Genomic DNA, 140,486 nt, shown 5'->3' with positions numbered 1-140,486 from the left:
TACGTCTGCAGTGAACTCATTCTCTATGAAGGTGCCAAGCACATGCAATGGGGTAATGGCAGTCTTGTCAGTAAGTGGTGCTGGGAAAACTGGATATTCACATGCAGAAGAATGAAACCAGGCCTCTATTTCTTACCTTACACAAAAATCAAATCAAAATGGATTAAAGATGTAAATCTAAGCTGGGCGTGGTGGCTCACACGTGTAATCCCAGCACTTTGGGAGGCCAAGATGGGAGAATGGCTTGAGCTCAGGAGTTCAAGACTATCTGGGCAATGCAGTATCTCTGTCTTTAAAAAACTAAAAATAGATTTAAATCTAAGACCTCAAATATGAAACTAAAAACAGTGGGAAAACACTCCACGATATTGGACTGGGCAAATATTTCTTGCATAATGTTTTATAAGCACAGGCAACCAAAGCAAAAATGGGCAAATTAGGTCACATCAAGTTAAAAAGCTTCTGCACAACAAAGGAAACAGTGAGCAAAGTGAAGTGACAACCCACGGAATGGGGGAAGGTATTTGAAAACTGTCTGACAAGGGATTAATTACCAGAATACTAAGGAGCTCAAATAACTCCATAGAAAAAAGAACAATCTGATTTTTAAAATGGGCAAATTTTCTGAATAGACATTTCTGAAAAGAGGACACATTAAGCAGGCTTGGTGGCATGTGCCTGTAATTTCAGCTGCTTAGGAGGCTTAGATGTGAAAATTATCTGAGGCTGGGAGGTCAAGGCTGCAGTGAGCTGTGATTCTGCCTCTGCGCTCCAACCTGATTGACCAAGTGAGACCTGTTTGAAAACTCCTTAAGAAAGGCATACCAATGGCAAACAGGTATGTGAAAAGATACTCAACATCAATATCGTTCAGAGAAATGCAAATCAAAATTACAATAAGGGATCATCTTACCGCACTTAAAATTGCTCTTATTGTAAAAGGAGGCGATAACAAATGCTGATGAGGATACAGAGCAAACGTAACCCTTCTACACTGTGAGTAGGAATGTAATTTAAATACAGCCGCTATGGAGAACAGTTTGGAGGTCTTCAGAACTAACAATAGAGCCACCATATGATCCAGGAATCTCACTGCGGGGTATAAACCCAAAAGAAAGGAAATCAGTATATCAGAGAGATACCTGCACTCTCATGTGTGTTGCAGCACTATTCACAACAGCCAAGATTTGGAAGCATTCTGAGTATTCACCAACAGATGAGTGGCTAAAGAAAATGGTTCATATACACAGTGGAGCACTATTCAACCATAAAGGAGAATGAGATCCTGTTATTTGCAACAACATGGATGGAAATGTTAAGTGAAATAAGCCAGACACAAAAAGACAAAATTCACCCATTCTCACTGATTTGTGGGAACTAAAAATTAAAACAATTTAACTCATGAAGATATAGAGTAGGAGAATTGTTTGCAGTTGCTGGTAAAAGTAGTATGGAGGATGAGAGGAGTAAGGGGTGATGGTTAATAGGTGCACACATTTGGTTAGAAAGAATAAATGACATCTAGTATTTGATAGCACAACAGAGTGACAACAGTCAAGAATTATTTAATTGTACATTTTACGGTAACTAAAAGAGTGTAGTTGAATTATTTGTAAAAAGAAAAATTAAAAGATACATGCTTGAGGTGCAATGGATTTTCCATTTACACATTATAGGCCTGTATCAAATAATTTTATATACCCATTAAAATGTATACCTACAATGTACCCCCCCAAAATTATAAATTCTTTTATTCAGAAATAACGCAGTGTATATTTACAATTGAAATGAGGCTTCTTGTAACCAAGAAGAGACGAGTGATGGTTGGTTGCTGTTCAAATGGCTGCTAAGTTACCACTTTCCTAATAGTATAAACTGAGTTGTCATGGTGATATTGCTAGTAGCCATTTAATAAAGGATTTAACAGAAAATGAATGTCATTTGAAAGTTGCAGAAGCTAAAGTTCTCTTAATCACTACTGTCGTCAGTCTGTAAACTGGTTTCTTTTCATTGTGTTTGTGTGGGGTGTGTGTGTGTGTGTGTGTGCGAAAGAGAGAGAGAGAGAGAGAGAGAGAGAGAGAGAGAGAGAGATGGAGTTTTACTTTTGCTGCCTGGGCATCAAGGTGCAGTGGCGTGATCTTGGCTCACCGCAACCTCCACCTCCTGGGTTCAAGCAGTTCTCCTGCCTCAGCCTCCTGAGTAGCTGGGATTACAGGCATGTGCCACCACACCGAGTTAATTTTTTATTTTTAGTAGAGATGGGGTGTTACATAATATTCAGGAGTCTGGAGAGACCAATGGGTGAAACAGGAGGATTTTATTAAGGTGGCCACCAGCTCGGCGCATTTGCATCCCAAGGTTGAGAGCCTAACAAAGACAGGGCTTGATTTGTTATACAGCCAGGATGACATAGCAACTAACAGGTTTACAGAAGCCAGAGGAAAGAACAGTTAACTTGTGACATGTCATGTGATGTATGTTATGTTTGAAAATAACATTTTGAGAAACACATTGCACATTCTTTGTGTGTTATATAACCCTGTGACCTTGCAGCTGGTCTACAAGAAAAACGGGAGTCTTGAGATGCCTGGGAACTTTGCTGAGAAAGTAGGGAGAGTAGATAAGGTAGATTTTATAGGGAGTTAGTTAATTTCAAGCAGAGCTGGGGGTTAGGTTTTATAATGAACACAACAGAGTAAATTTTTATTATGTAACAATTACAGACTACTATTGTTAGTATTTAATTTCCCTCTTCAGGTTTCTCCATGTTGTTTCTCCATGAGCCACACTGGTGTTGAACTCCCAACCTCAGATGATCCACCCATCTTAGCCTCCCAAAGTGCTGGGATTACAGGCCTGAGCCACTGTGCCCAGCTTGTAAACTGGTTTCTTGAAGGGAGCAAAATTTGTAATGATGAACACTTAGCTCCACTATAGTGGCAGTTAAATTGATCTCAAGACCTGCAGCTAATCTGATGGGGCTCTAGCTCTAGTTCCAAGGTCAGAGATTACACAGAGAAATGTGCAGGTTTCCACAGATATGAGCTCCAGAGGCAGTGATGACAGAGGCCAGCCCCAAGATGACCAGTTCTACATAGTGCCGTTTGTGAACACAGAAGGATCAGGAGCTGTGCTCTAAAGAGGAGCTATGCTCACGATCTTTGAAGATTGAGAAACATTACAACAAAGTGTTTAATGGTCATTTATCTTGTCCCTCTGCTGTTAATTATTTATAATGGTCTCTTTTTGACTATAAATTTAACCTTTTAAAAATTAGTGTCTATCAGATTTTTCTTAAAACTTTTCAACATCTGTTAGTCTTGTTAGGATGTATTTTTCTTCAGAAACATCACTTAATTATCAAGGAAATGCAAATTAAAACCACAATGTAATACCACCTTACTCCTGCAAGAATGGGCCATAATTAAAAAATCAAAAAATCATCTATGCTGGTATGGATTTGGTCAAAAGGGAACACTTACACTGCTGATGGGAATGTAAACCAGTACAAGCACTGTGGAAACCAGCACTGCCATTCAGTCCAGCAATCTCACACTGCGTATCTACCCAAAGGAAAAGAAGTCATACGAAAAAGACAAATGCACATGCATGTTGACAGCAGCACAGGTTGCAATTGTAAAAATGTGGAACCAACCTCACTGCCCATCAATTAATGGGTAAAGAAAATGTGGAATATATATACCGTGGAATACTGCCGAGCCATAAAACAGAATGAAATAATGGCCTTTACAGCAACCTGGATGGAGCTGGAGGTCATTATTCTAAGTGAAGTGACTCAGGAATGGAAAACCAAATATCATGTATTCTCCATGAGAATCTAAAGTCATAAAATGCTACAGTGGCCTTTGGGGACTGGGGGGGAGGGTTGGGAGGGGGGTGATGGATAAAAGATTACATATTGATTATACTGCTCAAGTGGTAGGTGAACCAGAAGCTCTGATGTCTCTCCTAAAGATATTATCCATGTAACCAAAACCACCTTTTTCTCAAAAACAATTGAAATAAAATTTAAAAATATTATTGTTAAACAACTTATACACACACACACACACATACATGTAGGTTAAACTGAGCAGCTTCTAGTCTGAAAATTTACTGTGCTTGAAAAGGGTATGCTATTCAGCCATTTAAAAAACAAGGAAAACTAAGAAGATACATATCATGTAGGGAGAATTGTTTTCTTCAATAACTACTATTAATAAACTGATCATTCTATGAAATACCATATTCACACAGTTAACATGTTTATGGAAATCAGAAAAGAGATTATGAAGTGCATATATTCCTATAGTAAATTAAGTCCTGGTCAGCTGATTATTCACATATCTGATTGACATTGCCATCATAGCCTTGTGGTTATATGAATAGGAAATTAATGTTGGAAGTAGTTTCAGCTGGGTTTTCAGTGAAACCAATGAGAAAACCACGTATCTGCTTATATCCTAACTTGCTTTCTATACCGGAGAACTTCAAGCATTTGTTGACTTAGCCAGTGGATAAAACTTTGAAACTTTAAAAGCAGGAAACCAAATGTGCTGTTGAGGTATTGTTTTTATACAATTAAGTATTTACAATGATTACTATGAGAGTGGTAAGATTACTCTAGTTTTCTATTTATTTAAACATTTGACCAAGTGCTGGATACAGTGGCTCATGTCTGTAATACCAGCACTTTGGGAGGCCAAGGTGGGAGTATCCACTTGATCACAGGAGTTTAACACCAGCCTGGGCAAAACGTGAGACCCTGTCTCTACAAAAAGAATTTTTAAAAATCACCCAGCTGAGTGGCATGAGCCTGTAGTTCCAAGCCTTGAAAGGCTTAGGTGCGTGTGTTACTTGAGCCTGGGAGGTTGAGTCTAGCGTGAGCTAGGATCATGCCACTGCACTTTAGCCTGGGTGACCCTGTCTCAGAAAAACAAAAACAAAACCTTTGGCCAGGACAGGTGACTAATCATGCAACAGAGGGTTGCTTCCAGCCTGTTCCCCTCTCAGTGCATTCAACTCATCCCACATTCTGTTGTGGCCGGGGGTGACAGATGCTGAGAACCTTGGTGTTTCATTTCTAACTCAACTCAGGAGCAACACTGTGAGGCCGGTGCCCTACCAGAAGACATCTCATAAAATGAGTTTAGTTTAGCCAAGGTGTCTCTCTCTGATCTTTCTACCATTGGAGGTGTAAAGAGTATTCCTGCCCCGTAATAGTGACAGCTAATAAATGGCATTCATCATTTCTGTTATCTGATTACTATTGTGGTGTCTTGGGAGTGAGCATGAAGTCTGAGTTGTGCAATGCAATGCTCAAGAATGAGCCCCGAGTCAGCTGTACAAGTACAGAGGAGGCCGTCACCTTTCTCCCCATCCCAAACTTGGGGTGCTGGATTCAGAATGGACTGGTAGCAGCTGTGCCCTGTTTGGACATTAGCGTAGGAATGCACCTGCATGTGTTTCAAAACAATTTGGAGCCATTCTAGTAGCTCAGTGTGATATTTTTAAATAACTGGAGAAAAGTTTTGTTAACTGACTTAACAAAAAAATACTGCCTATTAAATGCATATAGTATTGTTTAAAAAGTATCTACAAAATTGTAACCTTGATGTTTTCTTGCAAAAGAAGCAGAAGTAATACAGAGACCCTTTCAAATGAAGAATCACTGAGAAACAAAATAGAAGTAGGATAACATTTACTTGTGTAACTTTTTGAAGATTATACAAGAATTGAATTTGCATCAGGTTTTTCAATTTATGAACATTAGTAGGATTTCCCCCTAAGGAAAGGTTTTACATCAATGTTGAAGGAATTCTTAAAACTGTAAACTTTTCTGTATTTGGTAATCTACCAGGGTTCCAATTCAGCGTGCTTTCTTATATTTATAAGGTCTATCTCCGGTGTATATTATCATGGGTCTTATCTTCATGTGGAACTGGAACTACTGAAGACCTTACCACATGTTTCTATTTATAAGGAATTTCCCATTGAATCCTTTCATGTTTTCAATGAAATAAAAAAGCTGAAGGCTTTACCATGCTTTCTAAGATTATGTCATTTTTCTCCATATTAAATATGAATATATCTTCGAAAGCATAGGGGAAAATCAAGTTTATTAACACATTTTTTACATTCATGTTTCGTTTCCAGTACAAGTTTTTTTCTGAGTTTTCAAAGAGAACTGGGAAAGTTGCATGCTTTCTTGTATTTCTTCAGTAGATTGGGTTCTGTCCAGTGTGAGTTATTTCGTGAATTCTAATAAACTAGAGCACATGAGAGCTTTACCACATTTCTTACATAAGAATAATGTTTTTGAAGATAGCCTAGTGAACTAACATGGTCCTGTGTTGGTTTTGTCGTGTTTCTCCTTCCCCAGGAATGAGCTACAAAGGTACTTCTTGGAGCTAATTAATTATAATATCCGTGTTTCTCGATGGGTTTATGCGAGCTACTACTTCTATCTTCGTGACTTAGCATTCAGGCATGGCCTGAGTTTGCCATCCTACCTTCTTGACAGAGAAAGAGCATGGGATCTGAAGGTAAGGATACGAAGTCACTGAGTGGGTTTTCAGTGAAACACCAGTGCCAACATTTGTGATTAGGTCATATGAAGTAGTGATTAGAAAAATGGAAAACTTCAAAATTAACATACTGAAGAGCTTATTAACCTTTTGGCATTCTATTTCTTGTATCTCTTATGGTTTTTATAAGGATTCATGTTTTTTGAAAATTATAGATATTATCTCTTTTGTGGCCATAATTCAGAATGTTTTAATCAAATTAAATTCATTCTTAATGCATTTGAACGTTTTGAACCTTTGCCCTTGCAAATAATCATATAGAAATGATTTCTTGCCATTTTATTTCTAACGATGTCTACATACATAATGCACTTACCACTCTTGACTACTTTTTATTACTCAGTTTGCAAATTTCTGTCATTTTCTACTGTGTATACCACAGTGCAGTCAGTCCCATGGGTGTGTTAGGCAAACCATTAGTGCCTAAGCCGAGAGACCTGCACTTAGACAGTATGAGGTGTGCGTGTCTCAGGTACTGGCTGCAGGAAGTACATGGGATTTTACTGCAAATGATAACTTTTATGGGACAAGTTAATATTTATGGTTTGTGACTTTTGGTAAGTACACAGCAAAATTATAGCTGACAAGGATGAACATTTAAAATAGGCACTTTCTGTGGCATCGTGGAAGTATTTTAAAATAATACAATTTTCTACCATAAGCATAAATGTAGTGACTTTTGATGCTTAATCATTAGACTTTGTTGACATTTCAATACAATCCAGCATATGCCTGCCTGGTTACAATTTTCTTTCAGTATATCATAACTTTATGGATTGGGTAGAATGTGAATAGATTAATAATCTAACTTTTTGCAATGTGTGCTTTCATTATCTTTAAGGCACAAGTGCACAGGTAACAGATGATACTGTTAGAAGCCTGTTACAATACGGTGACTTTTTTGGGAGCCCAATTTTTAAGTAACTTAATAAAGCAAACTCCCCTTTGCTCCAGCAATCTAATTCCAGCCCTGAAAGGAGATGACTTAAGTAAGCTGCCAGAAGTTGGCAGTGTAAACCTCAGCCAAAGTAGCTGTAGCTGAACTATCTAAAGGAGTCTGCATGTGTGGCTTCTCCTCAGTGGTGATTGTTAAAAGGATGGACTCTTTTTAAAATTGTACCTCTTTTCTATTTGACATTCTTAGGCTTTCTCAAGGATGGAACAAGAGGAAATGTTCTATACTGCTCGAAAGACCGGGGCTTTGAGTGCTGATGACTTAATTCGTCTTCAGCGCGCTAAGGCCGTCCTCCCCTGAAGGAAGAAATGAGGGGTAATGTAACATCTGAGCCCCTCACCAAAAAAGACAGGAAAATACCACCTCTCCTGCTAAATAACCAGAAAAGTTTGTATTTTAAAAAGAAGAAATACCTCAATTCAAGTTAACTCAAGGACAACTAAGATTGCACTTTATAGTAAAGGATGGGACCTTGTCAGGGCAACAACACAGTCTTACACTCTTCTGTCCCTTTGAATGTAAACAGAGTTATAGAAACCACTCCAAAGTGAAGACTCCTTCTGCCCACTCACAGATGCTTGTTAGTGTGTCGGCTGATAGCTGTGAACCGTGTCAAGCTTTTTTTGTTGTTTGTTTTTGGATGAGTCTCTGTTGCCAGGCTAGGGGGCAGTGGTGTGATCTCAACTCAATGCAATTTCCACCTCCTGGGTCCAAGCCATTCTCCTGCCTCAGCCTCCCTCCTTAATTAAATGTTTTAAGTAGCTGGGATTACAGAGGCACCCAGCCTATGTAAGGCTTTTAAAACAATGGTTTAAATATTTTAGATTTTAAAAGATAACTTTTTTATTTTTAAAAAATATTTTTTCTTTTCCCCCAAATTGCAGTATTACTATTAAAACATGTCAAAGGAGTTCATGAATAACAGTCTTTTCTTCCAGAGGCTCCTTCAGGTGTCCCAGCCTGCTCGCAGCAGCCATAGACGGGGCCTTTATACTGAGAGAAGCTACAGAGCGCTGGAAAGCTGAGAATGCACAGGCAGACATGATCAGAGTTGAGAATAGGAGGCGGGTTGTGATGTCCTCTGTGAGGGAATAATTGTTATTTTCCTGAGGCTGTTTCTAGATATTTTCAAATAAATTCAGATGAGGTAAGACATGACTTTATTCTGAAAGAGTATTGCAATGGGGAAAGCTCCAAGCATGAGATCTGCAAGCATCTCACAAGAGGCAGGAAAGGGCTGTGTTTTTTATGGAGGAGCGAACAACACGAGAAGGAAGGTGGGAGGAAGAGTGGAGAATGGCAAAATCAGATTCAGGCTTAGGGGATGTTTCACCCAGAAGTCAGCCTGTTCTTAGGAGGGTCATAAACGGGGTTTGTATGTTGGCTCAGACTGAAGGCAGAGCAGAGTCCGGGAGCTGGGGAAGGAGAGAAACTTAAGCACAGTTGTGATGGAATTCCTGGAACCCAGGAGGCAAAGGTTGCGGTGAGCCGAGATTGCACCAGTGCACTCCCGGGTGACAGAGTGAGACTCTGCTCATAAGTAAATAAATAAATATTTTAAATAAAGTCTTGTTTTAACCATTTATAGTTTGTATTTGTGTAATTTTGTTGATATAAAGGACCCACCTCTGGAAAGACTATTAGGATTTTCTTCTTACTCATATCCAACTAAATTATACCACCCCGTTTTCTAAAAACAAACAAACAAACAACAACAACAAAAAAGAAGTTTTCATTAACTAATCTTATTATCAATTTACATGGATGACTCACAACATGCTTAGACTTTCTGTTTTACCTAAATATTCTCTTTCTTGAACAACCTGGTCATTTTATTTTAGGACAAAAAATTTACCACACAAGATTCCTTCTTATATAAAATTGCTTTTTTTCACCTTTATCAAAAATACCTCTTTATATCTTTAACTTTCTTCTTTTATTTCCTGGTTCCTATTACCTCATTTTATACATAACTTTTTATAAAAGCTTTGAATTAGGCAAAGATATTGACCTCCTAATAAGAACACTTTAAAAGTGTTTTCCTACCTTTTTTTAAGTTGGAAATTACCCAGCTACTTAATATCTGTTAATAACCTTAGATACCAAATCATATGACAAGTCTGTTTACAACTGTTTATTCCATTACATTTACAAGATTATTTAATATTTTATCTAGATGATGAAAACTGTGATAGTCATTATTTAAAGTAAATTCCCTGGTAAGCATTTTTATAGCTGTGAATTTCAGGTGTTTAAGTAATTTTCTTTTCTTTTTTTGTTTGTTTGTTTGAGACATTTTCCTTTTATTGCCCAGGCTGGAGTGCAGTGGTGCAATCTGGGCTCACTGCCACCTCCGCCTCCTGGGTTCAAGTGATTCTCTTGCCTCAGCCTCCCAAGTAGCTGGGACTACAGGTGCCTGCCACCCCGCAGGCTAATTTTTTTTTTTTTTTGGTATTTTTAGTAGACACAGGGTTTCACCATGTTGGCTAGGCTGTTCTCGAACTTCTGCCATTAGGTGATTGCCCCCCCACCCCTTTGGCCTCCCAAAGTACTCCCAAATTAGAGGTATGAGCCACCGTGCCCAGCCTATTTAAGTAATTTTCTTAAGGTTAAATATAAGGGTATTTTACCAATAACTCAGAATGTAGATGTTTTCATTAAACCAAATTATTCCATGTCTTTTTTTTATCAAAAATTACACAAGCAACAATCATTCTGTCTTGGGCAGGGTTGTATCGTTTTATAACCCTTATAACAAATCTTCATATTCTGCAGGAATAAGCACAAAATCACGTGATCAACAAATGCAAACAACAATGCTGGAAACTTTCACAGCATTTCTAATACTTTCTCAATAATTTGAGACCAGCTTATTTATAAAGGATTTTACTTAAGTCACACAAATGTGAAAAAGCATTTGACTAGTCTTTTTATTAATAAAATGGTTGACTTATGTACTTGTATTTTTCTTTAAGCCAATGAATTAGAGCTCTCTATAGTAGAGAAATATTGTGTACACAACACATAAATACATAAATATATTTGGCATGCTGTCAGAAATATGACTTACAGATTCATGAGACCTCTTTGTCGTAGACTTTTAAATTTTTTCATATTTTTTTATCTAAATAGTGTTTGGGGTAATAGGTGTTTGGTTAAGCCACAACAAAATCACCACCACAAAAAAAAAGTTCTTTACATTTTATTTCAAAATGAATATTTGAAATAATTTTAATGTTTTTATTTCTAAAACTTGGTACTAGTGCTGGCTTGTTTTATGAAGAAAGATTGAGCATTTAATATTATTTGGAACATATGTAGAAAACAGTTTCTGCTTTCTTGTTCTTCAGTGCTGATTTTTGAGATTTTGATGCATTCACCTGAACAGTGTACACTACCTAATGTGTAGTATTTCATCCCTCACCCACCTCCTACTCTTTCCCCCAAAGCCCCAGAATCCACTGTATCATTCTTATGCCTTTGCACCCTCATGGCTTAGTTCCCACTTATGAGTGAGAAAACCTAAGATGTTTGGTTTTCTATTCCTCAGTTACTTCACTTAGAATAATGGTCTCCAGTTTCATCCATTATATTGTTCCTTTTCATGGGTGAGTAGTATCCGTGTCATAAATGAGGTCTAGGGAACTCCAAGGCTACTGAGAGTAGGTGGGCTAGAGACATGGGTGAGAGTGGATAATTGCTATTCTCTAGGCCCTCCCTGCTTCATGAGCGCAAGCTGCTTTGGCAGCTCTGAGTGGCACCTGCCAAGGTTGCTGGGACTCAGAGATGCAAGGACAGAAGAGGGAAAGAGGACACCCTTCTCTTCCTCACATACCCAGGGTATATCTGCTGGGAAGAGAAGGAAACCAGGTGTGCCGGCTCCCCTGTTTTTAGATGGGTAGCCATCCATCTTCCATCTGTACCCCTTTGAAATCCATCCTGAACCCCTGGGACTCCTTTAGAAAAACATCTTTTTCTTTCTCCTCTTCTGTCCTGTCTTCACAGAGAGCTAATTCTATCTCTATACTATGGGACACTTTCCTCAGATATATCCTCCAAACTCAGAGAAGTTAAGTTTTCAAACTTTAAACTGGTTGGCTTAGGACTGGGCTCAGGGGAAGGGAGCCCAGAAGCACAGCATGCTGGCCAAAGGGCCAAGTTTCTTTTTCCCAGTGGGGTTTTTGGCCTCCCTCTCCTGTGCAAACTGGTAAAAGGCCCTGGGACTTTTGAGCTGTCCTTACCCCTCCCCTTATTTTGATTCACTTTGTTTTGTTTTGTTTGAGAAAGAGTTTCTCTCTTGTGGCCCAAGCTGGAGTGCAATGGTGAGATCTTGGCTCACCAATCTCCACTTCCTGGGTTCAAGAGATTCTCTTGCTTCAGGCTCCCTAGTAGCTGAGATTACAGGCACCTGCCACCATGCCCATGTAGTGTTTTGTATTTTTTGTATTTTTAGTAGAGACAGGGTTTCACTCTGTTGGCCAGGCTGGTCTCAAACTCCTGACCTCAGGCAACCCACCTGCCTCAGCCTCCAAAAAGTGCTGGGATTACAGGTGTCAGCCACCGCACTTAGCTCGTTATATTTTGATACGTGTTTTCTAATAATCTGGTGTGTGTTGTCTCACCTTCAGCCATCAAAAGTTGAATAGTCAAGCAGCTGGAGCCTCAGACAATGATCCCTTCTGCCAGGGACCTTTAGATAGGCCTCTGAGGGGACTCTGAGTGCAGCTTTCCCAAAACTGCCCCGATAGTAGGAAGCAGCATCCTTATTCTAACAGCAGTTGGATGTACTTATTTAGAGAGAGGAGTGAGGCAGCTGAGTATAAAGCAGTGATCAGAGAACCTCCATCAGGCCTGCACACTGGGAGGAGTGAGCACTGGAGTGGAGCCTCGTGAAGTTCACACTGTTTGCAGTGTGGAGAGCCTGGCCTCCTCTCTTCCTGTATGGAACCTGGAATTCAATCTGTGAAGCAGGAAACCTATGCTAGCAGGACTCACTCTGCTGAGGGTCCCTGGTTCCTCTTTATCCTTTTTGCTTATAAATTTTATTTTTTCTCACCCTTCAAAGTGTCTGTGAGCCTAATATTTTATGACCGTGTGACAAGGACCCCGTCTTTATTCTGGAATGTTTTACGTTGGTCGTTTATGCCTCATCATTCATCCATACCCGATGAAGAATCACCACGACAAAAAAAAATAGTTCTTGAAATTTTATTTCAAAATGAATAATTGAAATAATTTTAATGCTTTTTCTTTCTAATACTTGATACTAGTGCTGGCTTGTTATTGAAAAAATATTGATTGAGCATTTAATATAATATTACTTGGAACATATGTAAAAAGTGGTTCCTGTTTTATCATTTATACTCTAAAGAAAACCTGAGTAAACCCCTTTACAGAAACAAAGATTTTATTTGTTTCTATCTATCTTATAAAAATAACTTGAAGCAGATCTGACATTCTTTAATAAGTTCTAACTTTATTTTTGGCCTGATTCTCCATGATTGTGAGAGAATAAAAATAAAAATAAACTAGCATATATTCTGGCCTTAAGAAAGTTGTCTTGACAATTGTTTTAAACAGAAGTTTCAATTTCATGTCTTCGTTGTATTTTGAAAAATGATTTTTTTGAAATATAATTTTTACTGAAATTACTCCTTTTGAAGTCACTAGTTAGGGATAAATGTTTTGTGATTTAATGATTCATTATTAGGTTTATTACCGAGTCAACCATTCAATACTTTGTGTTGGCATGTTTTGTGACACATATTATTAAGTTAAATTTTAAATAATTTTGACGTGATTTTAAAACAAGGATTTTGAAACATGAGATACATTTGATAAATTGCTGTTGTGTTGAGATATTTTGTGAACCAGTTTAATAACAATAATTTTTAAAGTTTTAAATAAAATTTAAGAAAATGAGTATGACACAGAGTCTCCCTGTGCAGGCAAACACCATTCTACAATCCAAAGGAACAGGCCACTGACACACAGAGCAATGGGGATGGAGCTCAAAAACATGACTCTTAGTGAAAGCAACCAGTTACAAAGATCCCATGCTGCGTGTCTGCACTCACACGACCTTCCAAGACAACAGTGTGACAGGGATGGAAGGTGCAGCACCAGTCAGCAGATGTGGTGGGGAGGGCTGGACTCCAGCAAGCGGGGTGCCACTTCTCGGCATCCTGACTGTGGAACCTCGCACGTGTGAAAATTATCAGACCTAAACACCTCTTTAAAATGGGACCAAATGGGGAAATAAGACTAACTTTTTTGTCTTCTGTTTCATGTAGTCACCACATGTACAGTGGTGACCCCTGAACAACACAAGTCTGAACTACATGGGTGCACTTACATACAGATTCTTTTCTTAAAAAATTTTTCTTAAAAATTTTTTAAATGAAATCGTCTTAGATAGACACAGGGTCTCCTTATGTTGCTCAGGCTCGTCTCAAATTCTGGGACTCAAGTAACCCTCCCACCTTGACCTCCGAAATTGCTGGGATCACAAGCATGCACCAGCACACCTGGCCTGGTTGTTTTCGATAAATATATTGAAAAATCTTTTGGAGATTTGTAACTATTTCAAGAAACTTGCAGATGAAACTTGTATCCTAGAAATATTGAAAAAGTTAAGAAAAAAAGGTATGTCGTGCAAAAATTAGCTGGGCATGGTGATGCGTGCCTGTAATCCCAGCTACTCAGGAGGCTGAGGCAGGAGAATTGCTTGAATCAGGACTCAGGAGGTGGAGGTTGCAGTGAGCCAAGATTGTGCCATTGCACTCCAGCCTAGGTGACAGAGTGAGACTCCCTCTCAACAAAAAAAAAAAAAAAAAAAAAGAAAAAAGAAAAAGAAAAAGAAAAAGGTACATCATGAATATGTATAAAATGTATGTAGATGCTAGTTTATTTTTATCATTTAGTACCATAAAATATACAGAAATCTATTATAAACAGTTAATATTTGTCAAAAGTTATGCACACAAACACAGTACATGGTGCCATTCAGTCAAGAGAAGCATAAACGTAAAGATGCAGTATTAAGACATAACTGCATAGATTAATGGGAGCTCGCTGTGCCACTGGAGTAATTCTGCCGCCACTCCTGCTCCCATTGTTGTGAGCTTGTGTCCAGAGTGTTCACTTCACATGCCATGGGACACTAGCCATCTCCGTGTGAGCACCTGTCTCTCCTGTACATTGTGTACCACAGTAAAACCTGATCCATTGTGGTTCTCATGTATTTTTCATGTTTAGTGCAATACCGTAAACCTGAAGAACACATTAGGATGCACACGAAGTGCCACTGGTGATGCTGGAAGTGCTCCGAAGAAGCAGAGAAACGTCTTGGCAGTACAAGCAAACAGTGGATTGATTGACATGTGCTGTAGACAGAGACCTGCAGCTGCCTTTACCCACCATTTCAAGATAAAGGATCCAGCCTAAGAACCCTTGTATAAAAAGAAAAGGAAATTCTCAATGTCATCACTGCAGCCATCCCAGCAGACATGAAACCTTGTTCTTTTTGCCAAATATCTTTTTTTCTAGTGCAGTTTTTGGCTGGATGTAGTAGCTCAGGCCTGTAATCCCAGCACTTCGGGAGGCTGAGGCAGGAGGATCACGTGAGCCCAGAAGGTGAAGGCCTTGTCTAGAAAAAATAAATAAATAAAGGAGAGAAGAATAAAGGAAAGAAAGAGAGAGAAAGAGAAAACGCAGCTTTGATGTGAGTGCAGGATATCTATAAGAAAATCACATCTATAGACCCTAATGCGATTCCAGAAAAACTGATGTCATTATATGACGACTTAAAGCAAAGGATGGTGAAGGATAATGACTTAGAATTATGAGATCCAGAAATCTGGAGAGGCTAAAGTACAGTGGCACAATCAGGACTCACTGCAGCCTTGACCTCCCGGGCTCAAGCAATCCCCCACCTCGGATTCCCAAGTAGCTGGAACTGCAGGTGTGTGCCTCCATGCCTGGCTAATTTTCAAACTTGTTTTTGTAGAGACAGGGGTCCCACTATGTTGCCCAGCTGACCTTGAACTCTTGAGGTCAAGCAATCTTCTCACGGTGGCCTTCTAAAGTGCTGAGATTATAGGTATGAGCTGCTGTGCCAGGCCAAGAGCTGTATTTTATTTATTTATTTATTTATTGACAGAGTCTAGCTCTGTCACCCTGGCTGGAGTGCAGTGTTGCAATCTCAGTTCACTGCAACCTCTGCCTCCCAGGTTTAAGTGATTCTCTAGCATCAGCCAGCCTATTAGCTGGGACCACAGGCACATGCCCCTGCATCTGGCTAATTTTTATATTTTTAGTAGAGATGGAGTTTGCCAGGTTGGCCAGGCTGGGCTCAAAATCCTGGTCTCAAGAGTCAGACCCCAAGCCTGAATCAAACTGTACCCACAGGAAGTCTACCCCCGACAGTGCCTTCATTGCCTTTGAGGCAGACCCAAGGCAAGAGGAGAGCCTAGAGTTTGTCTCCCCTCAGACCGCAGGACTGAGCCTGGAGAGCGAAGTCACTTGACTGCAGCCACTTGTTGTCAGGACAGTATGTGAGTGTCTGGAGACAGCACAGCTGACTCCAATCCTGCGGCACTCAGGACCCCTCCAGGCTCCTCTCTCCTGGAAGTGCTGCAGACGCCCCGTGCCCCGTGGTTGGTGACACCACCACCTCCTGCCTACCCTTGGGACCAAGTTTCTGTGGCTGGTTACAGGGCATCTGGCCCCTGCCACCCAGGATAGACACACCTCACAGCTGATCAGAGCCCTGGCCCCTGGGGCCTCTTAAGCCCCCCACAGCCCTCCAGGTCCTCAGCTCTGTCAGATGGAGGGCTCTCAGGGTGTGGCCTGGGCCTGGATGCCACTGGAAGCCCTGATGACTGGCAGCACAGTGTGTGCTCTGGGAAGAAACAGCTGCCCTAGCCGCAGAGGGATCCTGCACCTCCCGACACCAGCCTAAATCCTGACAGTGGGGTCTGTCCTCTGAGTGTGGGAAGCCTCTAATCCTTTAAGGTTGGCTGCTAGGGCCTGTGCTCCAAAGCAAGGGGCAGGGACAGCCTGAAGCTGCCCACCCAACCTGGTCTTTATGCCACATTGCACAGGACACTGGATCTCTTCCATCTTGATGGAGATTAGGGGTTCCTGCCCAGGATCATACAACACATCCACTCTTTCCTCCCCTCCACCATTTTTTTTTGGTTGGGTTCAGGGGTTGTTTCTTTGAGATTTAAGTTTTTATTTTTGAGGGGTAATCACCTTCAAGTAAACAGTAAGAGTGAAGGTACTTTGGAACCACTAACACCTCTGCACAGGGCAGTTAGCCAGCTCATGTTCTTTTTCAGAGAAAGGGACTTGGCTAGTGCTTTGAGTACCGCCACTTCACCTCACAGACAAGGCAGTTGGCCCAGTCTGGGGAGTCTGCCCAGGACAGTGGTGGAGGTGGGTCTTGAACCCCAATCTGCACCTAAAAGTATAAGGGAAATTCATCATTCTCAAAGGGGCAACGGTGACACCATCCCTGTACTCCTGGGTCCTGGTCTTACAGTGTCCAAGGCATGGCATGGTGGCAGCTGGACCCTCCCTCACCAGGTGACTCTGGGGGCAGAGGTGGGCTTTGTTTAGGAGGGTGGTCAGACCACTCAGCCAAATTGCTCCTCAACCCTAGACAAAGCCTTTGGCCAAGACCGAGGTGCTGTTAGCTGGACAGCCCTTCTGGGTTTCAGAGACTGGTGTTGGCTCCAGAGTGGTCTCATCTCCATTCCCTTAATGACAGGTGGCCCAGGAGTACCCATGCTCAGCAAATGTGGGGTGTGGGCACCTTCAGATGTTCTGGTCAAACTGTGAGATTAGCTGTATAAAGGAAAGCAGTGGGAAGAAGGGAAGTTTTCAGGATGGCGAGATGTGATTCACACACAGTGCACATGCTGGTAGGGCTGTCACTGGGCAGTGGCCTCCATGGAGAGTGGTACCAGCACCTCAGTCCATCCAAGATGTTTAGAAATGCTCAGTCTCTGGTCCCAGAGAATGGCTTCTCAGCGCATGCCACAAGTTAAAGATCACCTGCCTGGAAGATGAATGAGAAAGCCGCCCGTTCTCAAGACCCATCTGCCTAGGGAGTGTCACAGAGGCAGGATATAAGCCTCAGGGTGTGGCATTCTTGCACAAGTCATGAAAATCAGGCTAGAGAGGGAGCCTGGACATCAGGGACTTCTGCCCACAGCACATGGCACCCACAGCTGCCCAGCCTGTCCACATACTGGGACCCAGCACAGCCCATGAAGCCACGTGGGAAAGTGGGCCTTGTTCACTATAGCCACAGGGGGATGAAAGGGGATCTGCTTTGCAGAGATGTTAAATATATTTTGTTTGTAATGAGCCATTCTCAATAAATTCTCACTGTAAAATGACAAAAAAAAAAAAAAAAAAAAAAAAAAAAAAAAAAAAAAAAAAGTCCTAGCCAAGACCTCCTTCACTTTAAATCTCCCTCATTTTCCAGTTCATTCTCTGCTTATTTTCTGGTCAGCCCGTGACCCCGTAGGTCACACTGGGACAGGCGATCCATTTGCCACCTCAGGGCGCTGGGCGGCCTGCTGCCTCCGAGGCTGGGGCGGCCTCCGCCTCCTACAAAGTAACTGCCCCGCGGGTGTCTCCTCCAAGTGGGAAAGATGCGGCCTCCAGCAGCTGCCTCACCCCAGGCCTCACGGAGGGACCCCGGCCACTGAGGACGAAGGACCTGGCTCCCGCACACAGAGCAGTGGGCACCAGTGAAATCCCATTCTCTGGCTGGAGACACAGATGGTCTCAAATGAGAGAGACGCTGTATCTGGTACCAAAAGAAGATGGGCGCATACAATCAGCAGACATGGGAAAAGTCAGTTGAACAGACTCGAATTAAGGGTTTCAAAAACAAACCAAAATAGATGGGCCAAATAAAGCCAGACTTGACTGATGTTGACTTAATCAGAGGCTCAACATTCGCCGAAGCAAAACCTGAAATTCCCTGGACACCTCTGACTCGGAAGGGGCTTGTTCGGGTTGTATTTTTTCCATTGTTCAGCAATTGGCTGATTCAGGTTACCTCTTTAAGAATCATTGTTTGGCTGTTACTGCTTTATTTCATGCAAGTTATAGCGATTCTTTTATACTGGGCTCAGGTCATCCTCCCGCCTCAGCCTCCCGTGTTGCTGGGATCTCAAGGCGGGCACCATCACTCCAGGCTTTTTGTTTTGTTTTTTAAAGAGACAGAGTCTTGCCGTGTTGCCCAGGCCTCTCTGGAACTCCTGGGCTCAAGCGGATCCTCCTGTCTTAGGCCCTCTAAGTAGCTGGGATTACAGGCTGAGCCATGGCGTCTGGCGGAGTATGCCGGCTTTAAATGAGAAAAATGTTTGAACATTGACCTCCAGGTGTGGTCGCGCGGGGCATGGAGAGGGACCGGCTCTGCGGGCGCTGTTTTTAGCAGCAGGCGAAGTAGCTACAACGCGATCTTCAACTTTCACGGAACCACCCATCTTTTGTAAAGCGCGCGGTCTTGCGCACGCCCCCGCCCGCCCGGCAGCCCGGGGTACAGGGTCACGCCCAGCCCAGGACTCTGCAGCGGCTCCGCTCCTGGATCCCGCCTCCTGTGCGTCTCCGGACGCCGCGCTGCAGTCCAGGGTCCTGGACGCTGTGGGAGCCGCGCTGGCGGCGCCTCGCGGGTGGCGGTTCTCCAGCCCTTCCCGTGCCTGAGCAGGACGGAGGCTCAGTTTCTTCGAGTGGGTGGAAACTAAAGCCAGGCGGGGACCCGGCCCCCAACATGAGTGTGGGTCCCGGGGCGCAGACACAGCGCGGGGTGGAGGGCGCAGCGCCGGGAGCGCGGATCCCAGGCCCCCTCACCGCACCGGGTGACGAAGGTGAGCAGCAGCGGCACGAAGCGTTCCGGACGGCAGACTTGACTTGCAGCAGAACAGCACGCTGTGAACAGCACAAATGTGCACCTGTGTCAATTATGCCTTCGTAAAGCTGGGGCAAAGAGAGGAAAACGAACCGTAACCACAAAATAAAGCCGAGAAACAGTTAAGAGATGTATTGTTTGTTTTAAAATAACAGAAGCAAGTCCATCACACGGTAACTTGAGTCACATATTTTTGTGAGAAACATTTTCCAAAGGAAAAAAAAAGTATGGGAAAGTGGCGGTGCCTCAGTTGTGCTAGCTGTCACGTCTAACAGCCCATCCTGGGCCGCGGCTCACCGGCAAGGCGATCCCGCTTCCAGCCAAAAGAGGTGAGTAACGTCTCCCTGTTGTCACGAAACACACTTGACTGGACCTCACGCAGCCGCTGACAAGGTCGTGAAAATCCCAGGGTGGCAAAATTGGGTGCCACCAGTCTGCTGGAGAAAAGTGTGGAAGAGTAGAGGGGAGTCAGGAGAGGGTCCAGGGAAGGCCGCGCTGACCAGCGGTCGCGGGGCCACCTTCAGAAGGAGCAGTGGGACCAGGTGGAGCCTGAGATGGGGACCTGGGAGCTGCTGCATTCCAGGCAGGGGGAGCTGCCTGTGCTGGGGCCCCCAGGCAAGTGCACCGAGGGACGAAGGGCCGCTGTGGCAAGGCCAGCCAAGCCGATGCTCTTTTCCCATCAGCGGGGTAAGCTCCGAAGCCTCCGGAGAGCTGAACCAGGCCCCGCGGCTTTCTTCTTTCCACAAAAATTTATTTCTGAAACGGCGGGCATGTCACCAAATGATAATACTTAAGTAAAGCAACTTCACATGTGTTGTTAAAAAACGAAACAATCCAGTACATCCACAAATAGGAAACCAAACTCACCTGAACACACCGATGATGAAATGAGAATGTTTAATGGCGTGGAATGGTATGTACAGGCGAGGTTCAATGTTTTCAAAACATATCCAGCACTTACGGCTCCCTGTGCAGAGTGAAAAGATAGAAAGTTATAATGGAGAATAATTTTTACAATTTATAAAGTTTAATGCAATTGAGAAAGGATTCTATAAAAACCGTTAACATATTTTAGAGGGCAAATGCTTACTTTGCATAGCAATGCTTCAGTTTCCTGGAATGGCCTCTCTTTCTTCCAAGCAAATCTGATGAAGCACTAAGCTCAGTGTCTGCTCCAAGAGCCAACAAGGTGAACAACCCAGTTTCTGCTCTTATGGAACTCACATTCTGGTGGGATTTATTTTTGCAACATATTTGCTCACAATATCAAATGAATAAGCCATTAGTATCGAAAAGTAATTTACACACTCTCTAGTTCGGTCCTCATTTTGACACATGTCTTCCTATGAGATGGAAGCAAAAACTAGACCTGTAGATACAGCCACACGCCGCAAGACATTCAGTCAACAATGGGCCACATAAATGGCAGCAGTTCCACAATATCGTGTTTTTGCTATGCCTTTTCCACGTTCAGATACATAAATGTTTACCACCGTGTTACAACTGCCTGCAGTAGTCAGTACAGTCACGTGCTGTCCAGGTTTGTAGCCTTGGAGCAACAGGTCATACCATTGAGCCCAGGTGCACAGTAGGCTGTACTGTCGAGCTTTGCGTGCCGCCCTATGATGCTTACACAGTGACAGAACTCCCTAACGATACGTTTCTCAGAATGTATCCCCATCCTTAACTGATGCATGACTGTATTTTACTAACCTGACCAGCTGGGATCTTCACCAATAAAAATTCTATGTGGAAAATAATATTTATTATTTCTTTCAGATGGTAGACATTCCTTAACTTCAGTTTTAAATAATCTTGATATACAAACTTTTACTTCTTTTGTTCTCCAAATATGATAAACCGAGATTTTTAATACTAGCAGGTCTGGCTTCCACCTACATTCATTGTCTTTGGAAAAGACAATCATCTGCCACTTTTATTTCCCCATTGCTAAGGGATTTCACTTTTGTGGCTAAAATACAAAACTATACAATTATAAATACTTATTTGCAATGCTTCTCTTTGAACAAATTTACTTGTTGTGTAAGACACTTGCTGATCACCTTGTAAGCTATTAATTATAAAACATGGTATGACTTAGAGTGCCTTGTATGTTTTAGTTGAATTATGGTTTCGCATTTTAAAATGTATCAATTAGGCTGTATAACAACTTAGTTTTAAATTATTTGATTACACATAACTGTATCATCATATAATCATAGATACATAGATTGCCTGTATAATAGTATGATTACATCAGTATAGTGTTTAATATTTAAAAAGGCAATATAGCTAGGCAGGTATAATGTATGAAGATAATACAGGAAGCCTACCTCACTGATACACAGGATTTCCTTGGTATCTGCACCTGAGACAACAATCCGTTGGTCTAAAGCTTTAAAAAAGTACTTATTGTTACCCCATCACTATACCAATGTGCAAAACATGAAATAAGATAGAAAATGTCCACGAGGGCCAGTGATCAAAGGAGATAACAGACAAAATGAAAACAAAAACACTACACACTCTTCTCTAAAATTTTACATGACAGCTGAGGGTTCCAGTATTTCCTTCCCTTCTGGAAGAATCCTCATGGAGGTGGTAGAACAAATAATTATCCACAGAGAATTATCAGGCATTCATCCCTAATGAAAACTACTAAGCCAAAAGTAACAAAAAATATTTCAGTGATATTTTTGTAGCACAAAATAATTAAACTCAGGCAGGAAGAGGAAAGTAAGAGAATCCACACAACCACAGCTTACATCACTTTGAATCTCAACAGCCCCAGGGGCTGAGAATGCACCCGGGTCCCAGCAGCCCAGGCTTCTCTGTTCCTCCTCTCAAAGGCACAGCCTGGGTAAAGACATCTCTTGGGCTCTTGCCCCCTGACTTGTCATTCACAAGCATTCTAACTGTGATGTTTGAAACTGTCCACCTCCACAGATCCAGAACAGTCCCTCAAGTCCAAAGGCTCATGGAAGTTGCCCCTCAGCCCCCTTTAAACTGGACTTCTGGTTTCTTTTTCCTTCTTCCCCTGAATGAGAAAAAGCTTCCTGAGGTCCTTCTTCCGCTTCAGCTTCTCCTTCTCTTTCTGCCTGGCTCTGAAGTGCTCTTTATTGAGCAGGTGCCACTGCTCCTTGCCCTTCTTCATCTTCTGACTGTGCACCGTACTCAGAGCATCCAGCAGTGTGAGGATCTGACAAGTACAAAAGCCGGTGAGCATCAAAATGCTCTCTCAGCCACCGCACACCCGCATCCTAAGCACTAAGGCTAGAAGCAACCGCGATCCAAAATGAATATTAACTGCACGAAAATGAATCTTGCACTAGGAATTCATTGTTGGCATGGAGACACAGCTGTGATCACATTTTACCTTTAACGTTGTTGTTCATCATTCTGTGGACACCGTGTTCAGTTAACCAAAACAGAGCGGTTCCCCAGCACTGTGCCCGTTATCCCCCATTCAAAAGCACAGGGCAGAGGAGGACCAGGCAAAGGAAGGGAAACGGACTCAGGTTCTTCCTCAGACTTCGGTTTCAGTGCCCTGGAAAACTGAGACTGCAGCAGAACCATGAAGTGTCTGCTGAGAGTGTTCTCTTCCTATCTAAATGCAGCGTGCAGTGCGGCATAGGCGAGAGCACCTTTCTTCCATGAGGCTGGCATATAACCACCGGTCTCTGCCTGTCCTTCAGCACCTTGCCTGCCTTTGCTTGGGTCTTGGGCTTGTTCTTAAATGGCAGGGCCTTCTTCAAGGCTTTTGGAATATTCAGTGAATTATTATTTTTTCCCTCAGGATTGGCTGAATGAAAAATAAAAATAATTGACCTATTCAAATTATGATCAATGTGTATTGAAAACTTCTGCATAAAATCTTCTCATTCGGTTGACTTTTCTACAAAATCAGTAAATAGAGTCCGCTGGCCCCGAGAAATCAGCACTCAATCACCTGCCAAATACGGACTGCCTCAGTGGACATTCACAATTCTCAGTAAACAGGAACAGAGAGCTTATACTTACAACTCTCCAACAAAACCGCCGTGCCCATTTCTATGCTATGGACCTATGGGGTCTCAACAGAGCAGATGAATAGACCCAAGGTGTCTTTTAATGGAAATTTCAGGCCTTGTCTTCGGGTCATTGAGGTGGTTATTTCCCAGGCTAACAAAAATAATCTAGCTTTTTGTCTTGATTATCAACCACTCTGGATTTTTTTTTTTTTTTTTTTTTTTTTTGAGATGGAATCTTGCCCTGTCACACAGGCTGGAGTGCAGTGGCACTAACTCAACTTACTGCAACCTTTCCCTCCTGAGTTCAAGTGACTCTCCTGTCTCAGCCTCCCGAGTAGCTGTGGCTACAGGCACACCCAAGCATGTCCAGCTAATTTTTGTATTTTCAGTAGAGATGGGCTTTCACCATGTTGGCCATGCTGGTGTTGAACTCCTGACCTCAAGTGATCCACGCATCTTGGTCTCCCAAAGCGCTGAGATTACAGGCATGAACCACCATGCCTGGCCCACTCTGGATTTAAGGACAGTTCTTCCTTCAATCAACAGCCAAAGTGTCCTGATTCCTGATTCTAATTGAGAAGTATAACTTTATTATATTTCTGATGGAAGGCCAGCTAAAAGAAGGGAGACTCAAACAACAGATGAAGACAAATACTCTGTATTGAATTTTCAAGTTAATCTTAAATTCTGTTTAATTGAGATGTTTCCAGTTCTTAACTGCCTTATAAATACTGTTAATAAATTGAAAGCTTTGCCCTAGGCTTTTATTAAAGTCAACTATATAGAAAACGTTTCTCCTATGTCCTGAAATTTATTCTTAAAGATGTCATCCCCAATAATATTCCATGTTCTCTGTGTAGGAACCCAAATTGTTTTCAAATTCGAGAATTCAGAGAAATCATACTTCTTGTAAAAGGGTAGAAGGAACAATGGGCACCACATCCTGAAGTGTATTTTAATAAAAATTCATGTAAGATGGTTCAACATTGCATTAACTATTTTATATGAAAAGAAATGCCTGGGAGACTTCTGTCTCTAGAGAGTGGTAGACTGGTGCCTTGTACAACCATTTTATTACAAAACTGAATACTCCACATTAAAACAAAGATTTTCAAATGCATTGTTAAGCAGAGAAGAGAATAACGAACATTCTAAGAATCCAAAATCTAAATGAAAATGGAAGTCCAGACAGGTACTGAAAACCTAAAACAAATAAACAAGCCAAAAAGTGAACAAGCCAATTGTCAGCAAGCATGTGCAACAGCAGAAGCTCTTTAAGCTGTTGGTGGTGGTGGAGGCCAAGCCACTGTGCTCCCAGAGCATGAGACAGAAACCTCAACACTGAAGCACAGCTCAGGTGCCCTGGAGCCCCCACCCCACCCAGGGATCCTCCAGCAGAAATGTGTGTGCCCCTGCACACCTGCAAGTCCCATATCCAGACTTCAGTGTTTACAGCCATGGAACGATGGACAAAAATGGAAATCATTTTACCCATCAATGAATAAATGGTGACTCAGTCATATGATGGAACTCAACAATGATAATAAATGAATCTCTGCCATAGACAAGAAAATGGGTATGTCCTGTAACACTGAATCAAAGAAGCCAGGCTAAATAGAAAGTGCTGTATTTTATAAAAGTCACAAGCAGGTAGAACAAATCTCCATCAGGATCTGGAAAAGTGGCTACCTGAGGGTAGAATGGCAGTCACTGGGAGAGGGCACAGGGCAAGGCTCCTGTTCGGTCCAGGGCATGGCAGCTTGGTGTGCCACACAGTTCATCTAGCTGCACACTTAGGATTCGGGCACTCTTCTGTATGTACAGTAACATTGCAATAAAAAGCTTATTAAAACATTCAAACTTTCATAAAAACCCACATTACTTCAACAGAAATTAGCACATGAATGTCTTAAAAATACATGTATATGGTGGGGGAAAAATAGTTCAAAAGAGTACCCAGGGAAAAGTTTAAGAGTGAGTGACGTCAGCACAGGGCCAACCAATAGCCGTTTGTGCTCATCCTCCAGCACAGACAGCCAAAGCAGCAAACAATGAGATTTTGATGAAAGTCACTAAAGGAGAGCCCCAGAGTACACCAAGGAGTAGCAGAAACCAGGAAAGCATAGAAAACCAAGACGGTCACATAAAGGAGGGAAGGAGACATCTGGCCTCCAACACCCATCCCCCAGAGGGATCAGCCTGAAGTAGAGGGGATGTCTCCCTGCAGGGATAAGAAAGCAAGAGGGCCCAGCAGCCCCAGGGGTCCTGCACTCCCATCAGGGAAGGAACTAATGTTGTACCCCAACCCCATGGCCAGCTGCTGCAGCAACGTGCCTTCCTGGACCTGGAACCACTTTGGGAGCGTGTCCCGCCCAGCACCCTTCCATCCTCAGGCTTTGTTGCCCTATATCACCCTCACCTACTGGCCCACCACCCCTGAGCTGTTGTGACACTGTCTTAGGCCATTCAGTGTGGCTTTAACAGAATACCCGACGCTGGGTAACTTATTTTATAAAAAATGTTTCTTTGGCTCATGTTGCTTGTGGCTGAAAAGTCCAAGATCTGGCAGCACATCTGATGAGGGTCTTGTGCTGCTTCATCTCCTGGGGAAAGGGGAAGGGGAAAGAGGTGTCTGCAAAGAGCTCACATGGCAAGAGAAGAAACGTGAGGGTCTAGGAAGCTGAGCTCACTCTGGTAACAATCCACTCCTGGTAACTAATTTAGTCCCACAAAAAGGTATTATTCTATTCATAAAGAATCTGCCCCTGTGACCCAAATACCTCCCCCTAGGCCCCACCTCCCACACCACCACATTTGGAATGAAATTTCGACGTGAGTGCTGGTGGAACAAATGGCGTCCACATCACAGCATACACCCCGCCCTGCGGGGCCACGCCGCTGTTCCTGGCCCCTCCCAGCTGCCATTGTGCCCTGCCCCTCAGGGCCTGAGCTGACTTGGTGTCCTGCTTTCCAGGGAATCAGTGTCTTGGCCCCCTAAGAGCAGTCACAGCCCCATAGCACAAGAGTTGAAGCACTGCCCCACTTCACCGGGAAGCAGTGTCTTGGCTGAGCTGAACAGCCACACCTGCCAGGGATGATCCAACATGGCACCCCCACATCCCAGGAAAATAGCATTGGCTGAACTGGGGTGCCTTGCCCTTCAGGACAATAACCGTAGAACCCTGGGAACTGGACTAGCCCTGGAGAATCTGAGTTGCCCAGGCACCTTCCTCCCTAGGGAGAGAAGTAGTTTCTGTGCTGCTCCCTGTCCCCGAGGGCTCAAGCCAAGACAGTGCTCCACCATTCTGGGGTCCTTGCTAATGCTGTGCCTGGCCTCACGGGGGCTGGGATGCTGCTGTGTCCCACCACTCCAGGGTCCGGAGTCACTACCCTGTTACTCCCATGTCCAGCGTCACTCCCATTCCCTGGGGGTTTACTTCTTAAACTCTTCCTAAAAATAGAGTGAGAAATAATTCCAAACACATTTTACCAGGCCAGTATCCCCTTAATACCTAAACAAACCAAAACACACACACACACACACACACACACACACACACACACACACACGAAAAGACTACAAGTCTATTTTTCCAATAAATTAAACACTGGTGCAAAAATTCTAAAAAAAAAAATTAGCAAATAGTATTCCACAACACATCAAAAAAGATTATACATCATGATTAAGTGGGGTTTGTCCTTGGCATGCAAGGTTGGTTTCACATATGCAAATCAATCCATGTGATATATCACATAAACATAATGAAAGATAAAACCCACATAGTCACCTCCATTGATACAGAAAAAGCATTTAACAAAGTTTGGCAACCTTTCTTGATTAAAAACTTTTAAGAGTTTATGTATAGAAAGAAGGTTCCTCAACACAATAAGGGCCATTCATGAAAAACCCACAGCCTGCATCATAGTCAGTGGGGAACAACTGAAGCTTCTCCATTAAGATTGATACAAGATCAGGATGCGCAGCCTCATCACTTCTATTCAACGTAGTACTAGCGAGAGCAATCAGATGAGAAAAGGAAAAGGTAACTAACTTAAAGAAGTAAAATTGTCTCTATTTTCAGATGACAGGATCCTTAATGCAAAAAACTCCAAAGATTCCACAAACACTATGAGAACTAATAAATCAATTCAGTCAAGCTACAAAGTATAAAGTCAACATGTAAAAATCAGTCAGATTTCTGTATAAATAACCTAGCTGACAAAGAAATCAAGAAAACAATCTCATTGACAATAGCATCAAAGAAAAACAAAAACTTAGGAAGAAATTTAACCAAGAAGGTGAAAGATGTGTACACTTCAAAACAATAAAACACGGATGAAAAAAAATTAGATATAAATGAATGGAAAGTTATCTTATGTTTATGGATCAGGAAAATTAATATTGTTAAAATGTTCACGCTACTCAAAACAAATCCACAAATTTAACACATTCCTCATCAAAGTTCTGATGGCATTCTTCACAGAAAGCATATTTTTCTTCTAACTGAGATAGCTGGGCCTGGGTTAAAAATGCGTTGAATGTAACATTCCTTATTAATTAGATTGATGGTCCTGTCCACCTATAATGTGTGTTTCGTGTAGAAGATCACACCAAGCCCAAGGTGTGGCAGACTTACCTGAGCCATTCGTGATGAGATCAACAGACAAGCAGATTAAAAAACTACTCAGACAGTGGTATCTGAACTTCTGAAAGATACACAATGAATGCCTTATTACCACTAGGACAAAAGTGAGGAATGGGGGCTGGATAGCAATATTGTAGAAAGTCGTAATTGGTTGTCTCAAAAGGATCCCAAGTGGCAATCTCTAAGACCTGAAGTGAGTTTCCCTTTCTTCATCCTAGAAGCTGTTAATATGTTCTTGTCAAAATTCTTACCTGTAACAGTTAGGGTTCAATTAGAGAGGAAAACCACTGGGATGTTACATACACCAGTGATCTGTTCATAGGATTTGACCTTACATAGGCTGGTAAGATATTTAACCACCTTAGAAGCTAAATAGTCTCTATAGGGCTGTCATCTTCGTATCTGAAGGTGAACCGTGAAGTCCTCAGGGCAGTCTGGGAAGGAGAAGAAGATGGTTGCAAATTGGAAGAGAGCAGGGACAAGCTGGAGCCAGCAAGCACGAGCTGAAATGTACACAGAAGGCCTGGAACCCCTGTTAGTATTGCACTGCCTCCAATTTTAAATACACAGTGTCTTGTAAGAAAAGCTGGTTCCCTTCTTCATGCAGATGACCGCATATCTTACCCATAAGTGGAGAAGCTGAAGTAGAAATTCAGGGGAGGATGGAGCAGCTGCAAGCCTGGCTGTGTCCCATGCCAGCAAGGTGGCCGAGCAGATAAGAGACAAGGTGCATGAGCTGCCTGGTGCCCTCCCATAGACTTTTCAAGTGTTAGAAAAATGTGTCTTCATGCCTGGCAATGTGTCTCTTGTGGCCAAGCCTAACTGGAAACAAACAGGTAAGGGATTCTAGGAAACCTGCTTCCACCTAGCCAAGTTGACATGTTACTAAGCCACCACACCACTTCACAGGCTAAACATTAGGTTCCTGGTGCAAAGTCCTGCTCTTCACCCTATCAGCTATCCATAAATCTGATGACTTCAGCATTCAATATCTGTGACTCCTGTTTCCTTGACCTCCTTAATATCAGTGAACTGCTTGTCCACTTCACCTCATCCACGGCTCCCATAGTCATCCTTGACCTTGGGTCCCCTCCAAGATGGTCCATCTTCATAGTCTAATTAAAATTTCATTCTCTCTGACCCCTCCTTTCCAACCAGCTTGCATACCCCACTCTGTGCTTTTACTTCATTAGGATTTCTAGTCGTTGACTCTTTTGCTTTCATTCAAAACATCACCTCTTTCTCTTCACTATCCTCCTCAGTCAGACTAGATTCCCAACACTGTCACTTTAATGGCACTCAGCCTTATCTTTCTGTTTTTATTTTCTCATGGTTATCAACAAAACCCCACTTCTGGATGAACTCACATAGTTTCCTCTCAAGGCCTTTCCTGAGCAGCCAAGAGCTGTTAGAAGAACTGAAACAACAGGACTATAGTCACTTACCTCGAATGGTCGTGGTTACTGTCCCGAACTTCTACTACACTCTCCAGTCAACTTATATTTTTATATGAAATAAAATCTATAATTTTATTAACATATATGGAAAAACAATTATAGATTCAGATGCAGCTGTAAGAAATAATACAGAGATCCAGGCTGGGTGTGGTGGCTCACACCTGTAATCCCAGCACTTTGGGAGGCTGAGGTGAGTGGATCACTTGAAGTCAGGAGTTTGAGACCAGCCTGGCCAACATGGTGAAACCCCATCTCTACTAAAAACACAAAAATTAGCCAGGCGTGGTGGCAGATGCCTATAGTCCTAGCTACTTCAGAGGCTGAGGCAGGAGAATAATGGCCTGAACCCAGGAGGCAGAGGTTGCAGTGAGCAGAGATTGTGCCATTGCACTGCAGCCAGGGCAACAGAGTGAAACTCTGTCTCAAAAAAAAAAAAAAAAAAAAAAAAAAGAAAAGAAAAGAAAAGAAAAGAAAAGAACAGAGACCCTTCGCACAGTTTTCCCAGTTTCCTCCAATGGTAATATTTTGCAGAATTATGGCATATGACAAGAATACTAACATTGATATAATTCACGAATCTTATTCAGATTTCCGTTTTACTTGTCCTCATTTTGTGTGTATGTATGTATGTAAATTGTATAGAATTTTATCACCGGTGTAGGTTCATGTATTCTTTATCATAACAAAGATACTGAACAACTGTAACAGCACAAGCCTCCATCGTGTATTCCTTTATAGTCACCCCCACCTTCCTCTCACCCCATCCCATCCCTAACCCCAGAAAAATCCAAATCTGTCTTCCATTTATAAAATTTTGTCATTTCACAAATGTTATATAAATGAACTCATTCAGTATGTAACCTTTTGTTACAGGGATTTTTTTCTCAGTTTAAGTCTCTGGATATTCATCCAGGTTGTTGTATGTATCAATAATTCATTCTTTTTGATTACTGAATAGTATTCCATGTATGTGCATACTACAGTTTATGTAATCATTCACCTTTTAAAGGAAGGCTATCTTTACTCCACTGTGGGGGCTATGACCAAAAAAGCTGTTATCAACATTTGCATATAGTTTTTTTGTGTGTGAACAGAAGGCTTCATTTCTCTGAATAAATGCCCAGGGGTGTAATGGTGTTAACGGTAGTTGCACGTTCAGTTTTTAAGAAAACTACCAAGCTGTCTTTCAGAGTGGCTGTACCGTTTTACATGCCCACCAGCAATGTGTCAGTGGTGAAGTTTCTCTACATTCTCACTAGCATTTGATGTTGTCTCCATTTTTAAATTAATTTATTTACTTATTTATTTATAGTGACAGGTCTCACTCTGTTATCCAGGCTGGTATCAAACTCCTGTGCTCAAGCCATCCTCCTGCCTCAGCCCCCTAAAATTTTGGGATTACAGGTATAAGCCAACATGTGTGGCCTGTTTTTAATTTTAGTCATTTCGATAGCTACGTGAGGTTATCTCATTCTGGTTTTAATTTGTATTACCCTAGTGGCTAAAAAGGTTGAACATCTTTTCATGTGCTTATTCACCATCTGTATATTCTCTTCAGTACAATATCTCTACATATATTTGCCCATTTTGAGTTGCATTATTTTTTTGACTGTTGAATCTTGAGGTTCTTTATATATTCTAGACACAAGCATTTTGTCAGACATGTAGTTTCCAGATATTTTCTTCCATTCTGGAGCTTGTCTTTTCATTCTCATAACAGAGTACTTTTGCAGATCAAAAGCTTTTAATTCGATGAAGAGCAATTTATCAGATTTTCCTTTTATGACTCATCCTTTCGGTATCACTTCTGAAAACACTCTGCCTGGTCCTCTATCCTGTAGATTTTCTCCCAAGTTTTTTACTAAAAGTTATATAGTTTGACATTTTATATCTTTATCCATGATCTATTTTTAGTTAATTTTTGTATAAGATGTAGGACACAGGTCAAGGTTTTTCTTTGTTGTTTATTTATTTTCGCCTGTAAATGTCCAACAGTATCATTTGTTGGAAACATTATTCTTCCACTGAATTGCTTCTGCACCATTGTCAAAGTCAGTTGGGCATTTTTGTATGGGTTTGCTTCTGGGTTCTCTGTGCTGTTCCACTGATCTGTGTGATTACTTTCTGCCAAGTTACACAATCTTGGTTACTGTAACTCTATGTCTTAAAATTGAATAGGCAGATTTCTTCTTTTTCTTTTCCAAAAACTTTTAAGTATTCTTGCTTTTTTGCCTTTCTTATAAATTTGAGAATCATCTATAGCTACAAACATTTTGCTAGGATTTTTAATGGTTGTTGCTTTATACTATATATCAATTTGGGGAGAATTAATACCTTAACAGTGTTGAACATTTTGCTAGGATTTTTAATAGTCATTGCTTTATACCTATATATCAATTTGGGGAGAGATTTTTAATAGTCATTGCTTTATACCTATATATCAATTTGTTAATATCTTAACAGTGTTGAATAATCCAATTCATGAACATGATGTGTTGCTCTGCGTATTCAGATCTTCTTTGATTTCTTTCATCAGCATTGTGTAGTTTTCAGTATATAAATCCTGTATATGTTATTTAATATTTGCACCTGAGTATTTAATTTTCTTTGAGCAATTGTAAGTGGTATTGTATTCTAATTTCAGTTTCAATGTATTGCTAGAATACAGAAAAAGATGGCTTTTTATCCTGCAGGCTGCATTGATGGTGGATTAGTTCTGGGAGCTTATTTGTAGATACCTTGGAACTTCCTACGCAGACAATCATGTCCTCTGCAAATAGAGGCAGTTTGATTTCTTCCCTTCTAACCTGTATGCATTTTATTTCCTTTTCTTGCCTTAATTGCACTAGCTGGAAATTCTAGCACTATGTTGAATAAGATCGCTGAGAGCAGACTGCTTGCTTTGTTTCTGATCTCAGGAGGAAAGCATTCGGTTTTTCACCATTAAATATGTTAGCTACAAGTTTTTATAGTTTTTTAAATCAAGTTAAAGAAGTTGTCCTCTATTCTTATATTTCCAAGAGTTTTGCTATGAATCGGTGTTGAATTTTGTCAAGTACCTTTTCTGTATATATTGATATGATCATGGGATTTTAAATTCTTTGGTATGTTTGTATGGTGGGTTACAATGATTAATTTCCCCATATTAAAATTAGCCTTGGATCCCTGGGAATAAACCCTATTTGATCATGGTATATAAATATTTTTGTATATTATTAATTTCTGTTTGATAATATTCTGTTAAGAGTGTTTGCATTTATACTTATGAGGGATACTCGTCTGTAGTTTTATTTTCTTGTCATATCTAGTTTGGGTATCAGGTTAATAATAACTTCATAAAATGAAATTGAGAAGTGCTTCCTCTCACTTCCATTTTCTAGACAGATTGCATAGAATGAGTATTTATTCTTCTTTAAACATTTGATGAAATTCATTAATAAAATCATCTGAGTCTGGAATTTCTTTTTTAAGTTTTGAAATTATACATTTAATTTACTTAATAGTTGTTAGGCTATTTATTTATTTATTTATTTTTGAGATGGAATCTCATTCTGTCACCCTTGCTGGAGTGTAGCGATATGATGTCAGCTCACTGCAATCTCCACCTCCCAGGTTCAAATGATTCTCGTGCCTCAGCCTCCCTAGCAGCTGGGATTACATGTGCGTGCCACCACACCTGGCTAATGGGCTAATTTGATTATCTATTTCACATTGAGTGAACTGCAGTAGTTTGTGCTTTTTTCGAGGGATTGATCCATTTCATCTAAGCTGTGAAATTTATTATAAGTGTAGATTGTAGTATTTCTGTATTATTCTTTTGCTGTCTGTAGGATCTATAGAGCTATCCCAGTTTGGTTCTTGATATTTGAGATTTTTGTCTTCTCTCTTTTATTCTCTATCATTCTTACAAGAGTTTTGTGAATTATCTTTTTCTAAAAAGTTCTTTGTTTTATTGATTTTCTGTAGTTTCGTGTTTTCAATTTTGGTGATTTCGCTGTTAACTTTTTTTTTTTTTTTTTTTTTTTTTTGAGACAGAGTTTCACTCTTGTTGCCCAGGCTGGAGTGCAATGGCACGATCTTGGCTCATTGCAACCTTCACCTTCCAGGTTCAAGTGATTCTCCTGCCTCAGCTTTCCAAGCAGCTGAGATTTATGGGCATGCACCAGCATGCCCAGCTAAATTTTCTTGTATTATTATTTGAGGTGGGGTTTCTCCCTGCTGGCCAGGCTGGTCTTGAACTCCTGCCCTCAGGTCTTCCACCCACTTTGGCCTCCCAAAGTGCTGGGATTACAGGCATGAACCACTGCATCCAGCCAATTTTGTTGTTATCTTTGTTATTTTCTTTATTCTGCTTGTTCTGGGTTTATTTTGCTTTTCTTTTATAGATTCTTGAAGTGGGACTTAGATAATTGAGTTGAAATCTCTTCTCTTTTCTAATGAATGTATTTAGTGCTATCAATTTCCCTCTTAGCACTACTATAGCTGTGTCTCATACATTTTTATATGTTACATTTTAAAATTTTCATTCAGTTAAATGCATGTTTAAAATTTTCTTTGATGTTTTCCCTTTCACTCATGAATCATTTAAAAGTATTTTGTTTAGTTTGCAAGTGTTGGAAGATTGTCACATTATCTTTCTGTTGCTGATTTTTAGTTTGGTTCATTATGATTACAGAACCTACTCTCTATCATTTCAGTTATTTTCAATTTGTTGGCCAGGCGTGGTGGCTCGCACCTGTAATCCCAGCACTTTGGGAGGCCAAGACCAGCCTGGCCAACATGGTGAAACCCTATCTCTACTAAAAATACAAAGATTAGTGGGTGTGGTGGCACATACCTGTAATCCCAGCTTCTAGGCAGGCTGAGGCAGGAAATTTGCTTGACTTGGGAGGCAGAGGTTGCAGTGAGCTGAGATCATGCCACTGCACTCCGTGACACAACATATTACCTATCGTGGTATATGTTCTATGGGCGTTTGAAAAGTATATGTATTCTGTTGCTGGTGAGTGGAGCATTCTATAAATGTTGATTAGATACTATTCCTTGATGTCATATTTAGTTCTTGTACATCCTGGCTTATTTTCTGCCCAGTTGTACTCACAATGATTGAGAAGTTGTTGAAGTTTCCATTGTTGAGTTCTGCTTTCGATTCTATCAGTTTTTGCTTCACATATTTTTCAGCTCTGGTATTTGGTACATACAGAATTATTGTCTTCTTGAAGGATTTGCACTTTATCACATATAGGGTGTTCTTCTCTCTTTGGCAATTTTCTTTGCTCTGACATCGACTTTACCTGATATTAGCGTAGCTGCACCTGCTTTATTTTGTTCAGTGTTTCTTTTCTCCCCTCTATTCTGCTGTTGAGCCCATTCAGAGTTTTTTCTTTCTTTTTTTTTTAAACAAAGAAGTATTTTATTTTGCTGCAAAGCTGTTGCTTCACTGTATAAAAATAGCACCAGCAAATGCAGTGTATTGCAAAATTAAGATAGTGTTATTCTTCATCTGACACTGGACAAGTAACAAAAACTCCTTCACTCCCAGTTATTTCCAGTGGACAGATCATTAAGTATTTCACCCCAAATCCACGTATGGATGTACACAAGTTACAATATCATATAAGGCTTAAGAATAACAATGTTATCTCTGAATTATGTAATTTTTATAACTAGTTTTTAACATGGATAATTTCATGAATTCTGAATACTAAAGCCTAGTTTAAAAATCATAGGATATTGAGAAAAAGACATGTATTATGTTTATGTATAATCATTAGAAAGCTAAAGGGCATTGTCTTTCATTAGCAGGGTCAACAGTAGATTTTTCCCCATCAGTAATGCTAAAAGTTGCTATTCTAAGTCTTCTACCCACCACTAATTTAAGACAACACTGCTGGGTTGCCTTAAATCCTACTGGTTTATTTAGCGGTTCCATTTTCACTCCTCAATAGATTTTATGTATTTCTCATACGATTCTTCACTCATAAGTTCATCTAGTTCTGAAGGGTTACTCAGTGTCGTCTTGATCAGCCAACCATCTTCATAATAAGATTTGTTTACAAGTCCTGGATTTTCTGCAAGAGCTTCATTAATTTCGGTGACTGGTGACTTCTGATAAAGGAGAATAAAGTTCACTAGCAGCTTTAACATTTTCCAAAGCACCAAATTCATCTTGTTTATTCAATTTTGTCCCAACTTCAGGCAGACTACAGTAAACAACATCTCCCAAGGCTTCCTGTGCAAAATTGCTGATTCCCACTGTTCTAATACCATTTTCTGCTTTTATCTATTCATGTTTCTCTGTGAATTTATGCACCGAAAGCAGAGCGGGTCCCGCGCGCAGCTTCCGGACGGCGCCCGCCCCCAGCTGCCAGGACCTCGGCGGGCAGGACGCGGCGGGTGACCGGACCGCGCGCAGGGTGCAGAGCACAGCCCGCAGGCTCCGCCGCTCGCAGGCCATGTTCGCAGGGTTACCCGGGTCGCGGCGCTACGCCTCGGCCACCCGCACGAGGAGGTGGAGTGCGGCCCAGAGTGTTTTCTTTAAAACATCTATTTCTTAGATGAGTTTTTCTACTTATTTTCATTTGTTTCATGCATGTTCCAATAGTTTGTTAAAATATTGGCCAGGCGCGGTGGCTCACGGCTGTAATGCCAACACTTTGGGAGGCAGGTGGATTGCTTGAGGCCAGAAGTTTGAGACCAGTCTGGCCAACATGGAGAAACCCTGTCTCTACCAAAAAAAAAAAAACCAAAAAATTAGCCGCGCGTGGTGGTATGTGCCTGTAATCACAGCTATTCAGGAGGCTGAGGCACGAAAATTGCTTGAACCTGGGAGGTGGAGGCTGCAGTGAGCCAAGACCAGGCCTCGACAGGAGATCAAGAGTCTGTCTCAAAACACACACACACACACACACACACACACACACACACACACACACAATTAATTAATTAATTTATTTATCATGGCTGCTTTAAAGTCTTTGTCAGATAATCCTAACCTCTTTCTTATCTTAGTGTTGGCCTCTATAATTGTCTTTTTATTTTTCATCTAGTTTGAGATCTTCCGGGTTCTTTGTGTGATCAGTAATTTTTACTTGAAATCTGGATATTTTCCTGTAATATGAACCTGTGGGTCTTACTTAAACTTTCTGTTTTAGCTGGCATGCCCTGGCACTTCTCTGGCAAAGGAAGGAGGGGTCACCGCCTTGTTACTTCCAGGTGGAAGTAGAAGCCTCTGTTCTCCACCTCGCCTCTGTCGACATCTGAGGTCAGGTGAGGCCCCTCCTTACTGCCGGGTAGATGTGGAAGTCCAGGCTGCCCACGTGGTCCTCATTGACAATCGGGAGTGGCCTCATTACCGGTTGTTGAGAATAAAATTCTCAGTTCCCTACTTGGACTTACCTGACTCAAAAGGGGTCTTTGGTGCCTTTTTACAGTCCTGCCAGAGTGTAAGTCTAGGCTCCACATTCAACCTCACCTGGGCTGGTGGTGATAGGGGCCATGGTCTTTTTCATGGTGTTTTGCTGGAGTGGGACAGTTATTGTCTAAAAGTTTTCTGCCTTGCTAGGCTGCCCCTTTCCAGATTATTTGGTTAAATGCATCAGGCCTTTACTGGGGCTGTTTTTTTTTTTTTTTTTTTTTGGTCTGCATGAATTATCTTGACTGAGCCACTGGTTTCTTTAGTTTCAAAACTGTGATAAATGAGGCAAAAAGAAAACCCAGAGAACTCACCACTGTGTCATTCTTCCATCTGGAGAGCTCTCAGCAATTTTTCCTTTTCTGCATCTTTCAGTTTCCTGTGTTTGGTGAATGGATTATCCCCATTCACCATCTTAAACATTTGATAGGCGTAGTTATGCTAGGATTTATTTATGTTTCCTGGTGTTTGTGTTCTTTTTTTCAAGAAAATGTTTTTTTTTTTTTTTTTTTTTTTGTGGAGGGGGATGAAGTCTTACTTTGTTGCCCAGACTGGAATGCAGTGGCACGATCTTGGCTCACTGCAAAGAAATTTTAAGAATCAAAACAAACTTTTAATTTTTCTTCTTGTCTCTTGTCATATCTAAGTGATTTTTAAACGATAAAGCATAAAAGTAATGCTGAATATTTGCTTTCATATTTGATGTTTCATTTTTGCTATAGTTTTTATACCTTTAGATGATTATGCGGTGTTACAGTGACTTGTTTCTTAATAATTGCACATCTAGATTGCTTACTATTTTGCAGGTAATGCAGTTAGTGTATAGTTCATGATTTTGCTTCTTTCCTTTAAGCTAAAGGCCTAGGAGCAGGATGACAAAGTCAGAGGGTATGAAGGTTTTGTTAATTTTGAAAAATATGATCAGATTTACTTCTAAAAGATACTGATTTACACTGACTCCAGTACAGTTTGGTTGACTAGCTCTATCATACATTATAGGTTTTTGCTTTTAAAAGTTTATTTTTTAAAAACAAGGTTACTTGCAGTCTAACATCACAGTCCATAGTAGAAAAACAAAAGCAGTATTCTTCTAGTTTTATTTTCTCCTTTATTTGTCCATCATCCATAAATTTACTGGAGTCTTCTCACCAATTTTCATTAGCACTAGTATCATAAATATATTAATCTCTTGAAAATTATTTCTGATCTGTTTTTCCTCATTATAGGCTTTGTAGGTTTTATATTATTAAATTTATATTATTATATGTCTATTTTAAAGTCAGTGTGGCTGGGTGCAGTGACTCATGCCTGTAATCCCACCACTTTGGGAGGCTGAGGTGGGAGAATCGCTTGAGCCTAGGAGTTTGAGACCAGCCTGGGCAACACAGTGAGACCCCATCTCTACTTAAAAAGAGAAAAAGAGAAAAGAAAAAAGTCAGTGATTTTTGTCTTTTATTGTATCTGAGAATGAATGTCATGCTCCTGTCTGATGCATACTTTTATTTCCTTAAGTTTCTAGAGTTCATTTGGTTATGTATATATATTTAGAAAGTTAATATGCAATTGAGATGAAATTTTATTTATGTGTATTTTATGTTATAGAAAACTACATTATTATATTTTCATTTTTTTCTGAACTTAAATAGGAAAACAAACAAAATAACCCAACTTTTTTAAAAAAATGGGTACTTATTTTTAAATAATTGATGGTGAACTTTTGATAAACTAAAATTTTATGATGGCAAGGTATTGGTTAATTGAACTTTTTGTCTGTTCAAGATTAACCAGAGGATTGTCTTTAACTCTTGTTGTTAATCATTCTAAAATATATGAAAGAAAAGCTTAGTTATCTGCTCCTATTGGAGAGTAGGCCATTCTAGGTAGATGAGACAGCACAGGATAATAGTTTACCTTGAGTGCTGGGTTTTGTCCTGGTTCCTGGCATTGAGTTTCTTACGTAGTCCTCAGCAATCCTAGAAGATAGGTTCTTTTAGTATGCTCATTTTGTGGATATGAAAATTTAGAGACCATAACCTGCCAAAGATAACGTAGGTAGTGAGCACTGAAAGTGGAACTCAGCCTGCTTTTAAAAGATGCTATTTGATGCCAAGGAATTGGACTTCATTTCTTACACGTTGGAAAGATTAGGTGTTGCAAAGCAAGGGGATGGTATGGTATGTTATCTCTTTTGGGGAGATTGCTCATGTGACAAAGTGGCCATATAGTGAATTATGTTTATAATAGGAAGTGGTAGAAATAGTCATGCGAGAAATGAAGCCTAAACTTTGAGGTGGAAGTGGAGATCAGGGGATATTTTGGAAAGATACAGGATTTAGTAACTGATTTATAAGAGAATGGGAAGGCAGAGTATTGATTTGGAAGACATAGAGTGGGGTAATGACAGATGAATATGTGCTCACAGCCCTTTGTTATATTTCTTTCACAGCATTGACTGTGATGTATTGTACCTATTCTGGTGACACATCTGTCTCCCCCACTGGATTGTGTGCTTATCAAGGATAGGGACTGGGTAGAGGAATGAGTGAATGTAGGATGAGATAATACAGAAAGACATCAAGAGACTGAACTGGGAAACACCAGATCACCAAAACGAAAGAGTAGGTGGAGGAAGAGGAGCTCTAGAATGTGACAGCTGTCAGGGAGGATGGGGAAAGAGCCATCAGGGAGGGAGCAGAGGGGAGGAAAGTATTAGCACAGATGTGAGCATGTAGAATGCTGCCACCTCAGGCTGCAAACAGTTGTGGTTGATGTGGCCTGCTGTCATAAGCCAATGAGTGGTTGTATGGGGTGACTTTGTCTTTCCTTTGTTACAGACCGCTCCCCCTATGGCCCCCACACCCCTCCCCGCCAAGCTTTTTCTGAGTATCTGCTTTCTGCCTCTCTGGCTTCTGACTTCTGCTTGCTACAGGTGCTGATGCTGGGGTGTGATTCAGCCTATTGAGATTACCCAATGAGAACGGTCCTTTCTTTTTAAGTGACTTGATCAATCACAGTATGTGAGATGTAATCTCTGAGTTTTTAGCTCTTCTTTGCTGAGTTGATTGCTTTGGAATGCCCTAGAGTCCCACAGCCGCCCTGGCCTTCGGGGAAGACTCCGGCAAGTGTGGCGCTCGCTCCTGGGGAGTCCCACCGCGGGAGCTGAGGCCTCGGATTCCAAGGGCGGGCTGGGGAGGAACTGGCAGAGATGTGGACCTGTGGAACGCACTTCGAGGACGGCGCCTGCGCCCACACTCAGCTGTTCGCGAGCCTTTCTCGCCTTTCTCCTGACAGCCGTCCCCCGGCCTTCTCTTGCTTTCCTCTTCTTGTTTCCCTCCGGGTGTCTGCGCAACAGCGAATTTCCGTTTCCGGTGGTTTCCGTTCCGGCCTGAGCAGTTCAAACGGAGGTGGGTCAGTGCCGCAGGCTGTGGTAGGGGGCCGTGGGGACCCTGCGTCTGAGGCACTGGGGGGATCCTGCCTCGTCCGCTGCACGATTTGGGAAGGTCGTCCCCCGGTCATCCCAGTAATCTTTGCTCCCGAGGAACGGCATATTTCGCATGTGCGGAAAGTGTCTTGCGGTCGTTGGGAGAACGACTGGACGCGGAGGGAAGGTGGCGGGGAGACTTCGTTTCCTGTAGACGGGGTCCCAGCAGACGACGTAGACCTGAGTTGGATCTGTTGACCCCAAATTGTGCTTTTCCTACCGAGAAGAAAGACAGGGAGAGAAACATTAGTACAAGTTCGGAACTAAAATATGGTAGGGAAGAGACATAATCTCTGAAATCACACAGCTGTTCGTTTCAAAGTGTTCCTAGTGCCCAGCTCTGCTAACTCCCGGCCGGTGTTCCTTGATATTCTGGTGATAGATGAAGACTTTCTGGGCCAGGCTTGGTGGCTCATGCCTGTAATCCCAGTACTTTGGGAGGCCGAAGGGGGTACGAGATCAACAGGTTGAGACCATCCTGGCCAATTTGGTGAAACCTGTCTCCACTAAAAATACAAAAAATTAGTGGGCATCGTGGCGTACCCTTGTAGTCCCAGCCGCTCAGGAGGCTGAGGCAGGAGAATCGCTTGAACACTGTGGGTGGAGGTTGCTGTGAGCCGAGCTCGCGCCACTGCACTCCAGCCTGGAGACAGAAAGACACTTTGTCTCAAAAAAAAAAAAAAAAAAAAAAAAAAGAAAAGAAAAAAAAAGAAAAAAAAAAGGCTTTCTTTTTCCACTGATGTGTGTGCCTGTGAGAAGCACTGACTCACCTCTGTGTTCCAGTGCAGCCTTCCAGTGTAGCCCTTATTGCCTGGCACCGAAGATACTGGTTTGGATTTCCCTCTGCAAGTCCGATAGTGCCTAGCACATCATAGACAGACACAAATATTTATTAAACGGAATTAATGCATTACCTTAATTGAATGAAATGGCACCCTGCCCCGCTTTTTAAAAATCAAGCTGTCAGATTTTATGTACCCCAATTTCCTATAAACCTCACTAATTCAGTGATTACCAATTTATTGGCCACAGATTGCCAAGTAGCTCAAAAATTACTAGAAGGGTCTCTGTCAAGTCCATGGGGTCTCCAGCCATCATCTAGAACCAGTCATTTCTCACACAAAGAGATGCTGCTGTTTTTCAAGTGTACGTAGATGAGTTGTGCTTTAGGAGCTTTTACAGTCAACAGATACTAAAAGTAATACTATGATCATATTGGAAGTTCATAAAAACGTTTTACATTTTTTATTGAAATTTAAGTTAGGAAATCACTTCATTAGTCCAGTTGATGTCTAGGTATGAGCTGTCCAGTATGGTAGCCACAAGTGACTATTTAGAGTTAGAATGAAATTAATTAAAAATTCATTTTTTTATTTGCTCTGAGTACATTTTAAGTAACCACATGTGGCTAATGGCTAAATGGCTGAAAGGTACAGATGTAGAATATTTCCATCCTTGCAGAAATAGATATTGCTGATGTTGACCCTTAAGATGAATAAAAAGTAACTTAACCATAAAATATAACCTTAGCAGAGGTAACTCATCTAATTTATAGCATGACAGAGAAAAATAAAATTGGGGATGGTTAAGCAGTTTCTACCCCTGTTCAGTGAACAAATACATTATGTCTTCATAAATAAATAAGTGAAATTTACTGTTTTTCCCTGGGTGTTGCCTGGATTGTAAAATGCTTTTCCCAGTCCTTACTTCAACCTTCTTCCTTGTAGGTTAGAGTTACTTGTTATTGGTAAATAGCCACGATGCAGGCTAAGGACCAGAAGAAACACAGAAAGAAAAACAGTGGGCCCAAAGCTGAAAAGAAAAAGAAGTGGCATCTGCGGGATCTCCAGCTAGGAGACCAAGAAGATGCCCGGAAGAGAAATCCCAAAGCTTTTGCGGTTCGGTCTACTGTGCAGATGGCTTGGTCCTTTCACTGGTATGTTTAGCTGCAGTCTGGTGGTTCTTCCACTGATTCTTTTTAAATAGGAGGAGCCTCTCACAGGTGACATTTTGATTCACGAGTCTAGTCCAGCTCCAAAGGACATAGAGATGCATGCTGTGTGGCTTTCATGAAAACGTGGGAAACCTTCCCCATAGAAGCTGCCTTGCCTCCGGTGTCTGCACACTGGTTGGTGTTTCTTGCTCAAGATAAAAGAATTCATAGAATTTATTTATTCCTAAGCTTTAAACTGTTTCTATGGTGATAAGTGTGCTTTTTCCCTCTGGATATGTTTTACATAGTTGTAACATAAAATACAAAAATTACAATATTTAATACTAACATAGCTTTATTTAGTGAGTCCTTGTGATATGCCTCACAGTGTACTTTTACATTTTTCAACTAAATGCTTCCAGCAACCTTACCATAATAGGAATCATTCTTGCCCTCATTTTATGGATAAGAAAACTGAGGTCAAGAAAACAAGTTACCTCCAATCATATAACCAGTAAGTAGGAGAGTCAAATTTACTCTACAGCTTCTGCTCTTGTCCATTATGATGCACTGCCTTGGTAGTTACCTTTTGTTTTTTTTAAAAAAACTATTAAAATCACTTATAAAAGTCAGATTTAAGGAGTGTTTAATTTTCAATTCTCTATACTATTGAAGTCATCTTGTTACAACTTATTGAACAGCAATTATTTAGATGGGGACCGGAAGTTATCAAGCTAATAATTGACAAGTAAATATATTTATATAATGTCTGTTGTACTCTCTAATTAATATATTGAAGTACTCTCTATAAGTATACTAAAAAATGTCTACTTATATGCTTGATACCTTTTATTTTATTTTGAAAGTAAGTTTACTTTTTTTTTTTTCCATGAATAGGATTCAGGCTTTGAAGACAAAGAAGCATCATATTCCAGTGGTTGATCGAACTCCACTAGAGCCCCCAGTAGTGGTGATGGTGATGGGGCCTCCAAAAGTTGGAAAGAGCACTTGGATACAGTGCCTCATCGCAAGTCCACCCAGCAGAAGTTGACCGAGATCTGAGGCCCTGTGACGGTCGTGTCAGGTAGGAGATGCTGCCACAGACAGTTGGCGTGGCTGTTGTCATCTGAGGGACATGCATGTATTTGTTGTTTTGTTGAGTGGAATATGTTAAATATTGTCATGCCATGCTACCTCTCTTACGCTTTTACTAAATTGGGTATGGCTTCAAAAACGTGTAAGTTCCCAGAGATAAGGATGTGATAAATATCTTACCCTAACTGCCCTATGGCTTTGCCAAGTATGTTCCTTGGAACAGCCTAGCAGGCCTGGTCACTGTGAAGACATCATTTAACAGATAGCATGCACCTCCTATGTGCCACGCTTGCCCTGATGAAGCCACATTCTTGTGGAAGTGAGAGTTTTCTCTTTTTCCTATGAGAATTTACATTGGGAGATGGTGACCTTTCCAAGTTTGAGGGAAAATGAAACAAGCTTCCAGTGGTAGAATGGCAATGTACAATCTGAATCTCTTGTTATTGCAATAATATAGTTGGATTGGGCTTTTCTTTATCTTTGGATAAAGATAATTCTAAAATTCTTTATCTATCTAAATCAGGCGTCTCCAAACTTTTTACACAGGGGGCCAGTTCACTGTCCCTCAGACCGTTGGAGGGCCGCCACATACTGTGCTCCTCTCACTGACCACCAGTGAAAGAGGTGCCCCTTCCTGAAGTGCGGCGGGGTGCCGGATAAATGGCCTCAGGGGACCGGATGCGGCCCTTGGGCCGTAGTTTGGGGACTCCTGATCTAAATAGATTGATAGTTCCTAACGTCTTGAGTAACAAGGCTGGTACTTTCTATTTTTCTTAACACTGTGAGTTAATGTGACCAATGCCTGAGGTTGGGTAACCAGGCCAGCGCCAGACTCTGATAGGACATTTTTCCTAATACGTTTTTCTGTTGCTTTCTATGGATCACTGGGTGTTAATATGGGTTCTGGAATTGCAATTTTAAAAACTGTTTTGTGAATGACTAGCAACATAGTTGCCAGAACATTTAATACATTTCTCTATTGCTTTTTATGGGTCACTGGATGTTAATGTGGGTTCTGGAACTGCAATTTTAAAAACTGTTTTGTGAATGACTAGCAAATAGTAATTTACTCTAATTTTCAAATATAATTTGCAAGTGAAATGTGTAGGACTCCAGTAAGGCACAATCACCGAGATCCTAACGATGATATGGAAGAGGCAGATAGTGACTTGAGCAAGTGCACTCATGTCTGCTCACACCAGTCACTTTTGAACTGCTCAATGGCAGGCAGGGGGAATGACCTCTGGTTGGCAGATGTCCACTCAGTATGACCCTGGATTAGACATATAGTTACCATCTGTCAGGCCATCCGTGTGTTGTTGGACTATTCCTTGGAGATACACTCATCAGTGACTATTAAAGTACCTGAGTCATTAGGTGCCTATAGATGATACCCATTGATATGAGCATTGTGTATAAGCTGCCTAGTTGTGCTGACACTGACTGAAGCTGTGAGGTTTCACAGTAACATGGCAGCCAATTATATATACTCAGATTTACCATTTGTCAAGAGGTATTCATTCACACTATCAATTAGGCAATTATCATTCTACACACAGGCAGGAATAAAGGAAATAAAAAACCACAGTGATGGCTCAAGAGACCAATGTACCTCCAGAAGAATCCAGTGGGTCCAGAAGGCCTTTGGATGACGGTCAGATGCTCCTTTGGGGCAGAGATCATAGCAGCAACCACCAGGTCTGGAGAAGTCCTTACAGTTCTCATGGACAAAGCTTCTGAAGACATCTTAGACAAGATCTTGTCTCTGCTGGTTTTATGATCCTCTGCAGATGGGTCCATTCTCTTGTTCTCAGCCACCTTTCACTTCCTATCAGTTCACTTCAGGTCTCTCATGATCTCAGGCAGCAATAATTGTTATCACCTCAACCCATTCATATGTGTTTATCTCTTTGGGGATGAGCGGACAACTTCCCTGTAGACTTAATTCTACTGGAGATGAGTGACTCCATTTTAAGATATGAGGATCACACATTATTACCACATATCATCAGGGCAGAGAACAGCTACCACCTGGGGCTGAAAGCAGATAACTCCATTTATTCTGGAAATATTCTGTCTTGATTATGGTGCCGGTTACTGTGAGGGACTTCCTTTTCTCCACCTGTTTTTTACAAAGTTTGAGTCTGGACTGCTAACATTCTACTGATTTCCAGGTGAAGGGACTGACTACACCATCCCTGCCTGTCAGAGCACTTGCCCCAGTACTTCCACTTTAAGAGTTTTCCACCTTATCCAGAACTACGGTCCATTAATCCCCCCATTTTCTCTCTCAGGAGAATGAACAACACATCTCACGTACATACCCGCACACCTCTTCCCCCAAATAACAAACACAAAAATCCAATCTGTCTCTTTCCACCTAAGCAATTTTAGACAGTCACTTTCTAATAATTGCCTTAAGCTCCCTGACTTGCTGCTCGTTCTTTCTCTGGCAAAATCTCATCCCTGGATGAGCCCCATTTTGTGTTGGCTCAGTGACACCACTCAGCTGAACCAGAAGAACATCAAAAAATGGTCGCAGGTGTCATCACAAATTCAAATTTCTTACACAACTAATTGGCCCTAAATTTTCCAAAAATCAATACGAGGTTTGTGTCTCCAACGACATCATTTTTTCTATGTTCTTCTAACTTTTTGACCAATCTTTTCCATGTTCTTCCTTTATTCAACTTCTCTCTTCTGATATCTTGACAAGTCAGTTAAGGAGAGAAGATATCCCATTAGGTAGTAGCCGATCATCTTCCCATCACCTAAGAAAATAATATGCACAGAATGCATCACACCTACTCTAAATACATCACACCTACTCTAAAATTGACCACATAATTGGCAATAAATCACTCCTCAGCAAATGCAAAAGAACGGAAATCATAACAGTCTCTCAGACCATAGTGCAATCACGTTAGAACTCAGAATTCAGAAACTAACTCAGAACCGCACAGCCTCATGGAAACTGAACAACTTGCTCTTGAATGTTGACTGGATAAACAACAAAATGAAGGCAGAAATAAAGACGTTCTTCGAAACCAATTAGAATGAAGACACAACATACCAGAATCTCTGGGACACATTTAAAGCAGTCTCTAGAGGAAAATATATAGCAATAAGTGCCCACATGAGAAGAAAGGAGAGATCAAAAATTGACACACTATCATCAAAATTCAAACAGCTAGAGGAGCAAGATCAAAAAAACTCAAAACCTAGCAGAAGACAGGAAATAACTAAGATCAGAGCAGAACTGAAGGAGATAGAGACACAAAAAACTTTACAAAAAAATCAATAAATCCAGGAGCTGGTTTTTCAAAAAGATCAACAAAATAGACAGACCACTAGCCACATTAATAAAAAAGAAAAGAGAGAATAACTAAATTGATGCAATAAAAAATGATAAAGGGGAGATCACTGCAGATTCCACAGAAATTCAAACTATCATCAGAGATTATTATAAACAACTCTATGCACATAAACTAGTAAACCTGGAAGAAATGGATAAATTCCTGGACACTTGCCTCTTCCCAAGCCTAAACCAGGAAGAAGTCGAGACCCTGAATAGACCAATAACAAGATCTGAAGTTGAGGCAGCAATTAAGAGCCTACCACCCAAAAAAAGCCCAGGTCCAGATGGGTTCACAGCCGAATTCTACCAGACATACAAAGAGGAACTGGTACCATTCCTTCTAAAATTATTCCAAATCATCCAAAAAGAGGGAATCCTCCCCAAATCATTTTACGAGACTGACATCATCCTGATACCAAAACCTGGCAGAGACTCAACAAGTAAAGAAAACTTCAGGCCAATATCCATGATGAACATAGATGCAAAAATCTTGAATAAAATACTGGCAAGCTGATTGCAACAGCACATCAAAAAGCTTATCCACCATGATCAAGTAGGATTCATCCCAGGGATGCAAGGCTGGTTCAACATACGCAAGTCCATACACATAATTCACCACATAAACAGAACCAAAAAACAAAAACCACATGATTATCTCAATTGATGCAGAGAAGGCCTTTGACAAAATTCAACAGCCCTTTATGCTAAAAACCCTCAATAAACTAGGTATTGATGGAACATATCTCAAAATAATAAAAGCTATTTACGACAAACCAACAGCCAATATCATACTGAACGGGCAAAAACTGGAAGCATTCCCTTTGAAATCTGGCATCAGACAAGAATGCCCTCTCTCCCCACTCCTATTCAATATAGTACTGGAAGTTCTAGCCAGAGCAATCAGGCAAGAAAAAGAAATAAAGGGTATTCAAATAGGAAAGGAGGAAGTCAAATTGTCTCTCTTTGCAGATGACATGATTGTATATCTAGAAGACCCCATTGTCTCAGCCCAGAGTCTCCTAAAACTGATAAGCAGCTTTAGCAAAGTCTCAGGATACAAAATCAATGTGCAAAAATCACAAGCATTTCTATACACCAATAACAGACTTAAAGAGAGCCAAATCAAGAATGAACTGCCATTCACAATTGCTACAAAGAGAATAAAATACCTAGGAATACAGCTAACAAGGAACGTAGAGGACCTCTTCAAGGAGAATTACAAACCACTGCTCAACGAAATAAGAGAGGACACTAACGGAGAAACATTCCATGTTCATGGTTAGGAGGAATCAATATCGCGAAAATGGCCATATTGCTCAAAGTAATTTACAGATTCAACGCTATCCCCATCAAGCTACCAATGACCTTCTTCACAGAACTGGGAAAAAACACCTTAAACTTCATATGGAACCAACAGAGACCTCGCATAGCCAAGTCATTTCTAAGCAAAAAGAACAAAGTGGGAGGCATCACACTACCGGACTTCAAACTATACTACAAGGCTACAGTAATCAAAACAGCATGGTACTGATACCAAAACAGAGATATAGACCAATGGAACAGAACAGAGGCCTCGGAGGCAACACAACATATCTACAACCATCTGATCTTTGACAAACCTGACACTAACAAGCAATGGGGAAAGGATTCCCTGTTTAATAAATGGTGTTGGGAAAACTGGCTAACCATGTGCAGAAAGCAGAAACTGGGCCCCTTCCTGACACCTTACTCTAAAATTAACTCCAAATGGATTAAAGGCTTAAACATAAGACCTAACACCATAAAAACCCTAGAAGAAAATCTAGGCAAAACCATTCAGGACATAGGCGTAGGCAAGGACTTCATGACCAAAACACCAAAAGCATTGGCAACAAAAGCCAATAGACAAATGGGACCTAATCAAACTCCACAGCTTCTGCACAGCAAAAGAAACAGTCATTAAAGTGAATCAGCAACCAACAGAATGGGAAAAAATTTTTGCAGTCTACCCATCTGACAGGGGGCTGATATCCAGAATTTACAAAGAACTGAAACAGATCTACAAGAAAAAACGAACAAGCCCATTCAAAAGTGGGCGAAGGATATGAACAGACACTTTACAAAAGAAGACACACAGGAGGCCAACAAACGTATGAAAAAATGCTCATCATCACTGGTCATCAGAGAAATGCAAATCAAAACTACATTGAGATACTGTCTCACACCAGTTAGAATGGCGATCATTAAAAAATCCAGAGACAACAGATGCTGGGGAGGATGTGGAGAAATAGGAACACTTTTACACTGTTGGTGGGAGTGTAAATTAGTTCAACCGTTGTGGAAGACAGTGTGGTGATTCCTCAATGACCTAGAAATAGAAATTCCATTTGACCCAGCAATCTCATTACTGGGTATATATCCAAAGGATTATAAATCATTCTACTATAAGGACACATGCACAGGGATGTTCATTGCAGCACTGTTTACAATAGCAAAGACCTGGAACCAACACAAATGCCCATCGATGATAGACAGGGAAAATGTGGCACATATACACTATGGAATACTATGCAGCCATCAAATGTGGCACATATACACCATGGAATACTATACAGCCATCAAAAACGATTAGTTAGTGTCCTTTGTAGGGGCATGGGTGAACCTGGAAACCATCATTCTCAGCAAACTGACACAAGAGCAGAAAATCAAACACCGCATTTTCTCACTCATAGACGGGTGTTGAACAATGAGAACACATGGACACAGGGAGGGGAGCACTACACACTGGGGTCTGTTGGGGGGAAATAGGGGAAGGACAGCAGCGGGTGGGGAGTTGGGGAGAGATGGCATGGGGAGAAATGCCAGATATGGGTGATGCGGAGGAAGGCAGCAATCACACTGCCACGAGTGTATCTATGCAACAATCTTGCATGTTCTTCACATGTACCCCAAAACCTAAAATGCAATTTTTAAAAAAAAGAAAAGAAAAAAAATGACTCAAATTTTCAGAATAAAATTAAAACTACCCCAGCGTCAAATTTGGGGCCCAATAGAGGTGGGTTTGTATCTCAGGTTCATACACTGTTCAGTAATGTGGTCTCACAAAACTGAACTTTTTAAGCCTTTGTGTATCTGCCTACTCTCATTGAGATTGGGGCTGTTTCACACATACGGTGTCTGGCATGTAGAAGGGACTTCATCAATGTTGAATGAACAGGAGACATTTTAAAATTCACATCAAAAAATATATTAAAAAAAATGCCACTCTATAATGTCACTTCCCCTCCAAGCTTGACTACTACCTGTACTTTCTGATACAGTTTGGTCATGTCCTCACCCAAATCTTATCTTGAATTGTAATGCTCATAATCCCTACATGTTGTGGGAGGAACCCAGTGGGAGATAATTGGATCATGGGGGCAGTTTTCCCCATGCTGTTCTTGTGATAGTGAGTTCTCATGAGATCTGATGGTTTTATATGTTTGACAATTGCTCGTTCACATGCTCAAACTCTTTGGCCTGCCACCATGTAAGAAGTAACTGCTTCCCCTTCTGCTGTGATTGTAACTTTCCTTAGGCCTCCACAGCCATGTGGAATGTGTCAATTAAACTTCTTTCGTTTATAAATTACCCAACCTCAGGTATTTCTTTATAGCGGTGTGAATATGGAATAATGCACTTTCTGATAATCACGCTTGAGGAATTGGGGAATTCATAGTACCTGAGATCAAATACTGGCCCCAGCCTGGGCAGTCATGTGACCTTGGGGAGATAACTTACCTTCTCCATCTTAATGTCTTCTCTAAAACTGGTGAGATTGTTTCTGAGGGCTAAATGAGCATACGCCGCTTGGAACACTATCAGGCACATACTGCTTGCTAGGTGTTCAGTATTCATTTTTATTGAGTTAGGACTGTGGTAACCCACTTTACGGCTCTTGATTTTGTGTAACAAAGTCATGCTTAGTGCTTTGTTAGTAAAAGAGAGAAAATCTGAAAGTCCCTGCCATCAAAGGAAGAAATGGGAGAAAAGGAAGTTGGTAAGTTTCAGCCCTTTAGAGCTTGGGGGACAAGTTAGGTTTCTATTTTATGGAGAAGGAGGTGGAGGCAGGATGGGTTCCAAGGTGTCATTCAAGACACACAGCCGTAACTCTTCAGTGAGAGTAGAGCTAGGGCCCCAGGGATTGTTGTGGTCAAGTTGCAGACGAAAACCACCACTCATTGGAAGACAGGAGAGGAATATTTCAGGTTTATCTACATTGAGTCAACAAATAAAAGTTCAACTTGGTTGCTAATGGGACCCACTCTGCTAACTGCCACTTTGTATAGAACTCCTAGAGGAAGATGGCTTCCAGTAATGAACCGCCCTGTTTTTAGGACTAAAAAGCTCAGGAAGCTGGTGGGTGATGAATGAAAACAGTTCACTGGCACTGAAGGAGGGGCCAGGAGAGCAGTGGCATCATAAGTTGCAGGGTGGGGCAGCCGGGGCAGTGGGGGAGGGGCGGCAGCCTGGCTGGGGCATTGTGAGTCAGGTGCCTGGGCTTCCACCTGGGCCAGTGGGCTTCAGTCTGTAGTGACTGCAGAAGGAGGAGCAGCTCCTTTTGTGCTCTCTTCAGGCAGTTGTTGTATCTCTCAGCGCTTGTTGGTTTCCCAACCTATTAAATTAGCCATCTGTTTTTGACCCTCCCAGAGAAGTCAGCTCAGGAGAGGCGGCAGGGTGAGGGCCTGGGCCCGAGCCCCGGCTGGGGCCGGGCTGTGGGGTGGCCAGGTGAGCCGCCGGCAAGACCATCTCTGAAAGTGCGGCATAGCCTCGGCCTAGGGCAGCAGGAGTGCCTGGCCAACACTGTGAGCGGAGGCACAGGTGGCAGCAGACAGGAGTAGAGGCGCCCCATGCTGAACATACTGAGCTGCTGTGTGCGACCCAAGGTCTGCCAAGAGTCGGACCAGGATGAGGGGTCAGGGTGTCCTGCTGAGTCTAAAATGTGTGAGGCAGCAGCTGAGAACACGGCAGCCCCAGCGTCCATGGCTGCTGTAGAACCTGCCGAGTTGTCTGTTGAAGCTGGTGAGGGCCTTCCTGTGCACGACATCTGTGATGGGGAGATGCCTGAAGGTAAGGAGGTGACAGTGCCATCTGCCCTGGCCACCCCTCTGGCTGCTGGTGTCTTCAAGGTCCCCTGGGGGGCATCCCCTACCTCAGGTTCCTTTTTGCCTGTAGCCAGCTTTTCCAGGGCTGGTCAGAAACAAAGGCTGGCTCTGCCTTGCGTTCCTTTTTCCACCGCTTAGTCTTTCTCTAGGAAGTCCAGTCAATTTCTTGTCTCCTCCCATCCCAAATACCCAGTTCTTGCTCCCTCATCTCATTGTCTCAGGTTGGCCTGGGACCATTTATTTATGTCTCTTGTCTGTAGCTCTGTTTATTATTCTGTGGGATTTTGTTGAGGCTTTTTTGGAATATTCTCTTCCTTTTTTCAATAAAAACTCAAATACCCCAACTTTCCAGTACCCATCTCATTCTTTTTTTGTATCTATCCAGATGGTACCTAAGTGAAGGAACCAGGTAAGTGCCTAATTATTTCCTTCATTAAAGTAGCTAATCTCAGGACAATTAATACTGAAGTATTTGGGGATTTCTTCTTTGAAATCAGAATGAAGGTTGCCGTGGGAGAGATGATAGGATATTGTTAATGGGTTGCTTTAAGTCACCTTGATAGGTGCTTATTTTTTTCTAACTGTAATTTGAACACAAAAGGAAAGAAAATGGGAGGGTGCTTAAAGTAATTGTGAAAGGTATGAAATGTCATGGCCAGGGCTGCAGAAAAATGGGTGTTTGTTTTCCCCCAAAGGAGTTTACCTATGAGGCTCTGATGACTTTAAAATTCTTATTTAACACAAAATGTCTCTAGATTTATTCTGGTGACTTAGCAGACTTTATTTACCTCCTTGTTCTAAAAATAAGGTATGGTTGGTTCGTGATCAGAACTTTCAAAAGACATGAAATGTCAATATAGACTTTTAACGTGTGACATAAAGATTGAAGGTTAAAACTGTGGAGAGTGTTTGCTGCCATGGCTCCCCCTTTGTCCTTCCCCTACCTGACAATAGCATCTTGTTCAAAGAAAGTAAATCGTAAGAAGCTGGAAGCCATCCTTCTCAGCAAACTAACACAGGAACAACAACCAAACCCCATATATTCTCTCTTGTAAGTGGTAGTTGAATAATGAGAACACATGGACACAGGGAGGGGAACATCACACTGAGGGGTTCATTGTGGGGTGGAGTGTAAGAGGATGAAGAACAGTAGGACAAATACCTAATGCACGTGGGGTTTAAATCCTTGATGATGCAGCAAACCACCAGGGCACATGTATACTTATGTAACAAAGCTGCAGGTTCTGCACATGTATTGCAGAACTTAAAGTAAAAAAAAATAAAAAATAAAAAAATAAAAAAAAAACAACATTGATTGGGCTTTTAGTTTTTTTCAGAGGTAGAATGATTAAGACTCATGATGGATGTGACTTTGTACATTGGAGTCTATACTCACTTTTCAAGATGTTTAAGAATTTTGAATAAACAAATATGTGATTTGATTATACTTTTATACACAAAATGTTTAAGTACTTGTGTAAACTTATACTCTGGTTGCTGGTGTAGGGAAAGCCTGTGAGTGATTTTACACAACAGTTCATAATGGGTAGTGTTGGATTACAGAACAAAAAAGGCTCTTTACTGTTATTCTTCAGGGTTAAAATACAGTTTATGTATGTCATTTTTGGCCCCTTCCAATACAAAGAAGGCTTGTGTATGTTCTCCCTGTGTATTCCTGATGAAGAAATGAAGACAGAGATCTCACATGACTATTGAAGACAGCTGCTCAACAGAACTTTCTGTGTCTTCAGAATGACACGGAAGTGACAAATATGCCAAATTTACTCTTTACCTTTTTTTAAAAAATGGGGTTTCTCCATATTAGTCAGGTTGTTCTCGAACTCCTGACCTCAGCTTCCCAAAGTGCTGGGATTACAGGCGTCAGCCACTGCGCCCGGCTACTTTTTAAAAATTGTTTAAACTCCAGAATACATCTTATATTTTGTCTGTAAAATAGGCCTCTCTTTTAAAATGTATTGCCATCTTGATTTATTTTATGAAAAGTTGATTTTACACAACTCAAAGGGAACATTTACCTCTTTCTTTTTTAAAAAATAAAAGAGAGTTTCACTATGTTACTCATGCTGGCCTAAATTCCTGACTTGGGTTCCAGGGATTTTCTTATCTCATCCTCCTGAGTAGCTGGGAGTATAGGCATGCGCCACCTTGTCTGGCTTCGCCTTATGTCTATACATTCATTTCGATGGATAAGAATAAAAGTAGCAGTTCTGAAATGGCCTCCTTATAGAATAAATGAGTTGATAAATTGGTATAATGATGACATCTTTTTTCTTTTCTCTCTGTATAGATAGGGCTTTGGAGTCCGACCCTTCTGATCATCCAGAAGCAAAGAAATCTGAAGTCAATGGTGAGACAACATTGTTATTTTCCACCAAGAAAAAGAGTGAAAACTCTTGTTTGATGAGGTGTATAATAGAAAGTGTTTAGCAAAACTCATATTGGTTTAAATTTTTAAAATTTTCTCATATTCACTTGTGTTATTTTAACATGTGATGTACTTTCCTTTAGTTGTTCTCATGTTAGCGAAAACATGTCAACTTTTTGTTTATACATTTTCCCATCTTTTTATTAGCACAATTTGTTATGTAATGGAGGAGTCTTAGATTTATCTTTATGTTTAATTTTTTGTCCCATTTCCCAATGGATAAGAATAAAAGTAGAGGTAGTAAAATGGCTTCCTTGTCGAATAAATGAGTTGATAAATTTTTATAAGTGATTACATATTTTTTCTTTTCTCTCTGTATAGATATGGCATTAGAGTCCAACCCTTCTGAAGCAAAGAAATCCCAAATAGATAGCGAGACAACATTGTTTTTTCCGCCAAGAAAAAGAGTGAAAAATCTTGTTTGATCAGATGTATTATAAAAAGTATTTAGAAAAACTCATATTATCTGGCACAGTGGGAGATCTCTTCCCCCTCCTCGATTTCCCCTCTGGGGTCCCGCTTCCACACACTCTCTCTTGTGGAAACTTTCTCTCTTCTTTGTCTCTCTCTCTCTCTCTCTCTCTCTCTCTCTCTCTCAATAAATCACTTTTCTGCAAATAAAGAAACAAAAAGAAAAACTCATATTGGTTTAATACCAGAATGAGAATTTGCTTCTTACCATGGGAATGGCACCAAGCCATTCTCACTATGCCCTGTCCTCGGCATTAAACGTCTCATTTTAACATGAGATTTGGAGAGGGAGACATATCCAAACCATATCAGAAGTGTGTTCCTTCCAGAGACATGGGCTTCTCACACCTGGAGAGCATGAAAGCAGAAAAAAGAAAAGCGATTCCATGTCCATCACACTTCAGTGATAGGAATGTTTGCTTACAAGGCCCTTTCTGCATTAAAGGTGGAGGCAGTGTAGGAAACAAAGCATGGCCCAAGTCCCTCTTGGAGCTTTTATTATTCTGGCTTTTTTTTTTTTTTTTTTTTTCTGCAGACACCATGTCCAAATTAGGTTTTTCTACTTATTTTAAGATTTAAATTTGGCCGGGTGTGGTGGCTTGTGCCTGTAATCCCAGCACTTTGGGAGGTGGAGGTGGGTGGATCATGAGGTTAGGAGTTCGAGACCAGCCTGACCAAAATGCTGAAACCCTATCTCTACTAAAACAAAAACTAGCCGGGCATGGTGGGGTGCGCCTCTAATCCCTGTTACTCAGAGGCTGAGGCAGGAGAATTATTTGAACTCTGAAGGTAGAGGTTGCAGTAGGCCAAGGTCACACCATTGTGCTCCATCCTGGGTGACAAAGCGAGACTCCTTCGTATCAAAAAACAAAAAAGAACAAACAAACAAAAGATTAAGTTTAAGATATGTTACTTTTCAGTTTTGTAAGACCCTGTTTTTGTTTGCTTTTTTTGTTTGTAGCAACATATTAGTAGATGGCCACTGATTGTGGTTGGAGAGGCTTACAGGGATTCTGGTGCATCTAGAGATGGGTGCCTGGCCAGGAAGTAGTTCTTAGAGCTGTTAGCTCTTAGATTCCGGTAATTAAGCTATGTGTGAATGCAGAATGGGAGAATACTAATGGATCATGGCTCATATATGCAACAATTAAATTTTTTAATTAGCTAAATTTTTCATCTGGCCTAATTTTTGTGCTCTTTTGTACATGAGTATTATTTCACTCATATGTAAGAAAAACAGAAAGTAAACTAGGTAAAAAAAAAAAGTCTAAGTTTTTACATTTTACTTTATGAGATTTATCATGCCAGAGAGTTTAAATTATTAATTGTTGAAATTAAGTTTTTTAAATGGAATTTTCTCTGATTGTACATAGGAGTAGTTAGTAAGATGTTAACTACTCTTATTTTATATTATTTGTTTCAGAAGTGACCGTTTTTTTTTCTTTCATTCTTAGCACAAGAAATAGGAGAAAACAGCGGTACAAACCATGTAAGTAAACAGTCAAAAAGTTGAGAAATTGGTAGTTTGATGAAAAACTATGTCTCTCTTGATTCCTTTAAATTATAATGGGGACCTAGTGGTGATAGGATGGACCTCGTTTCATGGATTTTCTGAATCTCTTCTACTTTCCTATTAAATTTATCCCAGAAAGTCTTCAGCTTAGTGTGCCCACCTTTTAAGGATTGCTGACACTTAAGTTAAATTTCAATAGTTGGTTGTGGTATAAAGATCTGCTTTAAATATTTAATCTTATTTTTAATGAAATAACAAAAATAGAAGAGCTAAGTTAATTGTCAGTGTGGTCTATTGACCCTCTGTCACAGCAGGTGAAAGCATATCTTCCTTGCTAAACATGATCTTATTTTTCTCCCTCTGTTTCTTTGAATTGTAGCACACTTTTTTAATTCAATCAGTAATATTGACATGGTTATGACTATCCAAATATTATTCACTGCTGAGTTATTTGTTGTTTTCACTGTGTCTCCTCATTACATACTCCTTCATCCTTTCTCTGAAACAGTTCTGAAATCTGAGCACTTCTGCACTTCTTCTGGATCATCTTTTTTTCCCTAGCCTATGTTGGTTTATCCAGCCAAATGCAATAAGTAGCCTCTGGATGGTCTGTCACTTTATTGAAAAATAATAATTATTGTTAAATTATATTTTACATATAATTTGCATTTCACAGCCATTATTTTTTAGCGTGAAGCTAATTTTCTGACTATATTCATTTGCCTGTTTTCTAACAGGTGATCCCCGCCCCGAAGTGTTGTAGCATTTATCACATGCCTTTCAAAGATATTGTCCATCTGCTTAAACATATCTGTTCCTCTTTGTTTTTTCGAGTGGTGGGCAGCCTTTTTTTTTTGGCCTTTTGTCATCCTAGTTCAGTATAGAGAGGCTTTCCCTAGATATGCTTGATGTCTTAGTCTAGCTGTGCTATCTCTTTAAAGTCTTTTGGGATCTCACATAACTGCCGCCTTGTGTGGGATCCCCTGAGTCCTAGATTCTGTGCTTCCTTCTGTCCTGTTATCCTCTCTGATTGTACTTAAGCACACTTTCCTGGGCAGAGATGTTTAGAGATCTGACCAGTCTTAAAATTCTTCTTCCTTGATACAGAGAAAACTTCTAGGTTGAATCTAAATTTATGGTTCCGAAGATATTCTGTAATTGTGCTCTCATCTCAGTGTTGTTCTTGAATCTATTGCCATTGCGTGACACGTTATTTATAACCGCGTTTTACGTATTTTTGGAAGCTTTTTTGGAGATTTTCTGTCTCTGAGATTCTGAAATTTCATACAGCTTGGTGTGGGATCTTTTCATTTTACTGAGGCTGCTGAGTCTGCAGACTCTCCCTTTTTGAGAACGTTTTTTATTTTCTTTGTCTCTTTTTTCTGATAGTCATGTTACTCAGGTGCTAGGCTGCTTAGACCAGTAGACCTGCTTTGGTTTCCAATTTTTTCTCTTCAATTTTTTTCAGTTTGTCTTTTTATTCTACATCTGGGATATGCTATGAGTTTGTCATCTACTATATCTATTGAATTTTATAGAGTGCTTCAACATTTTTAAAAAGTTTTGTTCCTGATTTTGACTGGTCCCATGAATTTTGTGTGTGTTGTTTCAGTCTCTCTTGTTAGAGGCTTTTCTCCAATGTGTGGTGGTCCCTGGCTGGCTTACTTGATTGATTTGGAAGCAGGACTCTGTTAACTGATGACACTTAGTGTGAGGTTGTGGAAGCAACTAGCTTTTCATTTGGGAGACCTCAGTGTATTATCTGGGAATCTTTATTCAAGACAGTTTAGTTTCTTGAGAATGTTCTCCCAAGTTGCTGCCTGGCTACTTGCTTTCTCCAAAAGCAGAGTTAGGGAAGAAAGTTGGAGTTCCGTTTTTGGTGTATAGTTTTCTTTATATCTCACGTTTAATCTCTGGTAGTTGGAAGCCAGAAATTCTCAGGTTTGGTATATCCAGGGAACACACATCTAAGTTTCTTATCTGATGTGAGAACAGGTGGACCTGAGTCTCTAACCACAAATTTTTCAACTGACCTTAGTGGCTTTGTTTTACATTTTGCACTACTTTTCAAAGTGCTGTTTGCCTCTAAGTTCACAGCCCACCTTTAGTTCTGCAAAACAAACTGCCCACTTCCGTTTCAGTCCCTTTCTCTTTTTTTTTTTTTTTTTTTTTGAGACAGAGTCTTGGTTTGTCCCCTGGGCTGGAGTGCAGTGGTGAGATCGCAGCTCACTGCCACCTCCGCCTCCTGGGTACAGGCAATTCTCTGCCTCAGCCTCCTGAGTAGCTGGGATTGCAACCACATGCCATCACAGCTAGCTGATTTTTTGCATTTTTGGTAGAGATGAGGTTTCATCATCTTGGCCAGGCTGGTCTTGAGCTCCTTGGCCTCCCAAAGTGGTAGGATTATAGGCGTGAACCTCCTTGCCCAGCCTCCAGTCACTTTCTTTAGGCATCTTAGTTGTGCTTCTGTGTTATTTACCACTCCTTTATCTACTTTTTATGTCTCAGCATTTATTAAAAATTATCTCTTTTCAACCTACTCTCCTTGTGCTATGTGTCACCTTTATTTTGTGACTAATGAGATGTCTAGAGGGAGAGAAAATAGACTTGTGATCAATCTGTTATATTTAATCCAAATTTAGGACCTATATTAAAGTGTAAATCAAAGTTCAATTTCAATATCATTAATGATATTAACCCAGACAATTTTTTAGTGATGTATCTACAATAAGCATGTTACAGTTGTCTTCTAAGGCCTTGTTTGATATTTTCAAACTTTATACACTGTCATATTATCCCGTTACTTCACAACATAGATGGAGCTGTTTTCATGAATGCTCACAGTGTTAGAAATATTTAAGTTAATTAAGATATGTTTATTTTTAGCCTGGTCAACATAGCAAGACCTCATCTCTACAAAATGGTGAAATAACAATTTAGCCAGGCATGGTGGCATATGTCTTTAGTTTTACCTACTCAGGCAGCTGAGGCAGAGGATTGCTTGAGCTCAGGAGTTTGAGGCTGCAGTTAACCATCATTGCACCACTGCCCTCCAGCCTGGGTACAAAGTCTGACCTTGTCTCAGAAAAAGGAAAAAAGTTATTACTAGTTTAAAAACAGGCCTAAAATCTGTCCTGCCAAAAAGGAGAGAGAAAAACACAAACTTTAGTTTTTATTTTATTTATGTTTGCTGAGAAGATTGCTGTAGTTTTTTTGTCTATTTTTTATTTCCGTAGGTTTTGGGGGGAGCAGGTGGTATTTGGTTACATGAGTAAGTTCTTTAGTGATGATTTGTGACATTTTAGTACACCCATCATCTGATCAGTATCCGCTAGACCTGATTTGTAGTCTTTTATCCCTCACCCTTTTCCCACACTTTCCCCTGACTCCCGAGAGTCCATTGTATAATTCTTATGCCTTTGCATCCTTGTAGCTTAACTCCCATGTATGAGTGAGAATACACAATGTTTAGTTTTCCATGCCTGAGTTACTTCACTTAGAATGATAGTCTCCAATTCCATCGAGGTTCCTGGGAATGCCATTAATTTATTCCTTATTGTAACTGAGTGGCATTCCACACACACATACACACACACACACACACACACACACATACATGCATATATGTATGTATATAAAATATATACATGTATATCACAATTTTTTTTTTTTTGAGACGGGATTTCGCTCGTTACCCAGGCTGGAGTGCAATGGCGCGATCTCGGCTCACCGCAACCTCCGCCTCCTGGGTTCAGGCAATTCTCCTGTATCAGCCTCCTGAGTAGCTGGGATTACAGGCACGCACCACCATGCCCAGCTAATTTTTAGTATTTTTAGTAGAGACGGGGTTTCACCATGTTGACCAGGATGGTCTCGATCTCTTGACCTTGTGATCCACCCGCCTCGGCCTCCCAAAGTGCTGAGATTACAGGCTTGAGCCACCGCGCCCGGCATATATCACAATTTTTTATCCGCTCATTGACTGATGGGTGTTTGGGCTGCTTCCGTATTTTTGTAATTGAAATTTGTAAATTGTAATTGGTTTCAGTTCTTGTAGATTCTGGGTAATAGCCCTTTGTCAGATATATAGAGTGTGAAGACTTTCTCCCACTCTGTGGGTTGTCTGTTTACTCTGCTGATTGTTCCTTTCCCTGTGCAGAAGCTCTTCAGTTAAGTCTTACCTGTTTGTTTCTGTCGCATTTGCTTTTGGGTTCTTGGACATGAAAAACCAGTGTCTAGAAGGGTTTTGCCAAGGTTGTCTTCTAGAACTTTTATGGTTTCAAGCATATATTTATGTGCTTGATCCATCTTGAGTTGATTTTTGTGTATGGTGATAGTTGAGGATCCAGTTTCATTCTCCTGCATGTGGCTTGCCAATTCTCCCAGCATCATTTGTTGAATAGGGTTTGCTTTCTTCACTTTATATTTTAGTTGGCTTTGTTGAAGATCATTTGGCTATAGATATTCGGGTTTATTTCTGGGTTCTTTCTTCGTTCCATTGGTGTATGTGTCTCTATTTATACCAGTTTCATGCCGTTTTGGTAACTATGGCTTTATAGTAGAGTTTGAAATTAGGAAATGTGGTTGATGCCTCCAGATTTGTTGTTTTTGCTTAATTTTGATTTTGCTATGTGGAGTCTTGTTTGGTCCCATATCAGCTTTAGCATTTTTTTTTCTAGTTTTGTGAAGAAGGATGATGGTATTTTGATGGGAATTTCATTGAATTTGTAGATTGCTTTTGGCAATATGGTCATTTTTACAATATTTATACTACTCATTCATGAGCAGGAGATGTCTTTCCTTTTGTTTGTGTCCATCATTTCATTCAGCAATGTTTTGTGGTTCCCAACAGCATATCAAAAAGATAATCCACCGTGATGAAATGGGTTTCATACCAGGGATCCAGGGACGGTTGAACATACACAGGTCAATAAATGTGATGCACCACATAAACAGAATTCGAAACAAAAATCACAGGATCATCTCAATAGACACAGAAAAAGCATTTGACAAAATCCAGCATCATTTTATTATGAAAACCCTCAGCAAAATTGGCATACAAAGCTCATACCTCAATGTAATAAAAGCCATCTATGACAAACCCACAGCCAACATAATACTGAAGAGGGAAAAGTTGAAAGCATTCCCCTTGAGAACTGGAACACGGCAAGGATGCCCCAGTCTCACTGCTTTTATTCAGCACAGTACTGGAAGACCTAGCCAGAGCAGTCACGCAAGAGAAAGAAATCAAGGGCATCCAGATCAGTACAGAGGAAGTCAGACTGTCACTGTTTGCTGATGACATGATTTTATACTTAGAAAACCCCCAAGACTCCACCAGAAAGCTCCAAGAAACTGATAAATGAATTTAACAAAGTTTCAGGAGACAAAATTAGTGTACACAAATCAGTAACTCTGTTATACCCTAACTGTGAATGCTGAGAATCGAACCAAGAACTCAGCCCCTTTTATAATAGTTGCAAAAATAAAATAAAATACTTAGGAATAGACCTATCCAAGGAATTGAAAGACCTCTACATGGACCTTTGATGGTAAGCCTTTGGTTTTGCCTTACTAAATTACTGGGTATAATTATCTTCTAGTTTTTGTTATTAAACTACTATGTAACCCCTTCCGTTTCTTGTTAGATTATGAAATTTCACACTCTTTATTCATGCTGACTGCAGTTAGATGATTTGTTTCTTTTTTGTTGACTACCTTAAATAATACCTATAAACAGTAAACCGTTAGGAGTGTTTTTGGTGTAATTAAATGTAGTATGACTTATTTTCCAAATTATAACTGAATTAATTTATTAAATACTTGTCGAAGTTTTTGATTTACTCAAAATTCTGTGCTCAGCAGCTGGAGGTAGAAAGAGTAAGAGCCCCCCCTTACTCTTATGGAGAGGCGGCATACTTTCTGGTGAGGGAAATACTCGGCAAGAATTAGTATCTTGTAACCAGTGGTGAATTTGATTAATTAGTGTACAAAAAAACCAAACTTTTTTTTGTGTGTGGCTGCTGGCAAAAGGATCCAAGAAGGTAGATGGAATCAAGGTGGCTGAGACAGGGAGAGAGAAAAACAGTCTTCTAGGCAGAGAGCAAGGGTATAGCAGGAAAATGCCTAGGTGCAGGTCAGATGATTTATAGAATGAAATTAATCAACTTTTGAAACGAATGGCAAGTATTCTCTGAGGGTTTCATTTGAGTCATGTCATAGCAGTCTCATTTAAACATGAAGTGAAAGTTAAATTTTTTAAGTTTTATCTGTTTTCAGGGTGTGAGAGAATATTTAAGTGATAATCTTTTTATCCTCCACATAAAAAAACAGGACTAGAGAAACCTATGGCTTCCTCACTTGGTGGTGGCCTAGCAACCCTGGCACACAGAACGTTTGAATGTAAAAGAACTGTTTTGTCACAATATTGCCTGAAATAATCCATGTAGGATTAGTAAGTTTGTAAATACATTAGTTTTGTATTCATTGCAATAAATTTTTCTTGTACCAGTATTATTTAATACATTATATTTTATTGTCGTAAATTAATAGAACTTCTCAGCTGTTTTATATCTTGGTAGAAAAAAAAACAATGAAATTGTATTTTAAACTTTTGTCATTATATATAAAGAGAATTCATAAAATCCTTGTTAGGTGTGATGACAGGTAGCATATTAAGAGCAGCATTTTCTCACCCTTATCTCAACATCATCTCTGGAAGCTAAGAGCCTCCAGTGGTTTTTCTATACAGTGCACATGGTATCACACTCAGGCAGTTCATGGAGTGTAAGAAGTATCTTAGTGCTTTGTCATTTGCATTTTAACTGAGAAAAAGAAAACACACATTTATAAGTTTACCTTATCCTTCCCTTCCTCTTTAGATATATGCGGATCATGGTTCTTTGAAGTTCAGCTCATGTGCGACCATTTTTCTTGATGACAGTACAGCCAGCTGCCCTCATTTTCAAGTGACAATAGAATCGTGAGTACAACTCTACTGCCAAGGGACAGATGAAAATTTCAGCCATTTGTTTGTTCTCTTCAATCAGTTTAAGAAATTGGAGTCAACTATGTATTGATGCCAGATTCTAAATATTAAGTATCAATTTATCTTTTCATCTTCTACATCATGGTGGAAGGAAAGATCTCTTAGCAAATAAGCAATTTCAGTATAAGTGTTGCTATTTATTTGATGCCTTTATGCCTTAAGAGAATGTTGAATGCAGTAAGAAGGATAGGTTCCCTTTATTGAGTATTTTTTTTTGTGAAAAATTAGTTTCTCAAAGCGTTTCAGGCCTAAGTCAATTTGTACTACTTTGGACATTAGTCTTAGAAGAAGGAACAGCTTTTTCTCCTCTGGCACCACAGTGTGTCTGCATTTGAATTTCTCCCATTGTGCATGAGCACCTCATGGGCCACAAAGATGCGTTTTGAGAGCAATCTGAGATGAAGTTTACCTTTTAAAAAGAACAACCACCAACACCACCACCACAGGGGCTGTCCAGTGACCATTATTATCATCTCCTTGGTTATGAGTGTTGACTTTTAGAGCAGAGTTTGCAAAGTGCTAATTTAGAATATTAATGTCCTCAGTATGTTTATTTTTCATTCTAGAAATACAACTAGCTAGCTTATAAACAATTTTGTTTTGAATGCACTATCCTTTTTAGCTAATTCGTCAGTAACATTAATTAAAAATGGAAGGTTTACACTCATAATAATGTCACTTTCCTCCCTCCCTTATAACAATAGTTGAGATAAAATTGTGTTTCAGCAAAAATTGGAATTAAATTATGTCTTAGGTGCTGAGCTTTGGGACCTATTGAGTAATCACTAAATGTCTGTAGTCATCCAAGTTTCTTCAATCTTTTTTCTTTTTCCTTTTTTTCTTTTTCTTCTGTTTTTGAGACGGAGTTTTCCTCTTGTCATATTGCCCAGACTGGACTCAAGTGGCACCGTCCTGACTCACCACAACCTCCACCTCCCAGGTTGAAGCAATTCTGCCTCAGCCTCCCAAGTAGCTAAGATTACAGTCATGCACCGCTACACCCAGCTGATTTTGTTATTATTTATTTATTTATTTATTTATTGAGAGTTAAGGTTTCTCCGTGTTCAGGCTGGTCTCGAACTCTCAACCTCAGGTGATCTGCCCACCTCTGCCTCCAGAAGTGCTGGGATTACAGGCATGAGCCACCACACCTGGCTGTATCTTAAATCTTTGAGCATTAAAAACAAACAAACTACTTTGGCTAAAGTCCCTGGCTGCTTTTGAATTCAAATGATTTTGTGCAAAGTTTGCAAAATAGATGTCTGCAAATACATGTATCCTCCAATCTCCACTTTCCCTCTATCTCCAGGCATTGAGAAGCCTTTTAAGAAAACGTAGCATCTTTTTGTGAAGAAAAGCATCCCAGATTCTGATTTTTACCCCAACTCAATCATTTCAAATTTTGCTGCACATTGAAATCACCTGGGAAACTTTTACCAACAACCCTGATGGCCAAAGTTATATCCAATGATAATTATTGAAAATAAGGCAGTTATTAAATCTTCTCAGGTGATTTTAATGTGCAGCAAAATTTAAAGCCACTGCCTAATTTGAGTTTAGGGCAAGAAACTGCTCCTGTTTGTTGGGACCTTGGGCAAGTCAGTTTTAAGATTTGTTTCCCTGACCTGTAAAATGAATGTTGGATTAAATGTCTTGTAAGGTCATTGGTCCTTTCCAGCATATAACTTCAAATTCTGTGATTTTAAAATTATTTCAGAGATGAAAACTACTTGAAGCACTATAGACATATACATCTGAAGTGCTAATGTTATAGGCTTTTTAAAAAGTGCTGTTACCAAAATTGAGATTTGCCTTCCCTCAGTTATTTTGAACCTCATTGTAGATGCCGAGGGCAAATGGAAGCACATAACTTATGTAAGAGAACCTCTTGTTTTCTGATACACAGCATCAGTGGGTAACACAGAAATACAGTTACATATATCTGAAGAGTTGTATCTGTTCATAAATATTTCAGTTAAACTAACTGAAGATACCTGCCATTGATATTACACTGTGTCGTGCTACACTACCTTGTTAGCACTGCTTGTTTTAGGATTGCTGTACCTATCATTGATGACATGTGAACTTATGTTTACTAATATATTTTCTAATAATTATGCAAAAGCAATTTCAAATAATTTTATTTGTTATAAAGCACTTTCATTATGTTATGCATTTTTTGGGAAATAATTTTAAAAATGGGTGGGTAGCAGACAGTGAACTAAACTAAAATGCAGGGCCTAACATCTTAAAAAAGAAACCACTACTGTGCGGCTGAAATTTAAACGTATGTACACATAGATATAAATTGCATGAGTCAGGGTGTGATGGCTCAAGCTGTAATCCCAGCATTTTGGGAGGCTGAGGCAGACAGATCACTTGAGGCCAGAAGTTTGAGATCAACCTGACCATCATGGCAAAACCCTATCCCTACTAAAAATACAAAAATTAGCCAGGCATAGTGGCACCAAACTGTAGTCTCAGCTACTTGGGAGGCTGAAGCATGAGAATTGCTTGAACTCGGCAGGTGGAGGTTGTTGTGAGCAAAGGTTGCTCTGGGCTGTAGAGCAAGACTCTGGATTACACAATAAATAAATACATAAAATAAATTGCATGTGATGAAAGGTTTTGTGGGTAGAAGAACATATAACAGGGAAATATGTTATTATTTATATATTATAATCATCTACAGAAACACGTGTTCTAACATTGTATTTCCTTGTATTTTTGTTCTCATGTTTTTGCTAAAACCTAAGAAATGGAAACAAGAAAGTGCCCTTATGGAACTGTTCTGAACTAGAAGGTTTTAATTTCAGGGCTGCTAGAAGATTTTCCACCACACCCTTTTAAAAAAATGTCTTCAGATCTAACAAATGATAACATCTATTGTTATGAATGTTTTTCCTTCCACAGTGTGGCCTTGGAGATATATTATCTTATCAAGAAAAGGTGAGCTTTTTAAAAAACTGTCTTGTTATTCTGGTTAATTACTTTGCAAGCTATCAAGCTCTATAGATCACAGCTTTAGACATCATGCGCTGTATTGGGCCTACTAAAATAGCCAAGCAAATTATTTGTGTTTTCTTTGGTCCTTAACACTTAATTCTTAAATGATTTGGAATCTCAAAGACTATGTATTTATATTGATGATATTGATATTTACTGTCATAGAACTATAAAATTGAGACTTTATTTAAAATCTATTTTTAGTTTAGATTTCGCAGCCTTACCACTGTAGACATCTTGATCTAGATAACGTGTTGTCATGAAGACTGTCCTGTGCATTGCAGAAAGTTTAGCAGCACTGGTGGCCTGTACCAAGTAGATGTCAGTAGTAACCCATGACCCAGGTTGTGACAACAGAAAATACTCCCTGAGAACAATATTGTTAACATAAAATTTTTAATGAGAAAATAGATTTTCTACAACAAAAAGTTGAGTAAAAAGTGTGTCATGTGTTTATATTATTGAAAACCTCGAATGTTGCACTTAATAGAAGACAGCTGGATTCTCTAGGTCTTTCTTTGCAATTTGCTTTAAGAAGCAATAAGATGGCCAGATGTGGTGGGAGGCACCTGCAATCCCAGCACTTTGGGGAGGCCAAGGCGGGCAGATTCGTTTGAGGTCAGAATGTTGAGACCAGCCTGACCACCATGGTGAAACTCATCTCTACTAAAAATACAAAAAACAGCTGGGCATGATAGTGCATGTCTGTAGTCAAGAAAGGGAAGCAATGACATGACCTAATCTCATGCAAATATGCAGTTGGTAAAAGGTGCATTTTTAAAGCTTTGAGACAGGTGTGGATACTTAATAATAAGTGAAAAGTGCTACTTTTTAAAATTAGTTGCAGTGGTATTATACATATTAATAAATTTATTTGGTCAGTACTCACTAATCTGTCTTGCATGGTAAATGAATCTTTTCCCCCATACTTCCATTTATACTATCATGCATTAGTTATTTGGAATATATTGGTTTATGTTTTATTGTGTCAAAAATTACGTTTAACCACCAATATTATTTTAAAAGTCTTTAAGTGTTGAAAAGCTGTCAAGCCTACAGTAGAAGGAGCGAGATTTACATAATCCTCAGGAAAGCTTAATTTATGATTGGGAACACATGCCTATTTTCCTTGAAGTGACAACCTCAGTTCATTTATTTTTGAGAATGATAGTTGTCCTTTTTTTTTAGACTGAGTCTCACTGTCACTTGGCTGTAGTACATTGGCATGATCTCAGCTCAAGCAATTCTGTCACCTCAGACTCCGGTGTAGCTGGGACCACAGAGGTGTGGCACCACGTCTGGCTAATTTTTGTGTATTTTTGGCAGAGACAGAGTTTCACCATGCTTCCCAGGCTACTCGAACTTCTGAAGGAGCTCAAGCGATCTGCTGCTTTGGTCTCCCAAAGGGTTTGGATTTTAGAGGTGTGAACCATTGCACTGGCACAGTAGTACCTTTAAATAAAAATGATGTTCTGTGAAAAAAGTGATTGTTCCACTCACAATTAAATCATGAAATTTTTAAAAACACAACCATACTGCAGTCAGCAGAAGTGCTTCTTCTTAGCTTTCTACTGATTCAGAATATGAAAGAGACATGTCAAGATTCAGTAACACCATTAATTTTTACCACTGCACCAAAGACATTCTTAAGTACTTTAGACTGCTTTTTAACTGTAAGGGACAATAAAGAACAGAATTACTACCAGTGCAATTGGTACCACTGCCTTGATTTAGGCTGAGAAACCAGCAGTTTTATCCACTTTTGCTTTTATACAGTTATGGCAAGTGTCTATGAAAAAGTAGTCAGTGTCTTTGTATTACTTTCTTAATTAAAAAAAAAAAATTTGTATCAACTTTCTGAGGTTGAATTAGTATGATTGCCAGAACAGTGTCCAGCAGACACGGTGGCTCAGGCCTGTAATCCCAGTACTTTGAGAGGCCAAGCAGATGGATCACCTGAGGTCAGGATTTCAAGACCAGCCTTGCCAGCCTGGTGAAACCCCATTTCTACTAAAAATACAAAAGTTAGCTGAGCATGGTGGTAGGTGCCCATAATCCCAGGTACTCGGGAGGCTGAGGTAGGAGAATCACCTGAACCTGGGAGACGGAGACTGCAGTGAGCCAAGCTCCCACCATTGCACTCCAGCCTGGGCAACAAGAGTGAAACTCCATCTCAGAAAAACAAAAATAAACAAACAAAATAAAACAAAGAAAAAGAAAACAAAACAGTGTTGACCTCTTAGGCCTTCTCAGAAAGGGTCTTCAGGATCCCCAGAGGTCCACACAGCACATTTGGAGAACCACTGGTTTATCACACAGGCACAATGCATTAGTTTTACAAAATTTAATCAAAGACTAGCCTCTTTTAAAATAAAAGGGCAGATGAGTTTTTAATTCAAACAACAGAAAATTAAATTCATCATGAAAGTATACTACAGAGGATTAAAAAGAAAGGAAGCTAGGAAATTGGAATCACATTTATATTTATTAAAGTCCTAAAGACTTTATAGCCCACCACTACTGCTTTGTAAAACAGTCTTGTGTTTCAATGTGTGGTTAAGAAGAGAGAAAATATGTTTGGATTATTGCCATTGCCTGTTAGGGAGGATCAATACCTATAGGCAGTTCTGACTGCTTATTGTGAAAAGACTTCACAGTACAGGACATGATGTGCTGAGGAAGAACAGGTCATGAAACATTCTGCAGGGCAGGATCCAGGAGAATTTGTAAAAACTGTTTGCTTTGGCGAAGTAAACACCAAAGCACATAGGAGGCATTATTATACTAAACAGGTATTACACTAAGATATTAACAGTTTTTGAAGTAATGAATATTCTTATTTTATAGAGATGCAGATAGGACTTTCGAAGTATTTGATGAACGTATATTCCCACTTAACGTAAGTGGCACTTTTATTGAGGTTGCATTTTCATCACAGACTTGTATTTGTTTCATGCTGATGTCAAAGCCATCTTTAAATCCTCCCCATGTCATGTTGCATTTAGTCCTGTTAGGTATTGTAAAAAGAATGTATTAGAATAAGAACTGATATGCAGCTCTCTTTAGTTAGTGAACTAGTATAAGTAAATCTTCTATTGGAATAACAGAAAATGTATCTTTTAAAAGACAATTATTAGTAGCATTAAGCAATATAAGTATATGTAAATACTTTTAACAAAGAAGCGTGACTTTTATGAAGAGAGTTAAAAATAATTAAATCAACCTACATGTTATAAAAATTTTAAAATGTACTTCCTCAAGTACATAACAGCCACATGTGGCTAGTGACTATTGTATTTAACAGCATAGGCTTAGAACCTAATGGTTACAGGAAACTGTATTTTCTCAAAGTTTATTGCAGAGAATGACATACCTTTAGTAAGACATTAAAGCCTAAGAGTAGCTTACATTTGGATAGAATTATGTGGGGCAAAGAGTAAAAAAGAACAAAAATTTTCTGAACTTCAGCTCATTTGATTTTTAAGTGAATGTTGATGAATATTAAATCATTATGGTGTTTTAAGATCCCACTGTTCATATTGTAAAAACTGAAAGACATCTTACCAATCAAAATGATTGTAAATGATACATGGGCACAAATGTGAACACTGCTGTCTTAAGAACACTTCAGGTTTTCTCTTCAATGGATACTTACATTGCATCCTTTCTTCTTTCAGCGAGGAGAGGTGCCAGAAGAATACTTTATGTATGATCCCACACACAAAACGATTTTCAAATTTATTCGTACTCTGTTTTATGTCAAAAGGCTAAATGCTGACTTAGCAATCATAAGTTTGGTAAGATATTTTCTATTTATAAAGCATCTTTAGAAATTGATCTTGTAGAGTGGCCTGGCCAATGTGGTTAAACACGGTCTCTACCAAAAATACAAAAATTAGCCAGGCATGGTGGCACGCCGCTGTAGTCCCAGCCACTTGGGAGTCTGAGGGAGAATTGCTTGAACTCAGGAGACAGAGTGCAGTGACCCGAGATCAAGCCAGTGTACTTCAGCCTAAGCAACAGAGCAGGACTCTATTACAAAAAAAAAAAAAAAAAAAAAAAAAAAAAAAAAAAAAAAATAGAAAAAGAAAAGAAATTGATCTTGTAAACAGGGTTCTATGTTCCTGATTTTAAATGAAAGTCGGTTTCTGAAATTATCTCAGAACTTTAAAAGAAACTTATGAAAGCAAATACACACATTTGAGTTGAATCATCATTATGGCTTAAATGTTGCCTTGCATTTCTCATTATAGAACAATTGCTATTAAAGGCAGCAGGAGGGATTTCTGATTTCTCCTCCCACACTTCAGTGCACACATGCACACACAGTGCACACACATCCAGGGCATGTGGAGGGCTTGGAATGAAGAGTAGTAACAAGACCATCTGGTTCATGGGCAGGAATGTGTGCCGTTGTAGGTCTAAGCTGAGTCCCAGGGTGTATCCCCAGGCAGTTCTCATGTATCTTGTGATTGAGAACTACTGCCCTCAGTTCATTGTTCCTTGGATGTGTTAATCTACCCCCGATGGGCACAGTAGGTAGCAAAAATATTTGGGTTATGATTGGGATATGGTGCCTTACTTAACCTGATGAAACAAATTCTCTGTAGAACATAAGAGTAAAACGCATCTACTTTCTGGTCAAAACCAGAAGTATTCTGTTTTTTCATCGGAGTTCTTATCACAGCACTTAAACTGAGCTAAATCAAAGGCCAGTGCTCTGTTTTGCAGGTTTACATAAAAAGACTTGTAAAGTGTGCCGATATCAACATTTGTCCAACCAACTGGAAGAGGATTGTCTTCGGAGCCATTCTTCTTGCCATCAAGTTTGGGAGCCATGTGGCTGTGTGCAATAAGGACTTATGCAGGCTCTTTGAGAAAATGACAGTTGACCATATGTGAGTTTGTACGGTTTCTTTGAACTTTCTAACCATTTTTGAATACTTTATTTGCTCCCATAAACTTAAACACTTTGAGAAATACTTTTAGAGGTTACGTTATGCAGATAATAAGAATGGGCATAAATACCACATACTCTTTCTCCCCAGCTTTAGAAGAACAGTTCATATTTTTCACTATTTATTGGTAGGTCTTGGTAAATTGCCATTGTAATAATCTCGTAAATGGAAAAGTATTTCTCTGGTGAATGTTTTTGGCAAATATCTTACCAGTGTACAATGAGAAACATAATAGTACAGTCAATTTCCTTACGGCTTTTACAAGCTGTCTGCAAGTTGTAGTCTCTTTGTGAGGAGTGCATATCTGGCCTTTGAAATAATTGTTTGCCCATTGACAGGTCTGGGGCCTCTGCATTGTGAAGTAGAGCTTCACCCTGAGCCATACGTTGTGTATTTGCGTTTGCTGGTGTTCTCCCGCTTCTCTCTGAAGATCCGTTTTATAGAAACCTTGAGATACAGAATAGCCACACTTCCCTGTGCCCCTGTCCTCTTCCCATTAGGAGTGCTGCATCACTGGGCTGATGAGTCAGAAGTGTGTTCCCCTCAGGCAGTCTGAGAAGCATTGCTGGGGCATCACCCCATGCTCACCACACTCAGGAGGTTCCCGGGGCATTAATGCAACCACAGCAGCACTTGGGGGGGCCCCAAGTTATCTATGAGAATGTAAGAAATCTTGCTGAATCATGGGGTTGCTCATAGACAGCAACGTGACACTGAAACAGGAGCTTCATGGGTCTTTCTTTCAGTCTGGCCTCATGACTGCTGTAAAGGGAAGGGTCTTGGAGCTGGTTGGTAGGGTGAGCCAGGGAGGCATTTCCAGCACAGGCTCTGACAGTGTCCACTAGACAGCGAGAATGGCTTTGTGAGTGACACTTAGGAAAATCTGAAGGAACACCTCTTGATGACATAGAAACATATAAAGCATATGAAGATGAAGATCCTCAGGCAGTGGCAAGAGGTTTTTGTTTTTTGTTTTTTTGTTTTTTGTTTGCTTGTTTCTTTGTTTTTACATTTGCCTATTTCTCCAGATAAGACTGTGAATCAGGATGTAGGCAGTCACAAATAGAATTCTCTTCCAGTTGTGCTCCCCACAGGAATAACAATTTTATCAACTATCTAAATATAAAAGCACCTCCATAAGAACTGAAAATTATTTAAAAGTTCATATGATGTAGTTTTAATGTCATATCTGTGAAAGAGGCACCGAACAGCATAGAAAAGACAGTCTTGAATTGCTGATGCCACCACTGTGAACCTGTGGTAAGGAGAGAGGTGACATGCGTAGGGAAGGGAGAGCACAGCAGCTGTGGGACTTTGCCTGAACTCAGTGCTGCCTCGTCGTAGCAGAAAGCAAAACAAAGCTGAATCCACCCAAAGCCCACCCTCAGAAAAAGCATTTAGACTACCCCCAACCATAGGGGAATTATGCATCCCCGTGGTTGGAACTTGAGTGGTGAAAGCCTGGCTGCCATGGGATAAAATAGTCTGGGATCCGTAATCAACCTGAAAGGCTGTCTAGGTCACAAGGACTGCAATTCCTAGTGCCATCTGGACAGACCTAGTGCTGTCCCAGAGGTCATGGCCACAGGGGTGCTTGTATCACTCCTCTCCCAGCTCCAGGCTGCTTAGAACAGAGAGACAGACTTCATTTGTGAAAAAGTAAGTGAAGAAGTGAGTCTCTGTCCATTAATCTAGAGAATTCCTTCAGGTCTGATCTCACACCACCAATGTGGAACCTCCACAATTTTGCAAAAACCAATGACATTCTTCACAGAAATAGAAATAAAAAAATGAATCCTAAAATGTATAGGCAACTCCAAAGGCTCAGAATATCGTAAGCTAATGGGAGCAAAAAGAAACCTGGGGGAATTACATTATCTAATTTCAAATTACCCTCTACACCTGTAGTAACCAGAACAGCATGGCACTGTGATTAGAAACAGACACGTAGTTCAATGGAACAGAATAGAAACCCAGAAACCAATTCATACATCTGCAGTGAACTCATTCTCTGTGAAGGTGCCAAGCACATGCAATGGGGTAATGACAGTCTCGTTGGTAAGGGGTGCTGGGAAAACTGGATATTCACATGCAGAAGAATGAAACCAGTCCTCTGTTTCTTACCTTATACAAAAATCAAATCAAAATGGATTAAAGATATAAATCTAAGCTGGGTGTGGTGGCTCACACTTGTAATCTCAGCACTTTGGGAGGCGAAGATGGAAGAATGGCTAGACCTCAGGAGTTCAAGACTATCTGGGCAATGCAGTATCTCTGTCTTTTAAAAAACTAAAACTAGATTTAAATCTAAGGCCTCAAATGTGAAACGAAAATAAAACACTGGGTAAACTCTCCATGATATTGGACTGGGCAAATATTTCTTGCATAATGTTTTATAAGCACAGGCAACCAAAGCAAAAATGGGCAAATTAGGTCACATCAAGTTAAAAAGCTTCTGCACAGCAAGGGAAACAGTGAGCAAAGTGAAGTGAAAACCCACAGAATGGGGGAAGGTATTTGAAAGCTATCTGACAAGGGATTAATTACCAGAATCCTAAGGAGCTCAAATTACTCCATAGGAAAAAAAATAACATTCTGATTTTTAAAATGGGCAAAATATCTGAATAGACATTTCTCAAAAGAGGACACATTAGGCAGGCTTGGTGGCATGTGCCTGTAATTTCAGCTGCTTAGGAGGCTTAGATGTGAAAATTACCTGAGCCTGGGAGGTCAAGGCTGCAGTGAGCTGTGATTCTGCCTCTGCACTCCAACCTGATTGACAAAGTGAGACCTGTTTGAAAACTCCTTAAGAAAGGCATACCAATGGCAAGCAGGTATGTGAAAATATACTCAACATCAATATCGTTGATGTTCAGAGAAATGCAAATCAAAATTACAATGAGAGATCATCTCACCGCACTTAAAATGGCTCTTATTGTGAAAACAGGCAGTAACAAATGCTGGCTAGGATATAGAGCAAAGCTAACCCTTGTATGCTGTCAGTGGGAATGTAATTTAAATACAGCCGCTATGGAGAACAGTTTGGAGGTCCTCAGAACTAAAAATAGAGCCACCGTATGATCCCGGAATCTCACTGCTGGGTATAAACCCAAAAGAAAGGAAATCAGTATATCACAGAGATAACTATACTCTCATGTATGTTGCAGCACTATTCACAACAGCCAGGATTTGGAAGCATTCTGAGTATTCATCAACAGATGAGTGGCTAAAGAAAATGGTTCATATACACAGTGGAGCACTGTTCAACCATAAAGGAGAATGAGATCCTGTTACCTGCAACAACATGGATGGAAATGTTAAGTGAAATAAGCCAGACACAAAAAGACAAAATTCACCTATTCTCACTGATTTGTGGGAACTAAAAATTAAAACAATTTAACTCATGAAGATATAGAGTAGGAGAATTGTTTGCAGCTGCTGGTAAAATTAGTATGGAGGATGAGAGGAGTAAGGGGTGATGGTTAATAGGTGCATACATTTCGTTAGAAAGAATAAATAACATCTAGTATTTGATAGCACAACAGAGTGACAACAGTCAAGAATTATTTAATTGTATATTTTACAGTAGCTAAAAGAGTGTAATTGAATTATTTGTAAAAAAAAAAAAAAAGATTAAAGGATACATGCTTGAGGTATGATGGATTTTCCATTTATCCTGCTGTGATTATGACACATTATAGGTCTGCATCAAATAATTTTATATACCCCATAAATATATACACCTACAATGTACCCTCCAAAACGATTTTAAAGACTTTCATTCAGAATTAACACAGTGTATATTTAAATTGAAATGAGGCTTCCTGTAACCAAGAAGAGAGTAGTGATGGTTGCTTGCTGTTCAAATGGCTGCTAAGTTACCACTTTCCTAATAGTATAAACTGAGTTGTCATGGTGATATTGCTAGGAGCCATTTTAGTAAAGGGTTTAACAGAAAATGAACGTCATTTGAAAGTTGCAGAAGCTAAAGTTTTCTTAATCACTACTGTCATCAACCTGTAAACTGTTTTCTGTATGTGTGTGTGTGTGTGTGTGTGTGTGTGTGTGAGAAAGAGAGAGAGAGAGAGAGATGGAGTTTTGCTTTTGCTGCCTAGGCAGCAATGTGCAATGCATGATCTTGGCTTACCGCACCTCCACCTCTTGGGTTCACGCAGTTCTCCTGCCTCAGCCTCCTGAGTAGCTGGGATTACAGGCATGTGCCACCACACCTGGCTAATTTTCTATTTTTAGTAGAGATGGGGTGTTACATAATATTCAGGAGCCTGGAGAGACCAATGGGTGAAACAGGAGGATTTTATTAAGTTGGCCACCAGCTCAGTGGATTTACATCCCAAGGCTGAGAGCCTAACAATGACAGGGCTTGATTTGTTATACAGCCAGGATGACATAGCAACTAACAGATCTACAGAAACCAGAGGAAAGAACAGTTAACTTGTGACATATCTTGTGATGTATGTTACATTTGAAAATTGAATTTTGAGAAACACATTGCACATTCTTTGGGTGTTATATTACCCTGTGATCTTGCAGCTGGTCTGCAAGAAAAACGGGAGTCTTGAGATTGCCTGGGAACTTGGCTGAGAAAGTTGGGAGAGTAGATACAGTAGATTTTATAGGGAGTTAGTTGATTTCAAGCACAGCTGGGGGTTAGGTTTTATATTGAACACAACAGAGTAAACTTTTATTATGTAGCAATTACAGATTACTATTGTTAGTATTTAATTTCCCTCTTCAGGGGTTTCTCCATGTTGTTTCTCCATGGGTGACACTGGTGTTGAACTCCTGACCTCAGATGACCCACCCATCTTAGCCTCCCAAAGTGCTGGGATTACAGGCCTGAGCCACTGTGCCCAGCTTGTAAACTGGTTTCTTGAAGGGAGCAAAACTGGTAATGATGAACACTTAGCTCCACTATAGTGGCAGTTAAATTGATCTCAAGACCTGCAGCTAATCTGGTGGGGCTCTAGCTCTAGTTCCAAGGTCAGAGAATACATAGAGAAATGTGCAGGTTTCTACAGATATGAGCTCCAGAGGCAGTGATGACAGAGGCCAGCCCCAAGATGACCAGTTCTACATAGTGCCGTTTGTGAACACAGAAGCATCAGGAGCTATGCTCTAAAGAGGAGCTATGCTCACGATCTTTGGAGATTGAAAAACATTACAACAACATGTTTAATGGTCATTTATCTTGTCCCTCTGCTGTTGATTATTTATAATGGTCTCTTTTTGACTGTAAATTGAACCTTTTAAAAATTAGTGCCTATCAGATTATTCTTCAAACTTTTCAACATCTGTTAGTCTTGTTAGGATGTATTTTTCTTCAGAAACATCACTAATTATCAGGGAAATGCAAATTAAAACCACAATGTAATACCAACTTACTCCTGCAAGAATGGGCCATAATTAAAAAATCAAAAAATCATCTATGCTGGTATGGATTTGGTCAAAAGGGAACACTTACACTGCTGATGGGAATGTAAACCAGTACAAGCACTGTGGAAACCAGCACTGCCATTCAGTCCAGCAATCTCACACTGCGTATCTACCCAAAGGAAAAGAATTCATACGAAAAAGACAAATGCACGTGCATGTTGACAGCAGCACAGTTTGCAATTGTAAAAATGTGGAACCAGCCTCAATGCCCATCAATTAATGGGTAAAGTAAATGTGGAATATATATACCGTGGAATACTCCTGAGCCATAAAACAGAATGAAATAATGGCCTTTACAGCAACCTGGATGGAGCTGGAGGTCATTATTCTAAGTGAAGTAACTCAGGAATGGAAAACCAAATATCTTGTATTCTCCATGAGAATCCAAAGTCATAAAATGCTACAGTGGCCTTTGGGGTCTAGAGGGGGAAGGTTGGGAGGGGGATGATGGATAAAAGATTACATATTGGGTACACTGCTCAAGTGGTAGGTGAACCAGAAGCTCTGATGTCACTCCTGAAGAAATTATCCGTGTAACCAAAACCAGCTGTTTCTCAAAAACGATTGAAATAAAGTTTAAAAACATTATTGATAAACAACATATATATACACACACACACACACACACACACACACACACACACACATACATGTAAGTTAAACTGAGCAGCTTCTAGTCGGAAAATTTGCTGTGCTTGTAAAGGGTATGTTATTCAGCCATTTAAAAAACAACAAAAACTAAGAAGATCCACATCCTGTAGGGAGAGTTGTTTTCTTCAGTAACTACTATTAATAAACATGATCATTCTATGAAATACCATCTTTTACAGAGTTAAAATATGTTTATGGAAATACAGAGAAGAGATTATGAAGTGCATATATTCCTATAGTAAATTAAGTCCTGGTCAGCTGATTATTCACATATCTGATTGACATTCCCATCATAGCCTTGTGGTTATATGAATAGGAAATTAATGTTGGAAGTAGTTTCAGCTGGGTTTTCAGTGAAACCAATGAGAAAACCACATATCTGCTTATATCCTAACTGCTTTCCATACCGGAGAACTTCAAGCATTTGTTGACTTAGCCAGTGGATAAAACTTTGAAACTTTAAAAGCAAGAAACCAAATGTGCTGTTGAGGTATTGTTTTTATACAATTAAGTCTTTACAATGATTACTATGAGAGTGGTAAGATTACTCTAGTTTTGTATTATTTAAACATTTGACCAAATGCTGGATACGGTGGCTCATGTCTGTAATACCAGCACTTTGGGAGGCCAAGGTGGGAGTATCCACTTGATCACAGGAGTTTAACACCAGCCTGGGCAAAAAGTGAGACCCTGTCTCTACAAAAAAATTTTTTAAAAATCGCTCAGCTGAGTGGCATGAGCCTGTAGTTCCAAGCCTTGAAAGGCTCAGGTGCAAGGGTTACTTGAGCCTGAGAAGTTGAGTCTGCTGTGAGCTAGGATCATGCCACTGCACTTTAGCCTCGGTGACCCTGTCTCAGAAAAACAAAAACAAAACCTTTGGCCAGGGCAGGTGAATAATCATGCAGCAGGCCTTTCAGCCTGCTTTCAGCCTGTTCCCCTCACTGCATTCAACTCATCCCCACATTCTGTTGTGGCCAGGGGTGACAGATGCTGAGCACCTTGGGGTTTCATTTCTAACTCAACTCAGGAGAAACAGTGGGTAAAGCCGGTACCCTACCAGAAGGCATCTCACAAAATGAGTTTAGTTTAGCCAAGGTGTCTCCCTCTGATCTTTCTACCATTGGATGTGTAAAGAGTATTCCTGTCCCGTAATAGTGACAGCTAATAAATGGCATTCATCATTTCTGTCATCTGATCACTATTGTGGTGTCTTGGGAGTGAGCATGAAGTCTGAGTTGTGCAATGGAACCCTCAAGAATGAGCCCCGAGTCAGCTGTACAAGTACAGAGGAGGCTGTCGCCTTTCTCTTCATCCCAAACTTGGGGTGCTGGATTCAGAATGGACTGCAAGCAGCCATGAGCTGTTTGGACATTAGCGTAGGAACTCACCTGCATGTGTTTCAAAACAGAATTTGGGGCCATTCTAGTAGCTCAGTGTGATATTTTTAAATAACTAGAGAAAAGTTTTGTTAACTGACTTAACAAAAACAACTGCCTATTAAATGCATATAGTATTGTTCTAAAAATATCTACAAAACTGTAACCTCAATGTTTTCTTGCAAAAGAAGTGAAAGTAATACAGAGACCCTTTCAAATGAAGAAACACTGAGAAACAAAATAGAAGTAGGATAACATTTACTTATGTATCTTTTTGAAGATTATACAAGAATGAATTTGCATCAGGCTTTTCAATTTATGAACATTAGTAGGATTTCCCTCTAGGGAAAGTTTTCACATCAATGTTGAAGAAATTCTTAAAACTGTAAACTTTTCTGTATTTGGTAATCTACCAGGGTTCCAATCCAATGTGCTTTCTTATATTTATAAGGTCTGTTTCCATTGTGTATTATCATGGGTCTTTGAGCAAATATTATGTAAATGAAGGCAATTCTACATTCTGTACATTCATAGGTTTTATTTCAGAAATGAGTTCTTATCTTCATGTGGAACTGGAACAACTGAAGACCTTACCACATGTTTCTATTTATAAGGAATTTCCCACTGAATCCTTTCATGTTTTCAAAGAAATAAAAAAGCTGTAGGCTTTACCATGTTTCCTAAGATTAAGTCATTTTTCTCCATATTAAATGTGAATATATCTTTGAAAGCATAGGGGAAAATCAAGTTTATTAACACATTTTTTACATTCGTGTTTCATTTCCAGTACAAGTTTTTTTCTGAGTTTTCAAAGAGAATTGGGAAAGTTGCATGCTTTTTTGTATTTCTTCACTAGATCGGGTTCTGTCCAGTGTGAGTTATTTCATGAATTCTAATAAACTAGAGCACATGGTAGGACCACATTTCTTATAAGAATAATGTTTTTGAAGATAGCCCAGTGAACTAACATGGTCCTGTGTTGGTTTTGTTGTGTTTCTCCTTCCCCAGAAATGAGTTACAAAGGTGGTACTTGGAGCTAATTAATTATAATACCAACATTCCTGGAAGCATTTATACCAAATACTACTTCTATCTTCGTGCCTTGGCATTCAGGCATGGCCTGGGTTTGCCAACTTACCTTCTTGACAGAGAAAGAGCATGGGATCTGCGGGTAAGGATATGAAGTCACTAAGTAGATTTTCAGTGAAACACCAGTGCCAGCATTTATGATTAGGTCATATGAAGTAGTGATTAGAAAAATCGAAAGCTTCAAAATTAACATACCGAAGAGCTTATCAACCTTTTGGCATTCTATTTCTTGTATCTCTTACGGTTTTTATATGAATTCACGTTTTTTGAAAATTATAGATATTATGTCTTTTGTGGCCATAGTTCAGAATGTTTTAATAAAATTAAATTTATTCTTAATGAATTTGAATGTTTTGAACCTTTGCCTTTGCAAATAATCATACAGAAATGATTTCTTACCATTGTGTTTCTAACGATGTCTACATATGTAATGCACTTACCACTCTTGACTACTTTTTATTACTCAGTTTGCAAATTTCTGTCATTTTCTACTGTGTATACCACAGTGCACTCAGTCCCATGGGTGTGTTAGGCAAACCATTAGTGCCTAAGCCGAGAGACCTGCACTTAGACAGTATGAGGTGTGCCTGTCTCAGGTACGGGCTGCAGGAAGTACATGGGATTTTACTGCAAATGATAACTTTTATGGGACAAGTTAATATTTATGGTTTGTGACTTTTGGTAAGTACACAGCAAAATTATAGCTGACAAGGATGAACATTTAAAATAGGCACGTTCTGTGGCATCGTGGAAGTATTTTAAAATGATACAATTTTCTACCATAAGCATAAAAGTAGTGCCTTTTGATGCTTAATCATTAGACTTTCTTGACATTTCAATACAGTCCAGCACACGCCTGCCTCGTTATAATTTTCTTTCAGTATATCATAACTTCATAGATTGGGTAGAATGCGAATAGATTGATAATCTAACTCTTTGTGTGCTTTCATTATCTTTAGGGCACAAGTGCACAGGTAACAGATGATACTGTTAGAAGCTTGTCACAATATGGTGACATTTTTGGGAGCCCAATTTTTAAGTAACTTAATAAAGCAAGCTCCCCTTTGCTCCAGCAATCTAATTCTAGCCCTGAAAGGAGATGACTTAAGTAAGCTGCCGCAAGTTGGCAGTGTAAACCTCAGCCAAAGTAGCTGTAGCTGAACTATCTAAAGGAGTCTGCATGTGTGGCTTCTCCTCAGTGGTGATTGTTAAAAGGATGGAACCCTTTTTAAAACCGTACCTCTTTTCTATTTGACATTCTTAGGCTTTATCAAGGATGCAACATGATGAAGAGTTCTATACTGCTCGCAAAACCGGGGCTTTGAGTGCTGATGACTTAATTCGTCTTCAGCGCGCTAAGGCCGTCCTCCCCTGAAGGAAGAAATGAGGGGTAATGTAACATCTGAGCCCCTCACCAAAAAAGACAGGAAAATAACACCTCTCCTGCTAAATAACTAGAAAAGTTTATATTTTAAAAAGAAGAAATACCTCAATTCAAGTTAACTCAAGGACAACTAAGATTGCACTTTATAGTAAAGGATGGGACCTTGTCAGGGCAACAACACAGTCTTACACTCTTCTGTCCCTTTGAATGTAAACAGAGTTATAGAAACCACTCCAAAGTGAAGACTCCTTCAGCCCACTCACAGATACTTGTTAGTGTGTCGGCTGATAGCTGTGAACTGTATCAGGATTTTTGTGTTTTGTTTTTAGATGAGTCTCTGTTGCCAGGCTAGCGGGCAGTGGTGTGATCTCGGCTCAGTGCAATTTCCACCTCCTGGGTCTAAGCCGTTCTCCTGCCTCAGCCTCCCTCCTTAATTAAATGTTTTATTTTAAGTAGCTGGGATTACAGGGGCACCCGGCCTTTGTAAGGCTTTTAAAACAATGGTTTAAATTTTTAAGATTTTAAGATAACATTTTTGTTGTTTTTAAATATTTTTCTTTTCTCCCAAATTGCAGTATTAGTATGAAAACATGTCAAAGGAGTTCATGAATAGCACAGTCTTTTCTTCCTGAGGGTCCTTCCCTTCAGGTGTCCCAGCCTGCTCGCAGCAGCCATAGATGGGGCCTTTATACTGAGAGAAGCTACAGAGCGCTGGAAAGCTGAGAATGCACAGGCAGACATGATCAGAGTTGAGAATAGGAGGCGGGTTGTGATGTCCTCTGTGAGGGAATAATTGTTATTGTCCTGAGGCTGTTTCTAGATATTGGCAAATAAATTCAGATGTAGGAAAGACGTGACTTTATTCTAAAAGAGTATTGCAATGGGGAAAGCTCCAAGCATGAGATCTGCAAGCATCTCACAAGAGGCAGGAAAGGGCTGTGTTTTTTATGGAGGAGCGAACAACATGAGAAGGAAGGTGGGAGGAAGAGTGGAGAATGGCAAAATCAGATTCAGGCTTAGGGGATGTTTCACCCAGCCAGCCTGTTCTTAGGAGGGACATAAATGGGGTTTGTATGTTGGCTCAGACTGAAGGCAGAGCAGAGTCCGGGAGCTGGGGAAGGAGAGAAACTTAAGCACAGTTGTGATGGAATTCCTGGAACCCAGGAGGCAAAGGTTGCGGTGAGCCGAGATTGCACCAGTGCACTCCCGGGTGACAGAGTGAGACTCTGTGTCCTAAGTAAATAAATAAATATTTTTAATGAGGTCTTGTTTTAACCAATTATAGTTTGTATTTTTGTAATGTTGTTAATATAAAATACCCACCTCTGGAAAGACTATTAGGATTTTCTTCTTACTTATATCGAACTAAATTATACCACCCTGTTTGCTAAAAAAAGAAAACAAAGTTTCCATTAACTAATCTTATTATTAATTTACATAAATGATTCACAACATGCTTAGACTTTCTGTTTTGCCTAAATATTCTTTCTTGAAAAACCTGGTCATTTTATTTTAGGACAAAAAAATTTACCATACAGGATTCCTTCTTATATAAAATTGCTTTTATTCATCTTTATCAAAAATACCTCTTTATATCTTTAACTTTCTTCTCTTATTTCCTGGTTCCTATTACCTCATTTTATGCATAACTTTTATAAAAGCTTTGAATTAGACAAAGATATTGACCTCCTAATAAGAACATTTTAAAAGTGTTTTCCTACATTTTTTGAGTTGGAAATTACCCAGCTACTTAATATCTGTTAATAACCTTAGATACCAAATCATATGACAAGTCTGTTTACAATCATTTATTCCATTACATTTACAAGATTATTTAATATTTTATCTAGATGATGCAAACTGTGATAGTCATTATTTAAAGTAAATTCCCTGGTAAGCATTTTTATAGCTGTGACTTTCAGGTGTTTAAATAATTTTCTTTTCTTTTTTTGTTTGTTTGTTTGAGACATTTTTGCTTTTATTGCCCAGGCCGGAGTGCAGTGGTGCACTCTGGGCCCACTGCCACCTCCGCCTCCTGGATTCAAGTGATTCTCTTGCCTCAGCCTCCCAAGTAGCTGGGACTACAGGTGCCCGCCACCCCGCATTCTAATATTTTTTTGAATTTTTAGTAGAGACACGATCTCACCATGTTGGCCAGGCTGGTCTCGAACTTCTGCCATTAGGTGATCAGCCCCCACCCTCAGCCTCCCAAAGTACTCCCAAATTAGAGGCATCAGCCACCGTGCCCAGCCTATTTAAGTAATTTTCTTAAGGTTAAATATAAGGGTATTTTACCAATAACTCAGAATGTAGATGTTTTCATTAAACCAAATTATTCCATCTCTTTTTTATCAAAAATTACACAAGCAAAGATCATTCTGTCTTGGGCAGGGTTGTATAGTTTTATAACCCTTATAACAAATCTTCATCACATTCTGCAGGAATAAGCATGAAATGATGTGATCAACAAATGCAAACAACAATGCTGGAAATTTTCACAGCATTTCTAATACTTTCTCAATAATTTGAAACCAGCTTATTTATAGAAGATTTTACTTAAGTCACATAAATGTGAAAAAGCATTTGACTAGTCTTTTTATTGATAAAATGGTTGACTTACGTACTTGTATTTTTCTTTAAGCCAATGAATTAGAGCTCTCTATAGTAGAGAAATATTGTGTACACAACACATAAATACATAAATCTACTTGGCATGCTGTCAGAAATACGACTTACAGATTCATGAGACCTCTTTTCTTACTCTGTCGTAGACTTAAATTTTTTCATTTTTTTTATCTAAATAGTTTTTGGGGTAACAGGTGTTTAGTTCTTTACATTTTATTTCAAAATGAATAATTGAAATAATTTTAATGTTTTTATTTCTAACACTTGGTACTAGTGCTGGCTTGTTTTTGAAGAAAGATTGAGCATTTAATATTATTTGGAACATATGTAGAAAACGGTTTCTGCTTTCTTGTTCTTCAGTGCTGATTTCTGAGATTTTGGTGCACTCATCACCTGAACAGTGTACACTACCCAATGTGTAGTCTTTTAGCCCTCACCCACCTCCTGCCCTTTCCCACAAGGCCCCAGAGTCCATTGTTTCATTCTTATGCCTTTGTACCCTCATGGCTTAGTTCCCACTTATGAGTGAGAAAACCTAAGATGTTTGGTTTTCTATTCCTCAGTTACTTCACTTAGAATAATGGTCTCCAGTTTCATCCATTATATTGTTCCTTTTCATGGGTGAGTAGTGTCCGTGTCATAAATGAGGTCTAGGGAACTCCAAGGCTACCGAGAGTAGGTGGGCTAGAGACATGGGTGAGAGTGGATAATTGCTGTTCTCTAGGCCCTCCCTGCTTCATGAGTGCAAGCTGCTTTGGCAGCCCTGGGTGGCACCTGCCAAGGTTGCTGGGACTCAGAGATGCAAGGACAGAAGAGGGAAAGAGGACACCCTTCTCTTCCTCACATACCCAGGGTATATCTGCTAGGAAGAGAAGGAAACCAGGTGTGCCGGCTCCCCTGTTTTTAGATGGGTAGCCATCCATCTTCCATCTGTACCCCTTTGAAATCCATCCTGAACCCCTGGAAAGCCTTTGAAAAAACATCTTTTTCTTTCTCCTTTTTTGCCATGTCTTCACAGAGAGGTAATTCCGTCTCTATACTATGGGACACTTTCCTCACATGTACACTCCAAACTGAGAAAAGATAATTTTTCAAACCTTAAACTGGTTGGCTTAGGACTGGGCTCAGGGGAAGGGAGCCCAGAAGCACAGCATGCTGGCCAAAGGGCCAAGTTTCTTTTTCCCAGTGGGGGTTTTGGCCTCCCTCTCCTGTGCAAACTGGTAAAAGGTCATGGAACTTTTGAGCTGTCCTTACCCCTCCCCTTATTTTGATTCACTTTGATTTGTTTTGCTTTGTTTGAGAAAGAGTTTCTCTCTTGTGGCCCAAGCTGGAGTGCAATGGTGAGATCTTGGCTCACCAACCTCCACTTCCTGGGTTCAAGAGATTCTCTTGCCACAGGCTCTCTAGTAGCTGGGATTTCAGGCACCTGCCACCATGCCCATGTAGTATTTTGTATTTTTTGTAGAGACAGGGTTTCACTCTCTTGGCCACACTGGTCTCAAACTCCTGACCTCAGGCAATCCACCTGCCTCAGCCTCCAAAAAGTGCTGGGAATACAAGTGTGAGCCACTGCCCCTGGCTCATTTTGTTTTGAAACCTCTTTTCTAATATCTGGGGTGTGTTGTCTCAACTTCAGCCATCAAGGTTGAATGGTCAAGCGGCTGGAGCCTTGGACGATGACCCCTTCTGCCAGGGACTTTTAGATAGGCCTCTGAGGGGACTCTGAGTGCCATTTTCCCAAAACTGTACCTGACAGTAGGAAACAGCATTTTTATTCTATCAGCAGTTGGATGTACTTATTCAGAGAGAGAAATGAAGCAGCTGAGTATAAAGGGGTCATCAGAGAACCTCCATCAGGCCTGCACACTGGGAGGAGTGAGCACTGGAGTGGAGCCTCGGGAAGTTCACACTGTTTGCAGTGTGGAGAGCCTGGCCTCTTCCCTTCCTGTATGGAACCTGGAATTCAATCTGTGAAGCGGGAAGCCTATGCTAGCAGGACTCACTCTGCTGAGGGTCCCTGGTTCCTCTTTATCCTTTTTGCTTTATAAATTTTATTTTTCTCACCCTTCAAAGTGTCTGTGAGCCTAGTATTTCATAGCTGTGTGACAAAGACCCTGTCTTTATTCTGGAATGTTTTACGTTAGTCGTTTATGCCTCATCATTCATCCATACCTGATGAAGAATCACCACGACAAAAAAGATCGTTCTTGAAATTTTACTTCAAGATGAATAATTGAAATAATTTAATTTTTTTTTATTTCTAGCACTTGATACTAGTGCTGGCTTGTTATTGAAGAAATATTGATTGAGAATTTATTATGACTTATTACTTTGAACATATTTAGAAAATGATTCCCGTTTTCTTGTCATTTATAGTCTAAAGAAAACCTGTGTAAACCCCTTTACGAAAACAAAGATTGTATTTGTTTCTGTCTATCTTATAAAAATAACTTGAAGAAGATCTGATATTCTTGAATAATTTCTAACTTTATTTTTGGCCTGATTCTCCATGATTGTAAGAGAATAAAAATAAACTAGTATATATTCTGGTCTGAAGAAAGTTGTCTTGACAATTTTTTTAAACATAGAAGTTTCAAGTTTCATGTCTTCGTTGTATTTTGAAAAATGATTTTTTGAAACACAGTGTTTACTGAAATTACTCCTTTTGAAGTCATTATTTAAGGATAAATGTTTTGTGATTTAATGATTCATTATTAGGTTTATTACCGAGTCAACCATTCAATACTTTGTGTTGGCATATTTTGTGACACATATATTATTAAGTTAAATTTTAAATAATTTTGACATGATTCTAAAGGATTTTGAAACATGAGATACATTTGATAAATTGCTATGGTGTTGAGATATTTTATAAACCAGTTTAACAACAATAGTTTTTAAAGTTTTAAATAAAATTTAAGAAAATGAGTATGACACAGAGTATCAAACATTGTCCAATGTTCCAATATAATGGAGCAAATAGAAGTATGACAGTTTTTCTGTTGTATAGACAAAGCTAAATAATAATCTCCTGCCATCTATTTTATCTTGATTAAAACTACTGGTAAGTATAATTAAAATCAAATCTATTAGAATTTCTACAAATACATTTTATTCTATGTCTTGTATTTCTTACATGAATTCATCTCCACAGACAGTACAGTGTTGTATTCCCATATCTATAATGCAAGAGTAAAATCTTGTCCAGGCAAGCTGGCTCATGCCTTTAATCCCAGCACTTTGAGAGGCCGAGGATAGTGGATCACGAAGCCAAGAGATCAAGACCATCCTGGCCAGCATAGATTCCATCTCTACTAAAAATACAAAAATTAGCTGGGCATGGTGGCGCACACCTGTTATCCCAGCTACTCAGGAGCCTGAGGCAGGAGAATCACTTCAACCCAGGAGGCGGAAGTTGCAGTGAGCTTTAATCATGCCACTGCACTCCAGCCTGGTGACGGAGCGAGATCTTAGAAAAAAAGAAAGAAAAATAGCTCTAGGGTTTGGGTATGTGGCTCATGCCTATAATCCCAGCCTTTTGGGAGGCCAAGGCAGGTGGATCGCTTGAGGTCAGGAGTTTGAGACCAGCCTGGACAACATGGTGAAATACCATCTCTACTAAAATTACCAAAATTAGCCAAGGATGGTGGCACATGCCTGTAATCCCAGATACTCAGGTGGCTGAGACATGAGAGTGGCTTCAACCTGTGAGATGGAGGTTGCAGTGAGCCTAGATCGCACCAGTGCACTGCAGCTTGGGTGACAGTGAGAGACTCTGTCTCAAAAGGATTTTAGGTAACACTGAACCAGCATTGAGTTTTGCCATTTCCCTTCTCTGGTGTCTCGCAGTCTGTCTTCAAGGAGGGCTGAGCTTGGAAGTGGACTTGGGTGCAAAAAGACAGGGCTCAGGACAGCCTTCCTGACCCAGCTGAGGAGCAGGAAACAGTCTCCTACCACGTAGAGAGAGTGTAAGAAACTCTTTTCTCTTTACTCCATTTTCTTGTGCCTCAGTCCTTTGCAACCCGCTGGCACCTCATTTCTGATAAGTAGAGTGGTGGCCTAAGCAGGTGGGCATACTCCATTGCTGTTTCACTCTTTTTGTCCCTTTATTGCTTGACGCCATGGTCACGGCAAGCAAGGTGTAGAATGAAGTAAATAATCCGCTTGATTGGGTGGCACTCTGAAAAGATGAGCTCCTAGGAGCCGGCAAGGACCAGGGAAATCATTGCATGTGATGAGCTCAGGATGGGGAATTTGCAAAGTTGTTTATGAGCTCCAGGGCTCATCTCTGTGATAGTTAATTCCTTCCTTTCATTATTAGTGGGCATGTAATAATTGTGTATGTTTATGGGATACAGGGTGATATTTCCATATGTGTATACAATGTGTAAATGATCAAGTCAGGGTAATTAGCATATCCATCACCTCAGACATTTTCATTTCTTTGTTTTGTGAACATACAAAATCCTCTCTTCTAGCTTTTGGAAAATATGCGATAAATTCTTGCTAAGCACATTCACTCTACAGTGTTTCAGAACAGAGCTTATTCCTCCTATCTAGCTGTAATTGTATATGTTACCCAGCCTCTCCCCAGCCTTCTCTCCTCCCTACACTTTCTAGCCTCTAATGCCCACAATTCTACTTTCTATTTTCATGAGTTCAAAATTGTTCTAGCTCCCACATATGAATGAGGACATCTTTCTGTGTCTGACTTATTTTGCTTAACATAATGTCCTCCAGGCTCATTCATGTTGCTGTGAATGACAGGATGTCATTATCTGGCTAAATAACATTCTTCTGTGTGTGTGTGTGTGTGTGTGTGTGTGTGTGTGTGTGTGTGTGTGTATACACTTCCTTTATCCATTTATTTGTTATGGGCATTTAGGTTAATTCCACAATAGCTGTAATTGTTAATTGTATGTGTCAACTTGACTGAGCTAAGAGTGCCCAGACATTTGGTCAAATATTATTCTGGGTGTGTTTGTGGGGTGTTTCTCCTTGAGATGAGCATTTGGATTGGCAAATTGTGTAAGGCAGATTGCCCTCCCCACTGTGGGTGGGATTATTCAATCAACTGAAGTCCTGAATACAACAGAAACCCTGAGCAAGAGAGGACTTCTCTTGTCTGACTTCTTGAGAGGGGACATTGGTCTTTTCCTGTCTTTGGACTTGAACTAAAATATAGGCTCTCCTTGGGTCTTGAGCCTACAGACTTTTGGACTGGCACTCAACTATCAGTTCTCCTGGTTCTCAAGCCATCCACCACAGAGTAGAACTGCACCATTGGTTCTGCTGAGTCTCCAGAGTCCAGCCTGACAACTGGGCTTCTGAGCCTCCATAAATGTGTGAGCCCAACATGTATCATATGGGTTCTGTTTCTCTCAAAAACCCTGACTAATACAGATTTTGGTACAGAGAATGGTTCTAGAAGAAGAGAACTTTGAGAATAATTTTTCTGGGTTTGTTCTGGGGTTACTGGAATTGGTTCTCAAATCAGATTTTATTTAAACTTGTTAATAACTCTATTTCCAGTAATAAAGAGAGCACCGATAGTTCATGGGATAATCTGGCAATTGAGATACATGAATATCACTGTTGGAGACTCCTAATCAACCACTTTATAAGAAGCAAGGATGTGGGTGACTGTGTATAGGACATTTCAAACATTTTCAGCAAACTAATAAATACTAGATGGTTGCTTCTATTGTCACTGAACGAAATGGTGAAATAAAAGAATCAACTCAGGAACTCTAATTCCCAACTCAAGTATCACATAAATGACCTGAAAGCTCCTATGTGTGCCTTCAAATAGATCATAAGCCCAGGTAGCCCCTCAGCTGAGATTGCTGAAAATCAAACTCAGATTCTCACCCTGTGGCTAGCTGAATTATAATGCAAGTTTAACTCCCAGCCTTGCATGCTGTTAGGACATAGATTGCTATGGAATGGAGTTCTGAAATTTGGGTAGGGATGAGTATGTGGAAGACCCCAATGAAACTGATGACATTGAGCCCCTAAATTCAGATGATTCTTGTTTGCCAGGGAAGATGTCTCCCTACCCCCAGTGGGAGTGGCCTCCCTAACTAGATCTGGGAGATTAACCCTGCATTGCCTGAGGAAGCTGTAATGGCCTCCCCTGAGGCAGTAGCCATGTGAGAAAATGCTGAGTCTCCTCAGGACCCATCTCTGTCACCCCTATTTGTTTATAGACCTATACATAAATTCAAGTCCCAGCAGGCCCATAAAGGTGTGGTATCAGTGTGACCCACAAGGAGGTACATTACACTCCAAAAGAACTGTTTAAGTGTCCTAATTTACACAGATGGAAATCCACGGGATGTGTGTAGGAATGGATATTAAGAGTGTGAGATAATGGTGGAAGAAACGTAAAGTCAGATCAGGACATGTTTATGCTCACCAAGGAGATAGTCTGCATTTAATGTTGCAGCTTGAGGGAGTTAGAAAGAACTCTAACATTTGTATTGTGATTGGCTGAAACATTGACTGAAAGGTTGCCCACAGTGAGAGAGTTGAAAATGCTGGGATTTCTTTAATTTAATGCAAAGAAAGGGATTCAAAGGCTAAAGGAAACTGGAATGTTAGACTACTGGATTTATCTTTTTTTATTTTTTTTTCTTTTTTTGAGATCTAGACTGAAATGCAGGGATACAATCACAGCTCACTGCATCCTCGACCTCACAGACCCAAATGGTTCTTCTCCTTCCTTAGTCTCCTGAGTAGCTGGGACTACAGGCATTTACCATCATACCTGGCTAATTAAAAATATATATATTTGTTACTCAGGCTGGTCTCAAACTCCAGGGCTCAAGGGATCATGTGTCTTGGCCTCCAAAAGTGCTGTTTAGAGGTGTGAGCCACCACACCCAGCCTGGATCTGTCATTTCAGAACTACTCACCAACACTGGGAGGGTCCAGAGGATATACCTTCAACCATGACTGTGAGAAATAAATTTGTGAGGGAAGCTCCAGCATCTTTGAAGAGTTGTGTGATCACTCTTCTCTGTAAGCCAGATCTTACAGTGGGAACTCATTTACTGAATGAGGAAACCTGAATGCAATAGAAGTAATTGGATCCCAGGCTGTCAGGAGCAAGTGGTAGCACTCAATCACCAAAGGCAAGAGGAGTGTGGTTCCTGTGATGGACAGTAGAGTCAAAGCAGCAGAGAGAATGTTCTGACTTATGTAGACCTATGGCATTTCCTAGTTGATCATGATGGCCCTAGAAGTGAAACAGATAGGAAGCCTATGAATCCTTCCTTGATCATATAAGCAGAAAAGCTCTAGGTTGAGTGAACAAAGGTCTAACCTGAATAATGGAAAGAGAGTCATGACTTCTCAACCAATTCTTGGACTTGAACCACTTTGCAGACCCAGAACCTCTTGAATGAGGGGTGGAGACTATCTTAGTCCACTCAGACCTGAGACAGGGTAATTTATACAAAACAGAAATTTCCTTCTCACAGTTGTGGAGGCTGGAAAATCCAAGATCAAGGTACGAGCAGCTTCTGAGTTTGGTGAAGGCTCACCTTCTGCTTTCTAGAGGGTGCTTCTTCTGTATTCTCACGTCAGAAAGGGCAAGTCAGCTCTGTTGAACCACTTTTACGGGGGCACAAATCTTACTCATGAAGGCAGAGCCCCCATGCCTCCGTCACCTCCTGCAGACTCCATCTCTTAATACTGTTGCATTTCAGGTTCAGTTTCAACATATAAATCTGGGGAGAAACCAACACTCAAGCCATAGCAGAGGCCAAGTCCCCTTGAAGAAGGACCCTGGTACATTGCCAAACATCTATACCGTTAGCCTTTCTTCCGACCTTCCCCAAAAGGACCTACGACCTTTTACCAGGGAAACTGTGCACTGGGGGAAAGGAAATAATCAGATACTTCGGGGACTGCTGGGCTCCGAACTGACCCAAAATGACAAAATAGGGGCTTATGAACGTCAGGTGACCACTGGAGTTTGAGCTCAGTCTTGTCTCATGGTGGGCAAGCCTGCCTTGTGGTCACTGCAGCAGTTTTTGAACGCATCATCAGAACAGACATGCTCCGCAACCTGGTGGCTTCCCCACCTTGGGTTCCTACAGAGTGAGGACTGTTACGGTTGTGAAAGCCAAATGGAGCTTTTACAATGGCCTCTACCTAGGGAAATAGCAATCCAAAATCAAAACCACATTCCCGAAGGGAATCTGAGAGATACTAGTGACACCAACAATGACTTGAAAGACAGGGGTGGCGATTTCCACATACTTAATCTGCCACATCCTCCTTCCACTCAACTATTTGGCCCATGCAGACAGATGGACCTCGGAGAATGACAGTGGATTCTCGTAAGCTTAACCCAAGAATCACTTCCATGGCAGCTGCTGTAACGAATGTGGTAACTGTTTGAGCAAATTACCATATTCCCGGGTACTGGTATGCAGCTACTGTGCTGATAAGTTTGTTTTTCTCCATTCTTTTAATGAGACCCACCAAAAGCAGTTTGCTTTCAGCTGGCAAGGCCAGCAACCGTCCACCCTCAGTGCCCAATCTCCGCCTTTGGTGCCCTCCCTCGGGGGTCTACTGATGCTCCAGCCCACGTCGTCATGTCGTTCTCATAGATCTTGACTGCCCTGATGGTCCATTGCATTGATGACATCATTCTGACTAGACCCAGTGAGCAAAAAGTAGAAACTCTAAATGACTGGTAAGACATTTGTGTGTCAGAGGATAAAAAACAAATTTGGCAAAAGTAGGCCAGTCATAGTGGCTGACACCTATAATCCCAGCGTTTTGGGAAACTGAGGTGGGAGTATCACTTCAGGCCAGGAGTTCAATACCTGCCTGGGCAACAAAGCAAGACCCTGTTATTTCCTTTCTTTTTTCTTTTCTTTCTTTTTTGAGATGGAGTCTCACTCTGTCCCCAGGCTGGAATGCAGTGGTGCGATCTCAGCTCACTGCAACCTCTGCCTCCTGGGTCCCAGTTAGAGCAATTCTCCTGCCTCAGCCTACCAAGCAGCTGGGATTACAGGGATGCAAAGACCCAATTTCTAAAAAAGGAAAAAATAAATGAAATGAAATAGCTGGGCATGGTGCTGTCCCCTGTGATTCCAGTTACTTAGGAGGCATAGGTAAGAGAATTCCTTGAGCCCAGGAGTTTGAGGCTGCAATACGCTATGATTGTACCACTGCACTCTAGCCTGGGCAACAGAATGAGACACTGTCTCTTAAAAAAAAAAATTGGTCACAATTCAGGGGCCTTGCCTCAGTGAAGTTCCCGAGTCCAGCAGTGTGGGACCTGCCAAGACATACCTTCTAAGGGGAAAGGGTGAGTTGTATCTGGCTCTTCTTATAACCAAGAAAGAGATAGAGTGCCTAGTGGGCTTATTTGGAGTTTTGTGGAAGCATATTCCTCATTTGGGTGTATTGCTCCAGCTCATGTAACAAGTAACCTGAAAGGCTGCTGGTGTTGAGTGGGGACCAGAGCAAGTGAAGGCCTGAGCTCCTAGGCTACAAACCTGGACAGCGCGTGACTGTACTGACTACTGCAGGCAGTTGTAACACGGTGGTAAACATTTATGTATCTGAACGTGGAAAAGGCATAGCAAAAACACGATATTGTGGAACTGCTGCCATTTATGTGGCCCATTGTTGACTGAACATCTTGCGGCCTGTGGCTGTATCTACAGGCCTAGTTTTTGCTTCCATCTCATAGGAAGACATGTCAAAATGAGGACCGAACTAGAGAGTGTGTAAATTACTTTTCGATACTAATGGCTTATTCATTTGATATTGTGAGCAAATATGTTGCAAAAATAAATCCCACCAGAATGTGAGTTCCATGAGAGCAGAAACTGGGTTGTTCACCTTGTTGGCTCTTGGAGCAGACACTGAGCTTAGTGCTTCATCAGATTTGCTTGGAAGAAAGAGAGGCCATTCCAGGAAACTGAAGCATTGCTATGCAAAGTAAGCATTTGCCCTCTAAAATATGTTAACGGTTTTTATAAAATCCTTTCTCAATTGCATTAAACTTTATAAATTGTAAAAATTATTCTCCATTATACCTTTCTATCTTTTCACTCTGCACAGGGAGCCGTAAGTGCTGGATATGTTTTGAAAACATTGAACCTCGCGTGTACATACCATTCCACGCCATTAAACATTCTCATTTCATCATCGGTGTGTTCGGGCGAGTTTGGTTTCCTATTTGTGGATGTACTGGATTGTTTCGTTTTTTAACAACACATGTGAAGTTGCTTTACTTAAGTATATCATTTGGTGACATGCCCGCCGTTTCAGAAATAAATTTTTGTGGAAAGAAGAAAGCCGCGGGGCCTAGTTCAGCTCTCCGGAGGCTTCAGAGCTTACCCCGCTGATGGGAAAAGAGCATCGGCTTGGCTGGCCTTGCCACAGCGGCCCTTCGTCCCTCGGTGCACTTGCCTGGGGGCCCCAGCACAGGCAGCTCCCCCTGCCTGGAATGCAGCAGCTCCCAGGTCCCCATCTCGGGCTCCACCTGGTCCCACTGCTCCTTCTGAAGGTGGCCCCGCGACCGCTAGTCAGCGCGGCCTTCCCTGGACCCTCTCCTGACTCCCCTCTACTCTTCCACACTTTTCTCCAGCAGACTGGTGGCACCCAATTTTGCCACCCTGGGATTTTCACGACCTTGTCAGCGGCTGCGTGAGGTCCAGTCAAGTGCGTTTCGTGACAACAGGGAGACGTTACTCACCTCTTTTGGCTGGAAGCGGGATCGCCTTGCCGGTGAGCCGCGGCCCAGGATGGGCTGTTAGACGTGACAGCTAGCACAACTGAGGCACCGCCACTTTCCCATACTTTTTTTTTCCTTTGGAAAATATTTCTAACAAAAATATGTGACTCAAGTTACCGTGTGATGGACTTGCTTCTGTTATTTTAAAACAAACAATACATCTCTTAACTGTTTCTCGGCTTTATTTTGTGGTTACGGTTCGTTTTCCTCTCTTTGCCCCAGCTTTACGAAGGCATAATTGACACAGGTGCACATCTGTGCTGTTCACAGCGTGCTGTTTTGCTGCAAGTCAAGTCTGCCGTCCGGAACGCTTCGTGCCGCTGCTGCTCACCTTCGTCACCCGGTGCGGTGAGGGGGCCTGGGATCCGCGCTCCCGGCGCTGCGCCCTCCACCCCGCGCTGTGTCTGCGCCCCGGGACCCACACTCATGTTGGGGGCCGGGTCCCCGCCTGGCTTTAGTTTCCACCCACTCGAAGAAACTGAGCCTCCGTCCTGCTCAGGCATGGGAAGGGCTGGAGAACCGCCACCCGCGAGGCGCCGCCAGCGCGGCTCCCACAGCGTCCAGGACCCTGGACTGCAGCGCGGCGTCCGGAGACGCACAGGAGGCGGGATCCAGGAGCGGAGCCGCTGCAGAGTCCTGGGCTGGGCGTGACCCTGCACCCCGGGCTGCCGGGCGGGCGGGGGCGTGCGCAAGACCTCGCGCTTTACAAAAGATGGGTGGTTCCGTGAAAGTTGAAGATCCGCTGCAGCTACTTCGCCTGCTGCTAAAAACAGCGCCCGCAGGGCCGGTCCCTCCGCTCCATGCCCCGCGCGACCACACCTGGAGGTCAATGTTCAAACATTTTTCCCATTTAAAGCCGGCATACTCCGCCAGACGCCATGGCTCAGCCTGTAATCCCAGCTACTTAGAGGGCCTAAGACAGGAGGATCCGCTTGAGCCCAGGAGTTCCAGAGAGGCCTGGGCAACACGGCAAGACCCTGTCTCTTTAAAAAACACAACAAAAAGCCTGGAGTGATGGTGCCCGCCTTGAGATCCCAGCAACACGGGAGGCTGAGGCGGGAGGATGACCTGAGCCCTGTATAAAAGAATCTCTATAACTTGCATGAAATAAAGCAGTAACAGCCAAACAAAGATTCTTAAAGAGGTAACCTGAATCAGCCAATTGCTGAACAATGGAAAAAATACAACCCGAACAAGCCCCTTCCGAGTCAGAGGTGTCCATGGAATTTCAGGTTTTGCTTTGGCGAATGTTGAGCCTCTGATTAAATCAGCATCAGTCAAGTCTGGCTTTATTTGGCCCATCTTTTTTGGTTTGTTTTTGAAACCCTTAATCCAAGTCTGCTCAACTGACTTTTCCCATGTCTGCTGATCGTATGCTCCCATCTTCTTTTGGTACCAAATACAGCGTCTCTCTCATTTGAGACCATCTGTGTCTCCAGCCAGAGAATGGGATTTCACTGGTGCCCACTGCTCTGTGTGCGGGAGCCAGGTCCTTCGTCCTCAGTGGCCGGGGTCCCTCCGTGAGGCCTGGGGTGAGGCAGCTGCTGGAGGCCGCATCTTTCCCACTTGGAGGAGACACCCGCGGGGCAGTTACTTTGTAGGAGGCGGAGGCCGCCCCAGCCTCGGAGGCAGCAGGCCGCCCAGCGCCCTGAGGTGGCAAATGGATCGCCTGTCCCAGTGTGACCTATGGGGTCACGGGATGACCAGAAAATAAGCAGAGAATGAACTGGAAAATGAGGGAGGTTTAAAGTGAAGGAGGTCTTGGCTAGGACTTTTTTTTTTTTTTTTTTGTCATCTTACAGTGAGAATTTATTAAGAATGGCTCATTACAAACAAAATATATATAACATCTCTGCAAAGCAGAAGATTCCCTTTCATCCCCTTGTGGCTATAGTGAACAAAGCCCACTTTCCCACGTGGCTTCAGGGGCTGTGCTGGGTCCCAGCATGTGGACAGGCTGGGCAGCTGTGGGTGCCATGTGCTGTGGGCAGAAGTCCCTGATGTACAGGCTCTCTAGCCTGATTTTCATGACTTGTGCAAGAATGCCACACCCTGAGGCTTACATCCTGCCTCTGTGACACTCCCTAGGCAGATGGGTCTTGAGAACGAGCAGCTTGCTCATTCATCTTCCAGGCAGGTGACCTTTAACTTGTGGCATGCCGTGAGAAGCCATCCTCTGGGACCAGAGACTGAGCATTTCTAAACATTTTGGATGGACTGAGGTACTGGTACCACTCTCCATGGAGGCCACTGCCCAGTGACAGCCCTACCAGCATGTGCACTGTGTGTGAATCACATCTCGCCATCCTGAAAACTTCCCTTCCTCCCACTGCTTTCCTTCATACAGCTAATCTCACAGTTTTACCAGAACATCTGAAGATGCCCACACCCCACATTTGCTGTGCATGGGTACTCCTGGGCCACCTGTCATTAAGGGAATGGAGATGAGACCACTCTGGAGCCAACACCAGTCTCTGAAACCCAGAAGGGCTGCTCAGCTAACAGCATCTCCGTCTTGGCCAAAGGCTTTGTCTAGGGTTGAGGAGCAATTTGACTGGGTGGTCTGACCACCCTCCTAAACAAAGCCCACCTCTGCTCCCAGAGTCACCTAGTGGGGGAGGGTCCAGCTGCCACCATGCCATGCCTTGGGCTCTGTAAGACCAGGACCCAGGAGTACAGGGATCGTGTCACTGTTGCCTCCTTGAGAATGATGCATTTCCCTTATACTTTTTGGTGCAGACTGGGGTTCAAGACCCATCTCCATCACTGTCCTGGGCAGACTCCCCAGACTGGGCCAGCTGCCTTGTCTGTGAGGTGAAGTGGGGGTACTCAAAGCACTGGCCAAGTCCCTTTCTCTGAAAAAGAACGTGAGCTGGCTAACTGCCCTGTGCAGAGGTGTTAGCGGTTCCAAAGTACCTTCACTCTTACTGTTTACTTGAAGGTGATTACCCCTCAAAAATAAAAATTTAAATCTCAAAGAAAAAACCCCTGACCCCAACCAAAAAAAAAAATGAGGTGGGGGAAGGAAGGAGCGCTATGCTATTTGCTGTGTTGTATGACCCTGGGCAGGAACTCCTCTTCTCCATCAAGATAGAAGAGATCCAGTGTCCTGTGCAATGTGGCATGAAGACCAGGTTGGGTGGGCAGCTGCAGGCTGTCCCTGCCCCTTGCTTTGGAGCACAGGCCCTAGCAGCCAACCTGAAAGGACTAGAGGCTTCCCACACTCAGAGGACAGACCCCACTGTCAGAATTTGGGCTGGTGTCAGGAGGTGCAGGATCCCTCTGCGGCTAGGGCAGCTGTTTCTTCCCAGAGCACACACTGTGCTGCCAGTCATCAGGGCTTCCAGTGGCATCCAGGCCCAGGCCACACCCTGAGATCCCTCCATCTGACGGAGCTGAGGACCTGGAGGGCTGTGGGGGGCTTAAGAGGCCCCAGGGTCCAGGGCTCTGATCAGCTGTGAGGTGTGGCTATCCTTTGTGGCAGGGGCCAGACATCCTGTAACCAGCCACAGAAACTTGGTCCCAAGGGTAGGCAGGAGGTGGTGGTGTCATCAACCACGGGGCATGGGGCGTCTGCAGCACTTCCAGGAGAGAGGAGCCTGGAGGGGTCCTGAGTGCCGCAGGATTGGAGTCAGCTGTGCTGTCTCCAGACACTCACATACTGTCCTGACAACAAGTGGCTGCAGTCAAGCGACTTCGCTCTCCAGGCTCAGTCCTGCGGTCTGAGGGGAGACAAACTCAAGGCTCTCCCCTTGCCTTGGGTCTGGCGCAAAGGCAACGAGGGCACTGCCAGGGCTGGACTTCCTGTGGGCACAGTTGGAGTCAGGCTTGGGATCTGATTCCTGAGACCAGGAGTTTGAGCCCAGCCTGGCCAACATGGCGAACGCCATCCCTACTAAAAATACAAAAATTAGCCAGATGCAGTGGCATGTGCTTGTGGTCCCAGCTAATTGGGTGGCTGATGCAGGAGAATCACTTAAACCTGGGAGGCAGAGGTTGCAGTGAACCTGAGATTGCAACACTGCACTCCAGCCTGGGTGACAGAGCTAGACTCTGTCAATAAACAAACAAACAAATAAATAAATAAATAAAATACAGCTCTTGGCCTGACACAGTCGCTCAGGCCTATAATCTCCGCACTTTAGAAGGCCGAGGTGGGAGGATTGCTTGACCGCAACAGTTCAAGGTCAACTGGGCAACATAGTGGGACCCCTGTCTCTACAAAAACAAGTTTGAAAATTAGCCAGGCATGGAGGCACACACCTGCAGTTCCAGCTACTTGGGAATCTGAGGTGGGGGACTGCTTGAGCCTGCGAGGTCGAGGCTGCAGTGAGTCCTGATTGTGCCACTGTACTTTAGCCTCTCCAGATTTGTAGATCTCATAATTTTAAGTCATTATCCTCCACCATCCTTGGCTTTAAGTTGTCATATAATGACATCAGTTTTTCTGGAATCACGTTAGGGTCTATAGATGTGATTTTCTTATAGATATCCTGCACTCACATCAAAGCTGCGTTTTCTCTCTTTCTCTCTCTTTCTTTCCTTTCTTCTTCTCTCCTTTTTTTTTTTTTTCCAGACAAGGCTGTCACCTCCTGTGCTCACGTGATCCTCCTGCCTCAGCCTCCGAAAGTGCTGGGATTACAGGCATGAGCTACTACATCCAGCCAAAAACTGCGCTAGATAAAAACATATTTGGCAAAAAGATCAAGGTTTCACGTCTGCTGGGATGGCTGCAGTGACGACATTGAGAATTTCCTTTTCTTTTTTTACAAGGGGTCTTAGGCTGGATCCTTTATCTTGAAATGGTGGGCAAAGGCAGCTGCAGGCCTCTGTCTACAGCACATATCAATCAATCCACCGTTTGCTTTACTGCCAAGACGTTTCTCTGCTTCTTGGGAGCACTTCCAGCATCACCAGTGGCACTTCGTGTGCATCCTAATGTGTTCTTCAGGTTTACGGTATTGCACTAAACATGAAAAATACATGAGAACCACGACGGATCAGGTTTCACTGTGATACACAATGTACAGGAGAGACAGGTGCTCACGTGGAGATGGCTAGTGTCCCATGGCATTTGAAGTGAACACTCTCGACATGAGCTCACAACAATGGGAGCAGGAGTGGCAGCAGAATTATCCAGTAGTACAGCGTGCTCCCATTAATCTATGCAGTTATGACTTAATACTGCATCTTTACGTTTGTTTATGTTTCTCTTGACCGAATGGCACCATGTACTGTGTTTGTGTGTGTAACTTTTGATAAATGTTAACTGTTTATAATAGATTTCTGTATGTTTTATGGTACTAAATGATAAAAATGAACTAGCATCTACATACATTTTATGCATATTCATGACATACCTTTTTCTTTTTGTTTCTTTTTGTTGAGAGGGAGTCTCACTCTGTCACCTACGCTGGAGTGCAATGGCACAATCTTGGCTCACTGCAACCTCCACCTCCTGAGTCCTGATTCAAGCGATTCTCCTGCTTCAGCCTACTGAGTAGCTGGGATTACAGGCACGCATCACTATGCTCAGCTACTTTTTGCATGACATACCTTTTTTTCTTAACTTTTTCAATATTTCTAGGATACAAGTTTCATCTACAAGTTTCTTCAGATAGTTACACATCTCCAAAAGATGTTTCAATAAATTTATTGAAAACAGCCCGGGCCAGGTGAAGTGGTTCATGCCTATGATCCCAGCAATTTTAGAAGCCAAGGTGGGAGGGTTACTTGAGTCCCGGAATTTGAGACCAGCCTGAGCAACATAAGGAGACCTTGGGTCTGTCTAAGAAGATTTCATTTAAAAATTTTTCAAGAAAAGAATCTGTATGTAGGTGCACCCATGTAGTTCAGACTTGTGTTGTTCAAGGGTCCCCACTGTACATGTGGTGACTATGTGAAACAGAAGACAAAAAAGTTAGTCTTATTTCCGCATCTGATCCCATTTTAAAGAGGTGTTTAGGTCTGAGAATTTTCACATGTGTGAGGTTCCACAGTCAGGATGCCGAGGAGTGGCATCCCGCTTGCTGGAGTCCAGCCCTCCCCACCACACCTGCTGACTGGTGCTGCACCTTCCATCCCTGTCACACTGTTGTCTCGGAAGGTCGTGTGATTGGAGACACGCAGCATGGGATCTTTGTAACTGGTTGCTTTCACTAAGAATCATGTTTTTGAACTCCATCCCCACTGCTCTGTGTGTCAGTGGCTTGTTCCTTTCGATTGTGGAATGGTGTTTGCCTGCACAGGGAGACACAGGTGGTTACCCCTTCACCCATGGGAGGACGTGTGATTGTGTCCAGATTTGGGTGATTATACATAGAGTTGCTATAAACATTTGTATAGAGGTTTTCATGAGAACACAATCTTTCGTTACTGCAGGAAGAATAGCTGTGGGACTGCTGGGCCATGTAATTTAACAGAGCTATCAAACTGCTTTCCGGTGGCACCTCATTACCTCACTATGGTTTGATTCGCATTTCCCTAATGACTAGTGTTGATGGTCTCTCATAGGCTTACTGTCCTCCAAATAGAGCATCCTCTTTGGTGAGGGTCCAAGTCTTTTACCCACTTTAATCTGGGTGGTTCTCTGTTGATTTTGAGAGTTCTTTGTATATGTCAAATACTTTCTTTGTTGGATGTGTGATTTGCAGATATTCTCTCCCAGCCTATAGCTGTCTTTTTAGTATCTTTTGCTATACTGTTTTATTTTGATCAAGTCTAATTAACGGACTTTTGCTTTTGCGTGCACTTGGTGTCATGTCTAAGAGCTCTTTCCCTAACCTCAAGTTATGAAGATTTCTTCGTATGTTTTCTTCCAAAACTTTACACACACACACACACACACACACCACTCAAACCAAACCAAATAAGAAGGAAACATTGGTGACAATTCCAGTCCTGGTTTCTGTAACTGGTCACATGGTCCTCCAACTACTTTCGTCCATTCCGCAGTCTGCATTCCCTTTGCCTTCAGGAAGCCTCTGCTGGTTGTGGCTTTTCACCTGCTGGGAAACCTTCATTCCCAAAGGTTCTGGACCCTTACTAATCCTACCTCGGTTGGGTTGCTGTGCTTTTCCATTGATCTTAATCACAGCGCATGCCCCAAGGGCCCTCCTACATCCCAGACATGCTCTTCCCCCGCCCATTGTGAAGCAGCAGTGCCGTTTCTCCTTGGTGGTCTGTATCAGCCATCCCCACCAGCATCATAACTCCTTATTTACCCGTTGATCCAGAGGCATAAGGAGCTTGGTGCTGCCACGTAGCAGCCTAAACTTTCAGCAATGGATCATCGCTGTGTCTCCTGGTGGCAGCATTCCTCCCTCTGGAAATCAGAGCTCTTGGCCAGCAGAGCAGAAGGTGGCGGAGACAAGGAGCAAAATTTTGTTCTTGGGTAACTAGGGGTGATGGTGAGTATTGCTACGCTGGTTTCCACTCATAATTCGTGGACCTGTGAGTCCTGGCTATGGGAGAAACAGCACCATGTATTGGACACTGGTTCTGAGCATATGCAGCCTTCTGAGAGCCTTGCCCCAGCCCTGAAAGGCACTGCCACCAAGCTGCACTGTCACAGACTCTCCAAAGGCCATTATTCCACCATCTGTCAGGCCAGCTGCCTCAGGACAGTGGGAGCCTGGAAGGCCAGTGAATTCCATGAGCATTGGGCCATCGTGGCATTTCTTTTGCTGTGATGTGAGTTCTTTAGCTAGAAGAAATGCTGCATGGATTCCATGACAGTGGAGAAGTCATTCTGTAAACCCACGAGTGGTAGTTTCAGCAGAAGCCCTGCAGTCAGGGAGGTCAAATCCATATACAAAGTGTGTATTCCACTTAGAACAAATACTGCTCCTTCCGTCATGGAAAAGGTCCTAGGTAACCTGTCACTGGATGGCTGGTTGGTCACTCTGAGCGATGGTGTCATACTGGGGACTCAGTGTTGGTCTCTGCTGCTGATAGACTAGATACAGTGGTGGCCATAGAGAGGTCAGCCTCAGTGAGAGTGAGTCCCTGATCCTGAGCCCACATATAACGTCATCCCTGCGATCATGACCACTTTGTTTCTGAGACCCTGGGGTGAAGACAGGGGTGGCTGGGGAAAGAGACTGACATCTACAGAATGGGTCGGCTTATCTACCTGTTACTCATGTCCTGTTCTGCTGAGGTCACTCTTCAGCGAGCATTCACATAAGACACATGTATTGACACATTTTCTGCCCCTCAGTGAGGTCTACCCACATACCTCTTCCACAGGCTTCTCTGTCATCCATCTGCCTATCATGTTCTCTGCAAGTCCCTAACCAGCCAGCCAAATTATTGGCCATAGCTCATGAATTAGTCTCACATCTGGCCATTTCTCCTTCTGAGCAAAGTGCATGATCAGGTGCACTGCCCCAAGGTATGCCCCTGGGGAGGGCTAAATTTCACCTTTGTCCTTTAGGGGTGTCCTAGAAGGAAGCCATTAAACTGCAGCTGTTCACTTTCAGCTGGTACCTGGGTATCACACAGAATCATCTGTAATCCAGGCCTGAGTCTTCTCTTCCTCTGTCATCTGATCCTAGGGAACTCCCCTTGAGACCATCGGTGCAGGCTGGGAGAGAGAAGACATGTACCAGGGGTGGAGACCATGGGCATTTGGGCCACTTCTTCATGTAACTGACTTGTGCCTTCAGGGCCTGCTGGGGTCTGCTCATGTACAAACCCCTTTCCTATGATGATGCCATGGATGCTTGTCTTATGTTTGGTGGGTCAGACAAAACTCAATTCATGCTGGGCAGCTCAGGTCACATGGAAACTTTGTAATCCCAATTAAGCATTCAGGCCAGGCACAGATGAAGAGATGTTTCTGAAAAGGAGAATAGTTATCTGCAGAGGATGGCAGGGCTGTGCACCAAAAGCTATAGGGGCCTGCCAAAGGCTCCAAACTTATCTGCCACTGATGCTCTGAGCACCATTGGATCTTCTGGGTCACATGGCCCCTGTGGCAGAGCAGCATGCACGGCCACCTGGACCTGCCTCATGGCCTTCTCTTGCTCTGGGCCCCACTCAACACCAGCAGCCTTTCAGGTTACTTGTTACATGAGCTGGAGCAATACACCCAAATGAGGAATATGCTTCCACAAAACTCCAAATAAGCCAACTAGGCACTCTGTCTCTTTCTTGGTTGTAAGAAGAGCCAGATACAACTCACCCTTTCCCCTTAGAAGGTGTGTCTTGGCAGGTCCCACACTGCTGGACTCCTGGGAATTTCACTGAGGCAAGGCCCCTGAATTGTGACCAATTTTTTTTTTTTTTAAAGAGACAGTGTCTCATTCTGTTGCCCAGGCTAGAGTGCAGTGGTACAATCATAGCGTAATGCAGCCTGAAACTCCTGGGCTCAAGGAATTCTCTTACCTCTGCCTCCCAAGTAACTGGGATCACAGGGGACAGCACCATGCCCAGCAATTTCATTTTATTTATTTTTTCCTTTTTTAGAAATTGGGTCTTTGCCTCCTTGTAATCCCAGCTGCTTGGTAGGCTGAGGCAGGAGAATTGCTCTAACTGGGACCCAGGAGGCAGAGGTTGCAGTGAGCTGAGATCGCACCACTGCATTCCAGCCTGGGTACAGAACGAGACTCCATCTCAAAAAAGAAAAGAGAAGAGAAAAGAAATAACGGGGTCTTGCTTTGTTGCCCAAGCTGGTCTTGAACTCCTGGCCTGAAGTGATACTCCCACCTCAGTTTCCCAAAATGCTGGGATTATAGGTGTCAGCCACTATGCCTGGTCTACTTTTGCCAAATTTGTTTTTTTATCCTCTGACACACAAATGTCTTACCAGTCATTTAGAGTTTCTACTTTTTGCTCACTGGGTCTAGTCAGAATGATGTCATCAATGCAATGGACCATCAGGGCAATCAAGATCTATGAGAACGACATGACGACGTGGGCTGGAGCATCAGTAGACCCCCGAGGGAGGGCACCAAAGGCGGAGATTGGCACTGAGGGTGGACGGTTGCTGGCCTTGCCAGCTGAAAGCAAACAGCTTTTGGTGGGTCTCATTAACAGGAATGGAGAAAAACTTATCAGCACAATAAAATAGCTGCATACCAGTACCGGGGGATATGGTAATTTGCTCAAACAATTACCACATTTGGTACAGCAGCTGCCATGGAAGTGATTCTTGGGTTCAGCTTACGAGAATCCACTGTCATTCTCCAAGATCCATCTGTCTGCACAGGCCAAATAGGCGAGTTGAAGGAGGATGTGGCAGATTCAGTATGTGGGAATCGCCACCCTGTGTCTTTCAAGTCATTGTTGGTGTCACTAATCTCTCAGATTCCCTTCGGGAATGTGGTTTTGATTGTGGATTGCTATTTCCCTAGGTAGAGGCCATTGTAAAACCTCCATTTGGCTTTCCCAACCGTAACAGTCCTCACTCTGTAGGAACCCAAGGTGGGGAAGCCATCAGGTTGCAGAGCATGTCTGTTCTGATGATGCGTTCAGAAACTACTGCAGTGACCACAAGGCAGGCTTGCCCACCATGAGACAAGACTGAGCTCAAACTCTACTGCTCCTCTGACATTCATAAGCCCCTATTTTGTCATTTTGGGTCAGTTCAGAGCCCAGCAGTCCCCGAAGTATCTGATTATTTCCTTTCCCCCAGTGCACAGTTTCCCTGGTAAAAGGCCAGAGGTCCCTTTGGGGAAGGTCGGAAGAAAGGCTAATGGTATAGATTTTTGGCAATGTACCAGGGTCCTTCTTCAAGGGGACTTGGCCTCTGCTATGGCTTGAGTGTTGGTTTCTCCCCAGATTTATATGTTGAAACCGAACCTGAAATGCAACAGTATTAAGAGATGGAGTCTGCAGGAGATGACTGAGGCATGGGGGCTCTGCCTTCATGACTAAGATTTGTGCCCACATAAAAGTGGTTCAACAGAGCTGACTTGCCTTTTCTGCCATGTGAGAATACAGCAAGAAGCACCCTCTAGGACAGGTGTCCCCAAACTTTTTACACAGGGGGCCAGTTCACTGTCCCTCAGACCATTGGAGGGCCTCCACATACTGTGCTCCTCTCATTGACCACCAATGAAAGAGGTGCCCCTTCCTGAAGTGCAGCGGGGGGGCAGATAAATGGCCTCAGGGGGCCCCAGTTTGGGGATGCCTGCTCTAGGAAGCAGAAGGTGAGCCTTCACCAAACTCAGAAGCTGCTGGTACCTTGATCTTGGATTTTCCAGCCTCCACAACTGTGAGAAGGAAATTTCTGTTTTGTATAAATTACCCTGTCTCAGGTCTGAGTGGACTAAGATAGTCTCCACCCCTCATTCAAGAGGTTCTGGTCTGCAAAGTGGTTCATGTCCAAGAATTGGTTGAGAAGCCATGACTCTCTTTCCATTATTCAGGTTAGACCTTTGTTCACTCAACCTAGAGCTTTTCTGCTTATATGATCAAGGAAGGATTCATAGGCTTCCTATCTGTTTCACTTCTAGGGCCATCATGATCAACTAGGAAATGCCATAGGTCTACATAAGTCAGAACATTCTCTCTGCTGCTTTGACTCTACTGTCCATCACAGGAACCACACTCATCTTGCCTTTGGTGATTGAGTGCTGCCACTTGCTCCTAACAGCCTGGGATCCAATTACTTCTATTGCATTCAGGTTTCCTCATTCAGTAAATGAGTTCCCATTGTAAGGTCTGGCCTACACAGAAGAGTGATCACTGAACTCTTCAAAGATGCTGGAGCTTCCCTCACAAATTTATTTCTCACAGTCATTGTGGAAGGTATTTCCTCTGGACCCTCCCAGTGTTGGTGAGTAGTTCTGAAATGACAAATCCAGGCTGGGTGTGGTGGCTCACACCTATAAACAGCACTTTTGGAGGCCAAGACACATGATCCCTTGAGCCCAGGAGTTTGAGACCAGCCCGGGTTACAAAAATATATATTTTTTTAATTAGCCAGGTGTGATGGCAAATCCCTGTAGTGGTACTCAGGAGACTAAGGAAGGAGAACCATTGGGTCTGTGAAGTCGAGGATGCAGTGAGCTGTGCTTGTGTCACTGCATTCCAGTCTGGATCTGAAAAAAAGAAAAAAAAAAAGATAAATCCAGTAGTCTAACATTCCAGTTTCCTTTAGCCTTTGAATCCCTTTCTTTGCATTAAATTGAAGAAGTCCCAGCATTTCCAACTCTGTCACTGTGGGCAACCTTTCAGTCAAAGTTTCAGCCAACCACCAAATTGTTAGAGCTCTTTCTAACTCCCTCAAGCTGCAACATTAAATGCAGACTATCTCCTTGGTGAGCATAAACTTATGCTGACCTGACTTTATGTTTCTTCCACCATTAGCCCACACTCTTAATATCCATTCCCACACACATTCCATGGATTTCCATCTGTGTAAATTAGGACACTCAGATATTCTTTTGGAGTATAATGTACCTCCTTGTGGGTCACACTGATACCACACTTTTATGGGCCTGCTGGGACTTGAATTTATGTATAGGTCTATAAACAAATAGGGGTGACAGAGATGGGTCCTGAGGAGACTCAGCATTTTCTCACATGGCTACTGCCTCAGGGGAGGCCATTACAGCTTCCTCAGGCAATGCAGGGTTTATCTCCCAGATCTAGTTAGGGAGGCCACTCCCACTGAGGGTAGGGAGACATCTTCCCTGGCAAACAAGAATCATCTGAATTTAGGGGCTCAATGTCATCAGTTTCATTGGGGTCTTTCCACATACTCATCTCTACCCAAATTCCAGAACTTCATTCCTTCCCAATCTATGTCCTAACAGCATGCAAGGCTGGGAGTTAAACTTGCATTATAATTCAGCTAGCCACAGGGTGAGAATCTGAGTTTGATTTTCAGCAATCTCAGCTGAGGGGCTACCTGGGCTTATGATCTATTTGAAGGCACACATAGGAGCTTTTAGGTCATTTATGTGATACTTGAGTTGAGAATTAGAGTTCCTGAGCTGATTCTTTTATTTCACCATTTTGTTCAATGACAACAGGAGCAACCATCTAGTATTTATTAGTTTGCTGAAAATGTTTGAAATGTCCTATACACAGTCACCCACATCCTTGCTTCTTATAAAGTGGTTGATTAGGAGCCTCCAACAGTGATATTCATGTATCTCAATTGCCAGATTATCCCATGAACTATCGGTGCTCTCTTTATTACTGGAAATAGAGTTATTAACAACTTCAAATGAAATCTGATTTGAGAACCAATTCCAGTAACCCCAGAACAAACCCAGAAAAATTATTCTCAAAGTTCTCTTCTTCTAGAACCATTCTCTGTACCAAAATCTGTATTAGTCAGGGTTTTTGAGAGAAACAGAACCCATATGATACATGTTGGGCTCACACATTTATGGAGGCTCAGAAGCCCAGTTGTCAGGCTGGACTCTGGAGACTCAGCAGAACCAATGGTGCAGTTCTACTCTGTGGTGGATGGCTTGAGAATCAGGAGAACTGATGGTTGAGTGCCAGTCCAAAAGTCTGTAGACTCAAGTCCCAAGGAGAGCCTGTATTTTAGTTCAAGTCCAAAGACAGGAAAAGACGAATGTCCCCTCTCAAGAAGTCAGAGAAGAGGAGTCCCCTTTTGCTCAGGCTTTCTGTTGTATTCAGGACTTCAGTTGATTGAATAATCCCACCCACATTGGGGAGAGCAATCTGCTTTACACAGTTTGCCAACCCAAATGCTCATCTCAAGGAGAAATACCCCACAAACACACCCAGAATAATGTTTGGCCAAATGTCTGGGCACTCTGTAGCTCAGTCAAGTTGACACATACAATTAACAATCACGGCTATTGTGGAATTAATCTAAATGTCCATAACAAATAAATGAAGGAAGTGTAAACACACACACACGCACACACACACACACACACACACACACACACACACAGAGAGAGAGAGAGAGCAGAATATTATTTAGCCAGATCAATGACATCCTGTCATTCATGGCAACATGAATGAGCCTGGAGGACATTATATTAAGCAAAATAAGTCAGACACAGAAAGATGTTCTCATTCATATGTGGGAGTTAGAACAATTTTGAACTCATGAAAGTAGAAAGTAGAGTTATGGGCATTAGAGGCTAGAAAGTGTAGGGAGGAGAGAAGGCTGGGGAGAGGCTGGGTGACATACACAATTACAGCTAGATAGGAGGAATAAGCTCTGTTCTGAAACACTGTAGAGTGAATGTGGTTAGCAAGAATTTATTGCATATTTTCCAAAAGCTAGGAGAGAGGATTTTGAATGTTCACAAAACAAAAAAATGTAAATGTCTGAGGTGATGGATATGCTAATTACCCTGACTTGATCATTTACACATGGTATACACATATGGAAATATCACCCTGTATCCCATAAACATACACAATTATTACATGCCCACTAAAAATGAAAGAAGGAATTAACTATCACAGAGATGAGCCCAGGAGCTCATAAACAACTTTTCAAATTCCCCGTCCTGAACTCATCACATGTCATAATTTCCCTGGTCCTTGCCAGCTCCTAGGAGCTCATCTTTTCAGAGCGCCACCCAAGCAAAGGGATTATTTACTTCACTCTACACCTTGCTTGCCGTGACCATGGCGTCAAGCAATAAAGGGACAAAAAGAGTGAAACAGCAATGGAGTGTGCCCACCTGCTTAGGCCACCGCTCTACTTATCAGAAATGAGGTGCCAGTGGGCTGCAAAGGACTGAGGCACAAGAAAATGGAGTAAAGAGAAAAGAGTTTCTTGCACTCTCTCTACATTGTAGGAAACTGTTTCCTGCTCCTCAGCTGGATCAGGGAGGCTGTCCTGAGCCCTGTCTTTTTGCACCCAAGTCCACTTCCAAGCTCAGCCCTCCTTGAAGACAGACTGGGAGACACCAGAGAAGGGAAATGGAAAAATTCAATGCCGGCTCAGTGTTACCTAAAATCCTTTTGAGACAGAGTCTCTCACTGTCACCCAAGCTGCAGTGCACTGGTGCGTTCTGGGCTCACTGCAACCTCCATCTGCCAGGTTGAAGCCACTCTCATGTCTCAGCGACCTGAGTATCTGGGATTACAGGCATGTGCCACCATCCTTGGCTAATTTTGGTAATTTTTGTAGAGATGGTGTTTCACCATGTTGTCCAGGCTGGTCTCAAACTCCTGACCTCAAATGATCCACCTGCCTTGGCCTCCCAAAAGGCTGGGATTATAGGCATGAGCCACATACCCCAACCCTAAAGCTGTTTTTCTTCATTTCTTTTTGTCTAAGATGGAGTCTCACTTCTTCACCAGGCTGGAGTGCAGTGGCATGATTAAAGCTCACTGTAACTTCCGCCGCCTGGGTTGAAGTGATCCTCCTGCCTCAGCCTTCTGAGCAGCTAGGACAACAGATGTGCACCACCACACCCAGCTAATTTTTGTATTTTTAGTAGAAATGGAGACTATGTTGTCCAGAATGGTTTCGATCTCTTGGCTTCGTGATCCACTATCCTCAGCTTCTCAAAGTGCTGGGTTTACAGGTATGAGCCACCGTGCCTGGACAAGATTTTACTCTTGCATTATAGATATGGGAATACAACACTGTCTGTGGAGATGTATTCCTGTAAGAAATACAAGACATAGAATAAAATGTATTTGTAGAAATTCTAATAGATTTGATTTTAATTATACTTACCAGTAGTTTTAATCAAGATAAAATAGATGGCAGGAGATAATTATTTAGCTTTGTCAATATAAATATACCAGAAAAACTAATTGTCATACTTCTATTTGCTCCATTATATTGGAACATTGGACAATGTTTGATACTCTGTGCCATACTTATTTTCTTAAATTTTATTTAAAACTTTAAAAATTATTGTTATTAAACTGGTTTACAAAATATCTCAACAGCGTAGCAATTTATCAAATGTATCTCATGTTTCAAAATCCTTGTTTTAGAATCACATCAAAATTATTTAAAATTTAACTTAATAATATATGTGTCACAAAATATGCCAACACAAAGTATTCAATGGTTGACTCGATAATAAACCTAATAATGAATCATTAAATCACAAAACATTTATCTCTAACTAGTGAATTCAAAAGGAGTAATTTCAGTAAACATTATGTTTCAAAAAAATCATTTTTCAAAATACAATGAAGACATGAAACTTGAAACTTCTATGTTTAAAAAAATTGTGAAGACAACTTTCTTCAGGCCAGAATATATACTCATTTATTTTTATTTTTATTCTCTCACAACCATGGAAAGTCAGGCCAAAAATCAAGTTAGAAATTATTCAAGAATGTCAGATCTGCTTCAAGTTATTTTTATAAGATAGATAGACACAAATAAAATCTTGGTTTCTGTAAAGGGGTTTGCACAGGGTTTTTTTAAGACTATAAATGACAAGGAAATGGGAACCACTTTTTACATATGTTCCAAGTAATGTGACATTAAATGCTCAATCAATCTTTCTTCAATAACAAGCCAGCATTAGTATCAAGTGCTAGAAATAAAAAACATTAAAATTATTTCAATCATTCATCTTGAAATAAAATTTCAAGAACTATCTTTTTTGTCGTGGTGATTCTTCATCGGGTATAGATGAATGATGAGGCATAAATGACCAACGTAAAACATTCCAGAATAAAGACGAGGTCCTTGTCACATGGTCACAAAATATTAGGCTCACAGGCACTTCGAACGGTGAGAAAAATAAAATTTATAAAGCAAAAAGGATAAAGAGGAACCAGGGACCCTCAGCAGAGCGGGAGTCCTGCTAGCATAGGCTTCCCGCTTCACAGATTGAATTCCAGGTTCCATACAGGAAGGGAAGAGGCCAGGCTCTCCACACTGCAAACAGTGCGAACTTCCCGAGGCTCCACTCCAGTGCTCACTCCTCCCAGTGTGCAGGCCTGATGGAGGTTCTCTTATAACCACTTTATACTCAGCTGCCTTATTTCTCTTTCTAAGTAAGTACATCCAACTGCTGATAGAATAAAAATGCTGCTTCCTACTGTCAGAGACAGTTTGGGGAAAACAGCACTCAAAGTCCCCTCAGAGGCTTATCTAAGGGTCACTGGCAGGAGGGGTCATTAAGGCTCCAGCTGCTTAACCATTCAACCTTTGATGGCTGAAGGTAGGACAACACACACCAGATTATTAGAAAATATGTAGCAAAACAAAATAAGCCAGGTGCAGTGGCTGACACCTGTAATCCCAGCACTTTTTGAGTCTGAGGCAGGTGGGTTGCCTGAGGTCAGGAGTTTGAAATCAGCGTGTCTAACAGACTGAAACCCTATCTCTACTAAAAATACAAAAAATACAAAACACTACATAGGCATGGTGGCAGGTGCCTGAAATCCCAGCTACTAGGGAGCCTGAGGCAAGAGAATCTCTTGAACCCGGGAAGTGGAGGTTGGTGAGCCAAGATCTCACCATTGCACTCCAGCTTGGGCCACAAGAGAGAAACTCTTTCTCAAACAAAACAAATCAAAGTGAATCAAAACAAGGGGAGGGGTAAGGACCGCTCAAAAGTCCCAGGGCCTTTTACCAGTTTGCACAGGAGAGGGAGGCCAAAACCCCCACTGGGAAAAAGAAACTTGGCCCTTTGGCCAGCATGCTGTGCTTCTGGGCTCCCTTCCCTTGAGCCCAGTCCTAAGCCAACCAGTTTAAGGTTTGAAAACTTAACTTTTCTCAGTTTGGAAGAGACATCTGAGAAGTGTCCCATAGTATACAGACAGAATTAGCTCTCTGTGAAGAAAGCAAAGAAGAAAAGAAAGAAAAAGATGTTTTTTCAAAGCAGTCCCAGGGGTTCAGGATAGATTTCAAAGGGGTACAGATGGAAGATGGATGGCTACCCATCTAAAAACAGGGGAGCCGGCACACCTGGTTTCCTTCTCTTCCCAGCAGATATACCCTGGGTATGTGAGGAAGAGAAGGGTGTCCTCTTTCCCTCTTCTGTCCTTGCATCTCTGAGTCCCAGCAACCTTGGCAGGTGCCACCCAGAGCTGCCAAAGCAGCTTGCACTCATGAAGCAGGGAGGGCCTAGAGAACAGCAATTATCCACTCTCACCCATGTCTCTAGCCCACCTACTCTCGGTAGCCTTGGAGTTCTCTAGACCTCATTTATGACACGGACACTACTCACCCATGAAAAGGAACAATATAATGGATGAAACTGGAGACCATTATTCTAAGTGAAGTAACTGAGGAATAGAAAACCAAACATCTTAGGTTTTCTCACTCATAAGTGGGAACTAAGCCATGAGGGTGCAAAGGCATAAGAATGATACAATGGACTCTGGGGCCTTGGGGGAAAGGGCAGGAGGTGGGTGAGGGATGAAATACTACACATTGGGTAGTGTACACTGTTCAGGTGATGAATGCACCAAAATCTCAAAAACCACCACTGAAGAACAAGAAAGCAGAAACCATTTTCTACATATGTTCCAAATAATATTAAATGTTGAATCAATCTTTCTTCAAAAACAAGCCAGCACTAGTACCAAGTGTTAGAAATAAAAACATTAAAATTATTTCAGTTATTCATTTTGAAATAAAATTGTAAAGAACGATCTTTCTTTTTGCGGTGGTGATTTTGTTGTGGCATAACCAAACACCTGTTACCACAAAAACTATTTAAATTAAAAAAATATGAAAAAATTTAAGTCTATGACAGAGAAAGAAAAGAGGTCTCATGAATCTGTAAGTCATATTTCTGACAGCATGCCAAGTAGATTTATGTATTTATGTGTTGTGTACACAATACTTCTCTACTATAGAGAGCTCTAATTAATTGGCTTAAAGAAAAATACAAGTACGTAAGCCAACCATTTTATTAGTAAAAAGACTAGTCAAATGCTTTTTCACATTTATGTGACTTAAGTAAAATCTTTTATAAATAAGCTGGCTTTCAAATTATTGAGACAGTATTAGAAATGCTGTGAAAGTGTCCAGCATTGTTGTTTGCATTTGTTGATCACGTAATTTCATGCTTATTCCTGCAGAATATAATGAAGATTTGTTATAAGGGTTATAAAACTATACAACCCTGCCCAAGACAGAATGATCTTTGCTTGTGTAATTTTTGATTAAAAAAAAAAAAGACATGGAATAATTTGGTTTTATGAAAACATCTACATTCTGAGTTATTGGTAAAATACACTTATATTTAACCTTAAGAAAATTACTTAAATGGGCTGGACACGGTGGCTCATGCCTCTAATTTGGGAGCACTTCGGGAGGCCGAGGGGGAGCTCCATCACCTGATGGCAGAAGTTCGAGACCAGCCTAGCCAACATGGTGAAACCCTGTCTCTACGAAAAATACAAAAAAATTAGCCTGTTGGGTAGCAGGCACCTGTAGTCCCAGCTACCTGGGAGGCTGAGGAAAGAGAATCACTTAAACCCAGGAGGTGGAGGTGACAGTGAGCCCAGATTGCACCACTGCACTCCAGCCTGGGCAATAAAAGCAAAACTGTCTCAAACAAACAAACAAAAAAAGAAACGAAAATTACTTAAACACCTGAAAGTCACAGCTATAAAAATGCTTAACAGGAAATTTAAGTTAAATAATGACTATCACAGTTTTCATCATCTAGATAAAATATTAAATAATCTTGTAAATGTAATGGAATAAATGGTTGTAAACAGACTTGTCATATGATTTGGTATCTAAGGTTATTAACAGATATTAAGTAGCTGGGTAATTTCCAACTCAAAAAATGTAGGAAAACATTTTTAAAATGTTCTTATTAGAAGGGCAATATCTTTGTCTAATTCAAAGCTTTTATAAAAGTTATGTATAAAATGAAGTAATAGGAACCAGGAAATAAGAGAAGAAAGTAAAAGACATAAAGAGGTATTTTTGATAAAGAGTAAACAAAGCAATTTTATGTAAGAAGGAATCTTGTGTGGTAAATTTTTTGTCCTAAAATAAAATGACCAGGTTGTTCAAGAAAAAGAATATTTAGGCAAAACAGAAAATCTAAGCATGTTGTGAATCATCTATGTAAATTGCTAATAAGATTAGTTAATGGGAACTTCACTTTTTTTGTTGTTGTTTTGTTGTTGTTTTTAGAAAATGGGGTGGTATAATTTAGACGGATATGAGTAAGAAGAAAATCTTAATAGTCTTTCCAGAGGTGGGTCTTTTATATTAACAAAATTACACAAATACAAACTATAAATGGTTAAAACAAGACTTTATTTAAAACATTTATTCATTTACTTATGAGCAGACTCTCACTCTGTCACCCGGGAGTGCACTGGTGCAATCTCGGCTCACCGCAACCTTTGCCTCCTGGGTTCCAGGAATTCCATCACAACTGTGCTTAAGTTTCTCTCCTTCCCCAGCTCCCGGACTCTGCTCTGCCTTCAGTCTGAGCCAACATACAAACCCCGTTTATGTCCCTCCTAAGAACAGGCTGACTTCTGGGTGAAACATCCCCTAAGCCTGAATCTGATTTTGCCATTCTCCACTCTTCCTCCCACCTTCCTTCTCATGTTGTTCGCTCCTCCATAAAAAACACAGCCCTTTCCTGCCTCTTGTGAGATGCTTGCAGATCTAATATTTGGTGCTTTTCCCCATTGCAATACTCCTTTAGAATAAAGTCATGTCTTACCTCATCTGAATTTATTTGACAATATCTAGAAACAGCCTCAGGACTATAACAATTATTCCCTCACAAAGAACATCACAACCCGCCTCCTATTCTCAACTCTGATCCTGTCTGCCTGTGCATTCTCAGCTTTCCAGCGCTCTGTAGCTTCTCTCAGTATAAAGGCCCCGTCTATGGCTGCTGCGAGCAGGCTGGGACACCTGAAGGGAAGGACCCTCAGGAAGAAAAGACTGTGCTATTCATGAACTCCTTTGACATGTTTTCATACTAATACTGCAATTTGGGGGAAAAGAAAAAATATTTTTAAAATAACAAAAAAGTTATCTTTAAAAATCTAAAAACTTTAAAGCATTGTTTTAAAAGCCTTACAAAGGCCGGGTGCCCCTGTAATCCCAGCTACTTAAAATAAAACATTTAATTAAGGAGGGAGGCTGAGGAAGAGAATGGCTTGGACCCAGGAGGTGGAAATTGCACTGAGCCGAGATCACACCACTGCCCGCTAGCCTGGCAACAGAGACTCATCTAAAAACAAAACACAAAAAGGCTGACACAGTTCACAGCTATCAGCCGACACACTAACAAGCATCTGTGAGTGGGCAGAAGGAGTCTTCACTTTGGAGTGGTTTCTATAACTCTGTTTACATTCAAAGGGACAGAAGAGTGTAAGACTCTGTTGTTGCCCTGACATGGTCCCATTCTTTACTATAAAGTGCAATCTTAGTTGTCCTTGAGTTAACTTGAATTGAGGTATTTCTTCTTTTTAAAATACAAACTTTTCTAGTTATTTAGCAGGAGAGGTGGTATTTTCCTGTCTTTTTTGGTGAGGGGCTCAGATGTTACATTACCCCTCATTTCTTCCTTCAGGAGAGGACGGCCTTAGCGCGCTGAAGACGAATTAAGTCATCAGCACTCAAAGCCCCGGTCTTGTGAGTGGTATAGAACTCTTCATCATGTTGCATCCTTGATAAAGCCTAGGAATGTCAAATAGAAAAGAGGTACGGTTTTAAAAAGGGTTCCATCCTTTTAACAATCACCACTGAGGAGAAGCCACACATGCAGACTCCTTTAGATAGTTCAGCTACAGCTACTTTGGCTGAGGTTTACACTGCCAACTTCCGGCAGCTTACTTAAGTCATCTCCTTTCAGGGCTAGAATTCGATTGCTGGAGCAAAGGGCAGCTTGCTTTATTAAGTTACTTAAAAATTGGTGTCCCAAAGATGTCACCGTATTGTGACAGGCTTCTAACAGTATCATCTGTTACCTGTGCACTTGCGCCTTAAAGATAACGAAAGCACACATTGCAAAAAGTTAGATTATCAATCTATTCGCATTCTACCCAATCTATAAAGTTATTATATACTGAAAGAAAATTGTGACCAGGCAGGCATGTGCTGGATTGTACTGAAATGTCAACAAAGTCTAATGATTAAGCATCAAAAGGCACTACTTTTATGCTTGTGGTAGAAAACTGTATTATTTTAAAATACTTCCATGATGCCACACAACGTGCCTATTTTAAATGTTTATCCTTGTCAGCTGTGAGTAATTTTGCTGTGTACTTACCAAAAGTCACAAACCATAAATATTACTTTGTCCCATAAGAGCTATCATTTCCAGTAAAATCCCATGTACTTCCTGCAGCCAGTACCTGAGACCCGCACACCTCATACTGTCTAAGTGCAGGTCTCTCGGCTTAGGCACTAATGGTTTGCCTAACACACCCATGGGACTGACTGCACTGTGGTATACACAGTAGAAAATGACAGAAATTTGCAAACCGAGTAATAAAAAGTAGTCAAGAGTGGTAAGTGCATTACGTATGTAGACATCGTTAGAAATACAATGGAAAGAAATCATTTCTGTATGATTATTTTCAAGGGCAAAGGTTCAAAATGTTCAAATTCATTAAGAATGAATTTAATTTGACTAAAATATTCTGAATGATGACCACAAAAGGGATAATATCTATAATTTTCAAATAAACGTGAATCCTTAAAAAAACCATACGAGATACAGGAAATAGAATGCCGAAAGGTTAATAACCGAAAGGTTAATAAGCTCTTCAGTATGTTAATTTTGAAACTTTCCCATTTTCTAATCACTACTTCATATGACCTAGTCATAAATATTAGCACTGGTGTTTCACTGAAAACCCACTTAGTGACTTCATAGCCTTACCTTCAGATCCCATGCTCTTTCTCTGTCAAGAAGGTAAGATGGCAAACCCAGGCCATGCCTGAATGCCAAGGCACGAAGACAGAAGTAGTATCTGGTATAAACACTTAGAGGAACGTTCAGATTATAATTAATTAGCTCCAAGCACCACCTTTGTAACTCGTTCCTGGGGAAGGAGAAACACAACAAAACCATCACAGGACCATGTTAGTTCACTGGGCTATCTTCAAAAACACTGGAACGTCTAAACTCATCAGCCCAGTGATGCAACACTCCTAATGGGGAGAGGACAGGGGCACAGGGAACTGTGGCTATCCCCAGACCTGTCAATGGGCAAACAATTATTTCAAAGGCCAGATATGCGCTCCTCACAAAGAGACTAGAACTTGCAGACAGCTTGTAAAAGCCGTAAGAAAATTGACTGCACTATTATGTTTTTCATTGTACACTGGTAAGATATTTGCCAAAAACATTCACCAGAAAAATACTTTTCCATTTATGAGATCACTACAATGGCAATTTACCAAGACCTACCCATGAATAGTGAAAAATATGAACTGTTCTTCTAAAGCTGGGGAGAAAGAGTATGTGGTATTTATGCCCATTCTTATTATCTGCATAATGTAACCTCTAAAAGTATTTCTCAAAGTGTTTAAGTTTGTGGAAGCAAATAAAGTATTCAAAAATGGTTAGAAAGTTCAGAAAAACCATACAAACTCACATGTCGTCCACTGTCATTTTCTCAAAGAGCTTGCATAAGTCCTTATTGTCCACAGCCACATTGTTCCCAAACTTGATGACAAGAAGAGTGGCTCCCAAGATAATCCTCTTCCAGTTGGTTGGACAAATGTTGATATCAGCACACTTGACAAGTCTTTTTATGTAAACCTGCAAAACAGAGCACTGGCCTTTGATTTAGCTCAGTTTAAGTGCTGTGATAAGAACTCTTATGAAAAACCAGAATACTTCTGGTTTTGACCAGAAAGTCGATGCCTTTTATTCTTATGTTCTACAGAGACTTTGTTTCATCAGGTTAAGTAAGGGGCCATATCACAATCATAGCCCAAATATTTCTACTACCTACTCTGCCCAGGCGGGGTAGATTAACAACATCCAAGGACCAATGAACAGAGGGCAGTAGCTCTCAATCACAACATACATGAGAACTGCCTGGGGATACACCCTGGGACTGAGCTTAGACCTACAATGGCACGCATTCCTGCCCATGAACCAGATGGTCTTGTTACTGCTGTTCATTCTAAGCCCTCCACATGCCCTGGATGTGTGCGCACTGCGTGTACATGTGTGCACTGAAGTGTCGGGAGAGCAATCAGAAATCCCTCCTGCTGCTTTTAATAGCAATTGTTCTGTAATGAGAAATGCAAGGCAATATTTAAGCCATAATGATGATTCAACTCAAATGTGTGTATTTGCTTTCATAAGTTTCTCTTAAAGTTCTGAAATAATTTCAGAAACCTACTTTCATTTAAAGTCAGGAACATACTACCCTGTTAACAAGATTAATTTCTTTTTCTTTAGAAATAGAGTCCTGCTCTGTTGCCTAGGCCGAAGTACACTGGTTGGATCTCGGGTCACTGCACTCTGCCTCCTGAGTTCAGCAATTCTCCTGCCTCAGTCTCCCGAGTGGCTGGGACTACAGGGGCATGCCACCATGCCCGGCTAATTTTTGTATTTGTGGTAGAGACACGGTTTAACCATATTGGCCAGGCTGCTCTACAAGACCAATTTCTAAAGATGCTTTGTAAATAGAAAATCTCTTACCAAACCTATGATTGCTAAGTCAGCACTTAGCTTTTTGACATTAAAGAGTGTACGTATAAATCGGAAAATCATTTTGTGTGCAGGATCATAGATAAAGTATTCTTCTGGCACTTCTCCTCGCTGAAAGAAGAAAGGATGCAAAGTAAGTATCCATTGAAGAGAAAACCTGAAGTGCTCTTAAGACAGCAGTGTTCACATTTGTGCCCATGTATCATTTACAATCGTTTTGGGGAGATGTCTTTGGGTTTTTACAATATGAACAGTGGGATCTTAAAATACCATAATGATTTAATACTCATCAACATTCACTTAAAAATCATAAGAGTTGAAGTTCAGAAAATTTTTGTTCTTTGCCCTACATAATTCTATCCAAATGTAAGCTACTCTTAGGCTTTAATGTCTTACTAAAGGTATGTCATTCTCTGCAATAAACTTTGAGAAAAATACGGTTTCCTGTAACCATGAGGCTCTAAGTTTACACTGTTAAATACAATAGTCACTAGCCACATGTGGCTATTACGTACTTGAGGAAGTACATTTTGAAATTTTTATAACACGTAGGTTGATTTAAACTTAAATTATTTTTAACTCTCTTCATAAAAGTCATGCTTCTGTGTTAAAAGTATTTACATATACTCACATTGCTTGATGCTACTAATAACTGTCTTTTAAAAGATACATTTTCTGTTATTTTGATAGTAGACTTACTCATACTAGTTCACTAACTAAACAGACCTGCAGATCAGTTCTTATTCTAATACATTCTTTTCACAACACCTAAGACGACTAAATGCAACGCGAAATGGGGAGGATTTAAAGACGGCTTTGACTTCAGCATGAAACAAATACAAGTCTGTGATGAAAATGCAACCTCAATAAAAGTGCCACTTACGTTAAGTGGAAATATACGTTCATCAAATACTTCTGAAGTTCTATTTCCGTCTCTATAAAATAAGAATGTGCATTACTTCAAAAACTGTTAATATCTTAGTATAATACCTGTTTAGTATAATAATGCCTCCTATGTGCTTTGGTGTTTACTTCACCAAAGCAAACAGTTTTTACAAATTCTTCTCCTGGATCCTGCCCTGCAGAATGTTTCCCGACCTCTTCTTCCTCAGCACATCACATCCTGTACTGTGAAGTCTTTTTCACAATAACCAGTCAGAACTGCCTATAGGTATTGACCCTCCCTAACAGGCAATGGCAATAAACCAAACGTATTTTCTCTCTTCTTAACCACATATTGAAACAAAAGAATGTTTTACAAAGCAGTAGTGGTGAGCAGTAAAGTCTTTAGGACTTTAATAAATGTACATGTGATTCCAATTTCCTAGCTTCCTTTCTTTTTAGTCCTCTGTAGTATACTTTCATGATGAATTTATGTATTTTCTATTGTTTGAATTAAAAACTCATCTGCCCTTTTATTGTAAAAGAGACTAGTCTTTGATAAACTTTAACTTTTGTAAAACTAATGCATTGTGCCTGTGTGATAAACCAGTGGTTCTCCAAATGTGCTCTGTGGACCTCTGGGGATCCTGAAGACCCTTTCTGAGAAGGCCTAAGAGGTCAACACTGTTTTGTTTTTCTTTGTTTTATTTTGTTTGTTTGTTTTTGTTTTTCTGAGATGGAGTTTCACTCTTGTTGCCCAGGCTGGAGTGCAATGGTGGGAGCTTGGCTCACTGCAGTCTCCGTCTCCCAGGTTCAGGTGATTCTCCTGCCTCAGCCTCCCGAGTACCTGGGATTATGGGCGCCTACCACCATGCTCAGCTAACTTTTGTATTTTTAGTAGAAATGGGGTTTCACCAGGCTGGCAAGGCTGGTCATGAACTCCTGACCTCAGGTAATCCATCTGCTTGGCCTCTCAAAGTGCTGGGATTACAGGCCTGAGCCACCGTGTCTGCTGGACACTGTTCTGGCAATCATACTAATTCAACCTCAGAAAGTTGATACAAAATTTTTTTTTTAATTAAGAAAGTAATACAAAGACACTGACTACTTTTTCATAGACACTTGCCATAACTGTATAAAAGCAAAAGTGGATAAAACTGCTGGTTTCTCAGCCTAAATCAAGGCAGTGGTACCAATTGCACTGGTAGTAATTCTGTTCTTTATTGTCCCTTACAGTTGAAAAGCAGTCTAAAGTACTTAAGAATGTCTTTGGTGAGGTGGTAAAAATTAATGGTGTTACTGAATCTTGACATGTCTCTTTCATATTCTGAATCAGTAGAAAGCTAAGAAGAAGCGCTTCTGCTGACTGCAGTATGGTTGTGTTTTTAAAAATTTCATGATTTAATTGTGAGTGGAACAATCACTTTTTTCACAGAACATTATTTTTATTTAAAGGTGCTACTGTGCCAGTGCAATGGTTCACACCTCTAAAATCCAAACCCTTTGGGAGACCAAAGCAGCAGATCGTTTGAGCTCCTTCAGAAGTTCGAGTAGCCTGGGAAGCGTGGTGAAACTCTGTCTCTGCCAAAAATACACAAAAATTAGCCAGACTTGATGCCACACTTCTGTGGTCCCAGCTACACAGGAGTCTGAGGTGAGAGAATTGCTTGAGCTGAGATCATGCCAATGTACTACAGCCAAGTGACAGAGTGAGACTCAGACTAAAAAAAAAGGACAACCATCCTTCTCAAAAATAAATGAACTGAGGTTGTCACTTCAAGGAAAATAAGCATGTGTTCCCAATGATAAATTAAGCTTTCCTGAGGACTTTGAAAATCCCGCTCCTTCTACTGTAGGCTTGACAGCTTTTCAACACTTAGAGACTTTTAAAATAATATTGGTGGTTAAAAGTGATTTTTGACACAATAAAACATTAACCAATATATTCCAAATAACTAATGCATGATAGTATAAATGCAAGTATGGGGGAAAAGATACATTTACCATGCAAGACAGATTAGTGATTACTGACCAAATAAATTTTTTGATATGTATAATACCACTGCAAGGAATTTTAAAAAGTAGCACTTGTCAAGTTTGCACTTACTATTAAATACTCACAGCTGTCTCAAAGCTTTAAAAATGCACCTTTTACCAACTACATTCTTGCATGAGATTAGGGCATGTCATTGCTTCCCTTTTTTGACTACAGGCATGCACTATCATGCCCAGCTATTTTTTGTATTTTTAGTAGAGATCGGTTTCATAGTGGTCAGGCTGGTCTCAACCTTCTGACCTCAAATGATCTGCCTGCCTTGGCCTCCCCAAAATGCTGGGATTGCAGATGCCTGCCACCACACCTGGCCATCTTATTGCTTCTTAAAGCAAATTGCAAAGAAAGACCTAGAGAATCCAGCTGTTTTCTATTAAGCGTGACATTCAAGGTTTTCAATAATATAAATACATGACACACTTTTCACTCAACTTTTCATTGTAGAAAATCTATTTTCTCATTAAAAATTTTATGATAACAATATTGTTCTCAAGGAGTATTTTCTGTTGTCACAACCTGGGTCTTGGGTAACTACTGACATCTACTTGGTACAGGACACCAGTGCTGCTAAACTTTCTGCAATGCACAGGACAGTCCTCATCACAAAGTGTTATCTAGATCAAGATATCACCAAATTAAAAGTGTTAAGGACCAAAGAAAACACAAATAATTTGCTTGGATATTTTAGTAGGCCCAATACAGCTCATGATGTCTAGAGCTGTAACCTATAGAGCTTGATAGCTTGCAAAGTAACTAGCCAGAATAACAAGACAGTTTTTTAAAAAGCTCACCTTTTCTTGATAAGATAATATATCTCCAAGGCCACACTGTGGAAGGAAAAACATTCATAACAGTAGATGTTATCATTTGTTAGGTCTGAAGACATTTTTTTAAAAGGGTGTGTTGCAAACTCTCCTAGCAGCCCTGAAATTAAAACCTTCTAGTTCAGAACAGTACCATAAGGGCACTTTCTTGTTTTCATTTCTTGGGTTTTAGCAAAAATATGAAAACAAAAATGCAAGGCAATACAATACACTGTTAGAAAATGTGTTTCTGTAGATGAGTATAATATATAAATAATAACATATTTCCCTGTTATATGTTCTTCTACCCACAAAACATTTCATCGCATGCAATTTATTTTATGTATTTACTTATTGTGTGACCCAGAGTCTTGCTCTGTAGCCCAGAGCAACCTTGGCTCACCACAACCTCCACCTGCCGAGTTCAAGCAATTCTCATGCTTCAGCCTCCCAAGTAGATGAGACTACAGTTTGGTGCCACTATGCCTGGCTAATTTTTGTATTTTTAGTAGGGATGGGGTTTTGCCACTCCTGGCCTCAAGTGATCTGCCTGCCTCAGCCTCCCAAAGCGCTGGGATTACAGCTTGAGCCGCCACACCCTGACTCATGCAATTTATATCTATGTGTATATACATTTAAATTTCAGCCACACAGTAGTGGTTTCTTTTTTAAGATGTTAGGCCCTGCATTTTAGTTTAGTTCACTATCTCCTACCCACCCATTTTAAAAATTATTTCCCAAAAAATGCATAACATAATGAAAGTGCTTTATAACAAATAAAATTATTTGATATTGCTTTTGCATAATTATTAGAAAATATATTAGTAAACATAAGCTCACATGACATCAGTGATAGGTACAGCAATCCTAAAATAAGCAGTGCTAACAAGGTAGTGCAGCACGACACAGTGTAATATCAATGGCAGGTATTTTCAGTTAGTTTAACTGAAATATTTATGAACAGATACAATTCTTCAGATATGTAACTGTATTTCTATGTTACCCACTGATGCTGTGTATCAGAAAACAAGAGGTTCTGTTACATAAGTTATGTGCTTCCATTTGCCCTCGGCATCTACAATGAGGTTCAAAATAACTGAGGGAAGGCAAATCTCAATTTTAGTAACAGCACTTTTTAAAAAGCCTGTAACATGAGCACTTCAGATGGACATGTCTGTAGTGCTTCAAGTAGTTTTCATCTCTGAAATAATTTTAAAATTACAGAATTTGAAGTTATATGCTGGAAAGGACCAATGACCTTACAAGACATTTAATCCAACATTCATTTTACAGGTCAGGGAAACAAATCTTAAAACTGACTTGCCCAAGGTCCCAACAAACAGGAGCAGTTTCTTGCCCTAAACTCAAATTAGGCAGTGGCTCTAAATTTTGCTGCACATTAAAATCACCTGAGAAGCTTTAATAACTGCCTCATTTTCAATAATTGGCACTGGATATAACTTTGGCCATCAGGGTTGTTGGTAAAAGTTTCCCAGGTGATTTCAATGTGCAGCAAAATTTGAAATGATTGAGTTGGGGTGAAAATCAGAATCTTCTGGGCTGCTTTTCTTTACATAAAGATGCTATGTTTTCCTAAAAGACTTCTCAGTGCCTGGAGATAGAGGGAAAGTGGAGATTGGAGGATACATGTATTTGCAGACATCTATTTTGAAGACAAACTTTGCAAAAATGATCCCAATGAGTTCCAACTATCCCACTGATTACAGTGCACTGCTAACTTGTGATGAACATTTTTCAAAATCTTTTCCTGAAGCCAATTTGCCCTATTAATTCGCTCAATAAACCTCTATTTCACCAAGAGTGAATGCACCAAATGATCATTTCTCAAACTTGCTGATGGCAAATTAAAACTTACTTTACTTTTGAAAGTAGACTTCTAAAAATTAGAAGAATGAGGAAAAAGGCATAAAATTTGTTTGAAAAAGACTGTCTTCAAAGCTACTTTGGAATTCTATGCTAACACATAAAAATTATTTGAATTCAAAAGCAGCCAGAGACTTTAGCCAAAGTAGTTTTTTTGTTTGTTTGTTTGTTTGTTTTTATGCTCAAAGATTTAAAAGACAGCCAGGTGTGGTGGCTCATGCCTGTAATCCCAGTACCCTTGGAGGCAGAAGTGGGCAGATCACCTGAGGTTGAGAGTTCAAGACAAGCCTAATTAACACAGAGAAACCTCAACTCTCAAAAAAAAAAAAAAAAAAAAAAATCACAAAATCAGCTGGGTGTGGTGCATGACTGTAATCTTAGCTACTTGGGAGGCTGAGGCAGAATTGCTGGAACCTGGGAGGTGGAGGTTGTGGTGAGTCAAGATGGTGCCACTGCACTCCAGTCTGGGCAATAAGACAAGAGCAAAACTCCGTTTCAAAAAAAAAAAAAAAAAAAAAAAAAAAGGAAGAGAAAAAGAAAAGAAAAGAAACAGAAAAAGCAAAAAGATTGAAGAAACTTGGCTGACCACAGACATTTAGTGATGACTCAATAGGTCCCAGAGCTCAGCACCTAAGACATAATTTGATTCCAATTTTTGCTGAAACACAATTTCATCTCAACTATTGTTATAAAGGAGGGAGGAAAGTGACATTATTATGAGTAAACCTGCCGTTTTTAATTAAAGAAAAAGTTACTGACAATTGAATTAGCTAAAAAGGCTAGTGCATTCAAAACAAAATTGTTTATAAGCCAGCTAGTTATATTTCTAGAATGAAAAGTAAATTTAAGTATAAGGATATTAATATTCTAAATTAGCACTTTGCAAACTGTGCTCTAAAAATCAGCACTCATAACCAAGGAGATGATCGTCATGTACAATGGACAGCGCCTATGGTGTTGGTGTTGGTGGTTGTTCCTTTTGAAAGATAAACGTCTCTTTATTTTTCAGAGTGCTCTCCAAGTGCATCTTTGTGGCCCATGACGTGCTCATGCACAATGGGAGAAATTCAAATGCAGACACACTGTGGCGCCAGAGGAGAAAAAGCTGTTCCTTCTTCTAATAATAATGTCCAAAGTAGTACAAATTGACTTAGGCCTGCAACACACTGAGAAACTAATTTTTCACAAAAAAAACATTCAAAAAAGGGAACCTATCCTTCTTACTGCATTCAACACTCTCTTAAGACATAAAGGCATCAAATAAATAGCAACACTTTTTCTGAAATTACTTATTTGCTATGAGATTTTTTCTTCCACCATGATGTAGAAGATCAAAAGATAAGTTGATACTTAATATTTAGAATCTGGTATCAATATATAGTTCACTCCAATTTCTTTCTTTCTTTTTTTTTTTCTTGAAATGGAGTTTCACTCTTGTTACCCAGGCTGGAGTGCAATGGTGCGATCTCGGCTCACCACAACCTCCGCCTCCTGGGTTCAGGCAATTCTCCTGCCTCAACCTCTCAAGTACCTGGGATTACAGGCACGTGCCACCATGCCCAGCTAATTTTTGTATTTTTAGTAGAGATGGGGTTTCACCATGTTGACCAGGATGGTCTCGATCTCTTGACCTCGTGATCGCCCGCCTTGGCCTCACGGGATTACAGGTGTGAGCCACTGTGCCTGGCCGACTCCAATTCCTTAAACTGACTGAAGAGGAAAACCAAATGGCTGAAATAATTTTAATCTGTCCCTTGGCAGTATAGTTGTACTCACGATTTTAGTGTCATTTTAAAATGAGGGCAGCTGGCTGTGGTGTCTTCAAGAAAAATTGTCGAACATGAGCTGTATTTTAAAAAAGAATGATCCGCATATATCTAAAGTGGAAGGGAAGGATAAGGTGAACTTATCAAAGTGTTTTCTTTTTTCTCAGTTAAAATGTCAAATGACAAAGCACTAAGATATTTCTTATACTCCATGAACTGCCTGAGTGTGATATCGTGTGCAGTGTATAGAAAAACCAATGGCGGCTCTTAACTTCCAGAGATGAAATTGAGATATGGGTGAGAAAATGCTGCTCTTAATATGCTACCTGTCATCAAACCTAATAAGGATTTTATGAATTCTCTTTATATATAATGACAAAAGTTTAAAATACAATTTTATTGTTTCTTTCTAACAAGATATAAAACAGCTGAGAATTTCTGTTAATTTATTACAAAAAATGTAATGTATTAAATAATACTGGTAAAAAAGAAATTTATTGTAATGAATATAAGACTAATGTATTTACAAACTTACTAATCCTACGTGTATTATTTCAGGCAATATTGTGACAAAACAGGTGTTTCACATTCAGAGGTTCTGTGTGCCAGGGTTGCTAGGCCACCACCAAGTGAGGTTTCTCTAGTCCTGTTTTCTTATGTGGAGGATAAAAAGACTATCACTTAAATATTCTCTCACACCCTGAAAACAGGTAACAACTTAAAAAATTTAACTTTCACTTCATGTATAAATAAGACTGCCATGACATGATTCAAATGAAACCCTCAGAGAATACTTGCCATTCATTTCAAAAGTTGATTAATTTCATTCTATAAATCATCTGACCTGCACCTAGGCATTTTCCTGCTATACCCTTGCTCTCTGCCTAGAAGACTGTTTTACTCTCTCCTTGTCTCAGCAAGCTTGATTCCATCTACCTTCCTGGATCTTTTTGCCAGCAGCCACACACAAAAAAAGTTTTGTTTTTGTTTTTCTGTACACTAATTAATCAAATTCACCACTGGTTACAAGATACTAATTCTTGCCGAGTATTTCCCTCATGAGAAAGTATGCCTCTCCATAAGAGTAAGGGAGGGCTCTTATTCTTTCTACCTCCAGCTGCTGAGCACGGAATTTTGAGTAAATCAAAAATTTTGAAAAGTATTTAATAAATTAATTCTGTTATAATTTGGAAAATAAGTCTTACTACATTTAATTACACCAAAAACACTCCTGACAGTTTACTGTTTATAGGTATTATTTAAGGTAGTCAACAAAAAAGAAACAAATCATCTAACTGCAGTCAGCATGAATAAAGAGTGTGAAATTTTATGATCTTTAACAAGAAATGGAAGGGGTTACATAGTAGGTTAATAACAAAAACTAGAAGATAATTATACCTAGTAATTTAGTAAGTCAAAACCAAAGGCTTACCATCAAAGGTCCATGTAGAGGTCTTTCACTTCCTTGGTTAGGTCTATTCCTAAGAATTTTATTTTATTTTTGCAACTATTATAAAAGAGGTTGAGTTCTTGGTTTGATTCTCAGCATTTGTGGTTAGGGTACAACAGAGTTACTGATTTGTGTACACTAATTTTGTCTCCTGAAACTTTGCTAAATTCATTTATCAGTTTCTTGGAGCTTTCTGGTGGAGTCCTTGGGGTTTTCTAAGTATAAAATCATGTCATCAGCAAACAGTGACAGTCTGACTTCCTATGTACTGATCTAGATGCCCTTGATTTCTTTCTCTTGTGTGACTGCTCTGGCCAGGTCTTCCAGTACTGTGCTGAATAAAAGCAGTGAGACTGGGGCATCCTTGCCTTGTTCCAGTTCTCAAGGGGAATGCTTTCAACTTTTCCCTCTTCAGTATTATGTTGGCTGTGGGTTTGTCACAGATAACTTTTATTACTTTGAGGTATGACCTTTGCATGCCAATTTTGCTGAGGGTTTTCATCATAAAAGCATGCTGGATTTTGTCATAATGCTTTTTCTGTGTCTATTGAGATGATCATGTGATTTTTGTTTCAAATTCTGTTTATGTGGTGCATCACATTTATTGACCTGTGTATGTTCAACCATCCCTGGATCCCTGGTATGAAACCCATTTCATCACGGTGGATTATCTTTTTGATATGCTGCTGGGAACCACAAAACATTGCTGAATGAAATGATGGACACAAACAAAAGGAAAGACATCTCCTGCTCATGAGTGGGTAGTATGAATATTGTAAAAATGACCATATTGCCAAAAGCGATCTACAAATTCAATGAAATTCCCATCAAAATACCATCATCCTTCTTCACAAAACTAGAAAAAAATAATACTAAAACCGATATGGGACCAAACAAGACTCCACATAGCAAAATCAAAATTAAGCAAAAACAACAAATCTGGAGACATCAGTCACATTCCCTAATTTCAAATTCTACTATAAAGCCATAGTTACCAAAATGGCATGAAACTAGTATAAATAGAGGCACATACACCAATGGAACAGAAGAAAGAACCCAGAAATAAACCCAAATACTTATAGCCAAATGACCTTCAACAAAGCCAACTAAAATATAAAGTGAAGAAAGCAAATTCTATTCAACAAATAATGCTGGGATAATTGGCAAGCCATATGCAGGAGAATGAAACTGGATCCTCAACTATCACCATATACAAAAATCAACTCAAGATGGATCAAGCACATAAATATATGCTTGAAACCATAAAAATTCAGGAAGACAACCTTGGAAAAGCCCTTCTAGACACCGGCTTAAGCAAAGACTTCATGACTAAGAACCCAAAAGCAAATGCAACAAAAACAAACAGGTAAGACTTAACTGAAGAGCTTCTGCACAGGGAAAGGAACAATCAGCAGAATAAACAGACAACCCACAGAGTGGGAGAAAGTCTTCACACTCTATATATCTGACAAAGGGCTATTACCTAGAATCTACAAGGAACTCGAACAAATTACAATTTACAAATTTCAGGTAAAAAAATATGGAACCAGCCTAAATGCCCATCAGTCAATGAGGGGATAAAAAATTGTGATATACGTGTATATATTTTATATACATATTGTGTGTGTGTGTGTGTTTGTGTGTGTGTGTGTGTGTGTGTGTGTGTGTGTGTGTGTGTGATGGAATACCACTCAATTACAATAAGGAATAAATTAATGGCATTCCCAGGAACCTCGATGGAACTGGAGATTATTATTCTAAGTGAAGTAACTCAGGCATGGAAAACTAAACATTGTGTATTCTCATTCATACGTGGGAGCTAAGCTAGGAGGATGCAAAGGCATAAGAATGATACAATGAACTCCGGAGACTCAGGGGAAAGTGTGGGAAAAGAGTGAGGGATAAAAGACTACAAATCAGTTTTAGTGGATACTGATCAGATGATGGGCGCACCAAAATCTCACAAATCATCACTAAAGAACTTACTCATGTAACCAAATACCACCTGTTCCCCCCAAAACCTACGGAAATAAAAAATAGACAAATAAACTACAGCAATCTTCTCAGCAAACATAAATAAAATAAAAACTAAAGTTTGTGTTTTTCTATCTCCTTTTTGGCAGGACAAGGACTGACTTTGTCACCCATGCTGGAGGGCAGTGGTGCAATGATGGTTAAATGTAGCCTCAAATTCCTGAGCTCAAGCAATCCTCTGCCTCAGTTGCCTGAGTAGGTAAAACTAAAGACACTATTAGCCACCGTGCCTGGCTAATTTGTTATTTCACCATTTTGTAGAGATGAGGTCTTGCTATGTTGACCAGGCTAAAAATAAACATATCTTAATTAACTTAAATATTTCTAACACTGTGAGCATTCATGAAAAGAGCTCCATCTATGTTGTGAAGTAATGGGATAATATGACAGTGTATAAAGTTTGAATGAAAATATCAAACAAGGCCTTAGAAGACAACTGTAACATACTTATTATAGATACATCACTAAAAAATTGTCTGGGTTAATATCATTAATGATATTGAAATTAAACTTTGATTTACACTTTAATATAGGTTCTAAATTTGGATTAAATATAATAGGTTGATTACAAATCTATTTCCTCTCCCTCTAGACATCTCATTAGTCACAAAGTAAAGGTGACACACAGCACCAGGAGAGAAGATAGAAAAGAGATAATTTTTAACAAATGCTGAGACATAAAAAATAGATAAAGGAGTGGTAAATAACACAGAAGCACAACTAAGATGCCTAAAGAAAGTGACTGGAGGCTGGGCAAGGAGGTTCACACCTATAATCCTATCACTTTGGGAGGCCAAGGAGTTCAAGACCAGCCTGGCCAAGATGGTGAAACCCCATCTCTACTAAAAATACAAAAATCAGCTGGCTGTGATGGCAGGTGCCTGCAATCACAGCTACTCAGGAGGCTGAGGAAGAGAATTGCTTGAACTCAGGAGGCAGAGGTTGCAGTGAGCTGAAATCTCACCATTGCACTCCAGCCCAGGTGACAAACCAAGACTCTGTCTCAAAAAAAAAAAAAAAAAAAAAGAAAGAAAAAAAAAGAGACAGAGAAAGTGACAGCAACAGAAGCGAGCAGTTTGTCTTGGAGAACTAAAGGTGGGCTGTGAACTTACAGGCAAATAGCACTTTGAAAAGTAGTGCAAAATGTAAAACAAAACCACCAAGGTCAGTTGAAAATCCGTGGTTAAAGACTCAACATCCACCTGTTCTCCCATCTGATAAGAAATTTAGATGTGTGTTCCCTGGATATACCAAACCTGAGAATTTCTGGCTCCCAACTACATAGATTAAACCTGAGATATAAAGAAAACTATACACCAAAAACAGAACTGCAACTTTCTTCCCTAACTCTGCTTTTGGAAAGCAAGTAGACAGGCAGAAACTTGGGAGAACATTCTCAAGAAACTAAACTGTCTCGAATAAAGATCCCCAGATAATACACTGAGGTCTCCCAAATGAAAAGCTAGTTGCTTCCACAACCTCACACTGAGTGCCATCAGTTAACAGAAGTCCTGCTTCCAAATCAAGCAAGCAAGCCAGGGACCACCACACATTGGAGAAAAGCCTCCAACAAGAGAGATCGAAACAACACACACAAAATTCATGGGACCAGTCAAAATCAGGAGCAAAACTTTTTTTTTAAATGTTAAAACACTCTAAAAATATATAAAATTCAATAGATACTGTAGAGGATAAACTCATAGCATATCCCAGACGTAGAATAAAAAGACAAACTAAAAAAAAACTGAAGGGAAAAAATTGGAAACCAAAGCAGGTCTACTGGTCTAAGCAGCCTAGCGACTGAGTAACACAACTATCGGAAAGAAGGAACAGAGAAAATAAAAAAACATTCTCAAAAAGAGAGAGTCTGCAGACTTAGTAGCGTCAGTAAAATGAAAAGATCCCCCACCAAGCTGTTATTATGAAATTTCAGAATCTCAGAGACAGAAAATCTCCAAAAAAGCTTCCAAAAATACATAAAATGCGGTTATAAATAACGTGTCACAGAATGGCAATAGATTCAAGAACAACACTGTGATGAGATCACCATTGTAGAATATATTACGAACCATAAATTTAGATTCAACCTAGAAGTTTACTCTCTATCAAGGAAGAAAAATTTTAAGACTTGTCAGATCTCTAAACATCTCTGCCCAGGAAAGTGTGCTTAAGTACAATTAGAGAGGATAACAGGACAGAAGGAAACACAGAATCTAGGACTCAGGCGATCCCACACAAGGCAGCAGTTATGTGAGATCCCAAAAGACTTTAAAGAGATAGCACAGCTAGACTAAGACATCAAGCATATCTAGGGAAAGCCTCTCTATACTGAACTAGGATGACAAAAGGCCAAAGAAAGGCTGCCCACCACCCGCCAAAAACAAAGAGGAACAGATATGTTTTAGCAGATGAAAAGTATCTTTGAAAGGCATGTGATAAATGCTACAACACTTCGGGGCGGGGATCAGCTGTTAGAAAACAGGCAAATGAATATAGTCAGAAAATTCGCTTCATGCTAAAAAATAATGGATGTGGAATTATATGTAAAATTTATGTATACATACATAAATTATATGTAAAATATAATTTAACAATAATTATTATTTTTCAATACAGTGACAGACCATCCACAGGCTACTTATTGCATTTGGCTGGATAAACCAGGATAGGTTAGAAAAAAAAGATGATCCAGAAGAAGCACAGAAGTGCTCAGATTTCAGAACTGTTTCAGAGAAAGGATGAAGGAATATGTAATGAAGAGACACAGTGAAAACAACATATAACTCAGCAGTGAATAATAGTTGGATAGTCATAATCATGTCAATATTACTGATTGAATTAAAAAGTGTGCTACAATTCAAAGAAACAGAGGGAGAAAAATAAGGTCATAGTTAGCAAGGAAGATATGCTTTCACCTGCTGTGACAGAGGGTCAATAGTCCATACTGACAATTAACTGAGCTTTTCTATTTTTGTTATTTCATTAAAAATAAGATTTAATATTTAAAGCAGATCTTTATACCACAATCAACTACTGAAATTTAAGTGTCAGCAATCCTTAAAAGGTGGGCACACTAAGCTGTCGACTTTTTGGAATAAATTTGATAGGAAAGTAGAAGAGATACAGAAAATCCATGAAACAAGGTCCAACCTATCACCACTGGGTCCCCATTATAATGTAAAGGAATCAAGAGAGACATACTTTTACATGAAAGTATCAATTTCTCAACTTTTTGACTGTTTACTTACATGGTTTGTACCGCTGTTTTCTCCTATTTCTTGTGCTAAGAATGAAAGGAAAAAAACGGTCACTTCTGACACAAATAATATAAAATAAAAGTAGTTGTTAACATTTTACTGGCTACTCCTATGTACAATCAGAGAAAATTCCATTTAAAAAATTAATTTCAACAATTTGTAATTTAAACTCTCTGGCATGATAAATCTCATAAAGTAAAATGTAAAAACTTAGATTTATTGTTTGACTTAGTTTACTTTCTGTTTTTATTACAGAGGAGTGAAATAATACTCATGTACAAAAGGGCACAAAAATTAGCCCAGATGAAAATTTCAGCTAATTAAAAAATTTAATTGTTGCATATATGAGCCATGATCTATTAACATTCTCCCATTCTGCATTCACATATAGCTTAATTACCGGAATCTAAGAGCTAACAGCTCTAAGAACTACTTCCTGGCCAGGCACCCATCTCTAGATGCACCAGAATCCCTGTAAGCCTCTCCAACCACAATCACTGGTCATCTACTAATACGTTGCTACAAACAAAACAAAGAAAAACAGGGTCTTTACACAACTGAAAAGTAACCTATCTTAAATTTAATCTTTTGTTTGTTTGTTTGTTCTTTTTTGTTTTTTGATACGGAGGAGTCTCGCTCTGTCACCCAGGCTGGAGTGCAATGGTGTGACTTTGGCTTCCTGCAACCTCAGACTTCAGGGTTCAAACAATTCTCCTGCCTCAGCCTCTGAGTAACTGGGATTAGAGGTGCACCCCACCATGCATGGCTAGTTTTCATTTTAGTAGAGACGGGGTTTCAGCATTTTGGTCAGGCTGGTCTCGAACTCCTGACCTCATGTTCCACCCACCTCCACCTCCCAAAGTGCTGGAATTACAGGCATGAGCCACTGCACCCAGCCAAATTTAAATCTTAAAATAAATAGACAAACCTAACTGGGACATGGTGCCTACAGGAAAAAAAAAAAAAAAAAAAAAAAAAAAAAAGCCAGAATAACAAAAGCTCCAACACAACAAATTGTTGAAATTAAGATGCTTTGTTTCCTACACTGCCTCCACCTTTAATGCTGGAAGGGCCTTTTAGGCAAACATCCCTATCACTGAAGTGTGACAGACATGGAATCGCTTTTCTCTTTTCAGCTTTCATGCTCTCCAGGTGAGAGAAGCCCATGTCTCTGGAAGGAACTGGGAAATACACCTCTGATATGGTTTGGTTATGTCTCCCTCTCCAAATCTCATGTTAAAATGGGACCCTTAATGCTAAGGACAGGGCCTAGTGAGAAGTGTTTGGGTAATAGCGGAGCATTCCTTATGAATGGCTTGGTGCAATTCCCATGATAAGAAGCAAATTCTCATTCTAGTATTAAACCAATATGAGTTTTTCTTTTTGTTTGTTTATTTGCAGAAAAGTGATTTATTTAGAGAGAGAGAGAAAAAAACAGAGAAGAGAGAAAGCTTCCCCAAGACAGAGTGTGTGGAAGCGGGACCCCAGAGGGGAAATCCAGGAGGGGAAAGAGACCTCCCACTGTGTCGGATAATATGAGTTTTTCTAAATACTTTTTATAATACATCTGATTAAACAAGATTTTTCACTCTTTTTCTTGGCGGAAAAAACAATGTTGTCTCACTATCTGTTTGGGATTTCCTTGCTTCAGAAGGTTTAGACTCTAATACCATATCTACACAGAGAGAAAAGAAAAAATATGAATCACTTATAACAATTTATCAACTGATTTATTCGACAAGGAAGCCCTTTCACTACCTCTACTTTTATTCCTATCCATTGGGAAAAGGGACAAAAAATTAAACATAGAGATAAATCTAAGACTCCTCCATTACATGACAAACCATGTTGATAAAAAGATGGGAAAATGTATAAACAAAAAGTTGACAAGTTTTTACTAACATGATAACAACTAAAGGAAAGTACATCACATGTTAAAATAACACAAGCGAACATGTGAAATTTTTAAAAATTTAAACCAATATGAGTTTTGCTAAACACTTTCTATTATACACCTCATCAAACAAGAGTTTTCACTCTTTTTCTTGGTGAAAAATAGCAATGTTGTCTCACCATTGACTTCAGATTTCTTTGCTTCTGGATGATCAGAAGGGTCGGACTCCAAAGCCCTATCTATACAGAGAGAAAAGAAAAAAGATGTCATCATTATACCAATTTATCAACTCATTTATTCTACAAGGAGGCCATTTCACTACCTCTACTTTTATTCTTATCCATTGAAATGAATGAATAGACATAAGACGAGGCCAGACTAGGTGGCGCATGCCTGTACTCCCAGTTTCTCAGGAGGATGAGATAAGAAAATCCCTCGAACCCAAGTCAGGAATTTAGGCCAGCATGGGTAACATAGTGAGATTCTTTTTTATTTAAAAAAAAAAAAAGAAAGAGGTAAATGTTTCCTTTGAGTTGTGTAAAACAACTTCGCATAAAATAAATCAAGACGGCAATACATTTTAAAAGAGAGGCCTATTTTACAGACAAAACATAAGATGTATTCTGGAGTTTAAAAATGTTTTAAAAAGTAGCCGGGCATGGTGGCTCACACCTGTAATCCCAGCACTTTGGGAGGCTGAGGTGGGCGGATCACCTGAGGTCAGGGGTTCGAGACCAGCCTGACCAATATGGTGAAACCCCACTAAAGAAAAAAAAAATTTAAAAAGTAAATTCAGCATATTCGTCACTTTCATGTCATTCTGAAGACACAGAAAGTTCTGTTGAGCAGCTGGTCAATAGTCATGTGAGATCTCTGTCTTCATTTCTTCATTAGGAATACATAGGGAGAACATACATTAGCCTTCTTTGTATTGGAAGGGGCCAAAAGAGACATACATGAACTGTATTGTAATCCTAAAGAATAGCAATAAAGAGCCTTTTTTGTTCTCTACTCCAACACCACCCATCTATGAACCGTTGTGTAAAATCACTCACAGGCTTTCCTTACACCAGCAACCAGAGTATAAGTTTACACAAGTACTTACACATTCTGTGTATAAAGGTATAATCAATTCACATATTTGTTTATTCAAAATTCTTAAACATCTTGAAAAGTGAGTATAGTACTCCAAGTTACAAAGTCACATTCATCATGAGTCTTAGTTATTCTACCTCTGAAAAAAACTAAGAGCCCAACAAATGTTGGTTTTGTTTTATTTTGTTTTACTTTAAGTTCTGAGATACATGTGCAGAACATGCAGCTTTGTTACATACGTATACATGTGCCCTGGTGGTCTGCTGCACCTATAAATGCATCATCGAGGTTTTAAACCTCACATGCATTAGGTATTTGTCCTAATGTTCTCCGTCCCCTTACACCGCACCCGACAATGAACCCCCCAGTGTGTGATGTTCCCCTCCCTGTGTCCATGTGTTCTTATTATTCAACTATCACTTATGACAGAGAACATTTGGGGTTTGGTTTTTGTTCCTGTGTTTGCTGAGAATGATGGCTTCCAGCTTCTTACGCTTTACTTTCTTATCTTTGAACAAGATGCTATTGTCAGGTAGGGGAAGGACAAAGGGGGAGCCATGGCAGCAAACACTCTCCACAGTTTTAACCTTCAATCTTTATGTTACACGTTAAAAGTCTACATTGACATTTCATGTCTTTTGAAAGTTTTGACCACGAACCATCCCTACCTCTCCTTTAGAACAAAGAGGTACATAAAGTCTATTATGTCACCAGAATAAATCTAGAGACATATTTTGTGTTAAAGTAAAAATTTTAAAGTCATCAGCCTCATAGGTAAACTCCTTTGGGGGAAAACAAACACTCATTTTTCTGCAGCCCTGGCCATGACATTTCATACCTTTCACAATTACTTTAAGCACCCTCCCATTTTCTTTCTTTTTGTGTTCAAATTACAGTTAGAAAAAAATAAGCACCTATCAAGGTGATTTAAAGCAACGCATTAAGAATATCCGATGATCTCTCCCACGGCAAACTTCATTATAATTTCAAAGAAGAAATCCCCAAATATTTCAGCATGAATTGTCCTGAGATTTAGCTACTTTAATGAAGGAAATAATTAGGCATTTACCTGGTTCCTTCACTTAGGTACCATCTGGATAGATACAAAAAAAGAATGAGATGGGTACTGGAAAGTTGAGGTATTTTTTATTGAAAAAAGGAAGAGAATATTCCAAAAAAGCCTCAACAAAGCCCCACAGAATAATAAACAGAGCTACAGACAAGAAGAGACATAAATAAATGGTCCCAGGCCAGCCTGAGAGAATGAGATGAGGGAGCAAGAACTGGGTGTTTGGGAAGGGAGGAGAAAAGAAATTGACTGGACTCCACGGAGAAACACTAAGCGGTGGAAAAAGGAACGCAAGGCAGAGCCAGCCTCTGTTTCTGACCAGACTTGGAAAAGCTGGCTACAGGCAAAAAGGAGCCTGAGGTAGGGGATGCCCCCCAGGGCACCTTGAAGACACCAGCACCCAGAGGGGTGGCCAGGGCAGATGGCACCATCACCTCCTTACCTTCAGGCATCTCCCCAACACAGATGTCATGCACAGGACGGTCCTCACCAGCTTCAACAGTCAACTCGGCAGGTTCTATGGCAGCAGCCGTGGGCGCTGGGGCTGCCGTGTCCTGAGCTGCTGTCGGGTCCTCAGTTTCTGTCGTGTCCTCAGCTGCTGTGGTGTCCTCAGATGCTGCCGTGTCCTCAGCTGTTGCCGTGTCCTCAGCTGCTGTGTCCTCAGCAGCTGTCGTGTTCTCAGCTGCTGCCTCACAGATTTTAGACTCAGGAGGACACCCTGACCCCTCATCCTGGCCCGACTCTTGGCAGACCTTGGGTCGCACACAGCAGCTCAGTATGTTCAGCATGGGGCGCCTCTACTCCTGTCTGCTGCCACCTGTGCCTCGGCTCACAGTGCTGGCCAGGCACTCCTGCTGCCCTAGGCCGAGGCTATGCCGCACTTTCAGAGATGGTCTTGCCGGCGGCTCACCTGGCCACCCCACAGCCCGGCCCCAGCCGGGGCTCGGGCCTAGGCCCGCACCCTGCTGCCTCTCCTGAGTTGACTTGTCTGGGAGGGTCAAAAACAGATGGCTAATTTAATAGGTTGGAAACCCAACAAGCGCTGAGAGATACAACTACCTGAAGAGAGCACAAAAGGAGCTGCTCCTCCTTCTGCAGTCACTACAGACTGAAGCCCACTGGCCCAGGTGGAAGCCCAGGCACCTGACTCACAATGCCCCGCCCCAAACCTCACAATGCCCCGTCCTGGCTGCTGCCCCTCCCCCGCTGCCTGGGCTACCACACCCTGTGGCTTATGATGCCACTGCTCTCCTGGCCCCTCCTTCAGTGCCAGTGGAACTAAGGTTTTCATTCATCACCCACCAGCTTCCTGAGCTTTTTAGTCCTAAAAACAGGGCGGTTCATTTCTGGAAGCCATCTTCCTCTAGGAGTTCTATACAAAGTGGCAGTTAGCAGAGTGGGTCCCATTAGCAACCAAGTTGAACTTTTATTTGCTGACTCAATGTAGATACACCTGAAACATTCCTCTCCTGTCTTCCAATGAGTGGTGGTTTTTGTCTGCAACTTGACCACAGCAATCCCTGGGACCCTAGCTCTACTCTCACTGAAGAGTTACAGCTGTGTGTCTTGAATGACACCTTGGAACCCATCCTGCCTCCACCTCCTTCTCCATAAAATAGAAACCTAACTTGTCCCCCAAGCTCTAAAGGGCTGAAACTTACCAACTTCCCTTTCTCCCCTGTTTCTTCCTTTGATGGCAGGGACTTTCAGATTTTCTCTCTTTTACTAACAAAGCACTAAGCATGACTTTGTTATACAAAATCAAGAGCTGTAAAGTGGGTTACCACAGTCCTAACTCAATAAAAATGAATACTGAACACCTAGCAAGCAGTATGTGCCTGATAGTGCTCCAAGTGGGCTATGCTCATTTAGCCCTCAGAAACAATCTCACCAGTTTTAGAGAAGACATTAAGATGGAGAAGGTAAGTTATCTCCCCAAGGTCACATGACTGCCCAGGCTGGGGCCAGTATTTGATCTCAGGTACTATGAATTCCCCAATTCCTCAAGCATGATTATCAGAAAGTGCATTATTCCATTTTCACACTGTTATAAAGAAATACCTGAGGTTGGGTAATTTATAAAGGAAAGAAGTTTAATTGACTCACATTCCACAAGGCTGTGGAGGCCTAAGGAAACTTACAATCACAGCAGAAGGGAAAGCAGTTACTTCTTACATGGCGGCAAGCCAAAGAGTGTGAGCATGTGAACGAGCAACTGTCAAACCCATATAAAACAATCAGATCTCATGAGAATTCACTCACTATCACAAGAACAGCATGGGTGAAACTGCCCCCATGATCCAATTATCTCCCACTGGGTTCCTCCCACAACACTTGGGGATTATGAGAATTACAATTCAAGATGAGATTTGGGTGGGGACATGACCAAACCATATCAGAAAGTACAGGTAGAAGTCACGTTTTGGGGAGAAGTGACATTATAGGCTGGCATTTTTTTTAATGTGAATTTTAAAATGCCTCCTGTTCATTCAGCATTGATGAAGTCCCTTCTACGTGCCAGACACCATATGTGTGAAACAGTCCCAATCTCAATGAGGGTAGGCAGATACACAAAGGCTTAAGAAGTTCAGTTTTGTGAGACCACATTACTGAACAGTGTATGAACCTGAGATACAAACCCACCTCTATTTGGCCCCAAATTTGATGCTGCGGTAGTTTTAATTTTATTCTGAAAATTTGAGTCATTGAACCATACAAAGGTGAGAAGTCTCTGTCAGATGTGTGTGTAGTGGTCTGTATAATAAGGAAGGACTGAAGGAAGCAACAAGACCAATTAAAAGACTATCTAAAGGAAGACTGTTGCTAAAGGCAGTGGCAGTGACAAAAGTGGAGGAAAAAATGTTGTGATTATTGGGGAGACTGTAATGAAAATGAGGGAGAAAAGAAGAAAGAAAGTGTTTTAGAAGGTGCTCATAGCACATTGCTTACAAATTATTGGCTTAAAATTTAGTGACATGGC

The 140,486-nt window shown here is 40.8% G+C and overlaps 2 protein-coding genes, 1 long non-coding RNA gene and 2 pseudogenes across 3 annotated transcripts; 3 read left to right on the top strand and 2 right to left on the bottom strand.

Moving 5' to 3' along the window:
- Positions 1-13,540: 13,540 nt before the first annotated feature.
- On the top strand, positions 13,541-16,467 carry LOC141580504 (uncharacterized; annotated as a pseudogene).
- A 19,038-nt stretch (positions 16,468-35,505) lies between these two features.
- Positions 35,506-36,044, bottom strand: LOC101052578 (glycine cleavage system H protein, mitochondrial pseudogene; annotated as a pseudogene).
- Positions 36,045-40,368: 4,324 nt separating this feature from the next.
- On the top strand, positions 40,369-49,629 carry LOC101027562 (ribosome biogenesis protein BMS1 homolog). Its single transcript, XM_074382198.1, has 3 exons — positions 40,369-40,405; positions 42,210-42,418; positions 43,313-49,629. The coding sequence occupies exons 2-3, from the start codon at positions 42,243-42,245 to the stop codon at positions 43,464-43,466; spliced, it is 330 nt and encodes a 109-aa protein (XP_074238299.1). The 5' UTR covers positions 40,369-40,405; positions 42,210-42,242; the 3' UTR covers positions 43,467-49,629.
- On the top strand, positions 43,478-86,526 carry LOC141580566 (cyclin-Y-like protein 2). The gene is made up of 10 exons (XM_074382199.1): positions 43,478-43,499; positions 54,300-54,359; positions 56,363-56,397; positions 63,303-63,403; positions 66,383-66,418; positions 69,323-69,374; positions 70,153-70,272; positions 71,207-71,373; positions 79,923-80,085; positions 81,268-86,526. The coding sequence occupies exons 7-10, from the start codon at positions 70,180-70,182 to the stop codon at positions 81,376-81,378; spliced, it is 534 nt and encodes a 177-aa protein (XP_074238300.1). The 5' UTR covers positions 43,478-43,499; positions 54,300-54,359; positions 56,363-56,397; positions 63,303-63,403; positions 66,383-66,418; positions 69,323-69,374; positions 70,153-70,179; the 3' UTR covers positions 81,379-86,526.
- Positions 86,527-126,742: 40,216 nt separating this feature from the next.
- On the bottom strand, positions 126,743-135,624 carry LOC141580710 (uncharacterized). The gene is made up of 3 exons (XR_012513002.1): positions 135,522-135,624; positions 133,440-133,474; positions 126,743-126,818 (listed from the first exon to the last, which is right to left on the bottom strand). It is a non-coding gene; the product is annotated as an uncharacterized LOC141580710 (long non-coding RNA).
- Positions 135,625-140,486: the final 4,862 nt, after the last annotated feature.

Source organism: Saimiri boliviensis, chromosome 12, assembly GCF_048565385.1.
Source record: "Saimiri boliviensis isolate mSaiBol1 chromosome 12, mSaiBol1.pri, whole genome shotgun sequence".
NCBI lineage: Eukaryota > Metazoa > Chordata > Mammalia > Primates > Cebidae > Saimiri > Saimiri boliviensis.
The sequence above is the reverse complement of the archived record's forward strand: the minus strand, read 5'-3'. Positions and strand labels throughout refer to the sequence as shown.

Bases quoted from the DNA above. Each gene is read 5' to 3' on its own strand.
- LOC141580566 (XM_074382199.1), top strand. From the start codon at position 70,180: ATGTATGATCCCACACACAAAACGATTTTCAAATTTATTCGTACTCTG. The intron at 71,374-79,922 runs GTGAGTTTGTAC...CTCCTTCCCCAG, and splicing joins AAAATGACAGTTGACCATAT to AAATGAGTTACAAAGGTGGT. The intron at 80,086-81,267 runs GTAAGGATATGA...TGACATTCTTAG, and splicing joins AAAGAGCATGGGATCTGCGG to GCTTTATCAAGGATGCAACA.
- LOC101027562 (XM_074382198.1), top strand. From the start codon at position 42,243: ATGCAGGCTAAGGACCAGAAGAAACACAGAAAGAAAAACAGTGGGCCC. The intron at 42,419-43,312 runs GTATGTTTAGCT...TTCCATGAATAG, and splicing joins ATGGCTTGGTCCTTTCACTG to GATTCAGGCTTTGAAGACAA.